The sequence below is a fragment of the Schistocerca cancellata genome, chromosome 9 (genome assembly GCF_023864275.1).
Source record: "Schistocerca cancellata isolate TAMUIC-IGC-003103 chromosome 9, iqSchCanc2.1, whole genome shotgun sequence".
Lineage (NCBI taxonomy): Eukaryota > Metazoa > Arthropoda > Insecta > Orthoptera > Acrididae > Schistocerca > Schistocerca cancellata.
The window spans coordinates 173,637,072-173,781,250 of NC_064634.1; the positions used below are offsets into that span (position 1 = coordinate 173,637,072).

At 43.5% G+C, this 144,179-nt stretch overlaps 1 protein-coding gene and 1 non-coding gene across 3 annotated transcripts; both read right to left on the reverse strand.

Annotated features, from left to right (window-relative positions):
- Positions 1-2,384: 2,384 nt before the first annotated feature.
- Positions 2,385-77,729, reverse strand: LOC126100452 (vacuolar protein sorting-associated protein VTA1 homolog). 2 transcript variants are annotated; one of them, XM_049911057.1, is made up of 5 exons: positions 77,511-77,729; positions 77,207-77,429; positions 76,610-76,899; positions 53,943-54,113; positions 2,385-2,556 (listed from the first exon to the last, which is right to left on the reverse strand). In XM_049911057.1, the coding sequence occupies exons 1-5, from the start codon at positions 77,614-77,616 to the stop codon at positions 2,396-2,398; spliced, it is 951 nt and encodes a 316-aa protein (XP_049767014.1). In that variant the 5' UTR covers positions 77,617-77,729; the 3' UTR covers positions 2,385-2,395. The 2 variants fall into 2 exon arrangements, with proteins under 2 accessions (XP_049767014.1, XP_049767015.1); XM_049911058.1 differs by having other exon boundaries at positions 77,207-77,409; positions 77,511-77,656.
- An 18,850-nt stretch (positions 77,730-96,579) lies between these two features.
- On the reverse strand, positions 96,580-96,654 carry Trnal-caa (transfer RNA leucine (anticodon CAA)). The gene has a single exon. It is a non-coding gene; the product is annotated as a tRNA-Leu (tRNA).
- Between the last annotated feature and the right edge of the window lie 47,525 nt (positions 96,655-144,179).

The following is a 144,179-nucleotide window of genomic DNA, read 5'->3' on the forward strand; positions in this document are numbered from 1 at the left end:
AGAGGCATGAATAAATGGTAGTCTCGCATCGATGTTGGTGTGGTCTATGATTCTCAGCACTTGTAACTGATTACTGTCTGATAAACTCCAAAACTTAATATACTGTATAAAGTATCTCATTCAGAATCCCACAAAATAGGCTTTTCTATGAGTATAACTACAAAATATAATGATGTCTGATCTAATTTTACTACATATAGAGCGAATTGCCATATCTGTGGAATGTGCTACCATCTAGTGGGATTAATGCCAAACACATGGGGATAAAAGTCTGCTGCAGTGTGCTACCACAGAGTGGCACTGAAGGCAATTACATCACACCAGTTGCACATGTGCAAAAGCTCCTTAAAACGCGCACAACTGAAGGTGTGTTTGCGACCCTGATGCCAACTTTTACAGTTTCACTGCGTCTGGAGGTCCAATGTAGCATAGTGCGAGGGATTTTGTGACTGTATTTCAGTTTACTGCGTCTACATTACATTTAACAGCACTCAAAGAAAAATAACCAATAAATCTACAAGGTGTCAAAAGTTAAGGTGTTCATGTGCTCTTGTACTCTTAAACAACAACAGCCACTGCCCTCTTGACTATACAGTTACAGTGCACACGGTAAAGAACCCATGGTACCATTACGTATACATCTATGTACATAGAGGCATTTAATCAGAACATCAAGCTCACATGATCTTTATTACAAAATTACAAGCACAGCCTTTCAATAGAACGTTGTTAATCATCTTATTCACTATTCTAAATATTTTACAGTCCGCATGAATTAACAGTCCTTGAAACTTAGGACCAGGTTGTCTCAAGTTTGATGATAACTGAACACTTAACCTATTAAATGTAAGTGGGTTATGGCTTCATCAGATTTCAAGCAGATTATATGCGTGAAAGTATGCTAAATAACTAATCATAAGTAAACAAACAGACATCAACAACATTTAAAGAAGAAGAGCACATAGTCACAATCTGCAAAACCAACATAATTGCACCAGGACTATTTTCATTTTTAAGCCTGCCAGGCTTGCTGTAAGTATCTGGTATGCGCAAAGCATACAGTGGAGATTCAGAGTTGCAGATACGCACACCAAAGACACTGTCAGAAATAAGCTTTCGGCCAACAAGCCTTTGTCAAAAATAGATGACTGACACACACACACACACACACACACACACACACACACACACACACACACACACTGCAGTCTCTGGCAGCTGAAGCCAAACTGCTGAGAGAGAGAGAGAGAGAGAGAGAGAGAGAGAGAGAGAGAGAGAGAGAGAGAGAGAGAGAGAGAGAGGGAGGGAGAGGGAGGAGGAGGAGGAGGAGAAGTTTTTTTGACAAAGGCCTTGTTGGCCAAAAGCTTATTTGTGACAGTCTTTTTGTTGTGCCTATCTATGACTCAGCATCTCCCCTATATGGTGAGTAGCAACTTTCCTCTTCATGATATTGTTACATTCCATCCTGGATCTTCCACTGTTTAGTATATACAAAGTTCAGATAAGCTTTAATATTTAATTTATGGTTCATCAATGAATAATTTGTAAAATAAGAGAAAAGCAACCATTTACCTTTAGCAGATTGATGTGTGGCATACAGACACATGTAACAGAAAACAGTATGCACAGGAATTGATGGTCTTATACCGCTTTCAAAATTAATGTGGTCATAGACTCAATATGTAATTCAAAGCTAGAAAGAAATAAGCTCATCAGATAGGAAGTTAGTAATGTAGTGATGAACATTTATTGAAGAAGAGGGAGCTGTAAATATTGCAGTAAGTTTATTACCTTGAAAAATAAATGTTAGAGAAACGGAATAAAAATCTATGTCTGGTAGAACCATATTACATTCATGTGTTGCTGTGGCCACAGTAGTGTGCATTTTGTTAACTGTGTGGTTGTGAGTGTGCGCTCTCTGCTAGAAGAAGAACCAGAACTCAAAGGTGATTGCATACTGTTTTCTGTTACATGGCTATGTGCCACACATCAGTTTGCTGTAGGTGAGCAGTTGCCTTTTTCTTATTTTATGTATCTTTCCATCCAAGAATTTCCATTCTTGTCATCAATAAATAATTTAATTATGATATATGTTGTAAACATCTAAAATTCCTCTTATTTGCTGAAAATCAATATCTTTATATTCGCAAGATGACTTTACATAAATTATGCTAGTACATGCATACCCATACGCAAGAAATCATACATTTTCAATAATTATCAACAGGAGGCGAAGTACCAAGCATATTTACTATGAGCTTTTCTCCATCAGTTAACAACACATCGTAAAATGGAACTTTTAATTTTGTAAACATTTTAGTTTGAAAAGTGTATTAGCATAAAAAATTACAGAAACTGCTCTTTTTAGTTTGTTGACAATTAGGCAATTAGGCAATTAACCAGTATCTGCACCAGTCCGAAGCAGAACTAATGCTTTCTCCAGGTTTTCTATGGCTGTTGGTACATCGTCATAGTTCAAGGCACTACTTGCCCACTTGCAGTACTTCTGAGCCTTTGTGATCTGTGCTGGATTCAGTGAAGCTGAACTTCCATTACCTGAAACATGAAAGCAAAAGCTTTAACATACACAAACTGAAGAATGCTGATACATATACCTTTATAAACGATGTGTAACAAAGGTGAGAAGGAAAACATTGGGAAAGATACAGAAGGACAATGCGGTAGAAAGAAAGTAGATGTAAATTATGAGACAATTACGAAGTATGGACAACACAAGGTTTAGGAGGGAAGGGGGCCACTTGGTGATTTAAATGTGGTATGGAAATTTCTGCTAGAATTTAAATAATTATTTATGTCTTTGCAAGATCAAGAGAACAAACCAGGGTAGTTGCCAAGATCTGATCCAGATGTTCATTCCATCCAACTGTTAGTACACAAATGGCAACAATCTTTACAGATCACTTTATGGAAGACAAATATGAACGAGCTCTTCAGCAATCTACAATGTACACGTCAAAAACTGCAAGCACAGGGTTCTGCCACAGTATAGTACTGTTCATACATCTTGCCCAACTCTTTGGGACCTTTAGGCTTGTGTACAATGGACAGGGTTGTTGGTGGTACTACTACCATGTGCAAGTTCTTAGATGTTGGTATTCAGATTTGGGTGAAAATATTCTGAGCTGTGGAGCAAGGCACCTCAAGCAATGGCTTCAGGTCATGGAGGATGCAGAGACATTGCCCAAATATTTCTACACAAAGTTTGGCTAAACACACAGTACTGTGGGCCATAGAGAACAAATGCTTCAACTAACTTCTATTTGTTATCAGTAAACAGCAGAACCCTAGAAATCAAAGATAGGTTAGCAGAAATGGATAAGGAATTAAATGAGATTTACTGAAGAACAGTGTGTGTATCAGAAATTCAATGATAAAGAAACAAAATTATGTCTAACAATGAAAAATCCAGGGTGGAATGTAACAATATTATGAAAAGGAGAATTGTTTCTACTCACCATATAGCAGTGATGCTGAGTCACACAACAAAAAAGGCTCTCACAATTAAAGCTTTAGGTCATGAAGGCCTTCATCAACAATGGATGAAACACACGACTGCAGTCTCAGCCAACTGAAATCACACTGTGGGCAGCAGCAACAGTGCATGATGGAAGTGGTGCAAGGGGGGGGGGGGGGGGGGGAGGGATGATATGGTGGGGTGTGCGGACAGTGGAGCACTTAGACAGAGGGCAGGAGAGAGATGGGGAGGGGAAATAGCGGAAAAGGAGAGAAATAAAAAGACAGGGTGTGATGGTGGAATGACGGCTGTGTAGTGCTGGAAGGGGAACATGGAATGGGCTGGATGGGTGAAGGCAGTGACTAATGAAGGTTGAGGCCAGGAGGGTTGCGGGCACATAGGATGTATTGCAAGGTAAGTTCCCACCTGCACAATTCAGAAAAGCTGCTGATGGTAGGAAGTATCCATACGGCAAAGGCTGTGAAGCAGTCATTGAAATTAAGGATGTCATGTTTTGCAATGTGTTCAGCAACAGGGTGGTCCACATGTTTCTCGGCCACAGTTTGTTGGTGGCCATTCATGCAGACGGACAGCTTGTTGGCTGTCATGCCCACAAAGAATGCAGCACAACGGTTGCAGCTTAGCTTGTAGATCACATGATTTGTTTCACAGGTAGCTCTGCCTTTGATGGGACAGGTGATGTTAGTGACCGGACTGGAGTAGGTGGTTGTGGGAGGATGTATGGGACAGGTCATGCATCTAGGTCTATTACAGGGGTATGAGCCATGAAGTAAGGGCTTGGGAGCAAGGGTTGTGTAAAGATAGATGAGTATGTTAAGCAGGTTCAGTGGCTGGCAGAATACCACTGCGGGAGAGGTGGAAAGGATAGTGGGCAGGACATTTCTCATCTCAGGGCATGACAAGAGGTAATTGAAACCCTGGCAAAGAATGTAATTTAGTTGCTCCAGTCCCAGATGGTACCGAGTTACGAGGGGAATGCTCCTCTGTGGCCAGACTGTGGGACTTTGGGAGGTGGTGGGAGACTGGAAAGAAAAGGCACGGGAGATTTGTTTTTGTACAAGGCTGGGAGGATAATTATGGTCAGTGAAGGCCTCAGTGAGACCCTCGGTATATTTTGAGAGGGACTGCTCATCACTGCAGATGCAACAACCACGGGTGGCTAGGCTGTACGGAAGGGACTTAGTATGAAATCCTAAGTGGACGTATAGCTGGTGGTTAGTAGGTTTTATATGGACAGAGGTAATGATGTAGACATCTTTGAGGCGGAGGTCAACATCTAGGAAAGTGGTTTGTTGGGTTGAGTATGGGAAAGTGAAGCAAATGGGGTAGAAGTTGTTGAGGTTTTGGAGGAATGTGGGTAGGGTGTTCTCGTGATCAATGAATCTGAACCAGGTGAGGGGTTTCAGATTCTGGGTTTTTAGGAAAGGATTCCTGTACATTGCACATGAAAAGATTGGCATGTGGATGCCCATAGCTGTACCCCGGATATGTTTGTAGGTGATTCCTTCAAAGGAGAAGTAATAGTGGGTAAGGTTATAGTTGGTCATAGTGACTAGGAAGGAGGTTGTTGGTCTGGAATCCATCCATCAGGCATTGGGTAAGGTAGTGTTCAATAGCAGTAAGGCCATGGGCATTAGGAATGTTGGTATAAAGGGAGGCGGCATCAATAGTGACGAGCAGGGCATCATGTGGTAAAGGGTCGGGAACCTAGGAGTATCAGTGGAGGAAATGATTGGTATATTTTATATAGGAGGGTTGGTTCCGGGTAGTAGGTTGAAGGTGTTGGTCTATGAAAGCAGAGATTCTCTCAGTGGGGGCACAGCAACTGGCCACAATGGAGCACCCTGGGTGGTTAAGTTTATGGACTTTAGGAAGCATGTATGAGTGTGGGAAGTGGTAGGGGTGAGTAGAGAGGAGGACTCCGGGAGAGGTTGTGGGATGCGCCTAAGGATTTGAGTAGTGACTGGAGATCCTGCAACCATGGATCCCTGCTCCCTCCATCTGTGTCAATACAGAAAAGTTTCCTTATCCCTAGCCAGATCCCAGTCCACATACTGTACTTGTGTTATTGCTTGGCTCATGGAATCCCCCCCCCTCCCCTAATGGCCTTACCATGAAATTATCCATCTCTGGTTGCCACCCCTCCTACCACAATGACCTCCACCTGTTCAGATTCCGCCAATCCTTAGCCCTCACCAAAATAGTCCTGCAAAACCATATAAACCAAGCTCACTCAAACCTTATTGCAGTACCGTCTCTCCATCCGAAAAATTCTTATGCTATGCAATCCCTAATTCCTGGAACCCATAATACACACTGAAAGTCTCACCCTGCAGGAACTATAGCAGCATGCACAATGCCATATCAAGAAGCCCTCCATCCTGCTCACTCCCTACTCCCACCTTGGAGTACCAGCGTCCACCACCTCTACAACAACCTCCAAACCTCCCCCACATCCCCTCATAGCTGGCAAACTCTTGTCTCTTAGACCTACTACACTTACCCATCCTCTGAAACTCCCTCTCACCACCACACATAACCCAGAACCTAACAGACCCACAACATAGACACGAATCTTTACTCCAGAAGCCTTAGCCCTACAGAAATATCAGTCTTTTCCAAAGGCCTCACCTTTTGCTCCACTCCCAAATTCAATCAGGAGGACTTGTTAAAAACCTTCTCTCCTTCTCCCAGTCACTTCAGTGGAAAAGTATTTTCGCCAGCAACCCTACCAATCCAACTCAACCAAAGACCAATACTGAACCTTGCCTCACTTTTCAATCCAACTTTGCTCCACTTCCACTGCCCCCAAATCACCCCCCTGTTAACTTTCCAAAATTTCTTAACCTTGAACCTTGCCTCACCATCATTCCCCAAATCCCTCCACATGCAAACTAACCTTACCTCTGCTGAAAGAACCACAGTCCAACATCTAAAAACTGATACCGACATTTAGAATCCTACCTGCAGACTAAGGCCCCACCACTGTTGTTTTGAATTGCAAGTATCATGTGGCAGAAGGACTCTGCCATCTGTCAGATACTTCCCCTATAAACCTTGCCACAGTGACCCAAATCCAGAAATCCTTAGGCCCATCCCAAAACCTCTGTCCTCAGTCCATCTCTCTACTCACCCCTACCGATCTCCGCCCTCCTACCTTCTTATACTTAACTACCCTGGATGCCCCATTGTAGCCGGTTACTGTGCCCCCATTGAGAGAATCTCTGCCGTCATTGACCAACACCTTCGGCCTATTACCCGGAACCTACCCTCCTACATAAAAGGTAACAACCATTTCATCCACCAACTCTCCACAGTTGGTGACTGTTTACGACACGGTACCCTGTTCATCACTATTGCTGCCACGTCCATTTACACTAACATTCCTAAAGCCCATGGCCTTTCCACTATTGAACACTACCTTTCCCAACACCTGACGGATTACAGACCAACAACCTCCTTCCTAGTCACCATTACCAACCATATCCTCACCCACAATTATTTCTCCTTTGAAGGCATAAACCACAAATAAATAAGGGTACGGCTATGGGCACCTGCATGGCATTATCCTATGCCAACCAATTCATAGGACATATAGAGGAATCCTTCCTAAACAGCCAGAATCTTAAACCCCTCACCTGGTTCACATTCATGAGTCACGAGGACACCCTATCCACATTAATCCAGAATCTAAACAACTTCTCCCCCATTTGCTTCACCAGCTCCTATTCAACCCGACACACCACCCTCCTAGACATTGATTGACCTCCACCTCAAAGATGGCTACATTAGTACTTCTGCCCATATCAATCCTACTAACCACCAGCTATACCTCCACTTGGATGGCTGCCACCCGTTCCATATCAGGAAGTCCCTTCTGTACAGCATAGCCACCTGTGGTCGTTGCATCTGCAGTGACGAGCACTCCCTCTCTAAAGATATCGAGGGTCTCACTGAAGCATTCACTGAGAGAAATTATCCACCCAACCTTGTACAAAAACAAATCTCCCATGACTTATCTCTCCAGTCTCCCACCACCTCCCAAAGTCCCACCATCTGGCCACAGATGAGCATTCCCCTTGTAACTCAGTACCACCCAGGACTGGAGCAACTGAGTTACATTCTCCACCAAGGTTTCAGTTACCTCTTATTCCCTGAAATGAGGAATGTCCTGCCCATTATCCTTCCCACCCCTCCCACAGCGGTATTCTGCCGCCCACCAAACCTACACAATATACTCGTCCATCCTTATACAACCCGTGTTCCCCAATCCCTTACTTCATGGCTCATAACCCTGTATCAGACCTAGATGCAAGTCCTGGCCCATACATCCTCCCACCACCACCTACTTTAATTCGGTCACTAACATCACCTACCCCATCAAAGGCAGGGCTACCTGTGAAACCAGTCGTGTGATCTACAAGCTAAACTGCAGCCACTGTGCTACATTCTATGTAGGCATGACAGCCGCATTAATGGCCACCAACAAACTGTGGACAACAAACTGTGGACATGGACAACAAACTGTGGACATGGACAACAAACTGTGGACAACAAACTGTGGACAACAAACTGTGGACAACAAACTGTGGACAACAAACTGTGGACAACAAACTGTGGACAACAAACTGTGGACAACAAACTGTGGACAACAAACTGTGGACAACAAACTGTGGACAACAAACTGTGGACAACAAACTGTGGACAACAAACTGTGGACAACAAACTGTGGACAACAAACTGTGGACAACAAACTGTGGACAACAAACTGTGGACAACAAACTGTGGACAACAAACTGTGGACAACAAACTGTGGACAACAAACTGTGGACAACAAACTGTGGACAACAAACTGTGGACAACAAACTGTGGACAACAAACTGTGGACAACAAACTGTGGACAACAAACTGTGGACAACAAACTGTGGACAACAAACAAGTGGACCACCTTGTTGCCGAACACGCAGCCAAACATTCCATCCGCCTCACAGCCTGTGCCATATGGATCCTTCCCAACAACACCAACTTTTATGAACTGTGCAGGTGGAAACCTCTCTCTCTCTCTCTCTCTCTGTCTCTGTGTGTGTGTGTGTGTGTGTGTGTGTGTGTGTGTGTGTGTGTGTGTTTTATCTATTGTCGACAAAGGCCTTAATGGCCAAGAGCTTTAATTGTGAGTGTCTTTTTGTCATGCCTATCTGCGACTCAGCACCTCAGCTGTATGGTGAGTAGCAACTCTCCTTTTCATAATATTCTTAAAATTATGTCTCTTGGACAACTCTGAAGAACAACAAAAACTGATAAATCAAAATATATTGTATTATAAGATTATGGGTGATTTTGATGTGAAAGTAGGAAAAAATCAATGTACATTTCTTCAGTGGGAAACATTGACCAGGATGCCAGATATGACAGAGGTTATATCAACAATGTGATGAGAACAACAGCTTATCTGTCCTTAAAAGTTTCTTCCACAATAAAACAGACAGAAAGTTCACTTGGCAAAGACCAAATGGAACTAAAAATAAAACTGACTACATTTTATCAAATGATAAAGAAACTGCACACAAACTGACAGTCCCATACTACTTTCAAATTTAAGGTGGTCATAAACACTCAACATGCAATTCAAAGCTAGAAAGAAACAAATTCATCAGATATGAAGGCAGTATTGCAGATTATAAACATTTATTGGAGAAGAGGGGGCTGCAGCACACAAAATTAGGCAACAAGTTCCATATCTTGAAAAGTAAGGTTTATACAGGCAGATGAGTGGTATGAAAAAAGGAAGTCAAAATAGTTCAAATGGCTCTGAGCACTATGGGACTTAACATCTGAGGTCATCAGTCCCCTAGAACTTAGAACTACTTAAATCTAACTAACCTAAGGACATCACACACATCCATGCCCGAGGCATGATTCGAACCTGCGACCGTAGCAGTCGCGCGGTTCCAGACTGAAGTGCCTAGAACCGCTCGGCCACAACGGCCGGCAAAAGCAAGACAAAAACTAATTTTAGGTAGATGTCATATTACAACAGCGGCACAGTAACTAATGACAGTGAGAGAATCATACAAGTGTTTTAAAAGCAATAACTCTCTGTATATAATTCTGGCTGTGGTGCACAAAGCCATTCAAGGTATGAAGGGAGTCAGCTGTTAATTTCTCAATAGAAATGTTTGAAGTTAGTGAAAGTAATACAAATGGAAACGGTAAAAATTTTTGCAGAATGCCTGAGGAGCACAACTGCCAGTACTGAAATAATGCTGTAATATGCTCCTTCATAAGAAACAGGTTGTACAAGACAAAAAACTATACAATATTATGAAAAGGAAAGTTGCCCCACCACATAGTGGAGGCATCTGAGTCACAGACAGGCACAACAGAAAGACTGTCACAAATGTTGTGCCTATCTGCAACTCAGCATCTCCGCTATATGGTGAGTCACAACTTTCCTATTCATAATATTATTATATTCCATCCCGGATTTTATTGTTTGACAAAATAATTATAGATTTTTAACCTCTCCTCTGTAATAAACAAGATATTCATTAAAATTGTAAGTATCAACTACAAAAAAAGCATTTGATATTGATATGGCAGAAGAACAAGCTGGGTTTAGAAATGGGTATAACACAAGGGACCAGTTGCAAGCCATGAAGCAAATTATTAAAGATAGTAATGAATTAATCATATCATTTTGCCTGTGGTTATATACTTTGAGAAAGCTTCTGATCACAAGAAAAATCTATACTGTCAGTGAGTGAGAAGCAAAGCATTCAGTTTATGTGAGGATACCAAACAATGGCTGGGAGGGAGAAGCAGCAAGAGCATGGGATAGGTATGTGGCACCCATGAGTGAACTCCGGAACAGGCACCTGGTTTGTTTTTCTGGTTGGAGCTTTAGGGCATGAAACTGCTAATGTCATAAGCACCCATATCACAATGTAAGAAAAAACAAGTACCAAATAAAAACCTGAGGTGAAAAAGGCAAAAACCCTATAACGCAAAAACTTCAAAAGAGCAGCACCTAAGGACAAGGACATCCCTATGGAATATTTCCCAAAACAGCACTGAAATGGTGGAGGTCCCTGTGGGGAGGATCAAATTTGCTTCGCCATGCCACTGTGGCAAATAAAAAGTAAGACGTGATGACAGAACATGTGTCATCTGCTAAAAGATCTGAAAGTAAAGAGCAAACAATTAAAAAATGGGTACCAGATCAGAAAGTGGCACGGCATCAAGGGTTGAGAGCAGTAGGCACACAGTGGGGCAGGGTTGGCACTTAAATGGTGATGACTAAAACAACAATATCCTATATACAGCCATACAGCCAGGCTAAAACAATCACCTCACAACATGAGGGCTGAGAGGAGGTCGACTAAGCTATTAGGAGATGTTTCATGTCCCGGGGTAACAGACAATGACAAGATGATCATGTGAGGGAGCAGAACGACTAGCACACCGAGGGAGGAGAGCTGCAGCCTTTGCAGCAGCATCAGCAGCCTCATTTCTTGGCATGCCAACGTGACCAGGGATCCACATGAACACCACGTTGGCTCCCTCAACAGTAAGTGGATGGAGGCATTCTTGGATCTGTTGTACTAAAGGGGGGACTGAGTACAGCATGTGAAGGCTCTGAACAGCACAGAGAATCTGAGCAGATGACACAGTTTGGAAGCTGGAAGCAATGGATGGCCTGGCGAAATGCATGAACCTTGCTGTGATACATCAGGTCAGATGAAGTGTCCTTAAGAAGGAAAAGGAGTCTGAAATGAACATGTACCTCCAACACAAACCCATGGAGAATGTGGCTGGGAGTGTAAAGCAAAAGCTATCAAAGCAGCAAACGAAAGCCAACTCCAGGAGGCAATAGAAAAGATGGGTGCAGCCCATACTATCTATCAATCAGAAAAGGGAGCACAGAATGGGTGACTGGGCATAGAAGACAGACAGCACACACAACGGCTGAGGAGAACATCCTGCAGGTAGGTCAACGCTCAGTCAGCAGCCTCAGCACGACGACTCTCAACAGTACTAGTATAGTCGCCAAACATATCCCACTATGGGGGATGGTTTTACGATGACATAAGATAGTCGGACATGCGGATGAATATATGATACTGCCATAATCCAGTTTCAAATGGACAAGGTCGTACAAATGGAGGAGGATGGTCTGAACTGCTTCCCATGAGGTACCACATAAAACACACAGAAATCTGGGGGAGCGAACGCAACAAACTGGCAGGGAAGAGACCTGCGAAGACCAACAAAATTTTCTATAAAACTTGAGTCCCAAGAAGTTCCTTGTGTCAATGAGCGGCAGAGGGAATGGGCTAAGTTGCAGGGATAGGGGAGGAAACTTCTGGCGTCACAAAAAGTTCCTACAGACAGTCTTGTCAGTGGAAAAGTGGCAGCCATTGTTGATGCTCCACAAGTAAAGATGATCAAGACATCACTGATGACGGCACTCATGTAGACAGGATCGTTGGAGCTGCAATCGCAAATTCATCAACGCGAAGAGAGCATGAGATACCTGGCAGGAGACAATCGATAATGGGGTTAACTGTGCTGGCGTAAGCTGGCGCCAGCACACCGGTCAGCAAAGATGATGCGAGAAGTAGGCGCTGGATCAAGCATGCCTATCACAAGTGAGGCCAGAGGCACACCAACAAGCAACACCCTCTTCACAGCGTGTACTAAGGCCATCGTTGCTGCGTGGAGGGCCTCACTAACTCACACTCCAGTTTGACAGGTATAGTTTATTGCAGGCTATGACAGTACATAGCTTTAGATTAGGAACTATAGCAAGTTTACCGATACTTTCTGCAAGATGATGATGATTTGGGTTGATCGGGCACTTGACATCATGTCATCAGTGCCTGGCGAAAAGTTAGCAGACAAATCTCATGGTTGGGGACAAAGGCTGTCCTCACATGTGCAGCAGTTTATAATATATTAAAGTGTGCCACCCTCCCCCACCAATTTAGGGATGACGCCTGACACTTCACAAAATTTCATCACCGTGGTAACAACTGAATCGATATCTGCGAGGATGATGGGCAGATCTCCACCAAGACTGATGACTGCCCTAATATCAGTATATAGGACACACACAGCCACAATATGCTCAACTGAAAGTGGCACGTCACAAACTTCACACAGGGTTGATCCTCCCACCACAGGAGGAAACCACATGTTAAAGGGTTATGTCTGATGCACAGTCTGGAAAGCAGAACGTCCTTCCAGCAGTGATGTCGACATTAAGTCCGCCAAACCTTTGTGGTCGATTTGAGTTTGTTGTCTGTCACCTGCAACCATTCAGTCTCCCACTGATGCACGACGCATATGACAGAAAATTAGATGATGGCATGCAATGGGATGGGACATTGATGTTCAGCACCATCCCAACATGCTTCCTTGGCAACTTTGTTGCCATATTGTTACCCTGTATTCCAATATGGCCAGGAACCCAGCAAAAGATCACCTCCTTGCCACAGTGTTGGAGTCACTGTAATGAGTCATGGATGAGCTGAATCAGCGGGTCTACTGGATACATTTGGTAAGGTCCTTGCAATGCACTAAGAGAATTAGAACAGATAAGAAACCTTGTATGGTGATGTCTGTGGACCCTCTCCAGTGCGACCAGAATGCCATATAATTCCGCATCATAATTTGTAAACTTTTCTGGAAGACACACTTCAAAAACCCCATCAGAAAAAACAGCACAGCAACAAAGAGCATTCTCTTGCTTGGATCCATCTGTATAAACAACGATAAAACTGTGGTATGTACTTAAAATGGAAGAAAAACAAACTTGTAAAAACAAAATCTGGAGTACAAGTTGTCTTGTCCTGTGTCAAGCTTAAAATCACTTTGGGCCTCTGAAGACATCAAGGCGGCAATGCGTTCCATCTCTGGCTATGTATTGTGATGCCCGACAGATCCAGATCCTTGAGACAATCTGTTGCACATATACCAAATGGCTTGGTTGCATGGGGCCAATTCCTAAACAGCCGTTCAAAGATGGGTTCGAGCAATGAACTAAATGTCAATGACTGAGGTGACACTGAGATTTTCAGCACCTGTTGAGCCAAAAGGATATGTCACTGAATCCAGAGTGGTGATTCACCACCCTCTGCACACAGACTCTGAACTGGGCTGGTCCAAAAGGCTCCAGTCGAAATCCGAATGCCCTCATGGTGGACAGCACCTAACATCCTGAGGTAGGAAGGACAGGCCTACCCATAGATCACGCTGCCATAATCTAGGCGTGATCGAACAAATGCCCTATAAAACTGAAAGAGGTGGGACCTGTCAGCTTCCCACGTTTTTCCACTAACACATTTCAAAATATTCAATGACTAGAATCCCTTTGTTCGTAGGTCTTTCACGTGTGGGAGCCAAGTTAATAATGAGTCAAATAATAAACCCAAAAAGCGCACAGTGTCTTGAAAACATAAAATATTGTCCCCCATTGTGAGAATTGGTTGGTTAAAACTCTGATGAGCACGGTTAAAATTGACACACGTAGTCTTCTCAGGTGAGAGCCGAAAACCGGTTTTCTGGGCCCAGGTTTCCAGCCTCCAAATGGTCAGCTGTAGCTGCCTCATCGTCATCGTAAGATCAGAGAAAGAGTAGAAGATTGCAAAGTCATCCACAAACAAAGATGATTTGACAGGGCTCCTGACTGCATTCATAGCAAGGCCAAACAACGGGTCACTGAGGACACTGCCCTGGGGGACCCAATTCTCCTCAACAAAGCAGTCAGACCTGGCATCGCCAACATGATAACGAAACTGCTGGTCTTCAAAGGATTGGACCAGAAGCATAAGATGTCCACGTAGCTCCCAATCATGGAGTTGGCGAAGGATGTTTTAGCACCAAGTAGTGTTGTTGTTGTTGTTGTTGTTGTTGTTGTCTTCAGTCCTGAGACTGCTTAGATGCAGCTCTCCATGCTACCGTATCCTGTGCAAGCATCTTCATCTCCCAGTACCTACTGCAACCTTCTGAATCTGCTTAGTGTATTCATCTCTTGGTCTCCCTCTATGATTTTTACCCTCCACGCTGCCCTCCAGTACCAAATTGGTGATCCCTTGATGCCTCAGAACATGTCCTACCAAAACGATCCGTTCTTCTAGTCAAATTGTGCCACAATCTCCTCTTCTCCCCAATTCAATTCAATACCTCCTCATTAGTTATGTAATCTACCCATCTAATCTTCAGCATTCTTCTGTAGCACCACATTTCGAAAGCTTCTATTCTCTTCTTGTCTAAACTATTTATCGTCCATGTTTCACTTCCATACATGGCTACACTCCATACAAATACTTTCAGAAACGACTTCCTGACTTAAATCAATACTCAATGTTAACAAATTCCCCTTCTTAAGAAACGCTTTCCTTGCCATTGCCAGTCTACATTTTATATCCTCTCTACTTGGACCATCATCAGTTATTTTGCTCCCCCAAATAGCAAAACTCCTTTACTATTTTAAGTGTCTCATTTCCTAATCTAATTCCCTCAGCATCACCTGGTTTAATTCGACTACATTCCATTATTCTCATTTTGCTTTTGTTGATGTTCATCTTATACCCTCCTTTCAAGACACTGTCCATTCTGTTCAACTGCTCTTCCAAGTCCTTTGCTGTCTCCGACAGAATTACAGTGTCATCGGCAAACCTCACAGTTTTTATTTCTTCTCCATGGATTTTAATACCTACTCCGAACTTTTCTTTTGTTTCCTTTACTGCTTGCTCAATATATAGATTGAATAACATCGGGGAGAGGCTACAACCCTGTCTCACTCCCTTCCCAACCGCTGCTTCCCTTTCATGTCCCTCGACTCTTATAACTGCCATCTGGTTTCTGTACAAATTGTAAATAGCCTTTTGCTCCCTGTATTTTACCCCTGTCACCTTCAGAATTTGAAAGAGAGTATTCCAGTCAACATTGTCAAAAGCTTTCTCTAAGTCTACAAATGCTAGAAATGTAGGTTTGCCTTTCCTTAATCTTTCTTCTAAGATAAGTCGTAGGGTCAGTATTGCCTCACGTGCTCCAACATTTCTATGGAATCCAAACTGATCTTCCCTGAGGTCAGCTTCAACCAGTTTTTCCATTTGTCTGTAAAGAATTTGAATTAGTATTTTTCAGCTGTGACTTATTAAACTGATAGTTCGGTAATTTTCACATCTGTCAACACCTACTTTCTTTGTGATTGGAATTACTATATTCTTCTTGAAGTCTGAGGGTATTTCACCTGTCTCATACCTTGCTCACCAGATGGTAGAGTTTTGTTAGGCCTGGCTCTCCCAAGGCTGTCAGTAGTTCTAATGGAATGTTGTCTACTCCCGGGGCCTCGTTTCAACTTAGGTCTTTCAGTGCTCTGTCCAACTCTTCACGCAGTATCATATCTCCCATTTCATCATCATCTACCTCCTCTTCCATTTCCATAATATTGTCCTCAAGAACTTCGCCCCTGTATAGACCCTCTATATACTCCTTCCACCTTTCTGCTTTCCCTTCTTTGCTTAGAACTGGGTTTCCATCTGAGCTCTTGATATTCATACAAGTGACTCTCTTTTCTCCAAAGGTCTCTTTAATTTTCCTGTAGGCAGTATCTATCTTACCCCTAGTGAGATAAGCCTCTACATCCTTACATTTGTGCTCTAACCATCCCTGCTTAGCCATTTTGCACTTCCTGTCGATCTCATTTTTGAGACATTTGTATTGCTTTTTGCATACTTCATTTACTGCTTTTTTATATTTTCTCCTTTCATCAATTAAATTCAGTATCTCTTGTGTTACCCAATGATTTCTACTAGCCCTCGTCTTTTTACCTACTTGATCCTCTGCTGCCTTCACTATTTCATTCCTCAAAGCTACCCATTCTTCTTCTACTGTAATTCTTTCCCCCATTCCTGTCAATTGTTCCCTTATGCTCTCCCTGAAACTGTTCAACCTCTGGTTCTTTCTGTTTATCCAGGTCCCATCTCCTTAAATTCCCACCGTTTTGCAGTTTCTTCAGTTTTAATCTACAGTTCATAACCAATAGATTGTGGTCTCTCCAAGTAGTGTCATATTCTTTTTTGAGGTCAATAAACCACAAACCAAAGGGTTGTGGCATAAGAAGGACTTCTGTATCGCCGTCTCCAGTAGGATTAAGTTATCAAAGGTGGAACGGGAGTGCCTGAAACCACACTGAGAGTGGCTCAGGTGACCTCAGGATTTGAGCAGCCAGACGAGGCGGCGGTTGACCATGCACTCTAGAGTCTTACCCACACAACTGGTAAGGGCGACAGGTAAGTAACTGGAATGAGATTTTCACTCTGCAGCGGAGTGTGCGCCGATATGAAACTTCCTGGCAGATTAAAACTGTGTGCCAGGCCGAGACTCGAACTGCAGTAACTGTTAGGGGTGCTACAGTCTTTGCCTGGTTTCCAGAATGGAATTAATGTTGACTCCTTCCAAGCTGTAGGGTACTGTCCATCAAACCATACCGAACTGAAACAAGAGAAGCTGTCCTTTCAGTTCAGGGCACAGGTGATGAAGCATGGTATAATGGATCTCATCAGGTCCTGGAGCAGTGCCTCTGGCTGCAGACAAAGCTGATTCCAGTTCCCACATGGAGAACGGAAGGTTGTAGACTTCATCATGATGAGAGAAGAAATTGAGCTTCCTCATTTCTGCACTTCTATGGAATACCTGAAAAGTGGGAGCTTGTCTGGATGATGTAGTAACAGTAAAGAAGTGCTCAGCTAAAACTTGAGCCATGTCTCCTGGCATGTCTACCAAGACCCCATTACTTGACAAGGCCGCAAGGGGACATGTCCTACCCTTGCCTGAAATCCGTCTTACAGATTCCCAAACTTGCGCAGTGGAAGTGTACCCACTGATGGAAGTAATGAATTCCCTCCAGGAAGCCCCCTTCTGTTGTTTTATCACTCACCTCGCATGTGCTCTTGCAGATCTGAAGGCATGAAGATTGTCTGTAGTTGGACAGTGTTTGAATTTCCGCAGAGCTGTTCGTCTGGCCCTGATTGACAATCGACAGTCATCATTCCAGCAAGGTAGGGGTCATCGTCTGAGTTGGTTTCTAGATCTAGGGATGGACTCTGTGGCAAGCCGTTGGATCTCACAAGTGATATGGGTCAGTGCCTCCTGTGCACAACCCTTTTGTTCAAAAATAGCCTGTCAACTGTACTGTAGCCAATTTGTCCTTTGTATTATCCATCTGTGTGGTGTCCTGTCAGCCACCACCCTAGTTGGCAGACAAATACTCACTGGGAAGTGGCCACTAGAATGTAAATCTGGAGCCACTTCCCACTGAACTGAGTCTGCAGGAGCCGGGGAACAGAAACTAAGGCCAATGGCTGAAAAAGGCCCAGTAACTGTGGAAAAGTGTGTCATCTCACCTGCATTCAGAAGGTAGAAATTCTCAGAATGGACAAGTCGCTCGATCATCTGATCCCTGGAGCAAGTGGTAGGTGAGCCCCACAGCACGTTGTGTGAACTGAAATCCCCCACAAGGAGGAATGGGTGTGGGAGTGCCCGGAAGAGTTCTGCTAGTGCATCTGCATCCAAAGTAGCATTAGGGGGTGGGCACAAAGAACACACAGTGATATAAAAGGGTGCAAGAACTTTCACAGCAACAGCTAGCATGGCCAGGGTAAGTGGGACAGGAGAGGAGTGGCATCTGTCATCAAGAAAAACAGCTGTTCCACCTTTAGCCCCGTCTCCAGTAGTATCAACTTTGGTAGCCCTGTAATGCAGGTGTATCGGTGACTAAGATTTGTTTCTTTTAAACAGATGCAGAAAGGTTTCTCCCGGATCAGTAGCTGCAGTTCTCTCAAATCTGAACGATATCTGTTCAAGTTCCACTGCAACACAGAAGCCCCTGTAGCAGCCATTGTTTAGCGTTTTTTTTTTTTTTTTTTTTTTTACTGGTGAGGTCAGGGGGAACATTATACAGTTCCTTGCTCTCCGGTTCCTCCAATTGGGAGTCTACATCCTCAAGAGCATAGCCTCCATCAGAAAGGGATAGAGCTCACCAATACAAAGGTTTAACTACTGCTTTCTTGAACTTAGAAAAGCAGCAGCAAAAACTGGTGGTTACATAGCTTTGAAAGCTTTTTTAGCTTCACTATTGGTTATGTCTCTCTCTATTTTCAACTTGTGAATTTGTCTTTCCTACTTTGTAAACCTCACACTTTCTGCTCCACACTGGGTGATCCCGGGAGCAGTTTACACATTTCGGAGAATGTGTACAAGAATTGCCTGACTCGTGGGCTAAGCCTCCACAATTGCCACATTTAGCCTTCCCATTACATCCCATAGTGGTGTATGGCCAAATCTTTGACATTTGTAGCATTGCATTGGGTTGATAACAAATGGGTGAACCTTAAGACTGATATAGCCTGGAAGGATATGTTAAGGTAATTCTGGAGTACTAAATGTTCCTTCCGCGAGTCCATATTTTTCCATTCTTTACGTAACTCTGCGAGGTCCACCTCCATTATATTGGAGCAGGTAAACACGCTCTTACTAAAGTTAAGTGTGTTATACAACTCAGCCTCGACTGGGTATTCACCTAAGGCTTTACATCCCAGAAGCTTAGGTATCTGGTTGGAATTAGCACTTTCAACTAAAAGTGTTCCATTACGAAGTCGCTTGACACTTTTCAGAGACCCAGCTGTACTTTCCAATGCCTTGTGAATATAGAAAGAGGGAGATCTTCGCGAATGTTCCCCCTGCTCGCTTGATTACAATGAAAGTATTATGGCACACTAATGCCTTGTTACTACGATTCTGAAACTTCTTTTTAGGACGACTGACTGACCAAACTCTTTTTGAGGAGTGCGTGTAGGTATTGCCTGATGGTGCACCTGTCCTGTCAGGAGTATAAGTTTGATGAGGCCATTCCATTGGGATCCCATGAGATGGTAGGGAAACAACCATCGGCCCAGGCAGAGCCCTGCATGTCTTAGCAAGCCTTATACAACAAGTGGGGGGAGGGAGGGCAGCACGTGCCCCAGAGGTTCCCCGCTAGTGCCTGTTTTACTTCAACAGCCATTCACTTCATCATCACGTAGCACACCTTGAGGTTGAGGTTTCTTTTTATAGAGGTGTGTACCTTCCTCACAGCCCAGGCAGTGAAGCCAAGACCCTCAGTCTCCAAAACACACAACATTTCATCATCGCACCACACGGTGGTCGCTGAAGTGTGCCCAGAGCTTATGGTGACAGAGGGCTGGTGGCGCTTACCAGTCCCCAGCTCAGGAACCGGGGGTCATCATCATGCTTGTACTCAGCCAATGAATGTTGAGCCCCTGAGAGCTTCTACAAGAGGACTATTACTGATGAGCTTGCACCACAAACATGGACTCTATTGAAGACAAGTAATTACTTCAAGTTCATGTAAATAAAGAACCTTATTAATTCCATGTGTGCATTTGTGTTGTAGGAAGAGGATACCTGCCACCCGTAAAAACATTCTCTCCCTTGCTTACTTACAGTACAAGAATCTACAGTGGCACAAGGATAAAACAGTGGCGAAGGGGATGCTACAGTGGCAGTCGAAGTTAATCAACTTGGCCATAGTTTTTGCTTGCTTCTCTTGTGTTTAGGCTCTCAAGATGATCATTTTCAAGTGTTTCTGATTGCTAATTTGCTCTGTTCTTGCATGTATTTCAGGAGGGGAGTCGCAGAACTAATCAAATTTCTCTTTTCAGAGGCTTTGCTTGCTTTTTACTATAACGTATTTGCGTAAACCGTGAATTCCTCCGCCCCCACCCCCGGCCCCATGCCTCAGCCACAGACAGCCAATGTGATGGATCTAACAGAAGTTTTTCAGTTTCAGTACCAACAAACTGCTACCCTACTGACAATAATACAACTATTGGCTGCACGAGGTGTGTCTGCCACACAACTGACCAACGAACTAGCCCAACAAGTGCCGCTGACCAGTATACCACAGTTCCGGCAATTTACAGAAACGGAAGAGGAACAAATCGAATATGTGACTCAGTTCCAAACACATTGTCAAGTCCATTGTGTTCAAGGTACTGTAGAGTTACAATACTTGCTTTCAACTGCGGGGTCTCCAGTTTTCAGGTTAATACAAAAACTATTCCCAACTGTATCTCCCGACAAACTCAGTTACTACAAAGTAATTGCTGCATTAACTCAATACTATGGCCAGAACCCCATGAACCATGGACCTTGCGTGCCTCAGCCATACAGATAGCTGTACCGTAGGTGCAACCACAACAGAGGGGTATCTGTTGAGAGGCCAGACAAACATGTGGTTCCTGAAGAGGGGCAGCAGTCTTTTCAGCAGTTGCAGGGGCAACAGTCTGGATGATTGACTGATCTGGCCTTGTAACACTAACCAAAATGGCCTTGCTGTGCTGTTACTGCGAACGGCTGAAAGCAAGGGGAAACTACAGCTGTAATTTTTCCCGAGGGCATGTAGCCTTACTGTATGGTTAAATGATGATGGCGTGCTCTTGAGTAAAACATTCCGGAGGTAAAATAGGCCCCCATTTGGATCTCCGGGTGGGGACTACTCAAGAGGACGTCGTCGTCAGGAGAAAAAAAACTGGCATTCTACAGATTGGAATGTGGAATGTCAGATCCCTTAATCGGGCAGGTGGGAGTTTTGCTATTTGGGGAGCAAAATAAGTGATGATGTTTGAAGTAGAGAGGATATAAAATGTAGACTGGCAATGGCAAGGAAAGCGTTTCTGAAGAAGAAAAATTTGTTAACATCGTGTATAGATTTAAGTGTCAGGAAGTTGTTTCTGAAAGTATTTGTATGGAGTGTAGCCATGTATGGAAGTGAAACATGGACGATAAATAGTTTAGACAAGAAGAGAATAGAAGCTTTCGAAATGTGATGCTACAGAAGAATGCTGAAGATTAGATGGGTAGACCACATAACTAATGAGGAGGTATTGAATAGAATTGGGGAGAAGAGGAGTTTGTGGCACAATTTGACTAGAAGAACGGATCGGTTGGTAGGACATGTTCTGAGGCATCAAGGGATCACCAATTTAGTACTGGAGGGCAGCGTGGAGGGTAAAAATCATAGATGGAAACCAGGAGATGAATACACTAAGCAGATTCAGAAGGATGTAGGCTGCAGTAGGTACTGGGAGATGAAGAAGCTTGCACAGGATAGAGTAGCATGGAGAGCTGCATCAAACCAGTCTCAGAACTGAAGACCACAACAACAACAACAACAACAACAACAACAACAACAACAACATCGCCAGAAAGTCCAAGGTGCTGCAGCTAGATATCAGTTTCTTCGCTTGCAGAAAAAGCCAGAATAGACGTACCACCAGAGATACACAGAATTAACGTGCATGACTAGGAAGTGTAAATTTAAGTGTAGTTGTGGCAACTTTTACAATGATCTTGTGATACGAGATGTAGTAACATTCAATGTCTCAGATAGTAGAATATGAGAATAGATCTTAAAGTAGTCAGATCCATCACTTCCCCAAGTATTGCAAATCTTAGGGCAATATTATTCGGATGCCATAGCAGCCAATAAGTTTGACCATGCCCCAGTTTGTCGGGTTGAGTTGTCCCTTGTTTGCGACTGCCCCCAAGCAGCCACAACAATGAACGCATGCAAAACTGCGCAGACAGCCACGTAGACTTGTAAACAGGCCTGTGAATTTAGAGAAGTCTTGCCCTAGATGCTCTGCTCATCATGAAAGACAGGATTGCCCATTACATAATGCGATGTTTGAGATGTGTGGGGAAAAAATGCCATGTTTGGCAATGGCACATAAATGCCAATTTTGCCCACTCCCAAAAAAAAAAAAAACAGGCTTGTGCACATACAGTGAATGCTGTGTTTTCAAAACCTACAATGGGCTCTGACATAAATGAGATTAATGTTTTGCCTCCTACTCCATCTAGTGCTGTGCAACGACGTTCTAACAAATCATTTGTCTCATTACGAATTGCTGGCCATCGTGTGAACTTTCAGTTAGGCACAGGTGCCTCAGTAACTTTGCTTAATCGTGCTATGTATGCACAGTTAGGCTCACCATGACTTTCTAAATTTAACAAATTTACAACAGGCAGGAAATTCCAGTGCTTTGACAGTGTTGTTTGCCTGCCACTTCCAAATCTCACACTAGGAGTGTGTACTTTCAGTGTCTGCTTTTGAACCAAAAGACAGTGTAGCTAGCTTGATTCAAGAATTTACTGAACTATTTTCAGAAAGAATGGGGAAGAAAACTTTGTAGTGCATGTTACATAGAAAGACAATGCACAGCCTAAGTTTTTCCAGGCCCGTCCCATTCCAATTGCTTTACGGGACAAAGTACCCAGTGAATTGAAAGCACTGCAAGCAAATGATGTAATTGCTTCCATTAAAACTAGTCAATGGGCAAGTCCTCTCATTTTGTTGCCTAAACCTTCTGGTTGCATTTGCATTTGTGTTGACTAAGTCTACAGTCAACCAACAGACAGTAGTTTACACTTATCCATTACCTGGCCCTAAGGAACTCATGGACAAGCTTGATGCAGGCTGTTACTTTTCTAAGATAGATTTGCATAATTCCTACTTGCATATTCCATTGGATGAAGAATCGTAGAAAGTGTTTGCTGTGCCATTTTGTTCAAACTACTTTGATGATATTGCCATCTCAGGTTGTACACCAGAGGAACATATTGCCAATCTGAGTACTCTTTTTGAAGTGTTGTCAGAAGCAGCACCCAAGTGTCGTCTCTGAAACTTTGCTGCTCAGATCACGGCTCCATTGCATTGCCTGCATCACAAAAATGTACATTTTGTGTGGACTCAAGACTGTCAAGACACATTTCAGAAACTCAAAAGTGCTTTGCTTAGTGACAGATGGTTAGTGCATTTTGACCCTGCCAAGCCACTAGTGTTGCAAGTCGACACTTGTTCCTATGGGATTGGTGCTGCGCTTTCACACACACTTGGTGCACAAGACAGGCCCATTGTTTTTGCCTCAAAGTTGTTAACTCAAACTCAGTGCAATTATTCTCAAATAGCAAAAGAGGCTCTTTGTTATTGTGTATGGTGTGACCAATTCCATCACTATTTGGATGGTCGCAAGTTCTTTTTAGTGACAGATCACAAGCCTCTGCACCCCTTGTTTTATTCGTCAAAGCCGGTTCCTACACACACTGCTCAAAAATTGCAACGTTGGGCTTCGTTGCTTTCACACTTTTAGTATGAAATTGTGTACAGACCTGTGGCAAAGCATGGCAATGCAGACGCCCTACCTCGCCTTCCAATTGGCCCAGACTCTGATTTTGCATCCTGTTGCCAAATCGATGTGAATCTTTTCCCTTGCACTACAGGAAAATTGCACAGGCCACAGAAGCGGACCCTCACCTGAAGATTTTGTTGCATCACATTCACATGTCTTGGTATCACTCATTGGACAGTATTCAGAACTCAGTAGTGCGCCAATATTTTGCATGTCGGCATAGTATTCCAGTACAACAAGGTGTGAGTCTAATTAAAAATGACAGTGGACAATCGCATGTGCTTACTCCCAAAGTGTTGCAAATGGATGTATTGCAGTTGCTCCACCACGGACTTTGAGCAACTGTTCACAGAAAACCAATCTACTCCACTGCAGCCATTCTCAGCTTTGCCTAAGACTCAATCCCCATGGCAACAAGTGCACACAGACTTTGTAGAACCATTTTGGAACACTCGTAGGCTCATACTGGTAGACTATTTTAGAAAGTTTCCATTTGCGGTGCCTATGGCTTCTACCACATCTTGTAGCACCATTCAGGCATTGTTCTCCATGTTTCGCATACACGATTTGCCAGAAGTACTTGTGTCTGACAATGGATCACAGTTCACTTCACATGATTCTGAACAGTTTTGTGAACGAAATGGCATTCATCCTCCAACAAGTGCTCTGTTTCCTGCCCAGTCCAATGGAACAGCAGAATGCTTTGTACGCACTTTCAAATGACAAATGGCCAAGCTTCGCACCACCCACACGTGGAAACAGGCTCTGCAACTCTTTCTCACCTCCTATTGCTCCCACCCATGAGACGGACCATTATGGCAGAACTTCTGCACGGCCGCCGCCATCGGACACTGCCACACCCACTGTAGCATCCAGTGCCGCCAATGGTCTGCAAGTATCACTTTGCGCCATGTGAGCCAGGAATGCAATGTCTCTTTTACGTGCTTGATCACAGGTCCCAATACTTTGCAGCATTGCCACCAGAACCAAATTCGTGCATGTCATTTGCCCTGTGGTTCTGCTGCTTTTGTTCTCCCAGATTTAAGGCCTCATGGGACCGTGCGGCCTTCGCAGCTGCCCACGGGTGCCACCAGGGCACCCATGGAGGAGCGGATGGATGATGCGCCCTTGGCCCCACCATCCCCACTCGTCTACCCAATGGACGTGAATCTGTTGTCACCAGTGCCATCGTCCCAGCACACGCCCTCACACCTCAACGTGTGCCCTGGCAGCAGTTTTCCAGAGCATATTCTTATTGCCTTGCAGGTCAGATGGCAGGGTAGAGTCAAGAGTGCACTGTACTCCACTGTCACGGCTCCCGGCTCATCTCTACATCCAGCATCCTCCCTCCACCTGTTGTTCGCATCCGCCCTACACGACAACGGTGCAGCATTTCGAGAGGGGAGAAGGAGGAATATGCTGGTTTAAGGTATCACCAGCACACCGGTCAGCAAAGATGAAGCACGAAGATCAATAGCAGGTGCTGGATCAAGTGCACCTATCACAGGAGAGGCCAGAGACAAGCCAACAAGTAACATGCCACCAATGCCCTCTTGACAGCATTTATTTAGGCTCGTGCTGCTGACTGGAGGGCCTCACTCTCACTGACATCTGTCAGTTCACTCGCAGAGCGGATATAGTTTATTGCAGGCTACGACAATACATTGCCTCAGGTTAATGACTATAGCAAGATACCCATATTGTGTGTAAGAGGACTATTACTGATGAGCTAGTACCTTGAACATGGACTCTATTCAAGACAAGTAAATATTTCAAGTTCATGAAAATATAGAACTGTATTAATTCATGCATGCATTTGTGTTGTAGAAAGTGGATACTGGCCACCCATAACAACATCCTCTCCGTTGCAGTACAAGACTCTACATTAATGGCTGTGGCAAACGAGACCACGCTGATCACAGAACTCTGAGGCATCCCGTTCTCTTGAATAAAAGTGTCCAACAGAACTGAACTCTCACATACCTTAAAAACACTGTCTTTAAAAAATTTGCAGGTAAAAAAGGGCAGCCAACACCGGAAACTCCACTTTTACATAATACAGATGATACCCACCCTCCAACAGGTGTCATATGCCTTCTCAAAATCAAAAAGCATGGCCACAATTTGGTAGTTCAGAAAAAAAGTGTTCATAATGTGAGCCGACAAGATGACAAGGTGATCAAGTGCCTACAAAACCCTCATTGGATGTTAGTGAGGGGTTTCTGAGACTCGAGCCACCACACCAGCAGACCATTAATCAACCATTCCATCACCTTGCAGATGCTGCTGGTGAAGGGAATTGGGTGGCAACTGGTAGGAAGGCGTTTGTCCTTACCAGGCTTAGGTATGGGAATAACAATGGCCTCACGCCAGTGACTGGGAAATGTGCCATCTGTCCAAATGTGGTTATATGTACAGAGGATAAAGTGTAGGCCCTCAGGAGGTGGGTGTTACAACATGAGAATGTTAACACTGTCCGGTCCTGGAGTGGATGACTGGGACGAAAGGAGTGCATGTTTAAGCTCCCTCATAGTAAAAGCCGGGTTTTAACATTCATGATTCTGGGAGGAGAAAGATATGGTCCTTGCCTCTGCTGCCCATTTCAGAGGAAGGAAGGCAGGATGGTAGTGGGTGGAACTTGAAATGTCTGCAAAATATTGGCCAAAGGTGTTGGAGATATCAAGAGGGTCTTGAATGAAATTTTTTGCTGTGGCCACACAAGGAACCGAGGAATAAATTGCAGTTCCTGAAATGCGATGGAGCTTAACCCAAACAACGTGAGAGGAAATAAAACTGTTAAAAGAGCTTTGAAAAGAAAGCCAATTAGCCTTTTTGCAATTCCTGAAAATAGGGCAACACTGCGCACATAGCTGTTTATAATGGATATAGTTCACCGTCATGGAATTGTGTTGAAAAATGTGGAGAACTCTTCTCAGTGCGTGGATTGCATCACGGCATGCCTTAGTTCACCAGGAGATGGGGGCATGTTGCAACGAAGAAGAGCTGTGAAGTATGGAACATTCCACAGAGATAAGGATAACACATTAAGGTATTCTGGCTTGTCATCAATGCAGGGGAAATTGTGTTCATCGAAAGTAGGCAATGAGGAGTAGAGCTGCCAGTCAGCTCTGGAAAGATGCCAGCTGGTTGGAAGCACAGACTGGATAAGCATTAGCAAACAAATGACACAGGGCAAATGGCCACTTAAGTGTGTGTCAGAAAACAGACCACTGCACCCACGTTCAAACAGATTTTATTGAGCTGGCTGAAGATACCTACTAGGAGAGAGAGCCTCTCTGGTAGGGGCGTGGAAAACCCCAAAGGCAATGGTGGGCATGAAGACACCAAGCAGCAATAAGGGAGGAGGAAGTTTAGCAATAAGTTGTAAAATGTCCGCCCTGGTGATAGCAGATGAGGCTGAGTAGAAGTTGCTACGAGAAAAGGTGAACCACCAGCTTGAAGCTGGGTGCGTAAGGAAATGGCGTGACTATAGATGTCTCGAATGAGCAATATGACTCCCCAATAAGCAGGGAGAAGGTCAAAATGGACTGAAGTGAAGTGTGGGAGGTGAAAGCAGTCATGAGGGTATAATTTTCTTTCTTGGAGGCAAAAAAGAACTGGACAGTTAGTTCGCAAGATGAGCTGTAATTCACCCCTATTGGATCTGACGCCACGAATGTTCAGGGTGTATACAGGGACAAGGAAAAAAAAATCCCGGATTATTCCCGGATTTCTCCCGGATATCCCGTTTAAAAAATATGCTTTTTCCCGGGCGACCTACTGTCACTTAGAACAGAAAAAGTTCCCTCGGAACTGTAAAACTTAACAATCCTTTGAATGGTTAACGTTTTATATAATCGCGTAGAACTTCCCGGAAAAAAAAAGAAAAGCCGGAGCAGAGAAGTTTTGGAAAGACCTTTGATTTGCAGCAACATATACGCTGCATATTTTCGTATTACGAAAGTATAAATTCGAATTGCACCAAACACAGCTTGTTAGTTTCCGGAGCGTTGCAACCGAGGTTGTGATGTCCTTTTGTAAGCGAGTCATATCTCAAGCCACGAGATCTCGCCAGCCGATGACAGCAGCTATTCAGAGCATAGGGCACGTGTTAGTCAGCCACTAGCAAGATTACTGGTTACATAGCGCGAACACACAAGAGGAAAAGTTAACGGTTTACATTAATGTACACAGTACCGTATATCTACAAGAAAAGCTAAGCTTTCACGTGTAATATTGGTCTTTTTTTGGTGTGATATACTTTAAGATACATCACACAAATGTGCCAGTAAATTTAAAATTGTGACATAAATGCCTCGGCTCGAAATTCTTGAAGTGGCTGGTCCTCAAACTGTTCAGTTTCGAACGCTCTGTGATTTAGATATCCATCCCACTTTCACACACGTAACATAATTCATCTTGCGTAAAAAGAAATTTACTTTGAAAGTAACGCTTTTCTAACCACCGTTCGCAATACTGTTAGTTATAGGTTCGATTTACCAGTTGCCAGAGAGCGCCAAAAACGAATTATTGTGCGTGTGCAACTGCAGTGGTGTAGGAAGCCCGCATGTTCGTGTGTATAAAGCACTAAGAGAGCTTACACTACACCATAAAAGAAACAGGGCATCAGAGGATACTCCAAAAGGCATCAAAATTTCGTGAATCATACTAAAATGCATAATTCGGCTTAAGTGCACATTGGTTTTTTCCAGATTCACAATGAAGTAGGTCCCATCTGATATTAAGCTTTTCAGTGTGGTTTTTGGGATGTAAATTTTCTTGGAGTACCAGTACTCTACGATCTCATGTTTGGTTCTTTATTATGGCATAATGCCATACATGGCAGAAGATGATAACGTGCACTTGAAATTCACCGAACAGTTGGAAGTACCCAAAATTGTTAACTGAAACACTTCGTTTCAAATAAAATGATTGCCTCAGCGGAATTTCTTTAGCAAACTTGCAAAAATAACTTCATTCTTCTGCAAGGCGATTAATGCTTGACTGCTACTAACTTGGAAAGAAAATAAAATCAGAAACTGAAATTAATAATATATTTTTGCCGTCTGTAATTATGTGAATGCATTTTAATTCACTTGATAGCTCCCGGCCACAGAAATCCGTTTTGTTTTCATTTGACGTGGGAGCTGTACACGAAGAGAAGCAGCGAAATGACTTAACGTAAACACGGGTCACGTGGAGACTAACCCCCTCCCCACTACAACTCAGACAACTCTGTGCAAGCGCTAATCTGGCAGCTAGGGTGCGCGAGAAAAATTTTTCTCGTTTGCATCTGGCTGCTTGCTGCTACTACCGATGCAGCTAACAGCCAAACTTCAAGAAGCGGGAAGCGAGAGAAGGTACTGCTTATACGCGAGTCAAATGCGCATGCGCAACAGACCGCTGGCAACTGGTCAAACGAACCTAATGTGAACAGTTGTGACGTCATGCTCATAGCAAGCAGTTTATTGTTACGAAGAATTACAGTCTGCGCCCTACGGCCTTTAACATATTTTTGCTATCTGTAGACGCTTGTGCGTGCACGGTGTTTTGTTGTCGTAAAATGCACATTTCCTTTGCCACTACAGTTTTATTTTTTTCCCTCTCGTTTATATTTTATTGCTGCAGTATGATTCTCCAGTAGCAGGATACAATAACATTCTTTGCTAGAGAATCAATTCTGCAGTCAAAACTACAAAAATGTAACTGAAAGCTAAAACAATGAAAAATTCCCGGAATTCCGAAAAATTCCCGGGTTTTTCCCGGTTTTCTCCCGGATGAAAAAATTCCCGGGTTTTTCCCGAATTCCCGGTTGTCCCGGGTCGTATACACCCTGATGTTCCATAGGAGAATAACCGTATCTCATGACAGGCAGGAGATGGCTCAAATAAGGGGGGCAGTCATTGTAGTGGTTGCCGAGTGCCAGAATTCGAACGTGCAAATAACAAGGTTTAGAGGCTGGAGGATCCTGGTCCATTAGTCTGACAGAGGTGTCAGTATTTACTTTCGGCTGGCCAGCGAACTGGATGTTGGTAGTGCATCCCGGTAAGAGTATTGCATGGTTGGTTGGTTTGGGGGATGAAAGGGACCAGACTGCTACGGTCATCGGTCCCTTTTTCCAAATACAAAGAACACCCACAGAGAATAAAAACGAGGAACAGAATAGATCACAGACGATACAGAACAAGAGAAACGGAGACAAGGACAAGACAAAACGAACTAAAACCACACAGAGTGTGACAGTGGTTGGCCGACCATAGAAATAAAAAAGGAAAAGCCAACCACTTAGAAACACATTAAAAGATCAGTTTAAAACCATAGGCCAAAGGCCAGAATCAACACAAAAAATAAAATAAAACAGAAACACTCAGATGAAAGAATAAAAACTCCCTGCCCTAATAAAACGTAAAACTAAGGCAGCCATAACAGGGTCATCAGATAAAATGGCAGGGAGCGTATCAGGCAGCGCAAATGTCTGCCTGACCACAGCTAAAAGGGGGCAGGCCAACAGAATGTGGGCCACCGTCAAAGCCGCCCCGCAGCGACATACAGGAGGGTCCTCCCGGCGCAGTAAATAACTGTGTGTTAGCCGGGAGCGGCCAATGCGGAGCCGACAAAGGACGACTGAGTCCCTGCGGTTGGCTCGCATGGAGGACCGCCACACAGTCGTCATCTCCTTAATGGCACGGAGTTTATTGGGTGTAATCCGATCGCGCCATTCAGCGTCCCAAAGCGCAAAAACTTTTCGGCGGAGGACTGCCCGCAAATCAGCCTCTGGGAGGCCAACATCCAGAGATGGTTTACTTGTGGCCTCTTTCGCCAGGCGGTCAACACGTTCATTGCCCGGGATACCGACATGACCGGGGTCCACACAAAGACCACAGAGCGGCCGCAACGCGCAAGAGTATGCAGGGACTCATGGATAGCCATCACCAGACGAGAACGAGGAAAACACTGGTCGAGAGCTCGTAAACCGCTCAGGGAATCGCTACAGATAATGAAGGACTCACCTGAGCAGGAGCGGATATACTCTAGGGCTCGAAAGATGGTGACTAGCTCAGCAGTGTAAACGCTGCAGCCAGCTGCCAAGGACCGTTGTTCGGAATGGTCCCCTAGAGTTAGCGCATACCCGACACGACCAGCAACCATCGAACCGTCGGTGTAAACAACTCCAGAGCCCTGATACGTGGCCAGGATGGAATAAAAGCGGCGGCGGAAGGCCTCTGGAGGGACCGAGTCCTTCGAGCCCTGTGCCAAGTCGAGCCGAAGGCAAGGGCGAGGAACACACCACGGGGGTGTGCGCAGAGGCGCCTGGAAAGGAGGTGGAACAGGGAAAAACCCAAGCCCGCAGAGAAGCTCCTTGAAGCGTACGGCGATCGGACAAACCGACCGGGGCCGACGGTCTGGCAGATGGACGACTGACTGCGGGAACAGGACACGATAATTTGGATGCCCGGGCAAGCTTACAACATGGGCAGCATAAGCGGCCAGCAAACGTTGGCGCCGGAACCGCAGTGGAGGTACACCTGCCTCCACTAGTACGCTGTCCACAGGGCTGGTGCGGAAAGCACCAGTGGCAAGGCGTATCCCGCTGTGGAGAATTGGGTCCAGCACCCGTAACGCAGATGGGGATGCTGAGCCATAAGCCAGGCTCCCATAATCCAGACGGGACTGGATTAACGCCTGGTAGAGCCGCAACAGGGTAGAGCGGTCGGCGCCCCAGCGGGTGTGGCTCAAGCATCTCAGAGCGTTTAGATGCCGCCAACACGTCTGTTTAAGCTGCTGGATATGAGGCAGCCAAGTCAACCGGGCATCAAAAACCACCCCCAAAAACCTGTGGGTCTCCACCACAGCAAGGAGTTCGTCGGCAAGATAAAGCCGCGGCTCAGGATGGACTGTTCGGCGCCGGCAGAAACGCATAACGCGGGTCTTGGCTGCCGAAAACTGAACCCCTGCGCTACAGCCCAAGACTGCGCCTTACGGATAGCGCCCTGTAGCTGACGTTCAACAGCTGCAATGCCAGTAGAGCTGTAATAAAGGCAGAAGTCGTCAGCATACAGGGAAGCAGAGACAGAATTTCCCACGGCCGCAGCGAGCCCGTTAATGGCTATTAAAAACAGGCAGACACTTAAAACAGAACCCTGTGGCACACCGTTCTCCTGGACGTGGGTGGAACTATAGGAGGCTGCGACTTGCACGCGAAAGGTACGATACGACAGGAAATTGCGGATAAAGATCGGCAGAGGGCCCCGAAGACCCCATCCATGAAGCGTAGAAAGGATGTGATGACGCCATGTCGTATCGTACGCCTTCCGCATGTCGAAAAAGACAGCGACCAGGTGCTGACGGCGGGCAAAGGCAGTACGGATGGCCGACTCCAGGCGCACCAGATTGTTGGCGGCGGAGCGGCCTTTCCGGAACCCACCCTGAGACGGAGCCACAAGGCCCCGAGACTCCAGTACCCAATTTAAGCGCCGGCTCACCATCCGTTTGAGAAGCTTACAAAGAACGTTGGTGAGGCTAATGGGGCGGTAGCTGTCCACCTCCAGAGGGGTCTTTCCAGGTTTCAAAACGGGGATGACAACGCCTTCCCGCCATTGCGACGGAAACACCCCCTCGACCCAAAGACGGTTGTAAAGATCAAGAAGGTGCCGCTGGCAGTCCACTGAAAGGTGTTTCAGCATCTGACAGTGGATGCCATCTGGCCCAGGAGCGGTATCAGGGCAAGCAGCTAGGGCACTGTGAAATTCCCACTCACTGAATGGAGCATTGTAAGATTCTGGATGGTTGGTGCGAAACGAAAGGCTCCGACGTTCCATCCGCTCTTTAATGGAGCGGAAGGCCTGGGGGTAATTTGCAGAAGCGGAACTCATAGCAAAATGCTCTGCTAAGCGATTGGCAATGACGTCGGAGTCAGTACAAACTGCTCCATTCAGTGAGAGCGCAGGGACGCTGGCAGGGGTCCGATACCCGTAGACGCATCGAATCTTGGCCCAGACCTGCGAAGGAGTGACATGGAGGCCAATGGTGGACACATACCGCTCCCAGCACTCCTTCTTGCCTTGGCGGATAAGGAGGCGGGCCCGCGCACGCAGCCGTTTGAAGGCGATAAGGTGGTCTAAGGAGGGATGTCACTTGTGACGCTGGAGCGCCCGCCGGCGATCTTTAATCGCTTCAGCGATCTCAGGCGACCACCAACGCACAGCCTTCCGCCGAGGGGACCCAGAAGAACGGGGAATGGCAGATTCGGCGGCAGTAACGATGCCAGTGGTGACCGACTGAACCGCCGCATCAATGTCGTCATTAGAGAGAGACTCAAAAGCGGCAGTGGAGGAGAACAGGTCCCAGTCAGTCTTATTCATAGCCCATCTGCTAGGGCGCCCAGAAGAGTGACGCTGTGGTAGTGACAAAGATCGGAAAGTGGTCACTACCACACAGGTCGTCATGCACACTCCATTGGACAGACGGTAAGAGGCTAGGGCTACATATTGAAAGGTCAATGGCGGAGTATGTGCCATGCGCCACACTGAAGTGTGTGAAGGCACCATCATTTAAAATCGAGAGATCGAGCTGCGACAATAAATGCTCAACGATGGCGCCTCGACCTGTTGCCACTGACCCACCCCACAGAGGGTTATGGGCGTTGAAGTCGCCCAATAGCAAGAAAGGTGGCGGCAATTGGGCTATCAGCGCAGCCAGGACATGCTGCGAGACATCACCATCCGGTGGAAAGTAAAGACTGCAGACGGTAACAGCCTGTGGCGTCCACACCCGAACAGCGACAGCCTCTAAAGGTGTGTGGAGAGGGACAGACTCGCTGTGCAGAGTGTGAAGGACATAGAGGCAGACGCCACCCGACACCCTTTCATATGCTGCCCGGTTCTTATAATAACCCCGATAGCCACGGAGGGCGGGGGTTCGCATTGCTGGAAACCAAGTTTCCTGAAGAGCAATGCAGAAGAAAGGGTGAAGGCTGATAAGTTGTTGGAGCTCAGCTAGATGGTGGAAAAAACCGCCGCAGTTCCACTGGAGGATGATATTGTCCATGGCTGAGAAAGGCGTGAAAGGACTGGGAAGGCAATTTACGCCGCTTGTTCACTCACTGCCACCGATTCAGTACCCGTACGAGAGTCATCCATGGCGTCTGAGGGACCAGCGAGATCAAGGTCCTCACCGGACGCTAGAATCTCGACTGCATCCTCAGACGCAGAGCGCGAAAGGTGCGGTGGGGTTGGTGCCACCGCAAGTTCTTTGGCCTTAGAGGTCTTTCTCTTGGACTTCTCTCGCTGAACCTTGGGTTGCACCGGCTGGGAAGGCTTCACCGATTCAGTTTCCGGGACAGAGGAGGATCGTGAAGCCCTACGCCCGGCCGCTGGTGAGGACTTATGCCACTGGCGGCCGTCATCCTTCCCGCTGGTGGAACTCTGGGAAGGGAGCGTCCCAAGGGAACTCTTACGGGCGAGAGTAGCCGAAGAAGTTAGACGCTTCTCCGGCTGAGAAGCGGGGACGGACGTCCCCGACGAGCGTTTTTTTTTTTTTTGTGGTTTTAGGGCGCACAACTTCAATGGTCATTAGCGCCCTGACTACTCTAAGAATGCACCGCGAGGCACAAGTGGACAACAACAACTAAAAGGGAAAACACGATAAAAGACAGACTGACAGGCATAGGATTAAAAAACAGCATCATCAAATGTCCTGAGAGAGGTTTGTCAAATTGATAAAACGAAGAACACGAGCAACTGCTCGTGGGTCATCCGCTAAAATGGCATCAAAAGTACTTGGCAGGTTAAGATCTAGACGCAGTGTGTTAAAATATGGACAGGACATTAAAATGTGTCGAACCGTCAGCAAGTGCCCACATGGGCAGAACGGCGCTGGCGCAGCCGTCAGCAGATGGCGATGGCTGAACCGGCAGTGTCCAATTCTTAACCGGGCCAAAACTACCTCCTCCCGCCGAGAAGGGCGTGAGGAGGACGTCCAAGCCACGGGAAGAGGTTTTAAGGCCCGAAGCTTGTTGTCTGTAAGTGCAGCCCAATCGGCATGCCACAGCGACACAATGCGCCGACAAATGACCCTGCTAAAATCGGACGAAGGGACACAACAAGAAGCTGTCCGAGGCTGGAGGACCGCAGCCTTGGCCGCGGCATCTGCAGCTTCGTTCCCAGGGATACCGACATGGCCAGGAACCCACATAAAGCTAACCGGAGAACCGACGTCCACCAGCTGCTGAAGAGAGCGTTGGATCCGGTGTACGAAAGGGTGAACCGGGTACGGATCACTGAAGTTCTGGATGGCGCTCAGGGAGTCGGAGCAGATGACATAAGCAGAATGTCGGTGGCGGCAGATGTAAAGAACAGCCTGGTAGAGGGCAAAGAGCTCAGCTGTGAAGACCGAACAATGGCCATGGAGCCGGTATTTGAAACTTTGTGCTCCGACAATAAAGGCACACCCGACCCCGTCATTGCTCTTAGAGCCATCTGTATAAATGTAAAAACATGTTGATGAACTTCGAACGAAGTTCCAAAAAACGGGAGTGGTAGACTGAACCGGGGGTAACCTCTTTTGGGAGCGAGCTGAGGTCTAGGTGAACGCGGACCTGAGCCTGGAGCCAAGGTGGCATGTGGCTCTCGCCCACTCAAAAGGTTGCAGGGAGTGAAAAATTGAGGTGTTGAAGGAGGCGACGAAAGCGAACTCCAGGGGGTAGCAGGGCAGAGACATACAACCCGTATTGATGGTCGAGAGAGTCGTCAAAAAAGGAACGATAAGACAGATGGTCGGGCATTGACAGTAGCCGACAGGCATACCGACAAAGCAGTATATCGCGCCGGTAGGTGAGTGGCAATTCGCCAGTGTCAGCATGAAGACACTCTACGGGACTAGTATAAAATGCTCCGATCGCAAGTCGTAAACCCCGATGTTGTATGGAGTTGAGGCGGCGTAAGGTGGATAGCCGTGCAGAGGAGTATACGAAGCTCCCATAATCCAGCTTGGAGCGGACGATCGACCGATATAGACGAAGTAGGACAGTTCGATCCGCTCCCCACGACATACCACTGAGAACACGGAGGACATTTAAAGAACGGGTACAGCGGGCGGCCAAATATGACACATGTGGAGACCAGCTAAGTTTCCTGTCAAATGTAAGGCCTAAAAATTTTGTTGTCTCCACGATTGGGAGAGCAACGGGACCGAGTCGTAAGGACGGTGGAAGAAACTCTTTGTAGCGCCAGAAGTTAATACAGACCGTCTTCTCGGCAGAAAAACGGAAGCCATTGGCGACACTCCAGGAGTAAAGACGGTCAAGAGAACGCTGAAGACAGCGCTCCAGGACACGTGTACACTGCGCGCTGCAATAGATGGTAAAATCGTCCACAAAAAGGGAGCCTGATACATCAGCTGGGAGGCAATCCATTATTGGATTGATCGCAATGGCAAAGAGAGCGACGCTCAAAACCGAACCCTGTGGCACCCCATTCTCCTGGCGAAAGGTGTCTGACAGGACAGAACCCACACTTACCCTGAACTGTAGATCCATTAAAAAGGAACGAATAAAAAGAGGGAGGCGACCGCGAAGGCCCCATGTATGCATGGTGCGGAGAATGCCCGCCCTCCAACAGGTGTCGTAAGCCTTCTCCAAATCAAAGAACACAGCCGCGGTCGGGCGCTTCCGCAAGAAGTTATTCATAATGAAGGTCGACAAGGTAACCAGATGGTCAACAGCAGAGCGGCGCCTACGAAATCCACATTGTACATTTGTAAGTAGGCGTCGAGACTCGAGCAGCCAAACCAATCGAGAGTTAACCATTCGCTCCATCACTTTACAGACACAGCTGGTAAGCGAGATAGGTCGATAACTGGAAGGCAAGTGCTTGTCCTTCCCCGGCTTAGGAATCGGGACAACAATAGACTCGCGCCAGCATGCGGGAACATGTCCCTCAATCCAGATGCGATTGTATGTACGAAGAAGAAAACCTTTACCCGCAGGAGAAAGGTTCTTCAGCATCTGAATATGAATAGAATCAGGCCCTGGAGCGGAGGACCGTGATCGGCCAAGTGCGTTTTCGCATGGTGAATGGGGCATTATAACTTTCAGAATTCGAGGAGCGGAAGTCAGGTGGCCTAGCCTCCTCTGCCTGTTTGCGGGGGAGGAAGGCAGGGTGGTAATGAGCGGAGCTCGAAACCTCTGCGAAATAGCGGCCGAAGGCATTGGAGACAGCCTCAGGGGCCACAAGGACGTCATTCGCGACCTTCAAGCCAGGAACTGGGGAGTGGACCTTAGTGCCAGATAGCCGGCGCAGGCTACCCCAGACAACAGAAGAAGGAGTAAAACTGTTGAAGGTGCTTGTGAAAGCAGCCCAGCTGGCTTTCTTGCTTTCTTTAATAATACGACGACACTGAGCACGTAATCGTTTATAATTAATACAATTCGCCACTATAGGGTGGCGTTTAAAGGTGCGTAAAGCATGTCGACGAGCACGTAAAGCGTCTCTACATGCTGCGGTCCACCAGGGGACCGGTACGCGACGTGGAGAAGAAGTAGGGTGAGGGATGGAATATTCAGCAGCAGCGGGAATGACTTCCGTGAGGTGTGCGACCTGACGATCGCAGCTTGTGAAGGTTTGATCCTGAAAGGTCGCCCTGGAAGAGAAGAGCCCCCAGTCTGCCTTGGAGATGGTCCAACTAGAGGAGCACGGAGAGGGAGTATGCTGCAGGAGATGGATAACACACGGGAAGTGGTCGCTCGAATATGTATCAGCAAGTGCATACCACTCAAACCGGCGTGCAAGTTGGGGAGTACATATAGAGAGGTCTAAATGGGAATAGGTGTGAGATGTGTCCGAAAGAAAAGTAGGGGCGCCAGTATTGAGGCAGACAAGATTGAGCTGGTTGAAAAGGTCTGCTAACAAGGAGCCCCTTGGGCAGGATGCTGGAGAGCCCCAAAGGGGATGGTGGGCATTGAAGTCTCCAGTTAACAAAAATGGTGCAGGTACCTGAGCAATAAGATGCATCATGTCTGCCCTGGTAACGGCAGATGACGATGGAGTGTAAACGGTACAAAAGGAAAACGTAAAAGTGGGGAGAGTAATGCGGATGGCAGCTGCCTGCAGGCCGGTGTGCAACGTGATGGGATCATAGTAAATATCATCCCGGACCAGCAACATAACCCCTCCATGAGCTGGGACACCTACCACAGGGGGTAGGTCAAAACGCACAGAGGTGTAGTGTGCCAAGGCAATTTGATCGCATGGGCGTAGCTTCGTTTCCTGGAGGGCTACGACGAGTGGACGGTGCAAGCGGAGCAGCAACTTCAAGTCCTCTCGGTTGGAGCGAATACTGCGAATATTCCAGTGAATAAGTGCCATCGTAAGAAAAGGAAGATGAAAAAAGGGGTCACCTCGAAGGCCGCTGAGGGCATGGCTTCGAGCGAGCACCGCCGCTATCAGTAGGCGGACAGTCATCGTCCATTGGGTCCATAGGTTCATCGGCCATCTCGGGAGGATGGCCGGGAGGGGGAGCTTCCTCCGCCGGTGAACGGCCAGATGTACGGCTACCAGCGGTGCGGCCAGGCGAAACGGATGACGGCCTGGGGCGGCAACCGCTGGGTGGCGCAGGAGAAGAAATGCGCCGTGGCGGAGAAGTAGAACTGTGCTTCCTATGAGCCTTTTTGGAAGGACATTTGGTGGAAGTACCGGTCGAAGGCTGGGAGGTCGAGGAACGTAGGAAGTCTGCACGGGATGGTTCCTTCTTGAAGGCCCGTGCATCTGACTTCGGGGTCTTCGTCTTAGCAGAAGCTGATGAAGGGGCTGGTGTCTGTGGGGTGATGGGAGGAAGAGGAGACGTCGACCGCGCGATCTTAGCACTGGCAGAAGGGACGACCGTGGTGCTGAAGGTCAGATCGCATGTCTGGGTTGCTACCTCCCTGGTAGTCCGAGGAGAGGCGAGGACAGTACTGTATTTCCCCGCTGGGAGCAGCGCGGGCTTCCTACTAGCCAATAGCTTGCGAGCAGCCGAGGTGGACACTTTCTCTTTGACCCGAATTTCTTGGATACAGCGTTCTTCCTTATAGACAGGACAGTCGCGGGAGGATGCGGCATGGTCACCCTGACAGTTCACACAACGAGGAGACGGAGGTGGACAGTCACCCTCATGGGCATCCCTGCCACAAGTGACACATTTAGCCGCATTGGAACAAGACTGTCGAGTGTGATTGAAACGCTGACACTGGTAGCAGCGCGTAGGTGTCGGGACATAGGGGCGAACAGAAATAACCTCGTAGCCCGCCTTGATGCGCGATGGCAGCTTAACACTATCGAAGGTCAAGAAAAGTGTCCGGGTCGGTACAAGGTCATTGTTGACCTTTTTCATGACCCTATGGACAGCCGTCACGCCCTGCTCAGCGAGGAAAGATTGAATCTCCTCGTCAGTCAATCCGTCGAGGGAGCTAGTATAGACTACACCACGAGACGAATTCAAAGTTCGGTGGGCCTCCACCCGGACAGGGAACGTGTACAGGAGTGTGGCCCGAAGCAGTTTTTGTGCCTGAAAGGCACTCTCAGTTTCTAGTAATAAGGTACCGTTACGCAACCTGGTACAAGATTTGACAGATCCGGCTATGGCGTCTACGCCCTTCTGGATAACGAAAGGGTTGACAGAGGAAAAATCCTTTCCGTCCTCAGATCGAGAAACGACGAGGAACTGTGGGGCAGGCGGTAGTACTTTTGTCACTGGTGGCTGGTCACGTTTCCGTTTTTGGGCAGAAGTCGAAAGCGATGGAGTAGAATCCATTGCGGAGGAATCCCCCATGATTGCCAGCGTCTCCGATGGCGCGCTCCTTCCTTGTGGGGACCCTCTCAGAGGGCACTCCCGCCTTAGGTGAATGTTTACACCTCAGGTCACACCTCCCGAGAAACAGACGGAGGGACCAATCGGCATGGTCAGAAGGTATCAGCTCAGGCAATCACCCCTCCCCGGGCCTGGCCTTTACCAGGGGGTACGCGCGTGCCTTACATGTCTACCCAGGGCGGGGACTTACGCGTTACCCTGTCACCGGCTATGCGTGCGAACGCGTGGGTCGGCCTTCAGGCACGCACAGGGAGGAAGGAAGAAGAGGAAAAAGAAGAGAGAGAGGGAGAAAGAGGACAGACTGTCTCAAACGCCGAGGCGGAGACCAGAGAAGGCAAGGAGAAGAAGGCAATGAGAAGGCAAAGAGAAAAAGCAATGAGAAGGCAAGGAGAAAAAGGCAATGAGAAGGCAAGGAGAAAAAGGCAATGAGAAGGCAAGGAGAAGTCAAGGGAAAGAGTAAGGAAGACAGTGAGGTGGAGAAGAGCAAAGAAAGGAACCAACAAAAGGAAGGAAGAAACGAGAAGTGAAAAACCAGAAAGACCACAATTATAGGTCGTGGAACCGTCCGTCTCCGGACGCAGGTGCTAACTACCCCCGTGAGGGGGATGGACTCCTTTTAGTCGCCTCTTACGACAGGCAGGAATACCTCGGGCCTATTCTAATCCCCGGACCCGCAGGGGGGCCGACGGGTGGGAGGAGGTTGCTCCTGAGGTAGGTGGTGCAGGAGCAACCGGTTGGGTAGAGCCCCCCCCCACAGGCAAGGGGGCAGGAGGAGTCTTACTGCTTATCGAGCTGGCTGGAAGTCTCGAAACTGATGGGGCTAGCACAGTTGTCGTAGCAGCTGCATAAGAAGATGTCATTCTCACAGGATGGAGTCTGTCATATTTCCTTTTGGCCTCAGTATAGGTCAGCCGGTCCAGGGTCTTATATTCCATAATTTTGCGCTCTTTCTGAAAGACTTTGCAGTCAGGCGAGCAAGGTGAATGATGCTCCCCGCAGTTGACACAGATGGGAGGCGGGGCACATGGAGTATCGGGATGAGACGGGCGTCCGCAATCTCGACATGTGAGGCTGGAAGTGCAGCGGGAAGACATATGGCCGAACTTCCAGCACTTGAAGCACCGCATCGGGGGAGGAATATAGGGCCTGACGTCACATCTGTAGACCATCACCTTGACCTTTTCCGGTAACGTATCACCCTCGAAGGCCAAGATGAAGGCACCGGTAGCTATCCGATTTTCCTTCGGACCCCGATGAACGCGCCGGACGAAATGTACACCCCTGCGCTCTAAGTTGGCGCGCAGCTCGTCATCAGACTGCAAAAGAAGGTCCTTATGGTAAATAACTCCCTGAACCATATTTAAACTCTTATGCGGCGTGATCGTAACAGCAACATCCCCCAACTTGTCACAAGCAAGCAACCGTCGTGACTGGGCAGAGGATGCCGTTTTGATCAGGACCGATCCAGAGCACATTTTTGACAAGCCCTCCACCTCCCCAAACTTGTCCTCTAAATGCTCGACAAAGAACTGAGGCTTTGTGGAGAGAACATTTTCGGATTGTACTTTTCAGCATTAAATTGAGCCCGAGAACGCTTAGAGACTGCTGGCGGCTGGCCGCCAGCGAGAGATGATGTACCACGCTTCATTGCGGGTCATCCGCCCTGATGCCACCTACTCTGACCAAGGGCCCTCCCCACGGGCGCCACCCAGCCGCAGCAATAGCCACCTGGCAGGATGTCCATTGCCGGGAGTCCTGATGCCCCAGGGAGACGGGCATCTACTCCTTGGCATACGTGGGGAGTTAACGGCGCAGGCATCAGTAGAGCGATCCCTGTGTTGTCAGGGGGCTACAACCAAGAGGGTACATGGCGGCTCCACCACAACGGACTGGCTACCGTGCTGGATCTTAGGTGCAAAACTGTCCAAGGTCGTCGTCGCAGTTAAAAGAAACACTGCAGAGTGCAGCGTGGGAATCGCACCCAGGGACGTATCCTCGCCCAAGAGATGGAAAACGAGCGGGTCACCATTGCAACGACGAAAAAGCCGGCTAAAGGTCTCAATGCACGACGGATACAGTGCACCACGTAAGGCGCCCTTCCCCAATTGGCTCGCTCTTCGGAATAATTTAGAAAGATGGAGGTCAAACCCGAGAGGGGACCATCACATAAGGCCGAAACATGTGAGACTCCTTTTAGTCGCCTCTTACGACAGGCAGGAATACCGCGGGCCTATTCTAACCCCCGAACCCGCAGGGGGAAGTATTGCATGGTGACACTGTTGAAGAAGAACACACAGGCAGAGAAGGGCAAGATCATTTGCCTTTGTTTGACTGCTTAGAACCTTGGCGTTCATCATGTGCAGACCCAGATGTTGGCTGGCAAGATGTGCAAATGAAATAATCGCAGGAGTACTCCTTTTTGGATTTCCATGTTTTTGTTTGCGAGGCATGAGATTTCGTCGATGCAGGTGAAGGCTTGTTTGTACGGTGTGCACCCATAGCAGGTGAAAATAAGGGTATGACTCTGTAGCTGGGCAATTTCACAACCATGGCATTAAACTGGAAGTCACAAGTCTGCATAGACATGTCCTTCGTAGGTCAGGGTGTAGCGAGAACTGTGCTGTAATGGCCAGCCGGCCTTAACTTTAGACAGAAGTACCACACAGTAAAATGTAAGAAATAGAGTGTGGGTTGGCATTAATTCTTTATCAGCCCTTTTCACGACGTGGTGAACTGCAGTCACTCGCTGGTCACTGAGATAAGTTGAATTCAGCCTCAGTCAGGCCATCAAGCAGCTGAGTGTATATGACAGCACAGGAGGAATTCAGAATACGATGGGCCTCTGCTTTAAGAGGACCGCTGTGGAGAAGTGTTGCATTAAGCAGTTTCTGTGCTTGGAAAGCACTATCCATCTCCACAAGCAAGGTCCCATTATGCAACCAAGAGCAGGACTTCACAGGATGGGCAATGGCATCTACAGCCTTCTGCATACCAAACAGATTAACTGTCATGAAATTGTGACCATCTTCTGTGCATGACACTAAGAGGTATCAGGATGCAGCCAGGAGAGGTGTTTATTCTTTCATCTCAATCTATTTAAGTTTCTGAGATGAGGAACTCATTGTCGAGAAATCCCCCACGATTTCTGTCATCTCTGACAGTGCACTACTTCCTGCTGGGGGCCACCCCATCAGGGGGGCGGCTCACCCGCCTTAGGTGATTGTCCACACCTCAGGTTACACCTTCTTGACTCAGACAGAGGGACCAGCCAGCATAAAGGAAGGTACCAGCTCAGGCAATTGCCCCTCCTCAGGCCTTGCCTTCACCAGGAGGTAAGTACGACCCCTACTTGTTGACCCAGGGCTGTAAATTATGCATTACCCAGTCACCTTTTATGCTGGTCTTCAGGAATGCGCAGGGAGGAAGAAGACAAGGAAAAAGAGTGACCTCAAACACCAAATCAGAGGAAGCCTAACTGTCCTATCCTCTTCCCAGCTCATCCCTGAGTGCTACCCCAACACCATGTCACTGTCTGCCATCCCTACCCTACTATCCCTCCCCCAGCCTCCTCCTTACCCCACCCAATAGTCAGTCACTCCCATCATGCACTAGTGCTGCTGCTTGCAGTGTGGCCTCAGTTGTCTGAGACTGCTGTCATTTGTGTGCGAGTTGTGTTTGTGTTTGAGTGTGTGTGTGTGTGTGTGTGTGTGTGTGTGTGTGTGTGTGTGGTGGTGTGTGTGTGTGTGTGTGTGTGTGTGTGTGTGTGTCTTAATTTTGACGAAGGCCTTACTGGCCGAAAGCTATATTTGTGGCAGTCTTTTTGTTGTGCCGATCTGCGACTCAACACCTCCGCTATATCGCAAGTAGCAACTTTCCTTTTCAAAACTGTTACATTCCATCCTGGATTTTCCATTGTTTGATTAAAGTGGAGGAAGGTTAAGAAAAGGAAGGACAGGGAAAGAAAGCTCGGTGGATAGGAAACTTTAATTTCTCGAAGAAGGCATACAACTCTGTCCCCAAGGGAGGGGAAAAGAATAGCAGGAGGGTAGACATGCAGCGTGGAAAGGGAAGTAATGTTGCAAAGGCTGGTGCCCCATGGTAGCCAAGCACATACTCACCAAAGAGTGGTCAGCTGGATTGCATAGCAGATGTAGCTGAGCTTTGGGTACCCATGGGGTCAGTGTAGGTACTAACTTTACATATGTCTAGTCCATATGTAGTCAAGAACGAGCTTGCAGATGTAGGGAATCAGCTGTAGATAGAGAGACTAGCAGGAAATTTTGTAGCCCACTGCGTTTCCTACCAGTAAAAACATGATAGAGCAGGTTCCATTCATCACCACCAGAATTAGTTTTACAGGAACGATAGCACTGCTAGTACGGAGAGATCTTGTGAAACAGCAATGTAAATAATGGGCATATAAGAATGGTTAGATTATTTCAGCATTGTGTTAGCAGAGCTACATCTTCACCAAGCAATTACTATTGATATTTTGGTGTGAAGATTTGTTGCATTTAGACAGCGATCTGATTTTTTCCGTATCTGATGGCTAGTGATCCTGTTTGGCATGCTCTAAGGTAATTGAGACGATGTATTTACACTGAGGACTGGTTTCGTGACTGCATTGCGTGAAGTGTGATTCAGTTGTGTGATATTTTAACAGGCATGGAGAGCTTAAAACAGGACGTCTCGGTTATGCAGCACATGTTACCTGTAAATACTTTTCCCTGAGTTATGAAGTAATTGTACCTTAAAGGCACCGTTAATGTGAAATTTGTGCAGAACTATCAGTACTTGCAGAATTATTGTCACAAGTGGCCCTTCAGTAAGGAAACGTTAGTGGAACATGTTAGCCAACACCTGGAGAGTACAAATTTTGATTAAATTGTGTAACATCAAGGACTCAAGTGGTGGAGGTGCTTAGGTTTCTTTTTAATTTTCTGTCATTGTTTTGGGGAACTGGCTTTGCTGGCACTCATCCACAGCAGATGGTAATTAGCTGCATGGAAATAAAGATCACATAAAAGATGCAGTTATTCGAAACAAACAGAATGTTCTCTGAATTAATCTTCAGCATCAAAGAATGAGAGAGTAAAACGAAGACTTTTCAGAAGACACAAGGAAGAGAAGCCAAAGAAAGATAGTAATTTTCTGTTAGCCACTTCTGCAAGTAACAGACCAAAGATACAATTTATATGTACACAGACTGTTCTGAAAGTGGCCAACTTCTATAAATAAATCTTTATTCAGATACAATTGTTTGTCACTAGTCACCTTCAAAGTAGTCCCCTTCAATTTCTACACGTCTCCCAAAGCTACTGCTACTACTGCTGAAAGCATCACTGATAATCCTTGCTTGGTATTGTACTCAGCTGTTTTGTCGAATTCTGCATAATGTCTTCCCTATTCTGAAATCTAGTCTCTTTCAGTTTAGGGAAGTGACTCAGTGTTAGATCTGGCAAATAAGGAGGCCAAAAAACCACAGCCATGTTGTGTTTGACCAAAAAACTCCAAATTAATTGAGGACAGTGAGCTGGTGCATTATTGTGGTGAAAGTTCCAACTGCCCACTGTCCACAAGTCCAGCTGTTTGCAAATCGCTGCTTCACAAAGGCAATGAAAAACCTTTTGGTAGTATTCCTCATTGACATTAGTGCCTTCTGGGGCATACACATGATGGATCATGGCATTGTAATAAAAAAGGATGGTCAGCATGACTTGCTTATTGCTCAGGATCTGCCCTGCCCTTTTGGGTCTCAGGGATGATGGGTGCTTCCTTTGCAATGACTGGAACTTTGCTTCTGGGTCATACCCATAAACCCAAGACTCATCCATCACTAGTGATCACTGTGTTAAGAAAGTTTGGATTACTGTTCACAGTATTGCTTCTGCTTAGTTGTTAGCAATTTTGGCATACATTTTGATGAGGTACTCCTAAGGTCCAAATGTTCCATTAAAATGGAATGAATGGATCCAACACTACGTTAACCCTGTCTGTAAGTTCTCCAATCAAGATTAGTTTATCCTGCATCACCAGTGTCCCTAAATGTTCCATAACCTTATTTGCATATGCTGAGGGCTCACGTGAAAATGCTTCACCAATTAGCATCCATCTTTGAAGTGGTTGTACCACTCCCTTATCTGTACGGGACCCATTGCTTGATCCCGAAACACTTGCCAAATCTTGTGGGTTGTTTCAACTTGTGAAACACCAAGCTAAAAACAAAATTTGATGCAATAACATAGGTCTACTTTTTCTGTCATTTTGCTCACAACACAAAATCTGACAAATACCACTTACATGTGTTCACTTGTCAATGGCTAGCTGGCAACTGGGTGTCTCCACAGTCATGAAAAGAAGGTGGGGGGGGGGGGGGGGGGGAGAATCGGGCATGGGCACTATGTATGCCTACAAACAGAGCATGCATGTCCTGATACCATTGTTTGTTTAACAATAAAAAATAAAGTCAGATACTTTTTGAACAGCCCCTGTATTCCATCGATCTAGACCAGGGGTAGTCAACCTCTTTTACTTGCTGCCCACTTTTGTATCTGTTAGTAGCCAAATTTTCTAACCACCCACTAGTTCCACAGTACTGGTGATTTACAATGTATGGAAGTAATTTACTTTATAAAATTTATTATTATTAATATCATTAAATTCATACCTTATGTCAAAATTTTATGGAAACCTAATGAAAATATTTTTGGTAGTCTCTACTGCCTGCTACCCAGCATGAAAAGTGGGACACTCACTAGTGGGTTGTAGGGATCAGGTTGACTACTACTGATCTAGACTTAAATAGTCCTTTGAACATTATTTGAAATGAATAAAAGTGAAAAATAATTAGATAGAGATTAAATAAATATTTGGTAGTAACTTTCACAACAGGAAAAGAAATGAAGAAAAATATCTGAAATTGATAGGAGGGGGACTAAAATTATCTCTGACTTGGTGGTTAATTTAATCTTTGCTTGAAGCTAGCAAAAGTTATATGACAAAAGGAGTAAGTTTTGCAGTTAGTGTACATGTATTGATTAACTGTAAGTAAAATAAGCTTTGCCATTTTTAGGTTTGCCCAAGTATTTAACATTTTCATCCCAGAGAATTTATCGTGAGTGTTAGTAACGATTAGATTATTTGTTCAAGTAAGTGGTATTTAGAGGTCTAACTGCAGTTACATAATGTGAAACTAAACTGTAAAGAACCATGTATCAATTAATGTGACATTTTGCATGTTATCATTGAATTACTAGTCATGGTAAAGAATCTACACTTCTCTGATACGGTAACTGAATTAAATTTCAGTAAAACATAATGTACAAGTTGAAAAAATTATAATATTGTTAACTTATCATATGGTAGGTACATATGAGTTAAAACACTAAGATATATTAATTTCTCAGAATCATTTTGCTGAATAACTGGAGCTATTTGAATAATTTACTTTATGCATTAACTGAACACGTAATCGTGGGTGTCACCATATGAAAAAAGTTGTATTGTTTGTTCATACTTCAATTTATACAGATTGAAATTCTTGATCTAATTTTAGAAATTTAAACACACACACATATGCAACATCTTAATATCTGGGACTTTGTGCGTGTATGTCAATCAGATGCAAAATTACATAAAGTTGCAAGTACTTAAGCAATTAAATTGTGTACTGGAAAGGAGTAATATAGGTTCGATACTAGCATCTACTCACTCAATGGCACCTACTCCCCACTTGCATGCGCAGCCACTGATTACTTGCAGCCGTACACCAGTCCTTAATATACACAGGAATGTTGTGGTACTGAAGTCAACACAGTACATTAAGTGTTGACTGTGGCCAGGATTAGTTTTAGACCTATTTCACAAAGTGCTAGCGCAGTCTGCACATTAACTATTACTTTGTGGGACAGTGCAAAGAGTTTAGACCACTGCTATAATTCATGAAAGAAGCACACCGGCACCTAGATTGTTAACATTGCCAGGAGTATTCTTGGAGACATATTACATGTACATCTTTAATTCATATTATGCTGCAGCAGTACAAGGTACGCCACCGCCGCGTTGTAGACTTTCGTAAACAGCTTACTGTCTGCCACTTCCAGCCACTTTTCTTCACATAGATGCACGGCGTTGTACCTCAACAGCAATGAGATGTCATGCAGGTGGACGGTAACTTGAATTACCAAATGACTAACATGCCACATTGGCTGCTACCTCTGCTATTTCATTCCCCTTAATACCCATGTACCCTGGCACACATCAGAAAGACACCTTATTCCCCTGCCTTTGTAGGTGGAGGAGGGCATTCTGGATTGCTTTATTTACAGGGGTACAAGTGTTGTAGAGAGTGAAGGCACTCAGGAAGACTGATCAGATGAGGAAACTAGCACTCAAAACACCTCACCTGTTGCACTGCCAAAAAAATGACATAATTCCGCATCCAAGACATTGAAGTCTTGAGGCACTTGGATCTTTTGGCAACAATCAGGGGAAACAATAGAGCACCCAACACAAACCCCTGTTTAGACTCCTTCTGCAAGTACAGCAACATAGTTGTGGTTAGGAGTTAAAATATCATAAAAATAATGTATTAGAAACAGAAGCAAAAGTGCAGCCTCTCCTGTACTGCACTAAACCTAGAATTACTCTGGGCCCTGCAGCAACAAGGGTGGCAGGCAGTTAAAACCCTGGATTTGAGGTTCTACTTGCTCCACACAACGAATTACAGCACATGCTTCATGCGGATCCCAAACGGCCTTGATGGTTGTGGACAATTAGGGAAAAGGCATTCTATATCTGAACAAGCCACAGATGGTATGCTGGTGAATTGGGAGCAATGAGGGACTTACATGCCTGACACCATGCTGATTTGCCACAAGATGGTGCGTGGCGGTTCTCCAAACTCAGTGCAGAGACTGCATATGGGGCTAGTCCCGTAAACACTCATGGCTAGCATGATCCCCTCATGATGGATAGTGTCAATGATCAGGTAAGAAGGCCTCGCTGATCCACACACTGCATGAAAGACCTAGAAAACTGGGGCAGACACACCCTGCCCACTCCCCAAGACCTATGGCAAAGGCACTAAGATGTTCAGGACCTTCTGGGCTCTTCCCTTCAGATATGGTAACCATGACAGACTGGGATACAAAACGAGGCCCAGAAACCTCAGAGTATTTAATAGAGTATGAATGAAAGAGGAAGCTGTCTGGCATAGTATAGCACAAAGTGTAGTTTAATTGTTGCTGATACTTTGATCAAAAATCTTGAAAGAAGACTGTACTTGTGGAAGATATATGGGAACACTGGAAAGTTTGAAGCAATAAGAAAGATTTCAAAATCAGGTTTTAAACTAAGATGCTTCCAAGGGGGAGGAGGGGGAGGAGGGGGAGGAGGGGGAGGAGGGGGAGGAGGGGGAGGAGGGGGAGGAGGGGGAGGAGGGGGAGGAGGGGGAGGAGGGGGAGGAGGGGGAGGAGGGGGAGGAGGGGGAGGAGGGGGAGGAGGGGGAGGAGGGGGAGGAGGGGGAGGAGGGGGAGGAGGGGGAGGAGGGGGAGGAGGGGGAGGAGGGGGAGGAGGGGGAGGAGGGGGAGGAGGAAGCGTGTGACCTCTGATCAGACTTCACTGTCGCTCTTGAAGTGTTTTCCACTTAAGTGTTCCTTTAGCTTGGGGAAAGAGGTGATAATCGCTGGGGGCTAAGTCCAGGAGAAGTAGCACTACTCCCTCCATCAGTCGTCCTCTCCGGCGATTCTGGACTGCTCGCTGGAGTTTGGTCAATGGTTCACAATATCTGTGAGTTTATTGTCATCCCAGGTTGCATGAAATCGATGAGGAGTACCCCCTTCTGATCCCAGAACACAGTCCCCACAACCCTTTCTGCCAACTGTGTTTGTTTGAAATTTTTTGGGGACGGTGAACTGGAGTGACACCACTGATGAGATTGTTGTTTTGTTTTGGGGGTGTGATGAAACACTGACATTTCATCTCCTGTGACAATGGAGACCAACAACTTCTCTTTGTTGCCTTCCCCTGGGCACTGTTGAAGAAACTTGCGAGCACAGTCAAGGCATTACTCCTTGTGTCCATCAGTCAGCATCCGGGGAACCCAGCAAGCACAAACTGTGAGATAACCCAACGTTTCTGTTAAAGTTCTTTCATTTGTGCAGTGGGGAGCTTCAGGAACGCATTCAGCAAATTCACGGAGAGTGACCATCTGACCTTTGAGCAGCTCACTGTTGATCTTCTGAACAATCACATCCAAAACCGGCGATCTTCCACTACTTCCTTCATCGGGAACTTCCGTGCCACCCTCAGCGAAAGCAATGCACCATTTGCAGACGTGCTGAACAGACATGCAATCTTCACCACAAACTTCAATCAGTTGCCGATGAATCTCCACAGGCTATAACTTCCTTGCATGGAGAAACCAGAATACTGCTCGAACCTCACACTTGGCAGGAGCAGCGATCAACACTTATATCTCTGACGGCTGCCAAGCCAACACTGAGTGACGTAGTGAACCGCGGATGAGCGGGCTCGAGAGTGGGGGAACCACTGCGCATGGCACTGTTGTCGGATTTAACCTAACAGCTTTCCTAGAGGCTGTAGCTCATTGGGAACCTTACTTTTGGTAAAACCCTCTTAGGATTCTGCCTGATGAGTGGTTAAACATAAGCTGATGGAGGGGGGTTATGGGACTAAACAGGGAGGTCATTACTCCTACGATTCAAAAGTTACTTGCATAAGACAGGGGGTCCACTAAAAGTGGGCAGATCCCATCAGAGGAATCAAACTATAATGCAATGAAGTTAAAACACACACGGGAAAAAAGAGCCAAATCTATAAACTGGAAAAACAGAGGGATAATAGATCAATCTTGGGTCCCAGACCTAGGAGAAACAAAGAGGTCCCAGGCACAACCATCCTGCCCCTGCACCAGGAGTAAAGCAAAACCTTACAACTGAAAATAAAAACCACTTTCAGTAGAAAACTAAGAACCAGTTCAACCATCTGCGAGTCGTCTGCTAGTATTAAAGACAAGGAAGACTATACTAAGTAGTCAGAGCCAAAAGAACAAGACATTCCACCAATATATGGGACACTATCAAGTCTGGCTCCACAGACACATTGTGGGGGGTGGCTCATTATGCAACATAAAACAATGGATGAGTGTATGGTAACAGATGAATAGACAGCATAAGACAGTGGACCCCTTCCAAGAGGAGAGAAAGGAAGAGTGCCAAATGAAAGTAGTCCCCTTGCTTGTGTGGGGTATAGTATTGAAAGCAATAGTGCACCAGATGTCATTCCACTTTTGCACAAAGAGATTTGATGTGTATCTGCATATCTGCACCTGGCATCATGAAATGGAATGGGGTAAGTGTCTGCCCCTCTAGCCAAATGGTCAGCAAGTTCATTCCCTAGGGTGCCAACATGACTTGGAGCCCAGAGGGTGACAACAGAGCAGGTGGCACGGCCAAATGCAGAGATAAGGTTAAGGATAGCAGAGTACAAACACTGATGACAGTAGCATCAGTCTATGCAATCCGCTCATTGAGTCGGTACATATTAAAACACTGTGAAGGGAGGCCTCAGTAACAAAATGGAGGGCCCTGTTAATGGCTAGCAACTCTGCTGTGAACACACTACATGATCCCAGCAGTAAATGGTGTTCCATGCAGTAGGAGATATAACAGTGTATCCCGCCTTATCTGTCATTTTAGAACACCAGTACAGAAGATGGTAGCACACTGCAGCTCTTCGAAGATGGAATGTACAAGATGCCAGAATATCAAAGGGGCAACAGAAACCTTAGGACCCTGGAATAAGTCAGTCCTTATCGGTGGTCGAGGCACCATCCAAGGAGGGGTTTGGGAGGAGATACACGGGGCACTTTCCAATTAATGGAGATGGAGATCACAACAGTAAAGTGAGACACATTCCAACTGGCAATCCCACCCAAGGGTGGGTAATGAGAGGGAGACATCTTTCGTTTGCAAACAGGACAGCGTACACGGGATGGTCAGGGACTTGTCGAATGACAACTGTGTAAGAAACCAAGAGTTGGGTGTAGTATTTATAGAAGGGAGAATCCCTACTTCTGCAATAGGGATGTTGACGGGACTTGTGCGAAAGGCACCAACAGCCAGATGCACCCCATAATGATGAACAGAGGCCACCAGAAGCCCTCAAGGGATGACTCAGTTCTGATGGAAAGCACGGAACTCACGAAGGGTCGGTGAGGGTATCCAAATGGAGATGAATGGGCTGGAGCCAATCACGCCTCTGGGTCACCATGGGAGATAGCACCTCCAGGGGCACTATGGGGCTAATGGACTGATTAATGAATATTTCTTGATTGACGAAAACATCTATCAATACATGAACCAAGGTTAAATTAGTTCACAATCAAGATATTTATAATAATTTGTCAGTTACATTATATATAACCGCTGAAGTATGTAGTTGTGATCCATTTTCTACTGTATTGTGTGTTACCTTTTAGCTACAGTTGTGTCATACTGTTATAGCTGCAAATGCATTAAAATTAAACTTCCTTAATTATTTATTAATTACTTAATTAATTATGAAATAGGAAGCACTGGAGTCTAAAATGATTAAATTTATGTCATCTGAGCAGCACTTCTATAATAGGACAATAAGCTTGGCAAATAATACCCAGTATGCCTTATGAGCTTGGGACCTTCACAATTTTGTGTCGTGAGCCTTCAGCAACTGTTTTATCTCTGAGCCAGTGGTCTTTACCTGGTTTTACTTGTTTGCTATTAAGATGATGATTCTTTTCACTTACAAGGGCTGTCCAGAAAGTAAGTTCTGTTGCCAGCTGCTGCACAAAGTGTATGTGTGTCACCTGGTCAGTAGGTGTCTGGCAGTAACTGTCAAAACGACGTTGACACTATCACTCAAAATATCACTGCCCGTGAATTACATGGTGTAATCTGTTTTCTGTGTGTGAGAAACAATAAAACTGTAGATATTCACAGTGAACTATGAACAGTCTATGAAGGGAATGTTATGAGCAATAGTGCTTAAAGAAAATGGTGCTGTTTGTTTTGGGAATGCTGGAGGAATGTCAATGATAAAAAAAGAAGTGAACAGCCATCTGTTCTGACAAATGAATTTGTTCCAAGGATTAACAACAGAACCTGAGGAAATTAATGGTTCACAACTACAGAATTATCAGCCAACTTCACTCAGGCATCAATGATAGTGTTGCAGGAACTTGTGACAGGTAAGCTTTAGAACAAATTTTGAAAGTGATGGGTCGCAAGAGCTTCTGACATATTTACACAACAAAGAGATTAGGTAATGCATTAATGTTTCTGATGTGATACAATCCAGAAGAAGACAAATTCCTCAATCACATTTTGATGGGAGACAAAAATACACATTGCATACTTCAATATGGAGTGATATCATGCTAGCTTGATATGTAAGCCTTTAACACGCTGTCAAACATTTTCTATCCCACCCCAACTTCTTTTTAACAAGTAGGGAGTATTCATTGTTTTTATGGAAGAAGACATTACAATAAAACTCCAAAATTTACAGAGAAACTCTGAACAAGCTCAGAAGATCCATCGAGAACAAAAGAGGTGGGGCGTCAAATTCTGGAATCATAAAAACACTAGGTCACATACTGCTGCATGCAAACAAATGTTGCTTAACATAACAGTTCCAATTGGGAATCAGTTTGATCATGCTCTTCACAGCTCTGATTTGTAACCCAGTGATTTTCACACATTTCCAAAGATGAAAAGAATGGCTAGGGTCAGGGCATTATGAAAATGGTAAGTTAAAAGACAGTGTCAAAACATGGCTAAGGATCACAGGCAGCGGAATCGTATGAGGGCACTGAAAAGCTTGTTCCTAAACAAAACAAGTGCTTTAACATAAAGCTCAATTGTTAGAGAAACAACTTATAGTAGTAGCTTAAAGTTGTATAAAATAAAAAAATTCTTGATACTTCTTTTTATACACAAGTTAACGGAAGTTACTTCCTGAATAGCCCTTGACATTGATGCACATTTCTATATTTATCAGTAATTTACACATGCCCGTGTGTTAAAACAAATTTTATCAGCTGTTGTGATCTTTCAGCCTACAGGAGCTTGTGTATTGAGATCTCTATTAAATTCATTGTGAAGTCTAATTCCTGTATGCAGTAAATGTCCAAAAAAAGGAGTACAACTTTTCACTGGCCTTCAATGTCTCTGTGTGACAAAACGCCACTAGTACTACTCCTAGCGTAGCTTAAGACAAAGAAATTCATTAAAGTGGAAATTCAGTTACAGTTAATTACAAAAGTACAGAAAACTGCTCCTTACCTGTTGGCAGAGGCTTACTGATTTGCGAAGTTGGATTTAATGGCAAACCTTCTGTTGGCGTAAGTGGTTGTGGAACTGTATATGGAGCAGGGATGTCTGTCACTTTATTCGACACATTGGGAAAACTTGGGCCAGCAGAAGAAGATGATGATGCTGGTGGGGAGATAAATCCTGTAATGTTAAATATGGAATATAACTGAGGTGGCATAGACAAACCGGTGAGACACAATTAATAATCACAGAGTAAGCATAAAATATACATTTTTCATGAATATTAAAATACACTAATAAAAAGTTTACATCTGTTTCTTTATTAATAAAACATTTTTATTACTTTTGTTACATTTTCAACATCTTCCATGCATTTCAAACCGTATTTTCAGAATATTTAAAAAAGATTCTTAATACTATTTATTTGAATACTTCTGTGTTCCAAGTGCCGTAACTGTGATTTCTTGCTCTGATGTGAGTGGTATATTGTAGTTTACAACTGCAACAATGATAAATATGGCAACATGCTGCACACTTATATGATTGTTGGTAACATTTGGACAAAAACTTTTTTTTTCTACTTCATTTATATACTTAACACTACATACATTGACTCAAACTCCCTACACAGAAATTCTTTGCTGGCGTCGTTTTCAAGTAAATATGATATTAGTTTGCATTTGAAGTTAATTTTACTATTAATGACATTCTTCACTACAATGAGTAAGTGGTCAAAGATTGTTTCCATGTTTTGCTCTAAGACAGAGTGAATGACTGTTGAAAACAGAATTCATAAGGTAATAAATGTACTGTGAGAGTGTTGTTAGCATGTCCAAATCTGTAGAGAGCCATCTACATGAGGTTCTTGAATGTGCACCAGAGGGTCCTTATTACACGCTTCAATGCAACAGTATTTTTAAATTCTCAGCTCCAAAAAGTCCAATTTATATTAATTTATATAATATAACTTAACAATAGGTATATATAAAACCACTATAATTAATTACAAGTAATTACAATGCTGCCACAACAACTAATTGCTTACACAAATACTAACATTTTTACAAATTATGTGTTATTACAATACAGGCATTCAAATTACATTGTTTAGAGGTCAAATTATACATAATCAAGACACTTTCAGATCAATTTTTAGGGTACAATACACGTTAATCATTGAATGGGCTTGCTACAACCAACCAAATGAAATGCCAAAATGAATTTTACTTTGTCGGCAATGAACAATTTGAAGTGGACCGGCATTATTTCTACATCCAGGATCTTGAACAAGAAATCATCCAGGAATTACATCATCCCCTCTACAACCATATGTTCAAGACTTTGGAGCAAATTGTCTCAGACTGCTGTATCACCATCGCACACACGAGTTTTTGTGTGTGTGTGTGTGGGGGGGGGGGGGGGGGGGGGGGTGCGCGCGCGGGTTGGAAAATAAAACACAGTCCAATACAATGTGGCACACAGTGATCTGTATGCCAAAAATTGGAGGGTCCTCTTGCCAGAGCATGAAACCATGCATCATACGGTTGTGGCCTATGTGAGGACGGAAGAGGAGGACCTTGTCCTGTTGATGTGGTTGGGAGGAGGTACACCATGGCCAAATTGTGATTTTACTAAACACAGCTTATTGTTGGTCACTTCCAGCTACTCATTTCCCACCGGTACAGGACTCTGGCGCTCAACAGTGAAGTCATAGCGCACAGGGGGATGGCATACTGAAACACCTCAGTATCAAGACACATCTCCTTGGCTGCTAGATCTGCCCTTTTATTCCCTGCAATTCCCATGTGTCCTGGTACCCACCAGAAAGACACCCCCATCCCTAGTGATTGTAGTTGGAGGAGGGCATTCTGGATAGCCTGGACTACTTTATCTGCTGTGTACAAAAGTTGCAGTGAGTGAAGGGCATTCAGAGAATCTAAACAGGCAAGAAATTTTGCACAGGAAGAACATTTCATCTGCTGCAGTGCCTGCAAGACCGGATATACTTCTGCATCAAAGACAGTAAAGGCTTGAGGCAGTTGGAACTTGAGGACACAATCTGGGAAAACAGAGCAACCACAAAATACCCCCGTTTCAACCCACCTGTAAAAAAAAGCTACATAGTTGTGGTGCTCATATAAAATATCAGAAAACATTGGATTGAAAACTGGAGCAGGAGTGCAATCTCTACTGTACCACACCAAATCTAAAGTCACTCTGGGCCTCTCCCAGTAACCAGAACGGCAGACAATTAAAACCCTGGATTTGGGGTCGCACTTGCTCAACACCGAGTGACTCCGGCAGACATTGCATGCAGATTCCAAACAGCATTGTTGCTCATGGACAGCTGGAGAAAAGGAATCCCAATGGTGGATGAGCAACAGTATGGCGTGCAGCTGAAGTCAGATCTGTGGGAAACTTACATGCCTGATGCACCATGACGAGCTGCCACCAGATGGTGAGTGGCGGTTCCCCGGCCTTAGCACAGAGGCTGGGTGTGGGACTGGTCCTACAAGCACCCGTGGTCAACAGAATCCCCTTGTTGTGGACAGATGGTCAATGATCTACAAATAAGAAGGCCTCACCGAACCATACACCACGCACTCATTCTCCAGCCACGAACGCATGAGGGGACTCACCCTGTTCGTTCCCCAAGACCTGTGTCTAAGGCACTTTATGACGTTCAGTGCCTTCAGGGTTCTGCCTTTCAGGTCCCTCAGGTGTGGCAAACATGATAATTTCAGGTCAAAAATGAGGCTCAGAAACCTCATTGGTTCCCTACACTGTAGGGTGTTGTCCCTCATATGCAAGTATATTAAAGATACAACGAGAATGATTAAAATCAACACAAGTTGCAACTGACGGCTTGCTGTTGCTGCACTGGAGGAGGAACAGAAAACAGCAAAATCGTCCACAAATAAAGAGAACTGTACAGGACTCATCTCTGTAGATGTGATACTGTTTATGGCTATGGCAAAGAGGATAACACTTATGAGGCTGCCCTGAGGGACACCACTCTCCTGCTCAAAATGACCCAAAAGCAAGTAACCTACTTGGATCCTAAAAAAACCACTGGGACAGGGAAGACCGTATGAAAAAGGGGAGGTGGCCATGAAAATCCCATTGATGCAGTTGTGCAAGAATACAGTGTCTTCAAGTAGTATTGTATGCCTCACTGATATCAAAGAATATACCAATATAGTGGTGATTCTGTAGGAAAGACTGATGGACAGTTGCTTCTAATAGGGCCAGGCTGTCAACAGTGGACTGAAATCTCTGGAATACACACTGAGATCAACTAAGGAGATGCCTGGCCTCTAACAACTAGATAGATGACTGCAAACCATTCGCTCCAGGGTCTTTCCTACACATCTCATTAAGGTGATACTCTTATAAATACTGGGACTGTGCCATCCTTTCGTGGTTTCAGGAGAGGAATCGAAAGGTCTCTCTCCACAAGTTGTGGAAGTTACCTGTACGCAATGTAAGATTCAAACATTGGAGGAGGATTTCCTTTGATGCTACTGGCAAATGTCTAAGCATGCAGCACCATATTCAGCCATGACCAGCTGCAGTATCACAAGACTCGACAGGGCTGATTCTAGCTTCCACATGGTGAAAGGGTAGTTGTAAGTCTCAGAGTTGTTGTATCTGAAATCCTATTTCCCCTCTCTACAGACACACAGTAGCAAAGAAATGCTAGATCCTGGCTGGCGTTGGCAGCGGTAGTTTGTGCAAAATTCTCTGCCAGCATCTGAGGAATGTCTCTGGGAGCTCTTTGGAGACGTCTCTGTTTCAGCACTGCTGCTATTAATAAACAATCACGTTTACCAGAAATCCTTCTAATGGTTACCCATACCTTCGTAGAACAACTGGAATGGGTGATGGAGTCCAGGAATGCTTGCCATGACCTTTTCCTGCTCTCCTTAATTATGTGTTGGCCCTTGTGACTTTAAAGACTATGAGGCTGTCTACTGTATGGCTCACTTAAATTGTCAAAGAGCCACATGCCTGTCCTGGTTGGCTGAACGGCACTCACCCGTCCACCAAGGTACAGGTCGCCTCTTAGGATGGCCCGAGGACTTTGGGATGGACAAGTCAGCGGCATGATGCATCACTTGATGATGTGGTTCACCCATTCGTGCATGCAGTTGCAATGTTTGAATACAGCCAGCTGGCTGAACAGCATCCAGTTAGCCCTGATGACCATCTACAATGGTGACTTCACTTCAGGTAATGCCCCACCCAACAGGTGAACGCCGAGTGGTAAGTGTCACTGGAATGAAGATCGTCAATGACCTCCCACTGAAAAGAATCTGTGAAGGTGGGAGAGCAGAAAGAGAGGTCAATGGCTGAGAATGATGCAGTAGCAGTGCAGAAATGTGTGTGAGCACCTATAGCGAGGATGCACAGCTCGTGAGACGTCACGAAGCTCTCCAAAACCTGACCTTGAGGGCAAGTAGAGGTCTAGTCCTGGAAAACAGGATGGGCATTTAAGTTTCCCAATAGAAGAAATAGTCATGGTATCACAAGACTTCTGAGAACCTCAGAGTCTATTGTGTCTGGTGGAGGTAGATACAGTGAGCAAACAGTGACACCCATGAATTTCAACAGCAACTGCTTGCAGCTTAATAGCCAGGGGAGACCAGTGGAGTGATGCGCATTATTGACAAACACAGAAACCCCTTCCCCTTAGCTCTCTCCCCAGTCAGGTCATCCTTTTGGTGAATGGTATAGCCCTGTAGCACAGGATTGTCACTGGCTTTAAAATGTGTTTCTTGTAAACTTAGGCACAGGGGGCATTCCACACTAGCTGTTTCAGCTCCTCTACATGGGTCCTGAACTCATTAACATTCCACTGTAAAATAGGCACCATCCATCACAGGGGTTCCACTTCCACAGTCTTTCCACTGGGGAGGGGAGCCCATAATTGGTGGGGGCTCAGCCTTGGTGCGAGATGATTGCCCGTCTGACAGCAAGCTCCATTAGCTCTACCAAAGAGTCAAGAGAGATGTCATATAATATGACAGCAACATTGTCAGACTGCTTACTTCCTGGCTCTGTCATGGGGGAGGGGGGGACGGGGACGCTTGGCCTTTGACTTTTTTGTCCTCAGTAAGCTTTGGAGCCACAACCAGGACAGCGGTAGTTGCAGCACTGGACAGTGGAGCAAATTGAACCTTAGGGGGAACAGGGAGCTCTGCAACATTAGCAACTACAAACTTTTCTGATTTTTTTGGGAAGGAAGCGTAGGCTGTAGAGAATCCACAGTGGCACAAGTATGCTGACAAATGCAGGTCTAGTGCTAATACTAGCTACCTCCGTTTGTGTAGCAGCACCAGTTTTCTGTACTGGTGTTTTAACAACTGACACAAAGGTGGTAACAACAGCTGGGGGCTGCATGGTCTTATAAATCATACTGGCATCACCATAGGGGATCCATCATGTGGTTTTTATTTCCTGTATCTCCCATTCTTCAAGGAAGACGTGGCAGTCCCTACTCCAGACAGGGGGAGCTCCAGAGCAATTCAAACACTTTGAAAGAGATGGACATCGGACTCCTCCATGGACAGGCTTTCCAGATTTGCTGCAAGTGGTTTCTCCCTTACATCCAAGTGTGGTATGCCCATATCGCTGGCATTCAAAACAGCACATGGGATTGGGGACATCATCCGCACAGTTAAGCGAAGAAAACCTGCCTTAATATATTCTGGGACTTCTAATAGCACAAAAGTGAGGATGAACGAGTCAGATTTAATCAGATTGCCTTCCATTCTTTTCATTATATTCTGCACCTCTACAATGCCTCCTTGCGTCCATTCAACTTCCAGGCCTTTTTTCGGGATTTCCACCAAGTCTCTGCAGGTCACAACACCTTTACTGTAGTTTAATTTGGCACGGAGCTCAGTCTCAATGGCATATTCCCCAGAGTTTTGGCCTTCTGTGGGTTTCTTACTTGTCAGGAATTTGATGTTTCCACCAACAGTGCCACATTTCGTAACCGCTTTACTGATTTTAAAGTACCTGCGCTCCCCTCTAAACCATTTTGCATGTAAAAAGGTGACACCATTGCAAACCCCCCCCCCCTCTACTGTTATACCAATAAAAACACACTATGGCCGCAGTAGAGAACTGGCTACAAGAGCACTCTTATTTGACTGGGTGCTAGTACCTACCAGTGGGCCACCCATTCCGCTGGGAGATGGGAGAAAAGATTTCGAAGGATCCATCTCGGTCCCAAGGGCCGCTAGGAAAAGTCCACCTAGCCAGAGCCCCACATGCCTAGGCAAGCCTTGTACAACTGAGGTGTGGCAGGTTGCCCAGAGGTTGCCCTCTAACGACCGTTCCACCTCAACAGCTATGCGATCTTTGATACTGAAGGTTTTTTTATTGAGGTTTTTACCATCCTTGTGACCTGCAACATACTGTTGAAAACATCTGAGGTTTGTCACCTTAAGAGAACCCATTGATATTTTGGCAAGGGGGAGACTTATCGTTTCAACACCCAAGTCAAGTACAGGTGCTGGAGAGAGAAGAAGAAGAAGAAGAAGAAGAAGAAGAAGAAAAAAAGAAAAGAAAAATGTCAACACATGTCCATGACCATGAAGTAATGCATTGGGATAGCAAATGCAATCAAATTTTGAACTGTCAGCAACTATTCCAGCACTTCATCACTGATAAATATGCCAAAACTGAGATGATAAGATTGCTGTTTATTACCCATAATGAACTATGATTGTATTTGGATAAACATATCCATTTAAGAGGTGCAATAACGACCACAGATAAAGTTGACAATGTGGAAACACTTATCTTGTTATCAAAATTCATCAGATGCCCAAGTCATATGCATAAATATGCACAGGACACAGTGACATGTGTCAGAAAACATGGTTTATTTATAACACGAATATGCAGTTCTTTTAGGTGTGAACTCAAAGAATAAAAACAATGTGCATCCACGAACATTATTGTCAGAGGTTCCTTTTGTCCAAGAACAAATAAAATTTGTTGGAGCCATCATCAAAAATTGGATATTCAGTGCTGCCATTTGTTAGATGTAAAGAACGAGTGGCAAAAGCAAAAAGTGGTACACTCACACAGCTTGATTTGGCTTCAGGAAAAAAATCAGACCAACTCATATACATGATGCCATCAATGCAGAATTTCTTAATCCAGAAGAAGACCCGCAACACACTATACAAGACTTATGAAATAGTAGTTCATGATGAATGTGGTGCCTTAAAGAGAGATTTGCCATGCATGTAAGACAAGTTGCCATAATGTCACCCTGAGACAATTCTTAAATGATTCCCAAACTGGCCAAGACAGCTACCCAAAATACAAACGCCGATTGATGTAACAGTTTGGATGCATGTCAAAGAGCAAGAAGTGAGGCCAGGAAGAAATGGAAATCGACAATCAATGGGTAGTTGTGTACAATCTGCTTCAATACAGAATGTAACAGAAACAGAAATGTCAAATGGCATAGTTGCACAAAATATAAAATACACCTGCAAGAGTGTGAACAAGTGTACCAATGTGGCCACCTCTATAGGGACCAGGTATGATCCCCACAATGAAATAGTACAGCAAAACTTCTTGAAAGAATGAAACTGTGTGCTGTCCCAGGACTAAGAGGAACGAAGCCATGAAGGACATCAACGAATAACAAATTGCAGAGAAAAAATACCCCACTCAATATGGTGGTCAATAATTTCGAATGAACTTAGCAAGCAGTGTACCCAGTGCATGATGGATATGAAGAATTCTGACAAAGCACACATCCAATCAGAGATTCCACAATTATTGCTTGGGATTGAGACCAATTTATTTTAATTGCCTTTCAAAGTAACCAACTGCTGGTCTTGTCATCTGGAAATTGGAGTGTTTCATTTATTCTACTCCAAACACAAACTGAGCTTCACAACTGCTTTTACTCCATAGAGAAAGAGTGAATGTGCATGTTTTTTTGGGGGGGGGGGGGAGGAAAGGGGGGGAGGGGAGAGGGATGCTGACATATTTTCTGCTGAGAGGATTTATTTATTATAATCTTAATATTGACTCATTCCACATCATAGTGAGTTGTTACAATTATGATCTGCACAACATTTAAATAACTAATGCACCTTTGAAGGCTGTATTTTCACATCTTGGTACACCAAAGGGGGTTATTAACAATAACAAGGCTAATTTCAAGCTGTTAATCATACTTTAATTAGTAAGATTTGCAGAAGAATGGTCTCCCGTAAAGAATTAGTCCAAAATTTATCAAATCAACAGGTCCATAAATGCTGATGTGTAAGAGCATGGAAACAGCATGCGAACATTCGGCCTCTAGCATTGTAATTGCATTCCCATGTCAGTTAAATCTCCCCCCCCCCCCCCCCCCCCCCCCCCCCCATCTGCTGTGAATACAGCTGGCCATACTAAGATGCAGCTTATCTATACCATGTTCGCCTCAGATTGCCACCAGTGTATAGACCAGTAGAGTATACGTACATGTCATTTTATGAATGAAGTTATTTAAAGTAACTGAACTCCGGCTATGAGTATTGATCACCTGCTCACCCCTATGAGCCTACATCTTAGCATCACTCATCCAGGACCAGATCTTTTATAAAATGTCAGCAGTGGGATTCTTCAGTTCCCTTGCTCATCACTGTTCCTGAAGAGAGAAGAAAACCTAGTCTTCCACTGGGTGTAGCAGTGATTGGTATTATTCGCAGGAATCTGTGTGTGGCATCTGTAACTGGAACGAGTGCAAGACTGATGCAGACACCATTCTTCCATCAGACCACGTCTCTCTGATAATGCAGTGGAGTGAGTTGCAGCGCTAAAGGTAGGACTGCTGCAGATACTGGCTTTGCTTGGTGTGCATGCTAACTGCTATGCTGGCAAATTTTTTTAACAACTAGAGTAACTGAATAATCAGTCAGAATGGGTACACAGTAAGGTGTGGATCTGCTGACTTGTTTTACTGCAATTACACTCAGAAATTCAACAATTAAAAGCAGATGAGATCGTGGGCCAAGTAAATAACACCTCTGGATATAGCCGATGAAAGTACAATAGACTCAGCAACAGTTAAGAACTTTCCCTTGATCCCTACAGTTCCAGTCTTTTGTGGCAGATCAGATGAGGATGGTTCAAATGGCTCTGAGCACTATGGAACTTAACATCTGAGATCATCAGTCCCCTAGAACTTAGAACTACTTAAACCTAACTAACCTAAGGACATCACACACATCCATGCCCGAGGCAGGATTCGAACCTGCGACCGTAGCGGTTGCACGGTTCCAGACTGTTGCGTCTAGAACCGCTCGGCCACCCCGGCCGGCCAGATGAGGTTGCTAACGTGTTTTTTAGTAAACTGTAGAATGTAGCAAGTGACTTAGACAAAGTAACTGTGGCAAAACTGAAACAAGGATGATGCACTTTATTTTGTCATGTGTGTACCATGTGCAGTTGTGCAGTGGATATCATGAGGAATGTGCAGTATATCTCGTTTGCAAAGAGGACGGTGTATACAGGATGGTCAGCAAATTGTTGAATGGTGATTGTGTATTGTGTAAGCAATCAGGAGTTTGCTCCGTTGTATTTGTAGAGTGGTGTGGGGGTCCCCACTTCTGTGAGGAGGCTGTTGACAGGACTCGTGCAAAAGGCACCAGCAGCCAGATGGACTCCCATAATGACGAACAGGGACAAGTAGTTTCTGAATGGAAGGAGTCTCTGAGCAATAAACCTGACAGCCATAATCTAGTCTGGACAAAACCAGAGTGAGGTACAGATGGAGAAGAGTAGCACAGTCTGCACCCCAAGATGTGCGGGCCAGTGGGCAGAGAGCATTAAGCTTCCGCATGCACGTAGTCTTGAGGTGGCAAACACTGAGCAGACACATCAGCTTTTTATCAAAAAGAAAGCCCAATAAATGGACCTCCGCTACAAAATCTAGGCACTGGTCACCTAAATAAAGTTCTGGATCAGGTTGTAGTGCAAAAATGCGTAACCCGCATTTTGGATGGAGAAAACTGAAGCCATAGGAAACGGCACACGCATAGGCCCGTCAGGTGGCACCTTGGAACTGGTGCTCAGCAGATACTACTGAGTGGGAGCTGCACCAGATGCAAAAACTGTCGACATACATTGCCAGAGGTTATAAGCCCAACAGAGATGCCAACTTGAACCCGGAAGAACCAGATGGATAAAAACTTGTGAATAAAAATCTGAAGGTGGCCACAAAATCCCCAGTCATGGGGGTAACTAAAATGTGATGACACCAAACTGTGTTGTATGCCCCATGTAGGTCAAAGAAGACTGCAATAAGGTGTCAGCAGTTAGTAAATGCCCACGGTGTCAGCAGTTAGTAAATGCCCACGGTGTCAGCAGTTAGTAAATGCCCACGGTGTCAGCAGTTAGTAAATGCCCACGGTGTCAGCAGTTAGTAAATGCCCACGGTGTCAGCAGTTAGTAAATGCCCACTGGATTGCTGTTTCCAATATGAGTAAATGGTCAGTTGCAGATTGTCCTTCCCTGTAGCTACACTGATAGGGGGCAAAAGGCTCCAAGATCTGATCCATCAGTTATATCCAGAGCTGCTATTTACTTGGCCCACGATCTCGTACATTGTGCATCTGCTTTTAATTGCTGAAGATTTGAGTACCCAACATAATCAGAAACTAACTATCCTCTCAAGCAGTTTACAAAGTATGTTGGTCAGGCTAATCAGGCAGTAGCTATCAAGCAACATTGAATTCTTCCCAGGCTTAAGGATGAGGATCAGTGTGCCACCTCACTATTGCAAGGGCAAGATACCTGTGAGCCAGATGCAGTTGAAGACCCTGAGTAGATGTTGCCTTCGGATAATGTCCAAGCATTGGATCATATGGTTGTGGGTGGGATCCAGACCTGGGGCCATGTCATGGGAGGAGGTAAGAGCCTGCACAAATTCCCATTCAGTGAAGGGTTCATTATGGGCTTCAGCTTGGTGGGGGTTGAAACAGAGGAGGGTTCTTCAACCCATCATTTCTACCAGAGAAAGGTAGCAGGATAGGAAGAAGTCGCTGATGCAGTCGCAAAGTGTGTCACAATAAGCAATGGATCAGTTCACACAGCACCCTGTAGGATAAGACTCTTGACAGCTGATTGTCACTGGTGCTCCAGAAGGCTATGGAGCTTGGACCAAACCTAGGATGAAGATGCGTAGTCTTTTTACTCTGCTCAGTCAGCCTTAGGGAAGGAGATGCTTAAAAACTATAAGGTTGGTCTGTGAAGGGTGTTGTTTAAATCATTGTAGTACCTGTCAATGGCCATGGATTGCGACTGCAATGTCCTTGTTCCACCATGGTACTGGTTGACAACGTGGGGGACTTGTGGATATGGGGTAACAGTGCCAATAGCATGAAGAATTGTGTCCGACATCTTGAACAACCGCATCAATGCAATCAGAGAGAGAGAGAGAGAGAGAGAGAGAGAGAGAGAGAGAGAGAGAGAGAGAGAGAGAGATAGAGAAGTTAAATCTCACAGCAGATGTATATAAAGGTCCATTGGCTCTGCGGAATGCCCAATGTGGGGGCCTGTCTGCTTGGTATTGGCAGGAGAACGATAGAATCACCGGGAAGTGATCACTGTCACAAGGGTCATTACGGGGTGACCAATGTAGGGAAGCAACGAGAGCAAGGAAGGACATCGTGAGATCAATAGCAGAAATGGTGCCATGAGTAGCACTGAAATCGGTAGGAGAACCGTCATTTAGAGCACACAAATCTAAGTCTGTAATAAGTTTGCCAGTTACAAGATCCCTACCCATCAGGGGTAGTGGGCACTAAAGTTCCCAAGGAGGAGATACCGGGGTGGGAGTTGCTGTATTAAGGTAGGCAGGTCAACATAAGGAAGTGGCCAACCTGGAGGGAGATAGGCATTGCACATGGTGATTGCATAGATTGTTCACACTCATGCCACTATTGCTTCCAGGTTGGCATGACATCGGTGCAAACCGATGTGCAGACCCCTCAAGATGCTATTCCAGGGCCTGCACAGTTCTGATAATATGCACAATAACTATGAAAAAATTGGGTGTGGTCACCACGAAAGCACGTTTTGTGAAGAGCAAGACAGAATGCAGAAAAATAAGAAACATGGTGTTGTATTTCCAGTAGAGGACGATAATATGTGTTGCATTTCCACTGGATAGGCATGCAACAAGAGTCCGTGTTAGACATAAAGAAGTCGAGGGGAGGTCATGTCACATCATCGGTGGTCGTCACTGAGTAGGATGTCCGCCTCTGTAGCACAGCGATACTGTTACCGCCTACCACGCAAGGGGGCCCGGGTTCGATTCCCGGCAGGGGACTGGGTGCTGTGTGTCCATCATCACGTCCATCATCACTTTCATCATCTCTAACATGCAATTCGCCGAAGTGGCGTCAACTACAAAGACTTGCAATACGTCAATCGAATGCCAAAGGGATATCCCAGCCAATAAATGCCACACGATCATTGCTTTCAACTGAGTACGATGGCATGCCATCCATAAATAAGATGTCAGACTCAGGTTGGAGGGGAGCCCCATCAATGGTGGATGCCAAAGAAGGGGGTCACTTCTTCGGCCAGTGACAGGGAGCAGCACCTGGAGAGGAGGGCGTGGGATCCACAGGCTTCTACCTAGAAAGCCAGAATAAAAGTGCTTGTATCAGTGCGGTCTTTCTGACCCTTCTGCAGTCATCAAACAAAGTGAACGCCACGTCACTCCAGATTAGCCGGAGATCCTCATCAGTTTGCACGACAAGGTCTCGATGAAAAATCTCTTCCTCAACTATATTCCAGGAATGGTGAGGGGTAACAGACACTGGGAAAATGCCAAGACAATCACAAGCACAAAGAGCTGTTGATTTGGCATCAGGAGCAGCTTTCATCAACAGAGAGCCCGACCGCATCTTACTGAGACACTCCACTTCGGTGACCTTGTCCTCTATAGTCTCCACAAAAAACAACGGATTTATGGCAGTGAATGTGTTCCCATCCATACTATTACTGACTAGGTAGGGGGAAAGTGTTTCATTCCAAGACGGTGAGTCTGGGTCCCCTGACAGGGTAGGAAAGAATCATACAAAGCAGAAGCATTCCATGATCCACTACCACTTGAAGAGACAGCTGTTTGAGAATGGCCAGATTTTTGCGGCTTGATACGCTTCATGTGGCACACATCCATCCCAATACCAAACACTCCGATCAGGGGCTCTCCCCATTGGTGCCACCCAGCCACAGCAACGGCTGCCTGGCATAGCAGCCATTGCCAGGAGCTCCGATGCTACAGGATGACAAGCAACCACTCCTTGGCATACATGGGGAGGCAACACATCAGATATCAGTAGCATGATCCTTGTATTGCCAGGATACTCAGCCAGATGGACACATAACAGCCCCACAATGCAGACTGGCTACATGTGCTGGTGACCTAGCAATGGGGGGGGGGGGGGGGGGGGGGGACTACGGCAGGGAAAGGAGAGGGGAAGAATGAATGGGGAAGAGAGGAATCCACACCAACAGCGTAGTCACCAGGGAAGGCATTCTTCCCCAAATGGCTCACACTAAAAACATAAAATTTAGAAGTGGGGGTCAAACTCCAAGGGGGGATCAAAATGCCAAAAAGGATGAAAGAGAGCAGTCAAGAGAAACAAAATTGCAAGGAATATAGGAAACTATGTGGATAGCCAATTCAGAACAATCAGAGAGAGGAATGAGGTAGTAGTAGGGAAGGAGTGAGGGGCACGGTGAAGGAAATGCACCGACGGAAGGAGGAATGGGCTGTAATAGCTCGTGGCCATAAGTGTGCCATGCATGAACTCGTGAAATAACTATGAGCCCCCAGGGAAAGGGGGGGGGGGGGCAGTCAATAGAGGGGCTATAATTTCTTTGATGTGGAGGCATTTCGTTAAGGAAGAAAGTTAGTGGCAGCCAACTGTGCTGTTAAAGGGTTAAATAGCAGTTGGGTGCACAATTATGGAAAAGTTGTGATTAACTTTGTGATATGACAAGATGAACATGCAGCTGAAATGCAAGTGATAAGAAGCAAAGAAGTGCTACGAAGGTATATTGGGATTATATTTCCTCACAGCTAACCAAACTCAGATCAATGTAGGAGAAAGTGAAATCCAGTTTGGTCACAACAATTACAGCTGCTATGGGAACTCTGAAGGTCAGACTCAAAGGAATGTTGTTAGTGCAGCAGAGGTAATGCGCAAACCGCGTAACAATACACTGTTCCGAGTCATTGTACCGGGTGATCAAAAAGTCAGTATAAATTTGAAAACTTAATAAACCATGGAATAATGTAGATAGAGAGGTATAAATTGACACACATGCTTGGAATGACATGGGGTTTTATTAGGAAAAAAAAATGTATTGCTAGACGTGTGAAAGATCTCTTTCACGGGTCGTTTGGTAGTGATCGTGTGCTCAGCTGCCACTTTCATCATGCTTGGCCTCCCAAATCACCAGACCTCAGTCCGTGCGATTATTGGCTTTGGGGTTACCTGAAGTTGTAAGTGTATCGTGATCGACTGACATCTCTAGGGATGCTGAAAGACAACATCCGACGCCAATGCCTCACCGTAACTCCGGACATGCTTTACAGTGCTGTTCACAACATTATTCGTTGACTACACCTATTGTTGAGGAATGATGGTGGACATATTGAGTATTTCCTGTAAAGAACATCATCTTTGCTTTGTCTTACTTTGTTATGCTGATTATTGCTATTCTGATCAGATGAAGTGCCACTGTCGGACATTTTTTGAATGTTTGTATTTTTTTTTTGGTTCTAATAAAACCCCATGTCATTCCAAGCATGTGCGTCAATTTGTACCTCTCTATCTACATTATTCTGTGATTTATTGAGTTTTCAAATTTATACTGATTTTTTGATCACCCGGTACATTTGACTGAACGTGAGAGCAATGGAAAGGACTGTATGAAGTCCTCTAAATCATCTCCCCAGGTACATTATAAGTCCAATTGCCGTTTCGCTCTGCTCTAGTGCATGAGAACCATGTAAACCGTATTTCAACTACTAGAGATCAAAAATGAGCTCTGTATACCCATTTTAAACTCGCCAGCAAGTTCTGTGATGTCATCTCCATGTGCCTGTAGACTCTACTCTTTAGTCTCTGCTGCAGCCCCCTCATCATCCGAGTCTGCTGTCGGCTAGAAGTGGACTCTACTCACTTAGAAAGGAGATCAAGTAAGTCAGTTCCTATGTATACCTATGGACTCATCGTATTCCCACTACATATGCAACCGACTTGAAAGAAATTTTCACCATTAAACTGGAAATTACTACTCATTTATTTCACACAGTTATGATTTCAGCTTTACAGCCATTCTCAAGAGCAAATTCAAATGTCACAAAACATTCGGCCTGCCTAAATTACAGAAGCAAGTTATATACCAACATAATGACTGATCAGTTTGCAATGAATATTGTTCTGTTTTATACATACATATAAATAAAACTTTTTTGAAGTCTGTCAAATTTATTTTCGTATTTAATAGTTATTCAGAAAATGTCTAACAATTATGTTGACATATACATACTTTTGAGTTGTTACAGAGACTGTAACTACAGTACCAGAAGCACAATATGCAGATGAAGTGCAATCTCAAAATGGTGATCAATTATTAAAATAAATTGCAAAACTGAATGATAAGCTACACAACTAGCTGATAGCGCATACACAAGTTGCCACGACTAAATGAATACGGAAATAGCACTTTTTTGTTGCAGAAAAATAACAGTGACATTGCTCTGTGTCCAGTTTTTGTTTCGACACAGCATGTCTATTTTCTCATGGTGGAGGAGGAAAACAGAAATATGAAACTTTGTATATTTTTTGTCTGCAGTACAGACTGTAGCACGAAATTTATTCCATACATCACTCCTCCTCTAATGGAGCATGTTTGCAACTGTTTACTTTGCATGAATTAAATTTTGTCTTACACCTTCCACAGTCTCACAAAATACAGCTTCTTTAAAAGCCACCTGATTCTGACAATCTGTCATTTCACCTCATCAGTGCTACTCCAGAACAGGATGATGTTTGGTTTGTGGGGTACTCAACTGTGCAGTCATCAGCGCCCGTACAAATTCTCAACCTTTGCTCAGTCCAATCTCGCTGGGAATCGAGCCCGGGACCCCGTGCTCGGGAAGCCAGAATGCGTCTGCGAGACCATGAGCTGTGGACTGTAGAGCAGGAGCAAGATCTAGCCTTACACTCCCACACTGCCAGTCCCACTAACTTGAATCTTCTAAAACCTAGTAATTTATTAGATTAGATTCAGTTTTCATTCCACAGACCAAAAAGTGAGATGATTCTTGTGGGTATGGAACAAATCAGAAAATCTAACAAAGATGCAAAACATCTGAATATAACAACATTGCCCTGATCACTTACCAGGAGATTGTCAAAATAGGTGAATACACTAAACTGGAACTGCTTATATTTACAGAATAATACAATGTCAGAATGAAACATAGTTATACACTTTTAATAAATTTATCACACACAAAATGCCTAATCTTGACTTGTGACCAAGTACTGTAAAAACTGAAATCTAACAGACATTTTTGCTTAAGCTGGCCTAACAGTTCCTGTTCAGATATTTCTCTATAGAGTAGGAGGAGTTGCATTCTCACTGCAAATACAGAGTTGTTTAGGCAGTTTGGCAATTCTGTGTGTGGTATACCCTTCCCAACTGAATTTATTATCCAGTTGTAATTCCAGAAATTTGTCACTGTCAATCTTTTCGATTTGCATGTCTTCATACATTATACACACGGTGGAAAGATCTTACAAGCTCTGCACTGCATATAGTGGGTCTTTTCAAAGTTTGATAATGGTGAATTAGCTTCAAATCATTTATTAATGTCAGTGGAAATTTGTTTAGCAGCCATTTCTAAATCTGTATTTACCTTGTTACATATTGCAATGTTTGTATCATCTGCAAGCAAAAGAAACTTAGCATCTGGCAGTGTAACAGATGAGAGCTCATGTACACAAGAAAAAGCAACAGACCCAAGATGGAACCTTGAGAAACACCATGTGTGATTAATTCCCAGTCATATATTTCGCAGCGACACCCTTTGTTCCCAGTAGTTAGGTAGGACTAATCCTGTTGCAGTACTGCTGGTGACATGATATTCTAATTTACTTAAGAGAATGCTGTGATTCACACAGTCAAAGGCTTTTGACAGATCGCAGAAAATACCAGTAGTCTCCAATTTATTATTTAATGAATTAACTACATTTTCAGTGCACGTGTAAATAGCTTTCTATATATCAGAACCCTTATAAGAAACCCAAACTGTGACTTCGACAATATATTATTTGCAGCCACATGCTTAAGGAGATGCTTGAACACAACCTTTTCAAATATTTTTGAAAAAGGCGGCCAAAGTGAAATTATTTGATAGTTTGATGGTATCTCTTTATCCCCTTCTTGTAAAGAGTTTTAACTTCAGCTTTTTAGCCAGTCCGGAAATGTTCCGCTGATAACAGATTACACAAATAACTTACGACGGAACTCAACTCACATGAGCACTCTTTGATTAAGTTCATTGATAAGCTACAATCATCACTAGAATACTTCGTTTTTAAGGATCTTACGATGGATGCTACTTCTTTGGGAGACGTGAGTGTGATTTCCATTTTACTGAAGTTACTTGTAAAGTAGTCCACTGTTTACCAAACCACATGATCCCAAGTTGTCAGTAACAGAAACAAAGTACCTGTTTAAGAGGTTTGGAACACTACAGGCACTTATTACTGATGCCTCATTTATTTTTAGGGCTATCTGTTCCTCTTTCTTTTTAGCCTCACCTGTCTGTCTTCACTGTGTTCCATATAGTTTTTATTTTGTTGCCTGATGTAATTATCTTTTTCTCATAATAAAGCTGCTTAGATTTATGAATTACTTGCTTCAATATTTTGCAGTATTCGTTGTAATGCCTTGCACTGCTAACATCAGAGCTGTTCCTAGATACTAGATATTGTCTCCTTTTTGTCCGATGATATTTTTATTCCTTATGTAATCCATGGGTTATTTTTAGACTTCCATATGATTGTAGTTGCCTTAATGGGGGAATAATTTTCAAAAGAGGAAGTAACTTTATTAGTGAATATTTTGCATTTTCTATTTGAGCCAGAAGTACTGTAAACATCTATCCAGTTCATGTCTTTGAGTAATCACTTAAAATTCTCGATTTTTGACTGATTTGAGATATTTTATCCTGACAAGTTTCAACATTTAGCACAAGATGGTGCATGTCATGATCATATAGCCCATTTACTACTGGTTTAGCAATATGACTATTCTTCCTAGAATTGTCCAGAAAGATTATCTCAGAGCATTTACACATCCGAGTTGCATTAAGTTCACAGTATGAACTAAATTGAATGACACTTACTGATTGCAATAATTGTTCACAGACAGAGCTCTTCAGTAAATCTACATTAAAATCACCGGCAACCACTATTTCCTTGTCTTTTAGTATGAGATGGGACAACAGAGCTTCATAAAGGACTTATGAAATACTACTTCTGTCATACAAGCTCCTAAGTGCTGCTCTAAGCAAAATTTATTAATATCACTATTCTTGTAATTAAAACAGTTTCTGACAAATGTGGCAACTCCTCCTTTCTCCACATTTTCTCTACAGAAGTAAGAAACTAAATTGGACCCTGAAACATTTAACATCTAACCGACATAATCCGTATCACTTCAGGTGGGGGTGTTACCTTCGTAGTCTCTGATGTTATTGAATTTAGCATATGTCACAAGTTCAGAAATAAGAAAGAAAGACATATTTTTTTGTTTTCTCCAAAACAATTCCTGCCCCGAGATACAGGCCTTCAAAGATGACACTGCAAACACCATTTTGAAGATACGAATCTCAGATTTTTTTTTTTTTTTTTTTACATGCTGTACCTCTGTAACAGTTCTAGATATTTTGTTAGAGCTTTTTAATTTGAAAGCTAATTGCTTGATGATTACAATGGTATCCTCCATTTGGAGGTATCTGTCAAAGTTCTTTTACTGTCACCTTTTGATTTTTTTTTTTTTTTATAATTTACAGATTTTGTTCAGGTTGGGATAAGTGTTCTCATTTGAAGACACTGTTTCAAAGTGAAGATGTTTCCAATGACGACTTTGTGTGTTCTAAATGTTTTGACAGAGTAACAACAATGATTGTATCTGAACAAGGTGAAGCTCCCAAGGTGCAGATGATGCAGGTTTTGCACCAATAGATGCAGAATTAAATACCCTGAATCAGTCAACTACAAAGGTAGGTGTTACTCCTGTTAAGAAACCATAGTCAGTGAAGTTGAGTCATAAGCTATATGCCTCAAGAAAGTGCAGAGAAATTACTAAAGCTGTGGATGAATACACTGCAGCAAAACTGACCACATTCTTCAAAGTAGAAATTCCATCTTCAGAAGAAAATGAACCAAAGCACTCTTGCACCTCTTGCCAGGAATATTACACAAATCTCAATTCAGCTGTTGAATATTGTGCATCCTACAGTGAAAAGGTGCAAGTTTTAACTATTATTCCAGAGAGATTATCAAAGAATACAATTTTGAACCATGATCCATCAGTATCAAAGTACATGGTAGACAATTAAGGAAATGTGAGGTCTGTAAAATGAGTCTTTGGAAGACCAGATCCCTATTATGGTCGTCCTGTAGAAGCAGCTCAAGTTCAAATAGTGCAGTCATTTTATCTGGAACATCAATGGGGCTGTTCTCGCCAGAGTGCCAACAAAAAGAGACACTATAACTGTAACAGTTAAAGGTAAAAAAGTCGAGAAAGTGAAGAGGTACATGACTCGCAGTATTAAAAAAACTTTTGTACTTTATAAAAGCAACCATACAACTTCACATACTGGAAGATCAAAATTTTATGCACTACGACCTAAGTGGGTAGTTACACACCCACCTAGAAATGTCTGTTTATGTGTGTACTACACGAATTTTGAACTTTGTGTGGTAACTTTGAAGAACTTAACTGGAACACGTGACATATGATACCTTGGTTGGGCATGTGAAGTCATTAGTAGTCTGCGACGTAAAGCAAGAGACTGATTTGTTTCAAGAATGTGGTGACTGCCCTGAAAGGGACAACTGTCTTTACAGACACTTGGCCTGGAAGATGTAGCAGATAACTCTGCAGAAATTACATATGCGACATGGGACGAAAATAAACTAATTAAGGAAACTGTTGCCTTTGAGAGTTTCATTGATGAACTTTGTAAATGGTCAGTGGAAGCACACAAGCATCTGAAGAAATTGCAACAACAACACATTGCAGAAGTGAAAGGGTGTGTGCAGGCTGAAGAATTATATTCAGTGCTTCACTGCAATTTTGCTGAGAACTGGTCTTTAATTCTCCCACAAGAAGTACAAGGGTATCATTGGAGTAATGACCAGGTTTCAATTTTTACAGGAGTGACATATTTTCAAAACAAGACCACAAGTGTTGCAGTTATAAATGATGACACAGGACATGACTCAGCACATGCTTTACTAGCAATGTGCAAAATTCTTCACCTGCAAACAGGGACAGAGAAGATCATAATTATTTCTGATGGTCCTCCTAGACATTTTAAAAATAGTTACCAGCTGTTTGAATTGAGTAAGTCACTTGTGCCCACTGACTGGGTACACGGTGCTACTGGTCACGGGCTTTGTGTGGTGTAAGTGGTCTGCTGAAGCACCACGCTACAAAACTGTCTTTTAGACCAAATACAATTGTGATTCAGAATGCTGAGGATTTTATGAGAGTCATGAAATCTTACACATCCACAGCCCCCATTCTTTTGTTCAAAGATAAATCGAAGAATTCCATGAGCAGAAAAAAGAAGAATGGTCCAAAACAACCACTCCTGTGAAACGAATTCAGACGACACATTTTTGGACTGAAAAGTGGGACAAACTCATATTGCATGCACTTTAACAAGCAAGGAAAAAGGAATTTCGTGCGTTCGGCCAACACCTCAGAAACCGTTGGATAATATTCAGATGCACAACCTGAGAAGGGGGATGTTTGTGGCGTGTGTATATGACTGACTGGTGGTTGCAGATTATGGACACCAATTACAGGTTAAACAAATTGGCAGTGAACTTTATGCTACGACATGGACCAGCTGCTAGATATGGGTCTTTAGCTGAAGAATAGCAACAACACCATCAATGCTCACTTCCTGTTCACAATGTTTTGAAGATTATTAAGTGCTCCAGTTCCAATTGGTTCAAAAGGAAGGCATATATCAAAGGAAGATACTGAAGCAGTGAAACAATTTTAGTGCATTGACTGGCTAATTTCAGTACAAAACAGAGTGCACAAAAATTGCATAAACTCAAACCTTTGTGTGTTTAGACCTTTCACATACATCTTGGAACCATTTAAAATACTTGAAAAAAAAAATAATAATAAATGAGTCTCTTACTCATCTTTCAAAACTAAAATTATATTAAATAAGGCTAGGTTTTGATTTTTATGAGCCTGTTATGTGATAATGTGGTAATAAAACAGGTTTTATGTACGCCTATGGCAAAAATTACAATTGTTTATAAAACCTGTTCAACCTAAAAGTGGAAGATCTCCTTTTCAGGGAATGTAGAACTATATGGTACTAATCAACATAAAAAAAAAAAAAATCAAAATTTTATGGATTGGCATTTTTTTAAATTGTCTATAAACTATAAAAATGTTCCTAACATTATAAGAACTTTCACAGATAAGTCCAAATAGAGGATTTCTTTGTAATCATAAAGCAATTATCTTTCGAATAATAAAAATATCTGTATCTGTTCCAGAAATACAGGATTTTAAATTTCTTTCCAAAAATCACATCTTCAAAATGTTATGCGCAAACTCATCTTTGAAGGGCTTTATCTCTAAATAGATTTTTTTTTTCTTTGAGAAAACAAAAACATACCCATCCCTTACTTGGTGCATGACTTTAACATATGCTAGATTCAATAACATCGGGGGCTATATAGGTAAGATTTCTTTCCTAGCTTGCCTCAATTGACACGGACTATGCCAACCAAAAATACTATATTGTACTAGTTACAGTTTGGGTTCTGATACAGAGAAAGCTCTGTATCAGATAATAAATTAGAGGCTACTGGCATTTTCTGTGACTTGTCAAAAGCCTTTGACTGTGTGAATCCCAGCATTCTCTTAAGTAAATAGAATATTATGGTGTTATCAGCAATGCTGCGAAATGGTCCGAGTATCATCTAACTAACGGGAAACAAGGGGTGTCGTTGTGAAAACACATTTTTGGGAATTAATCACACGTGGTGTTTCTCAAGGTTCCATCTTAGGTCCATTGCTGTTTCTTGTGTACATTAATGAGGTGTCATCTGTTATAATGCCAGATGCTAAGTTTATTTTGTTTGCAGATGATACAAACATTACAATAAGTAGCAAATCAAGTACATATTTCGAAATAGCTGATAATCAAACTTTCACAATTCATGTAGTAAAAATATTTGCAGTTCACAGTTGACTATTCAACAGTACAGCATGTCCAATTGCAGTGACTGCTTTATATTCAGTAATACAACTAGAATTTTAACAGTGACACTAGTTCTGTAAACTAATCTTACCCATTTGGCTTGTCCCTGTAATTCCACTGAAGCTCCCCAAGTCATTTTCACTGGTTCCAGCAGCAGGACCAGCACTAGTATTCTCTCCTGGTTGGTTAGTGTTCTCGTCCATCTCATTCTCTTGCATCGGACCAGGTACAGGTGTCTCTCCATTTTTCAAACAATTATGTATATAGGCTGCCTTCCACTTGGCATACTTGCGATTCTGTGTCGCTTCATCAGTTAATTCTCCAAATGTTGTCAGTACGTCATACAAGACTCCTGCGGTGTAGAAGGCTTTCACCACATTCCTAAAAATGTAAGTGTGTTCCAAATGTAGTACATTTAGCAACAAACAATTTTAACAACATTAAATACTAAGGTTGTGCCCGTAGTTGACGTTTCTCTTATGTACACAACGCGTTCTTTCAGAAACAAAACAATGGACGATCATAACTTGATTTCGTTTTCTGTCAGTATCTGAGCACTGAACAGCTTAGGATAAGTTCAAGCGAATCCCTAAGTCCAACACCTCAGTGTTTCCATAACTTTCAACACATGATCACTTGTGGCATCCCAAAGGGAAACTCCAGAATGTAAATATATTCCAAATCTTACTTGCCGAAATTAGCAGCTCTGTCCTGACTGTCAGCATACAAAAATAGTTTGAGGGCATAATTTTCGATGTGTGCTTGTGCTGCGACGTCGTTTGTCACTGCTTCATTATCTGATAACGCTTTCTTCTGTGTTTCCAGCCAGTCCATAATAGATGTAAGCAACGCCTTTGCTTCATCCGATTTGCGATCTATTTTTAATCCTAGCTGCAAAGCGAACAGGCGACCTAGAACATTTTACATTATCCCAGTACTCTGTCACTATACACCCAAAAAACTTCAGCAAGCCAGAAGCAAACTTAACTTACACCAGTAACTGATTACTGGATCGCGCTGATCATGTTCAGCAGCCGCCTTTAGATAATGCTGCAACGACTTCAGTGAAGCTGGACACGGAGGAAATTGTGCAGACATTTCAAAACAGAACTTTTATACAGTATTTATTTCATCCAATAATAACCTCATACAACACCCAATGACTACATAGTACATTCCACAGAGGCACCTGATCTGTCAAATTCCAGCAAAGATAATCGTAAAGAGCTAGTTGTATTTCCAGAGGGAGAAGCGGCAAAATCACATTTCCTGAATACCACTTTAGAAAAAGTCAACTTTTAATTATATGCCGTTGAGTAATAGAAGTAGTTTCCACAAACAATGAGGGACATGAGAAGAAAGTTGACTATTTAAAGCCGATTCACTCTAGGCAATGCAAAGGAACTGGCTGTGAGGCGACGTCACCATCCAATAGTGAAGGGTTCACACTAGACGAAACATCAACACGATGTCAGTTCATTTTATTAGTGCGGCACTGAACGATGAAAGTGAGGTTATGAGATTCCGTACGTGAAATCAATATTCACAAAGTTTATTTTTGACCAAAGCAAACTTCATACAGGATATTCTTAATCAGTTTTGTATGGTAACTGCAGAGAAGTGAAACAACTTTTAAAGCATCGACAATTACTTGCTAACGAAAACAAGGCCAATTCACGCTTGCCGTCACGTCAAGTCAAAACATTCCACAATGCATTTCAAATAGCATCATTCACATTGGCTGTCACATCAAGGCACCGTCAAGGTTTCTCTGGAACAAAGTTTTGATGGCTGACGTCATTGTCAAGTGACCACGAAGCTCATTTCCAACCAATAGACAACTATCCTCCCTATTCCGTTTTGTAGAGCTTTTGTTACTGTAGATCAGTGTTTTTCAATTTGTGGGTCGCCACCTGAGGAGTCGCAAAGCCTTGCTCAGGGAGTCGCAGTCGCAGGAGAAAGCAGTTGCAGCATGGATGGTAACGTATGTTTCATGACGAGCATCTTCCATGTTATAAATGTCACACGGAAGTGACATTGGTTTGTGGAAGCACCTTGCAGATTCTCTCAAGTTCAGATCTGGTTCTTATTTATAATAATGAATACTAATTTAATTTAAACCTGTTCATACACTTGCAGCAGTGAGAAGCAACACGATGCCTATCGATCTCTTCCCACTTCTACGGAATGGAAATAGGGCGGTGGAGGTCACTAAGTCTTGTACAGATAGAATTTACCTCTGAGAGGTTTGCAGGGAGAGGGAAAGGACAACATCAACTTCCGGGCTAGAGCGGCGGTTCAGTGCCAGCGTCTTGTGTATCACTGACAACTTAGTTTACATGTCAATCATCTGCTGTTATAAAAACATGACACGGAACGAGAACAATTTATGAAAGCGCATTTAAAAGATGCTCAAGTTCAAATATGATACAAAATGGCTGCAACAACACGCACACAGCTCATGAGCAAGGTTTGGCACCACAGTCGCTAGAATGCATTTCATTAACACGTTTCTAACCAAACACAAGACACAATGTAGAGCAATTTCTACAGAGCAGATCTAGGATGCCTGAGCTCAACTGATCACAACTCAGCCTTTAATTCACACACTGCATGTAGACGTTGTTTCTATTTTCCTAGTTCTGTGGCTTCATCGGGATTCCCACAAAATCGTCATTGCTGGTCACCTGGTTAGTTTCACATTTCTTTCGTGTAGTTAATTGTGGTGATTGCCGAGAAGTGAATCATTTTTTTATAGTCCTTTATAAAAGAGTTGAAAAATATCTTACAAAAATCTAGTAACATCATTTATAAAATACTTACCGCAAATTCTCGCAATTAATTAAAAAGAAATGTTGTCTTCTTTTGAAATTGAAAGAAAGTAAATAACTAATCGTCCTGCTTCATGTCTCAAAACTAAGAGTTCCATAATACAAAAAAAGGCCTGTTAAAAATGGAATTTATTTTTATTAAAATTACGTAATTCCTTGTATAACATTAATTCTGAATTGAGCATAATGTAGATTGTTTTATAATAAATACACCGTGTTAACGATAAATAAACGCAAAACTGGAAATCTGTTTTCAGGAACCGATCGATAATTAAATGAAGAAGATCCAGTAAGTAACTGAGAAATTCGAAAAAAGCTCTTCTTGTTTACAAATTGACTATACTGTGGGACCTCGTTTAGCGAAGATAATTCACTTCTGAGTCTTATCTGCATTGCGAAACACTCGTTATGCGAAACATATTTTTCTGTTGGAATTCACATAAAAAAGGAGAATGCATTCCATTCCGAAAAAACACTAAAACAGTTTATAGAATGTGCATCCTTTTTTATAAGAAGTCGTCTAAAGACATTTGTTTTTACCTTTTCTTCGAAATCAGTCATAAAATGAGAAGACGGCTAGCTGAATGAAACTTCTGCTTATGTATTGCTTAATCCACAGCTTTACTGAATTTGTGTTGGTTAATGGCGACATATCTAAAATGGAATTCATATAGTGGTATTTCAAGGCCTGCCTGCAACACTGTCACAGAGGAGACCTGAGTGGAGGTATCAGTTACAGTAACTGTAATGTGAGGAGTGTCACTAACAATACAGTTGCCTTTGTCAGAGTGTCTAATGTACTTTGTTCGTAGTAATAATAATAATAATAACACTGATGTAAAATACTACGCTCTTTTTTCCTCCGCTTTTTCTGTTATTTCATTGCCATTTCTTTCTTGTGGAGCGTAAGCCATAGCATCAAAAGTAAAGTCAATAACAATAATGGTACGATAAAGCGATTGTACGCAAATGCACAGCGCTTTATAGGCACAACTGCAGTTTGATGACTAATGTCTCTCATTTGTATTACTGAAAAGCATACTTGACATTTATTAAGATTTTATTGTTTTGAACAGTTTTTATTCATCGGGCGACACCAGCAATATCTGCCATGGGTGCCACCTAGCAATGATTATGGGTCCTAGACTAAAATAAAAATACAACAGTTTCAATGAGAAGGCTGTGCCTGTTTGTTTATTAATAATTTGTCCAATCGTGGTTTTATTTTTGAGACACAAATCACTTAATCATTTTCTAGTTGAACTCCATCTCTCTTCTTAGTTTTTATCTTCACAATTGAAGAGAACGCTAATTCACAAAGGTAGGAAGTGGCGAATGGCATTAATAATTTCAAAGCTTCCTCTGACAGCTGTAGATACTCTTCTTTTCTCTTCATCCAGAAGATGTCAATCTTTTGCGAATTAAATTCCATTTTAAGCACCCCTTCGGCTACTAAATCCATAACTGTTTCTTTTGTCATCATGCTCAGATCGGCCAATTGTACTGACATATCTAAAAAAGGATTTAGTATCAATCTACGACAGTTGTCAGATTCAGACTTCAGATCTGGAAAGTAACTTAACAGTTTCTTTTCCAAATCATGCAAGCTTTTAACCATGAAAGGAATGTGAGAACATAGTACCACTGACTGGTCCATTGCAATTTCTTCGACAATCGTCTGGATTCTAGAGAAAGACTCAAACATAATCTTTTGCAAACACATTGACCACAAACTAAGTTTTGTGAGCAATCCTTTGATTTTATCCTTAACTGTTATAATGTCTTCTTCCTTGCCTTGGAGGCTCTTGTTTAAAATATTTAGATGGTTAAAAAGATCCACGGGAAATGCTAATTTTAATAGCCTAACAGGGTCAAAAAAGTAATTCGCATATCCAGACTTAGAATCTTGTAAGAACATTAACAATTCAATTTTTAGTTTGAGAACTCGTGTCAATACCTTTACTTTTGAGAGCCACCTGACCTCTGTGTGATAAAGAAGATTTTGATGGAGTGAACCCATGTCTTCACAATTGCTTCTAAAAGGTCGAGTTTACAACTCTTTACCTTTAATAGAGTTTACAACTTTGATTGTGGCTGCAAGAACTTGTTGAAGAAGAAAGCAGTGTGTCCACGAAAAATTTGGCATTGTTGATTTTAATTTCACCACGAGCCCCCTTTTGCTGCCTGTCATAGATTTAGCACCATCACTACAAATGGCGGTACATTTTGTCCAGTTAATCTTGTAGTTGCGAGTGTGTTCTAAAAACATTTGGCCATTAGTGTTCACAGGGAGTGCTTCGCAAAATAAAATGTCTTCCTTGAAACTTTCATCTGCTTCAAAGCGCACAAATGCTATTAATTGAGCACAATCTGAAATATCAGTAGATTCATCGAACTGCAAAGCAAAATGTGTGCTCTTCTTTAATTTTTCGACTAACTGTTCTCGAATGTTACCTGCCATAAGGTTTATTCTGCGTTCAATGGTATCTCTTGCTTACCTAACATAATTGCAACCATATCCAGGGCTGCTGGCAAAATAAGGTTCTCTGCACCTGTATGCGGCTTCTGCTTTAGCGACTTGGAATGCGACTTGGTAGATAGCTAATAATACTTTCTTGTTGACACTGGATACCTAAAATCAGATAAAAATATTGTTAAATCAAATAAATGAATAAAAAAATCAGGAACATTAATACTATTTTAAATCAGCAAAAAACATTACTATTTTATTACCTGAATCGTAGTAGTTTTGCTGCTGGTTAAGTGTTTTCAGTTTCCTTTCGAAGAAATCCAATGGTTTATCAGCTTCCTTGGAATGTTTAGTTGAGAGGTGACGCAGAAACTTTGATGGTTGCACACTGTCATGTGACAATACTTCGCCACTTGAGGTTTATTGTTCGTGACAGTAAAACCATACTTCAGATAATTGTCGTCATAAAGTCTATTTTTTCGATATTGATTCTCTTCTGCCACTGCCACTTGTACCAGATGTGGAGGGCTGCACAGATCTTTTAAGAAACTTGTCCATTATATGCCTGCTCAGAGCGAAGCGCGAAGACGATAATCACATCCATAGTTGCTGGTGTACTCGGATAACTGTTTGTTGTGACCGAAAACGCGAGACTACGCCCACAATGACCTCTTCTCACTCCCCCCTTGCCACTACCATGGCAAAGAATATAATCATATCTCTGCCTGCAGAACACTGCGACTTCTTTTCATATTGCACTTGATTTCTCTATCAGTATACTGTCAACAGAATGAAAATTAAATACATTGCCTCTGAAATCGCTGACATACTGTGGGGTGGCGGGTTAATAATAATAATAATCTTAATCGGCCATAAGTAATAGGAGGTATTAGAAATTCTGTTCGCCATCTTTCACGAAAGCCTGGAAACTATTTCTGTAGTCAGCCAGAAAGTGATGAAGAACATACTGACTATAGTTCCCAGTCTACAATTCCACATTTTTGACCAGCGCATTGAAAGAAATGTTTCTATTCTCTGTTTGCTCAGGGGGATCAGGACTATGATAATAAATGAAGATTTTAGAGTTCTAATTGGTAGATATATTTCATAAAGTTTCACACTCACAATGTTGTAATATTTATTACGTTAATACTAATAATAAATCTGTCTATCCTAAACTGCACTATGTGCAGTTCAGAGGCGATGTCTATGGTAAGTTCCTATTAAATCATCTTTCGCCCTGACTACTGATAATCAAAATAATTGCCCACCACAATAGTGGAAAATAATTGTCACCACTTGCCATGTGGATTTGTTAACCTTACGGGCGCCACATTAACAGTTACTTCCATGAAATCTAAGCAATCCAGGGCAGTGTACAGTCCTCACGAGTTCACTTTCTTGTTAATGGAAATATACGTTTAGAGACAGCCTGTCTCTGATGTCATCTGAGGCAGCACATATTCGGGCATTTGACTGACGGGGAGTGTACGGTGGCTGGGTGTGAAGTGAAGACTAATCTTGCCTCTCAGGCTGTATTTATATACTGGGGCTAATGGAACACCTGCTCTCATCCACTCTATGTCCATTGTAGTAGTCTCTAAATGGCCACTTTCTCAGTCCCATAATATTTAATAACAATGTCATGAATGAGTTTATAATCTTCATCATTTTTGTGTAACTGTAGTTAAATTGGTTAACATCACAGAAAAAGTTTTAGCTCGTCTGCATTTAAACTTTGCCATCTAAAATTACTTAGAACAGAACTGGCAGTAGAACATGACCTCTGAACTACAACTTTAAGAGACCTTGTATTTGTTATTATTTGCATCCAGGCCTTCGTATAGCTCTATCATTTAATAGGTTTCATCACTTGCTGTAACCAAAACTTTTTAGCATTAATATAACAGATACTTAATCTACTACAATTAAGGTTGTTTTTGTTCCAAATTTAGTTTTCAGCAAATACTCGACAACTATTAGAGGTAGCTCAATGGGGTTACATAGTTATTATTTTTATGTTGAAATTAGCTTCATACAATTTTTCATATTTCTAAGTCTAATATTTGGCACCTTCAGTTTTTCTTAAAAATTGTGGATTTTGCCCAAAATATGCTTTAATCACTTTGAGACTTGCATCAGTTAATTTTGACACAACTGCACATTATGACCAATTTTTGGGTTCCTTGCTTTATTATATAGCGCCACTTTTTTTAAAACGATGTATTTAGGGTAAAATATTCTTCTGACCAATCTGAGATTTGGCAGTTTAAACATTAATATACTAAAGCATATTCTTACAAAGTTTGGAAAAGCAACTTTAACTTTTAATTCCATTCTTAATTATAGTACAATACCTGTGTGCCAATGGAAATATACGTTTAGAGACTGCCTGTCTCTGATATCATCTGAGGCAGCACGTATTCTGGCACTTGACAGACACATTGTGGTGATGTGGCACTACTAGCAGTGATCTGGGGTAAGTCCCAGCACAGTCGATAACCTCTGTCTCTCTCAAATGATACAGCGCTTGTATCGTCACAATACTTTTATTATGGTTCTGGGGGTCACCAGTGTTAGGATGAAAATATATATATCCAACCTCTACATGATTGCGCAAAGAATTATTAAAGTGCCAGAAATTAACGTAAGATCAACAACAGAACAACAATATATATTTTTTAAAACTTCACAGACCTCTAATACAAAGAACAAATACATCAAAGATACTTGCACACATGTAACAGAAACAAATATGAACTTGTGATATTATTTACAATCCTTTAACACTCTACCGCAAGATCATATTTCATCATCAAATCAAGAATTTAACTCAATCTTTATTTTCATTAGTTACTTCCATCCCAATCAAAGTTTTCATTCTTGATAGCTTCTTTGCTGATAATCCCTTAGTAAGAATGTCAGCTGCCTGATGTTGTATTGAAACATACTCGACATTGATCTTCTTCTCATTGACTAACTGTCATACATACTGATAGCGTATTTCAACACGCTTAGAGCGTTCATAGAATCCTGCGCCTTTGATATATTTAATAGCACTTAGATTGTCAATGCGTAAAGTAGGAACTGAACTCTTTTCAACAATGTCAATTTCTTTCAATAAAAGATCAAGCCATACTAGAGATTTACTTGCCTCACTGGCAGCAACAAATTCAGCTTCCATTGATGATTGTGTAACACATTTCTGCAATTTACTTTTCCACATTACTGGTCCACTACAAAATTTCATTAAAACTCCACTTGTTGAACGTCTAGCCAATTTTTCACTTGTATAATCAGCATCGCTATAACCTTCTATAAGAGAATTCTCATTTTCCTACACTGAATTCCATCATTTATTGTACCCTTCAACTCGCAAAGAATTCGTTTAATTAATTTTAGGTGTGCTTCAGTAGGCGAATCTTGTGCTCTTGAAGCAACATTTACAGCATAAGCTATATCTGGATGTGCCCCAAATGTTAAATATATGAGGCTGCCTATAATTTCTCAGTAAGCATTGGTATCATTAGCTGGTGGTGAATTACCTGGTATCCATCCAGGCTCAATTGGTAATGATATTGGCTTTGCATCAGTCATATGATACCTGGCTAACACTCTTTTCACATATGCAGTCTGATTAATCTTCATACAATCATTAAAGCTTTGCACTTGCAAGACAAGATAAAAATCCACTTCACCTACTACCATATCAAAGTCTTCATGTAATTGCTTTGTGTAATTATGAACTGTTTCAGCAGGTCCCATTATTAATCCATCATCCTCATGAAATAAAACATACAAGGATCAGCACTGTTCTCCAGCAAATTTGATTTCTTAAGGTATAACTTTAAACACTCATACCAACATTTTGCTGCCTTCTTCAAGCTTCAAAGCAATCTGCAAACACGGCCTGTGGCATCATCATAACCTTGTTGTTGTTGCATGTAAATTTCTTCCTCCAGTTTACCATTCAAGAATGCTGTTTTAATGTCAAATTGTTTGATGTTCCAATTTCTTTGAACAGAAACACACAAGATGGCTCTCAGTGTTTCAAACCTAACCACAGGACTGATAGTTTCAGAAAAATAAAGTCCTGGGCTTTGGCTAAACACTTTTGCAACTAGCCTTGCTTTGTACTGTACAATGTCATTATATTATCCAATTTAATTACAAACACCCATGGATTTCCAATAGCCTTCCAACCAGCTGGTAAATCAACTAATTTCCAAGTACCAACCTTTTGATGTGAGTCCATTTCTTCATCCATTGCAGCTGTCCAACTTTCTACATCTCAGGATTTCACTGCTTCATCATCGTTCCTTGGAACTTCTCTCAGCATCATGATCTTGGGTAGCTCAGGTTCATCTAGGTAATGCACCGACCTTCTAATTGTTTGTCTGTCCCTCAAAACTCGATGACCATCTGCATTTTCAGTCACTTCTACATGAACTTGATGATCCAGTCTTGTAATATTTTCTTTTGATATTCCGTCATGATTAGAATCAGATGGTTCTGTACCATTCATAGTCGATATGTCAACTAATTTGGTAACATCACTCTTCAATGATTGCTTCAATGTTTCATCGTTGAATTTTATATCTCAGCTAACAATAACTGAATGCCTATCTGGAAGGTATACACAATAGCAACAGTCATCATAACCAACTACATAACCTTTCAGAGATTTGGCATCAAACTTTCTCCATTTCTGTGCTGGAACCCAGACAAAACATTCTGTCCCAAATACTTTTAGATGATTAAACTGACTCTTCCTTCTCAAAAATAATTTTGTTGGTTAACCTTCGTTGGCCCAGTTCGGTTCAGAGTATGAGTAGCTGCATGTACAGCTTCTCCCCATAAAGCTTTTGGAATATGCTTTGCTGACTGAAGCCATGAACGTACCATTTCGTAGATAATCCTGTTTTCATGCTCAGCAACCCCATTTTACTGTGGTGTATATGGCACAGTCAAAGAATGTCTCAATCCAGTTGACTCAACATATCTCCCCATATCATTATTGTCAAACTCCTTGCCACCATCAGTTCGCAGTTCTTTAATGGTACATTGAGCTTGTGTTTTCGCCAACTCAATAAATATTTGCAACTTCTCCTTTACCTCATCCTTTTCCCGTAAAAGATATGTCACTCTGAAGCTTGAGAAGTCATCTTTAAAAACAAGAAAATATCGACGGGCAGCTAAATCGTTTTCTGCCATTGGACCACAGCTATCAGCGAAGATTAATTCACCTGGGCTAGTTGACTTGTCAACTCATGAACCAAAAACTAGCCTATGATGTTTACCTAGCATACAACCTTCACATAATTCATTGTCTAATTTTACATTGATATCATGAGCAGTCAAAAATGATTGTACATGTTGTTTGTTCTGGTGCTCAAACCTTTCACGCCACAATTGAAGAGTATCAGAAGCTTCCTTTACTACACAGGACTTTCGTTGCTTAATCACTTTCACTGCCAAGCGATAAAGTTCATTCTTGCTTTTAGATAGAGAAATAGCAACTGGAATATTGTCTCTATAAAACGACCATACTTTACCACCATTTTTGATACTTTGATCAATACCTTTTTCTCCGGCCTTTTTAACAGAAAATAAATTACAAGCACCATCTGGACAATACCATACATCTTCAAAATATCGTCTAGTCCATTCTCTTCCATTAAAAGTTTCAATATCAATACGACCACTCCCAAATGCTTCGACATACACATTATTTTAGCACTGTACATTTTCTGTGGTACATCAAAAGGAGTGTATAAAACACACCAGTCTTGACGATTTGTAATGTGATGCGTCGCGCCACTGTCAGTATACCACTAGTCACATTTTGATACATCTACATTTGTAGGTAAATTACATACTTTCAACAAAGTTTCTTCTGGAATTTCTCATGACAATGTTTTCACAGCTGATAACATTGCAGAACCACCACCACCACTAGGACAGTTCCTGGAGATACGACCTTTGCTTTTGCATTTAAAACGCACTATGCCTGTTTTGCAGTTTTTCGAAATGTGTCCAATCTTATCACATGAAAAACATTTCTTCACATAGCGGTTGCTTGAATTTTGCACCTTTTTCACATTACCCAATTTAATTTTGCTTCGTTGCTGTGTAGATGCACTTCCCTTGGTTCTTTAAAACATTGCAGTAGCTACATTTGTTTCTTCACTGTCTTAAATTCGCAGCTCATAATTCAAACACCTTTTCTGTAGTTTATGGCATGTTTTGTCAGCTTTTTGTAGATCATGCCAAGTTACGTAAATGTGATCAAATTCTTTTGGCAACGTCTGAAGCAAACATGTACACAAATCAGCTTCCTCTATTGGTTTATTTAGCATAGACATCTTTATTTGTACTTCGTTAAATTTTGCTAAATGACCTTGCATACCGCCTGACCATTCTCATTCGATATTGTGAAACTCATGTCGCAACAAGTCGACATTTTCAGCAGACTGAATATCATAAATCTGGTGTAATTTATCCCAGACATCTTTAGCAGTTTCATATGTAGCTACTCGAAGTAGCGGTTTTGTTTCCAGTGACAAAACAAGACGTTTCTTCGCTTTTGAATTCGCTTTCGTCCAAGCACTTAATTTCGTTACATAATCTTCAACATTTGTTTCCGGTTACACAAAAGATCCACATACAACATCGTAAAGAGCGTCACATTCCAAGACAGCCTTCATGATAATACGCCAGGTAGCTCAATTTTCTTCGCCATTTAATTTTTCAACCTGTTGTTTTTCTTCAGTCACGATGTTTTGCCCCTATTTTCTGTTTACGCTTACAAACACGTCGAATAACTTCGTAAACTGCCTGCAAACATGGTGATCACGACACAAGCCGTCTGCTTGAATTAGTCGATTCTGACACTATTAAACACATCCCAATTATATATCAAATCAATGCTAATCATAACCACGCTCATCTGCAACCATCTTAGGAATATATATATATATATATATATATATATATATATATATATATCCAATCTCTAAATGATTACGCAAAGATTTGTTAAAGTGACAGAACTTAACGTAAACAGTAAAACTATATATTTTTTTTAAAACTTCACAGATCTCTAACACAAAGAACAAATACATCAAAGATACTTGCACACATGTAACAGAAACAAATATGAACTTGTAATATTATTTACAATCCTTTAACAGCCAGAATATTTTTACTTGGGAAGGGGTCACATATCCAAATGGCTCAAAATGGTTCAAATGGCTCAAAATGGTTCAAATGGCTCTGAGCACTATGAGACTTCACATCTGAGGTCATCAGTCCCCTAGAACTTGTTGTTGTTGTTGTTGTGGTCTTCAGTCCTGAGACTGGTTTGATGCAGCTCTCCATGCTACTCTATCCTGTGCAAGCATCTTCATCTCCCAGTACCTACTGCAACCTACATCCTTCTGAATCTGCTTAGTGTATTCATCTCTTGGTCTCCCCCTACGATTTTTACCCTCCATGCTGCCCTCCAATACTAAACTGGTGATTCCTTGATGCCTCAGAACATGTCCTACCAGCTGATCCCATCTTCTGGTCAAGTTGTGCCACAAACTTCTCTTCTCCCCAATCCTATTCAATACTTCCTCATTAGTTATGTGATCTACCCATCTAATCTTCAGCATTCTTCTGTAGCACCACATTTCGAAAGCTTCTATTCTCTTCTTGTCCAAACTATTTACCGTCCATGTTTCACGTCCATACATGGCTACACTCCAAACAAATACTTTCAGAAATGACTTCCTGACACTTAAATCTATACTCGATGTTAACAAATTTCTCTTCTTCAGAAACGCTTTCCTTGCCATTACTTAAACCTAACTAACCTAAGGACATCACACACATCCATGCCTGAGGCAGGATTCGAACCTGCGACCGTAGCGGTCCCACGGTTCCAGACTGAAGCGTCTCTAACCGCTCAACCACTCCGGCCGGCCATATTAAAAAATGTCAAAAAAACACATTTACCAAAAACTAGTCAATGATGCTTTTAAGAACTTTGTTTACCATTTCTTCTGTTTTTGTATGGTTGGATTGATTATAATACTAATGTCATCTGCAAAAAGAACTAATTTTGTTTGTTGTATATTAGATGGAAGATCGTTTGTATGTATAAGGGACTGAAGGGAGATCCAATGCTAAGTGCGTTATGGGGCACCTTAGGGTCACAGCTGCCAAGAAGGGGAAGAAAGCCAATGTTCACTATGTGTGCATACCAGGTGGAGTCATTCCAGATGTGGAACAGGTCCTTCCAGATATCATGAAGAGAACAGGGTGCAGCCAACTGCTGGTGGTTGTTCATGTTGGTAACAGAAGTGGTAAAGGTTGTCAGTCTGCTTGTGAGATGGAAGCAGAGCTGGCCATTTGCAGCATAGTCAACAGAACCTATTGTGGACCTGTGGGACAGAGCTGTTGGAGGGTCTGAATCAGAGCCTCAGACGGTTCTGTGACTATGTAGGCTGCAGATTCCTCGAATTGCGTCATGGAGTAGTTGGGTTTCAGGTTCTGCCGAATAGGTCATGAGTCCATTTCACGCAAGAGGCGGCTACATGGGTAGCAGGAACTGTGTGGCGTGCACTGGGCTATTTTTTTAGGTTGAAGGGTCTCGGGAAAACACAAAAAGGGCTTCAGTCACAAAGGGTGCAGGCCAAACACAGGAAAGACGTTGATACAGGAACCATCGGTATAACAGTTGTAAATTGTCGTAGCTGTGTTGGGAAAGTATCAGAGCTCCAACCACTAATAGAAAGCACTGATGCTCAAATCATTATAGGCACTGAAAGCTGGCTAAAGGCAGAAATAAGTTCAGTCGAAATTTTTGCGAAGAACCTAACGTTGTTCCGAAAGGAACACAGTTGGCAGTGGCGTGTTTGTTGCTGTCAGAAGCAATTTATTAGAAACAGTTTACCTTGTCGCAAAATTGAAGTAGGTAGTACCTGTGAGTTAGTATGTTCAAAGGTCATTCTTGGACACCGGAATAAAATATTGATTGGATCCTTTTACCGACCTCCTAACTCAGATGTTACAATTGCTGGAAGGTTCAAAGAAAACTTAAGTTTGATTTCAAACATGTAGGCCTACCCAACATGTAATTATAGTTGGTGGTGACTTTAATTCACCCTCAATATGTTGGCGAAAATACATGTTTAATTCCGGAGGTACACATAAAACATAATCCAAAATAGTGCCACACACATTCTCTGAAAGTTGTTTCGAGCAGTTCGTTCATGACCCCAAGCGAATGGTAAACAGTTGTGAGAACACACTTGATATTTTAAAAACAAATAATCCTGAGCTAATAACGAGCATCAAAACGGGTACAGGTATTATGAACACAGGGCTGACGTAGTGAGATTGAATACTGCAACCCCCAAATCCTCCAAAAATAAACGAAAAATATACCTATTCAAAAAAGCAGATAAAAATTCACTTGGCGCCTTCCTGAGAGACAATCTCCACCTCTTCCAAATTAACGATGTAAATGTAGACCAGATGTGGCTCGAATTCAAAGAAACAGTATCGGCAGCAATTGAGAGATTTATACCAAATAAATTAACAAACGACGAAGTTGATCCTCCTTGGTACACAAAACGGGTCACAACACTGTTGCAGAAACTACGAAAAAGATGTGCCAAATTTAAACGGACGCAAAATCTCTAAGATTGGCGATCTTTTACAGAAACTCGATATTTAGAGCGGATTGCAATGCGAGATTCTTATAATAGTTTCTACAACGAAACTTTGTCTCGAAACCTGGCAGAAAATCCGAAGAGGTTCTGCTCGTATGTGAAGTATGCTAGCGGCAAGACACAATCGAAGCCTTCTCTGCGTGGTAGCAATGGAGATACTGTCGAAGACAGTGCTACCAAAGCTGACATACTAAACAGTCTTCCGAAATTCCTTCACCAAAGAAGAAGAAGTAGATACTCTAGAATTCGAATCAAGAACAGCTGCCAACATGAGTAACATTGAAGTAGATATCCTCGGAGCACCGAAGCAACTTAAATCACGTAACAAAAGCAAGTCTTCCGGCCAGATTGCGTACCAGTTAGATTCCTTTCAGAGTATGCTGATACAATACCGCCATATTTAACAATCATATACAACTGTTCGCTCGACGAGAGACCTGTACCCAAAGACTGAAAAGGTGCATAGGTCACACCAATATTGAAGAAAGGTAGGAGGAGTAATCTACTAAATTACAGGCCCATATCATTAACGTCGATATGCAGCAGGATTTTGAATCATATATTGTGTTCGAACCTAGTAATTACCTCAAGAAAACAGTGTATTGACACACAGTCAACATTGATTTAGAAAACATCGTTCTTATGAAACACAATTAACTCTTTACTCGCACGAAGTGCCGAGTGCTCTTGACAAGGGATTTGAACTTGATTGAGTACTTCTGGATTTCCGGAAGGCTTTTGACACTGTACCACACAAGCGGCTTGTAGTGAAATTGCGTGCTCAGTTATGTGACGGGATTCGTGATTTCCTGTCAGAGAGGTCACAGTTCGTAGCAACTAACAGAAAGTCATCGAGTAAAACAGAAGTGATTTTTGGCCTTCCCCAAGGTAGCATCATAGTTCTTTGCTGTTCCTTATCCAATATAAATGATTTGGGAGACAATATGAACAGCCGTCTTAAGTTATTTGCAAATGAAGCTGTCGTTTATTGCCTTGTAAAGTCATCAGAAGATTAAAACAAATTGCAAAACGATTTACAAAAGATACCTACATGGTGCGAAAATTGGCAATTCACTCTCAATAACGAAAAGTGCGGTCACCCACATGAGTGTTAAAAGGAATTCGTTAAACTTCGGTTACACGATAAATCAGTCAAATCTAAAGGCCATAAATTCAACTTAGTACCTAGGAATTACAATTACAAACAACTTAAATTCAAGGAACACACAGAAAATGTTGTGGGGAAGGCTAACCAGAGACTGCCTTTTATTGGCGTGACAGAAAATGTAACAAATCTACCAAACAGACTGCCTACACTACACTTGTCCGTCATCTTTCAGAATATTGCTGTGCAGTGTGGGGTCCTTACCACATAGGATTGATGGAGTACATTGAAAAAGTTCAAAGAAGGGCAGCTCGTTTTCTACTGTCGCAAAATAGGGGAGAGTGTCGCTGAAATGGTAAAGGATATGGGGTGGGCATCACTAAAAGAAAGGTGTTTTTCGTCGCGGTCTAATCTTCGCACGAAATTTCAATCACCAACTTTTTCCTCCCAATGTGAAAATATTATGTTGTCGCCGACCTACATAGGGAGAAACAATTACCGTAATAAAATAAGGGAAAAAAGAGCTGACATAGAACGATGTAGGTGTTCGCTTTTTCTGTGCACTATACGAGATTGGAATCATAGTGAATTCTGAAGGTGGTTCGATGAACCCTCCGCCAGTCACTTAAATATGATCTGCAGAGTATCCATGTAGATGTAGATGTTGAACTAGTGAACCTAAGATTGAACCGTGGGGAACCCCATATGTGACTTCTCCCCAGTCAGAATTGTGTCCCTGCACTATACTGTTTGATTACTAAATACTATTTTCGACATTCTTCTGATTAGATATGACATTATCCATTGGCTGGCTTACGATCAGTCCCATGAAACACGAATTTATCTAAGAGAATGCTGTGATTCATACAGTGTAATACCTTAGACAGATCGCAGGAAGTAGCAACTGGCGCTATTTCCTTTTTTAATGCTTGTAAAATATGGTGAGTGAACAAGTAAATGGCATTCTCAGTAGAGCAACCCTTCTGAAACCCTTAACTGTGATTTGCTAAGGATACTATTGTTGCCAAGGGGAGATACTATTTTAGAATCATCATCTTCTCAAAAAATTTCGGCGAATGATGTCAACAGTGAAACAGATCTACAGTTGTTGACATCTCTGTTATCACCTTTCTTAAGGAGGGGTTTAACAACAGCACATTTCAGTATCTCTGGAAAAATGTCTTGAGTTAATGATGCATTACATATTTCAGTTAAGACTGGGATTATTACATAGGAACAATTTTTAGTACTCTATTGGAAACAGTATCAAAATCAGATGAGCTTTTATTTTTGAGAGAAAGTATAATTTTCTTAATTTCAGGATACATTCATGTGACTGAGTTTTTAGAAAGTTAAATTTTCAATATACTGCTGTGATATTGCTCTTTAACTGTTTGTCCCTAAGCTTTTACTATATATAAGAATTGTATATAAGAAATGATTGTTAAATGCATTTGTTACCTGTGACTCATCATTTGTAGCCTATCCACTCAGTTCAGTAGTGGTCCTGTCTTCTTCTGTGATGGGTTGTCTTGCCTCTAGTTTCAGTACATTTCATATGGCCTTAAGTCAGTTGTCGGAAGTACTGATTTCTGACATTGTGTACATGTTCTTTGAGTTTTCAATAAGCTTTCTTAGTAATCACGGATATTTTTGTAGTGTGCAACTTCTGCCTGATTCATGCATGTTCTTGCCAAAAGAAACATGTACCTTTTCTTTTGACAAGATACATCAATTCCTCTAGTGATCCATGGAGTTTTACACATAGTTTTTTAGTGTCATTTATGATTAGCGTATGGAGAAAGCTATTTTCAAATGATGATAGGGATTTAACATAGAACAGATTATTCTTAAAAATATGTGCCCTATAGTCATTAATTATTCTATCTGATTTTCACTAAGGAGTACCCATACTGTAAGGTACTATGTTGTTTATCCTAACTAACTGTGCATTATGATAAGAGAGAACATATGTTACTGGGTTAACAGTTATTTTCTTATTCTGACTTTCAGCTAACAAAACATTATCAAATGTAAATGTAATTGAGTCTTTATCCTCCTGTGAAATTACCATAGACTAATAAATGCTTTCTGCTGTTGGACACAGAGCACAGTAAGGAATTCAGATACCTCACAAATACACTCCTGGAAATTGAAATAAGAACACCGTGAATTCATTGTCCCAGGAAGGGGAAACTTTATTGACACATTCCTGGGGTCAGATACATCGCATGATCACACTGACAGAACCACAGGCACATAGACACAGGCAACAGAGCATGCACAATGTCGGCACTAGTACAGTGTATATCCACCTTTCGCAGCAATGCAGGCTGCTATTCTCCCATGGAGACGATCGTAGAGATGCTGGATGTAGTCCTGTGGAACGGCTTGCCATGCCATTTCCACCTGGCGCCTCAGTTGGACCAGCGTTCGTGCTGGACGTGCAGACCGCGTGAGACGACGCTTCATCCAGTCCCAAACATGCTCAATGGGGGACAGATCCGGAGATCTTGCTGGCCAGGCTAGTTGACTTACACCTTCTAGAGCACGTTGGGTGGCACGGGATACATGCGGACGTGCATTGTCCTGTTGGAACAGCAAGTTCCCTTGCCGGTCTAGGAATGGTAGAACGATGGGTTCGATGACGGTTTGGATGTACCGTGCACTATTCAGTGTCCCCTCGACGATCACCAGTGGTGTACGGCCAGTGTAGGAGATCGCTCCCCACACCATGATGCTGGGTGTTGGCCCTGTGTGCCTCAGTCGTATGCAGTCCTGATTGTGGCGCTCACCTGCACGGCGCCAAACACGCATACGACCATCATTGGCACCAAGGCAGAAGCGACTCTCATCGCTGAAGACAACACGTCTCCATTCGTCCCTCCATTCACGCCTGTCGCGACACCACTGGAGGCGGGCTGCACGATGTTGGGGCGTGAGCGGAAGACGGCCTAACGGTGTGCGGGACCGTAGCCCAGCTTCATGGAGACCGTTGCGAATGGTCCTCGCCGATACCCCAGGAGCAACAGTGTCCCTAATTTGCTGGGAAGTGGCGGTGCGGTCCCCTACGGCACTGCGTAGGATCCTACGGTCTTGGCGTGCATCCGTGCGTCGCTGCGGTCTGGTCCCAGGTCGACGGGCACGTGCACCTTCCGCCGACCACTGGCGACAACATCGATGTACTGTGGAGACCTCACGCCCCACGTGTTGAGCAATTCGGCGGTACGTCCACCCGGCCTCCCGCATGCCCACTATACGCCCTCGCTCAAAGTCCGTCAACTGCACATACGGTTCACGTCCACGCTGTCGCGGCATGCTACCAGTGTTAAAGACTGCGATGGAGCTCCGTATGCCACGGCAAACTGGCTGACACTGACGGTGGCGGTGCACAAATGCTGCGCAGCTAGCGCCATTCGACGGCCAACACCGCGGTTCCTGGTGTGTCCGCTGTGCCGTGCGTGTGATCATTGCTTGTACAGCCCTCTCGCAGTGTCCGGAGCAAGTATGGTGGGTCTGACACACCGGTGTCAATGTGTTCTTTTTTCCATTTCCAGGAGTGTAGTTCAAAATTTCCAAGTGGATGTCGATATACAGTTAAAATTAAAAGTTAACTATTTTTCAGCATTAATTCACAAGCACACATTTCTATGTGCTGCTCACTGCAAAATGTACTTGTCCCAATGCTTTTGAACTGTCGTTCTGTCTTAATGTATGTAATAACTCCTCGTTTTCTTATGTTATTTCTGCATGAGTAAGCTGCAATAGTATGATCTTCTAAGTATATGTTATCTAACCCTGTGGTTATGCAGTGTACAGACAGGCACTGGATGTCAATCTTTTCAGTACGCTCAAAATTTTCCAAGCAGACTAGAAGCTCTTCTAACTTATTACTCAGTTTTCTAATGAAACTTCCTGGCAGATTAAAACTGTGTGCCGGACCGAGACTCGAACTCGGGACCTTTGCCTTTTGCGGGCAAGTGCTCTACCAACTGAGCTACCCAAGCACGACTCACACCCCGTCCTCACAGCTTTACTTCTGCCAGTACCTCCTCTCCTACCTTCCAAACTTTACAGAAGCTCTCCTGCGAACCTTGCAGAACTGGCACTCCTGAAAGAAAGGATATTGCGGAGACATGGCTTAGCCACAGGCTGGGGGATGTTTCTAGAATGAAATTTTCACTCTACAGCGCTGTCCATTCTTGCCAACATTCAAATAATGAATTGGTGTGTCAAAAGGAAGTTAATCATAAACGAGTAAAAAATGAAGTAAAATCTCAGAAATGACATCTAAAAACTAAACTTTGTAATATTATCTGATGTGGACCGGCCGCTGTGTCATCCTCTGCCTTGCAGCGCCATGCGAATGCAGTGTTGAGGGACATGGTGTCAGTACAATGCTCTTCTGGCCATTGTTGACTTTTCAGACCTTAGACCTGCCTCTTCTCATTCAAGTAGCTCTTTAACTGTCATCATGATTACAGCCTGTTCCAGTACTCCCACGTTGGAAAGATCCCTGTCAATACCAGTATTTGAGCCATGGTTGTCTACATGAGAGTCAGACGTGTTGGCCAGTTGATTACAGAGACAGACCAAAATTGGCATCATCCTTAAAAAAATTAAATATTGTATGCCATGTATACCATGAGCAATAATAAATTAAATTTACATTTCTACAGCCAGAATGACTCACCTTTACAGTGGAGGTCGCTAACAGCCAATTGTGCAGTGATCCTGGATTTGAAGATGAGCTGGCTCGATTTCTAGTGCTAGAAAAATTTCACTTCCAGTATTTGACTGGCAAGGGGAAAAGAGGGGTGGGGTAAACTTTGTGACCATTTGTCCTTGCGCCAATATCTTGGATTAAGTGAGAGCATGGGAGATTGTTAGTCATGATCCATGTGTCGGAAGGAGACATTAAGCTTGACTACTCCCCTAGTACTATTCTAGAGGAGCAGACAAAGTGCTGGCACTGGGTTTCATCCTCTCCCTTTCTTTCATACATAAGAAAACAAACTCAACACTACACTATACAGGCACTCTTCACAGTCATCCACATGATACAGGTATCAACTAGGCCCTTCATAACAGGTTAACGAAAGGCAATGCAAGGACTTTGCTTAGAATGGTGAAGCAGGATTCCTGCAGCCTCTCCCCTATGCTTATTCCCTGAGTATTGGATTACTCTGACTTTGACAGTCAAAATATTCTGGACAATGCCTACATCAGAAGGACAGAAAGATTACATGTCAAGAAACTCAGTATTACAATAAAATGAAATGAAGCTGCCAATGGACTGAGTGACGAAACACCTACATGTGTACACTTTCCTATTAAGAAGGATGTTGATGGTAAGAGTTCCATTACGGAAATGTTGCTTACCTAGAGTCCGAAAAAGTCACCCTCCCAGTTCCTACGTCACAAGGTGTGCAGATCTTTATAGACCTCAAATGGCTATTGGTATAACAAAACAGTCACATGACAAAAAGCTCTAGATAGAAATAGTAAATATCAGAAGTCAAGACATGTTACAGCTAATATTGTCTCACAATTACTGTACACTTAATGAGAAAGTTCACCAACAGAATGGGAGTCTTGCCATGGGCAGTAGTATTTCAAGTTTTCTGACAGACATATTTCTCAATCAGCTGTCGGCGATTGCTGTGCCAACAAGTTCTCCACGTATGCATACGCTGCCGTTACTCTACCACGCAAACATAGGGGTTACACTCATCTGGTGTGGGACGTTTCCTGGGGGGGGGGTCCACTGGGGGGCCGAACTGCACAATAACCCTGGATTCGGTGAGGGACAGTGGAGGGGTGAAGTGGACTGCGGTAGTCATCATGGGGTTGTGGACCACTGCGGCTACAGCGGGGATGGAGCCTCTCTGTCGTTCCTAGGTCCCCGGTTAACATACAATAGATACAATAGCCTGTCATCATTTGCGTGTTTTCTTTTATCCGAGAGTGCAAGAAGCTTTGCTTCATCGGCATTTTTCGAATTTCGCTGTTAAACAACGGTGGGTCTTCTTCATTCTTAATCCACCTACTCGAGCTTATTTTCCCAGAGCACGATCTGCAATTCGTTTAAATTTTTGCCCATAGTTCCTCTATGTCCATCGTAATGGAACTAAATGGGTAATAGGTAACAACTGTCAGGCGCTAGTTTAAAGTAGAGGTTGGGTTGGGTTGTTTTGGGGGAGGAGACCAGACAGCAAGGTCATCGGTCTCTTCGGATTAGGGAAGGAAGTCGGCTGTGCCCTTTGAAAGGAACCATCCTTGCATTTGCCTGCAGCGATTTAGGGAAATCACGGAAAACCTAAATCAGGATGGCCGGAAGTGGGATTGAATAGTCGTCCTCCCGAATGCGAACCCAGTGTGCAACCACTGCGCCACCTCGCTCGGTAAAGTGGAATATTATGTTACATTTATTTCCATTTGTAGAAGGTGTATTAATTCGTACTGTGCGCAAGGTCGTAATCAAAGGGGGGAGGAGGTCCAGGGGGTCCAGACCCTCCTCCTTAACACCTAAGTGAAATTACACGCCTTTTTGTTGCGTGTAAAGCAACTGAAAAATATTTTGAATTTCAGTCATATTCTTAAAAATATGTGCCCTATAGATACGCACTATCAGTAGTCAACAAGGCCGTCGATAGAATTTAACTGTCGATATATCGATAGCACTATCGGATATTGCCTGTTCACACTTAGATCAACTACTGTAACAAGAAAGAAGAGCGAAACCCATTATGATTCTTCCTTTAGCGATATGGTTAGTTAAAAATATGTACACTCTACTACAATAGCCCAATACCCGTCTACAGCAGTTTAATGTTAGTTCTAGAGTCGCTATTTAGGACTGTTAGAACACTGGAGTTGAAACATTTCATTATTTCGTGAGGCAGTGTAGCGGCAAATATCATTACAAATGACATTAAGCTAAAATCAGTGCATAAAAATACACTTGGATTTGCAAGTGTCGCCCAAAAATCGCGTTGGTCAACAGAAATGTCGCCCAAATGGCGGTGGTTGCATGTCTTTAAAAAACGTTGCTCAAAATTCTTTCATTAATAGCCCAAATGGCAAACTAGCGACCAATCTAGTCATCTAAGCAGGACACAATTAAGAAACTAGTTCCGATATAGAATCTTGGCGAGGGGTTTGTGCAGAGGGGAAGGGGCATGTGATGACATCACATTCCGTTGTTCGTTGACTTTTTTCAGTGGGCTGCATCAGTTCGTCCAAGTCGGCTGCGCCCTACATCCATCCTCCCAACCCCACCTCCATTTCGTCCGAGATACACATGGAGGTACCTCCATGGAGATACAGGTTGCTTATAATTAAACTTCCAAAACGCTGTAGAAATAACACCACTGGTCATAATGACGTCAAATTGCAACGGAATGTTATCAGAGAAGGAGGAAAAAGTATGGCAGAAGCAAAAACAAAATGTGTGAAAATTGATCAATAGATGGCGCGGTATGTTTCAGAATACATAAATGATAACACTCTCATGCGCACGACCCATTGAAGTTGGAATAAACACGCTGGCTACACGGATTTTCCTCGTTTCGCGTCTGTGGCGTTCGCCATGACTGTCTCGATGCAGGATGGCGCTCTGCTTGTAAAGCTGTATTAGAAGAATGATGACTGTGCACTCGTCACTCTGCAGAAGTTCCGCACACTGAAGGGTTTGAAAAATGCGTTGGTCAGATGACTGCCATGGGTCTGGAGAAAATGATTCGAAAATTCGAAAAGATGGTTTCTTTTGGTGTGCAACCTGGTAGAGGGAGAAAACGAACTGATTCGATGTCAGTGGAAGCAGTGCCGACAGCAATGCAGCAGGAGATGAGTGGTGGTGTGCAAGCGTGTAGTGCATGGAGAATTGCGCGAACATTGGACATGCCTGTGAGCATGGTGCGTAAAATCCCATGATACATCCTTCTTCGCTATCCATTCAAAATTACCCATGTGCACGAGTTGCTTCCCGTTGACCTGACAACAAGAGAGTCCTTTGCTTTAGAATTTCTTGCTCGCATGGAAATGGACAATGATTGGCCGTGGAAGATTTTGTAGACAGACAAATCCCACTTCCATCTGACAGGATATGTCAGTACACAGAATTGTCGAATATGAGCAATGGAAAATCTACACAAAAATCAACCAGTACCACTTCATCCTGAATAGGTCACTGAGTGGTGCGGGTTTACAGCATCAGGGCCATATTTTTTCGAAGAGAGAGGTGCTTCCAGTCCTGGTACCTGTACTGTCACTGCCAAGTGCTGTGAATTTATTTTGCGCAACCAGCTGTCCTACACCATGGATGTGTGGTTGGGATCATTTTTATGCAAGATGGCGCACTTCCACACATTGCAAATCCAGTTAAGCAGCTGCTGAAGAGCCATTTCGGAAATGCTAAAACTATCAGCCGCAGTTTCCCAACAGACTCGCTGTCCCGAGCGCCTGATCTTTATCGTTGTGACTTCTGGCTGTGGGGCTATCTGAAAGATGTTGTGTTCAGTGTTCCGATTGCAAACTTACCTGCACTGAAAGCACGCATTGTGCAACATATTCTGAACGTGACCTGGGAAACACTTTGATCAGCTGTGCGACATGCTGTTCCTCGATTTCAACTTGTTGCAGAAAACAGTGGGCAACATATTGAACATGTTTTGCGCCAGTCACATGGAGATTAATAATCCGATTTGATTTTGTCTGATGATTTAAAATTAAAATCCGATGTGACTGACGCTTTTTATGCGTTTTTTGTCCTCAGGACAATTAAAAACCGATTTTTCCCATCCGATGTGATATGACCTTGCCGTGGTGGATGGGCTTACGTAAGTAACAGTATCACACCTGTACACCAATGCGCACTGAGTGGTACAGTTTGTTTAACTTCAAACGTACACGTTAGGCATTGTTGTATGATTCATTTGTAATTTGTAGTCGAACACTATTAAATTATGATGCTTACAACGCCATCTATTGCTACATTTTGTAACTATTTACTTTTCTTTTGCTATACGTTTTCCCCCTTCCTTGATAATATTCCGTTGCAATTTGACGTCATTCTGACCAGTGGCGTTATGTCTACAGCGATTTGAAAGTTTAACTTTTATTATTATCACCCTGGGTACTTATGCTCTTGTAATACTATAATAACTGAACTCAACAATTCCATGCATAATTACACTACTGGCCATTGAAATTGCTATACCAGGAAGAAATGCAGATGATAAACGGGTATTCATTGGACAAATATATTATACTAGAACTGACATGTGATTACATTTTCACGCAATTTGGGTGCATAGATCCTGAGAAATCAGTATCCAGAACAACCACCGCTGGCTGTAATAACGGCCTTGATACGCCTGGGCATTGAGTCAAACAGAGCTTGGATGGCGTGTACAGGTACAGCTGCCCATGCAGCTTCAACACGATACCACAGTTCGTCAAGAGTAGTGACTGGCGTATTGTGACGAGCCAGTTGCTCGTCCACCATTGACCAGACGTTTTCAATTGGTGAGAGATCTGGAGAATGTACTGGCCAGGGCAGCAGTCGAACATTTTCTGTATCCAGGAAGGCCCGCACAGGACCTGCAACATGCGGTCGTGCATTATCCTCCTGAAATGCAGGGTTTCGCAGGGATCGAATGAAGCGTAGAGCCACGGGTCGTAACACATCTGAAATGTAACGTCCACTGTTCAAAGTGCCGTCAATGCGAACGAGAGGTGACCGAGACGTGTAACCAATGGCACCCCATACCATCACGCTGGGTGATACGCCAGTGTGGCGATGACGAATACACGCTTCCAATGTGCGTTCACCGCGATGTCACCAAACACGGATGCGACCATCATGATGCTGTAAACAGAACCTGGATTCATCCGAAAAAATGACGTTTTGCCATTCGTGCACCCAGGTTCGTCGCTGAGTACACCATTGCAGGCGCCCCTGTCTGTGATGCAGCGTCAAGGGTAACCACAGCCATGGTCTCCGAGCTGATAGTCCATGCTGCTGCAAACGTCGTCGAACTGTTCGTGCAGATGGTTGTTGTCTTGCAATCGTCCCCATCTGTTGACTCAGGGATCGAGACGTGGCTGCACGATCCGTTACAGCCATGCGGATAAGGCGCCTGTCATCTCGATTGCTAGTGATACGAGGCCGTTGGGATCCAGCACAGCGTTCCGTATTACCCTCCTGAACCCACCGATTCCATATTCTACTAACAGTCATTGGATCTCGACCAACGCGAGCAGCAGTGTCGTGATACGATAAACCTCAATCGCAATAGGCTACAATCCGACCTTTATCGAAGTCGGAAACGTGATGGTAATCATTTCTCCTCCTTACACGAGACATCACAACAACGTTTCACCAGGCAACGCCAGTCAACTGCTGTTTTTGTATGAGAAATCGGTTGGAAACTTTCCTCATGTGAGCCCGTTGTAGGTGTCGCCACCGGCGCCAACCTTGTGTGAATGCTCTGAAAAGCTAATCATTTGCATATCACAGTATCTTCTTTCTGTCGGTTAAATTTCACGTCTGTAGCATGTCAACTTCTTGGTGAAGCAATTTTAATGGCCAGTAGTGTAAATCTTGAAAACAAGCCTGTATCCATGCACTATCAAATGACCAGACACGCACAGTGAAAGGAAAAACATGCAATATGAGAAGTACTTCTTTCGTTGTGATGTATTTTATTTTATTTTAAAACATTGTACAACAAACAGTTTTTCTAAATTCTCTACCGTCTGGGATAGCTCTGCGCTATGAGGCACAGTGTAACGTTGTTGCTTTAATTTGTGGTGTAAGCGGTGCTGATAGACAATGAAAGCGGGTTAAAAGCTGTGAGCTGTCTGGGGAATTTAACCTTGCATTACTGCGCAACTGTTTCACCAGGTATCCAGTCTAGCTTACCAAATTCCCAACCAGACTACCATTAATTATAATCTTTTAATAGTCATACTACAACCAGTGATATATATATATATATATATATATATATATATATATATATATATATATATATATATATATATATATATAAAGAGAATTTAAATAAAAAGAAATAAATCAGTTTATATTTGGAAATTTATTTTAACATTGATCATTGAAATTTCAGCAAATTAAACTTGATTCATAACTAAACTGGTGCCTTATTGAGGATTGTGAAAATGTGAGATTGTAATCTTATGGAACACATCAAATATGGAGCCAAGATTGGGAGACTGCATACAACACTGCATTCATAAAATAACACATGAAGAACGTTGAAACATATGCAAGAGGAAATTAACCGCAACCGACCAATTCAATTGTCACCCAAAGAAGTTACGTTCGTAGCACAATCCTGTCCGTCATGTAATTACCACACACTGGTATACTAAATTCATACTAACTCTCTGTGAAATCTTCCCAAAAAGAATAGCTGAGGGCTACTTTGATGATTACACCACATGCTCCGCGTGGTCAACTTGGTTTACACAATAATTTTGATAATTAAAATAAATTAGATCGAAAAGCAATTTACATAAGAAAAACCTCGAACTGGTTACTATTGTCTTACTATTAACCTGATGGGTCAAACAATTGTATAAGCATGTGGTACTGGTCTCACAAAGTACAGCCCACGTAGGTTGAACATAAAGAAAAGTTGCTATATTGAAAAATATTGTTAAGACGAGACGTTATAATCTCACGCACATTCCCATTGAAGATTGATGATGCTAGTTAGAGTTACTGATCAACACGTGGTTCCACTTTACTCATAAAGTAGTGACAAAGCAACTACTGGAATATATTCTGAGCTTCACACTCGAATTACACTGCGTTGCAATTTAAGATAACATTAGATATTTTAGAGCTAAACCTGAAATAAAGGTGATTAAATTTTCAGTTAGGCTGAACTTAAGAAATCCACTGTCCTACGGACTTAGCAGACACTGCTTAGCCGGAGATCTTACCACTTCAGACGCTCGCCATGGACAGACTGCCCTGGTCCCTTCCTGAGGATGGCTCACAAATACAAACGGAAGTGGCCAGAGGGGCAGCTTCCTATACCAACATCACAAGGGACAGACAGGACCATACTAAGGATAGAAACCTCTTTGCTTTTAGAAAGCGTAACTACCTGTTCCGACGTTGGTCCTACTGTTCTCTAGCAGACAGGCTTGTCTGCTACCCTCAAGCATGCAACTAGAAATACATTTGCTCATTCATCCTCTCACACAGAAGGGAAGGGGGATGACAGTATCTTATCATATACAGTATATAAAAGAAAGCGGATGTAGGTTCCGTATGAGACTGTGTGACATGAATTACATATAAACTGTGTTTTAAAGTGTAGTAGTGTGACAGATCGTTCTTGTTTATGTGTAAAAGTAACACGTTCCACTACTCAGTCTCCTCCCAGATAGTCAGAAACGCCACAGTAAATTTAGAAGAGGAATTTATGCCGTAAATGACAACAGATTTAAGAAATTAACATGAAAGTAATCCAACAGAGACCTTTCAACAGAGCTAACAATCTCTGGATTTGGCAGGTGAGGTGGTTTGAATCCATCCACCAGCCTACTTGAATATGGTTTTCTGTGGTTTCCCATTTTCGATTTAGGCAAATGCCGAAGTTGTTCCCTTACCATAGGCCACAGGCAATTCCTTCCAAATATCTTTCTTTGCTGACAAATTTCAGTTCCATTGAAGGTGCAGTGTCTCTACTTAAACGAAAAGAGCTGCAATAAAGGCAGGCCAAACATCTCTTTGGAGACTCCTTGCACTAAAAACCATAGTTACATTGGAAGGCAGCTAGCGATCGTCATTTTGTATTATGTATTTTAGCATAAAGATGGCTCAGATTTTACTATAAGAAGGTGTTCTAATTTGAAATACCTTATTCATAATGTCCTTGAATAGTGAGTTCAAATGTCACAGTTCTAATGTATTTGTAAATAAACTTCATATAAACGTCAGTGTATGTTGTACATTGTAAAGGAGTTTATTAGCACGAAAGACCGTGTAACCATATTATCATGCAGAAATATGAAACCATTTATTAGGTTGCATACAAGAGAACTCAAGTTGAAATAAAGATTCTAATCAGTGTTGAGATATCAGAACTGTAGAACATGGTATTTGTGTATTTCGTTTTGTTTTATAAATAAATGTGGTTGCTAAACTTGCAAGTTGACCATTGAAATAATAATTTTAAAAAGTTCTTTATCACTTAAGGAAGGTGAAGCATTTTAGTGAAATGAGAGATACTTTAATAAAATTTGAGGCTGAATTGAGGAACTTGGGATGCTTTGAAGTACTGAAGGAATTCTGACTTCGTTCCAGGTAAGTCGTGAATTTAAATACTAAATTGTAGTAGGAGAAAGACAGCTGTTGACAAAAGAGATTTGAACCAGTTATACTTTATAAATTATTCAACCCAACATTAAGATTCTTATGCTCTATAGCAGTGAGCCTTATATTAGAAGACTGAGCTGGTTTTTTAGCAAAGACGAAGTACATTATATTCAAATTTTGATTCGTTTGGCAATAAAGTGAAGTTATTATATTGCCAAATAAAGAAGTATTTAATTGAGCATTTGAGTATTAATTTTTACCTAATTGAGAAAATGTATTATCGTTTCTTAAGAAAAGCTCTCTTTGTTTAGTTTTGTAGACCAAAAACTATTTGTATCTAGGCCTCCTGAAACCAAATACGCACATAAAATTAAAAAGTAAATGTCACCATTTTCAGAGTAAAATGAAAAACGAATCTTTTTAAGTTCCTCTGTAACAAACAGGACCTTACATTTGACAAATTCCTGTCTAAGTCCTTGCTGTGTGGCCTCTGATCAGTACTTGTCGGTAAAAGTAGGAAGTCCTCATTATTGAAAGCACTGCCAACCTGTGTGACCAAACACTGGGTGGTGCTCATTGCGTACTTGTCTTACAGCAGCCTTCAAAACTGCATAAATGGAACGCATTTGAGCATGAACATCTTTATAATACGCTGTTACGAAACTCACCTGATTGGTACAACGTGAGAGCGTTGTTGGCAGTTAATGAAGTTATCTCTAAATTTTTCCATAGTCACAACAAGTTGTAAGTGAGCAGTGGCGAATGAATGTGGTTCACTTAGAATTTTGTGCATTGTGAGATGTAATAGAGTAGTAAATAGAGTGAAAAAATTACAGATATTTCCGAGTTATCTGCATCCCATAAACGAATGAAAACCGAAAGTGTGTTTAATGAAAATTATAAAACACAGTACCTACGATTCAGTATCACAAGAAAAGACCTACTTAATAGCTTGTTTGTCCGTCTTTAGAACGAAGTACATCACTGATTCTGCACATCAGGGGTCTGTCGGTTTGTTAGCAGCACGCCATGGCTGCAGACTAATGGGAACAGTATTATCCTATGGGAGACATTCTCCTGCACTTGCTTGGGACCTGAATAGGGGGACAGTATGAAGACAATTTGTTAGTACAGGTTGCATACATAAGAGGCAAGTATACACTCAGGGGCAAACCTATTGTTGACAGGTCATTGACCTTTTGTTCTGCTAAGAGGATTAAGAACCCCTCAGGATAATCCTTCCTTTCGATTGACAGGTCCTTAACCTATTGTTCCCCCACCCCTCCCACTCCCCTTCCTCTTCCCATCCACATAGGAAAACTCCAACCGAGCCCTCTCCCCATCGCTAATACAGGTACACTTTCAGGTCTGAGTTATTGGAATAGCCCCCTCTCACTCTTATCAATTTGTTTGACTACTTAATTAAATTGATCAATTAATTAATCCCTCCCCCTCTGGTAAATCATATATCCCTCCCCCTCTCATCTCCACCTCCCCTCCTCTACCTGGAAACTGGCTGCTCTTTGGTGAAGAGGAAGGGTCTCATGACAGGAAATTCAAGGGTATATTGTTTATTTACAAAAAAATCAATTTGCACGGGTTGGATTTCTCTTGCCTATCATTCTCTGCTGATTGGTAAGATGAGGGTCTTGTAAGAAGTAATTAAATCTGTGTCTTTTTTTCATTCTGATGGTGCAAGGAATACCATCATAAAACACCCATCACGCTGTTAAAAATCTTTCAATCGCGAAGCTTGCGCCATCCACTGGACCACACCTAACGCCACCCGCACAGGCTGCCAGGAGTTGGAGTACACCGGCGGCTCCCGCAAAGCGACGATGCGGCCGTCAGCTGCCGAGTCACGCAAAGGTGTCCGTTTGGGTGCTGTGACTGAGAGACTGGATGTGACACTAATCCTCAAACAAAGGCATCAAGCGGAGACATCCCTTTCAAACTTGACATCTGAGAAAGTCCTGTTGAAACCCTTGCCCCAGTTTCTCCTCATGTCCTGCCAGTCTTGCATGCGCCATCAGTTGCGGCAGGACAAAGTGCAGACAAAATAGTATTTACCATGTAAACCCACTGTGGAATACCGACACACATGAGAACTCCGTCCTTCCAAGGCAAATGTTGTTTGAGAATTGTTCCAGAAATAATGCTGAAGTCAATAAATAATTAATTTATGGTCACACGGTCGTGATGTAGGGGATCTAAGGCAAGGCTCATTGCTCCCAGCCGCAGTCTATCTCTAGAAGAAGAAGAAGAAGAACCATGAAGCGTCGCCAGCAGTCGATGTCCTCATCTGCCACTCCATCACAGAAGAAGCATAAAAGTAAGTACTCATTACATGTCGTTCTGCTATTCCTGCATTTGAAGTTCCCTTTCTTTGCTCAACTGAACGTCATTGTCTGTGGTTTCTTATGGTTTCTTCTCCTTTGTTCAGAGACCTCTGGGGTGTCTGGACCGGCAGTAGCCGTCGTCGCCTCGTCGGGACTAGCGGCGAACTCTGGCCTGTCAGGATCAGCAGGGGTAGAAGCACCGTGGGATCCTGTAGTGTACATAGCCCACTTTTTGAGGCAGGACAATAAGCTGCTATTGTCTCTCCTGCTCATCAGTTTAGACACCCAGCAAACCCCTGACTTTCAGAAGAACTGTGCTGGGGCCACAGTGAGGGCCAGTACTGGTGTCCAATGTATGCACCATCCCAGAACATTCCAGTGTTACTGCAAGGACATAGTGTTGATGTGTTTGATGAGAAGCTACCGATTCCTCCCAGAGCTACACTGCTTTACATTTCAACTTATAATTTAACAGCTAGTTGTTCAAAGTGCTTAAATAATTCTATAGAAGGATCAGTTGACATTGACTGGCATGTTGCTTTAGAGGCTGAAAATGCATCGAGAAGCGTTAAAGTACGGTTTACAGAGCTAGAATGGGATGAAATGTGTCATGAAGAACATTACATCAACGATCAGATAACCTCTGAGTATTCCCCATCTCTGGACATTTACTGTGTGGGTCTGACACTTTCTGTAACATCACTGTACGATGACGCAGCAGTCATTGGAGATCTGGAGATTGATCTATTTATCTGCAACATTCCACCATTACAAACGTGTTTGGTCTGCAGACGGCGCTATCCCTTGTGCTGGAAAGACTGAACAGTGGGCTGGCTTGGGTTCAATCTGTGTACAAAGACATCTTGAACTATTCCATATGCATAGCGTACATGCAAATGATATAGAACAGTACATCAATAAGTTTTCAAAAGAAGAAGCTAAAGAAACTCCCATCAGTTTGAGAGAAATACATTATGAATTTACTGCATACAAGAGACAGTTATTTGGGAAATACTGTAAAAATGAATAAGTTGTTTTTGTTGTTGTTGATGACGTAATTCCGCCTATGTATCATTGCTAAAATGTAAATCAAATAGATATAATCGCAAATCTTTGTTATTTTTATTATTAAACAACCTCAACATTATATAAAGGAAGATGTAGCCATTGTAGATCACTCAGTACGATGATTGCGCTATAGTGGCCACATATATTATTATTATTATTATTATTATTATTATTATTACAAGCGTTCATTTTGTCTATAAAAGTCCATTGCACACCAAAACGACGTAGTCTGTATCATGGCTGGATGGATGAAGCATCAGGATTTTGCTGTCGGTGACTGGTCCTGTGAAGATGCAGAAGAAGACCTGAAGAAGAAGATGAATGGAATACTCCTTCCTGACAGTATACGAGCAATTATTGTAGGTACATGCAATTGTGGCAAGACTAATGTCCTCAAGACACTGCTAACACATGAAGAAGGAGTTCGATTTGAACATGTTTGTGTATTTTCAAAAACAGTTTCAACCCAAGTATCAGCAATTACAGGAGATACTGCATTGTGTAAAAGGCGTTACATACACGACATTCGGTGAAAGCGATGGTGTCCCTTCCCCCCCCCCCCCCCACCTGAAAGAGCTGACGATGTTGCTGTGGAAAACCAAGACCAAATTCGAAAATATTTCCGTTGCCCTCGTTATATGTCTGCTGATGTACTTTATCTAAGACAAACATATTCCAGAATCCCGAAATAGTTGGTTAGGGATAATGCAAACCTCATTATAGCCTTCAAACAAGACAATCTGAATTTAAAACACATTTACCAAGCACATGTAGGAACTGACATGTTGTTCAATGATTTTGTAAAGATATGTGCCGATTGCTGGAATCATTCACAGTCTGGGTTTCTCGTTATTGGTGCAACAAGAAAACTGAATGATGGTAGATACAGCGAAACTTCAAGAGTTTCTGAATATATAGCTCAGTAAGCGAGGTGAGTACACCAGTATACACTGCACCATGGAAAAATTCGTGCGCATGCCTAGCGCTCAACCGGAGAGAATGGGCGTACACAGACAGAACATTCGTTTGTATGTGGATGCGAAGATTCAGGCTATTGTGCATAACATTGGAGGCTCAAATGGTTGAAATGGCTCTGAGCACTATGCGACTTAACTTCTGAGGTCATCAGTCGCCTGGAACTTAGAACTAATTAAACCTAACTAACCTAAGGACGTCACACACATCCATGCCCGAGGCAGGATTCGAACCTGCGACCATAGCGGTCGCTCGGCTCCAGACTGTAGCGCCTAGAACCGCACGGCCACTCCGGCCGGCTAACATTGGAGGTCTGTGCTTGGAGCAAGAGACGTATTATCAGACTCTTTTGAAAATGATCAGTGCATTAAATGAGTTAGTTAATGAAATCGGTAAGAAAGTCTCCAACTTAACTGAAAAGGTCGAGGCTATAGAGGAGAAATAGATGCAGAGACCCTTGTTGTTGAGAAGGGGGACCAGTCACATAATCAGAGGAGGAAGAGCGGATACATAAAGCCTAACGTTGCGGAGACGTCTGATTGGTATACACCGAGATGTCAACGAAGCAGAAAGTCATTCAAGCGCGGAAAGTCGTTCGAGAGAAATTATAGTTGCTAAGGGTAGGGTATGTAGATATACAGCAAACATTAAGGGCGACCTTTAAGCCGGTTGATGAATCTCTCAGGCAACTCTCAGGAAAAACAAAACCACACGAGGACGATGGTGTTGCCATTGAAGAATTCATTCAAAAATGGTTCAAATGGCTCTGAGCACTATGGAACTTAACTTCTGAGGTCATCAGTCCCCTAGAATTTAGAACTACTTAAACCTAACTAATCTAAGGCCATCACTCACATCCATGCCGAGGCAGGATTAGAACCTGCGACCGTAGCGGTCGCTCGGTTCCAGACTGTAACGCCTAGAACCGCTCGGCCACCCCAGCCGGCGACGAATTCATTATCTCTGGTCAAACAGATAGGACATTCAGTGGTAGCAGAGGAAGTCCGCAGCACGCAACCTATAAATGTAACTGATGACACAATACAGATTGGTGATAGGCGGTTTGAGAGAACACTTGACTTAATGAATCTTATTTTCCTAAAACCCACCCAAAAACCTGTAAATCATTCAGTTAATGATAGGAAATGTACCGTGAAATACTGGATTTGACTGATGTACATAAGATCGCTAAAAGCCTAAGCAACAAAAAATATAAAAACATTATAAAACCAGTACTTGATGGTAAAAACAACAATAACAACAGCAGCAGCGGTGATGATATTGACATTCAGCATAAACCAGTGAACAATTTTAGTCCTGCAGTATATATATTAGTACATATATAGATCGACTATGGTTGCTCATGGCATCAGCTGCTGCAGGTAATACGGCTCATTTGAATGAGGTTGTTCAAGTAATCGCTGAGCTTAGAGAGAGAGGTATCATGGAATACGTTTGGAGACAGTAGCTCGAGAACTGCGCAAACCAGCACGCAAAACATGACCTTGTAGGCACGTTGTGATTAAAAGTTTCATGACTTATGGCAGGCTGATATTGTAGATATGAGGTAATATTCACATGAGATATATGGATTTAAATATAAGTCAATAGTTATTGACACATACTTTAAATTTGCCTGGGCATTACCTGTTAAAACAAAAACGGGAGGAAATGCTGCAGATGTGTTTGAGTTTTTGCTTCAGACAGGAACAAATCGATGCCCGGCCAATCTCCAAACCGATCATGGTGGAGCGTTTTACGATAGATATTTTAAGAACATGATGCAGCTGTATGGAATATATCATTACTCAACATTCACCCATCTGAAGGCATAGAGCACAACCGGTACAGTAGCATAAAATGCGTGTTAGGGGACGCATTAGAGGAGGTGGTGGTATTCTAGGCAAATTGACAATGGAGTTACACATTTCGGGATATAACTACTGTAGACGTGGAAGAAAGCTTCAGAAACTCTTTGTACAAATTGACAAGGGGGTTAATCCGCTCGATGAAGTGTGTATGGAACACGACATTGCATACACTGCAAATAAAGATGTCTCACGTAGTCACATAGCAGACAGGATTTTAGGTGATACGGCTAATACGATACGCAGAGGGATAAAGGGTATTGGTATAGGTCAATGCCCTGCAGCATTTGTAGTTGATTCAACCATGCATGGAAAAAATAAGCTGGGTTTAGGGGTGATGAATTTCAAGCGAGTTATGAAACTCTCTCCTGACAGAGATGTATGCAGCTAAAAACACTCTGAAGCAGAAAGGTGCGGAAAGAAGAAGAGGCTCGGTTAAAGCACCTGGGGTTCTACCAATACCCAACACGTTTGGTGTTTCCTTCCATTCCTCATTCCAGCCTTCTCTGTGCTCTTGGCGGTAGGGTCCCTCATTGATGGTGCTGCGGCTATTGCCAAAACAGTCAAGAAAGCAGTAAGCCGCCAAGCGCAGTTAGAAGAGGCAAGAAGACATAACTGCATGATGGAAGCCACAGGCCACAGCCACTGGAAAAGGACTATACTCGAAATTGTACAGGAAAGGGCTTGGTCTATTCATAAATACAAAAAAAGCCCATTAGCAGTGCTACCAGATTGGCCACTCACAAATAGTGATCTTCTTAAGTTTGTTAGAAGAAAAATTCAACATTCCAAGATTCCGTGGTGTGCTTATGCGGGATACATTACCGAAGATTATGTGGAAAACTAGTGAATATGGTACTGTGAGTTGAGATATTGCTGGAGGTCCCGGCATCCACTGTGTGTTATATGTTATGAAAAACGCAGATACCGTCTGCTAGTCTACTATTTCGAAATTTGGTGACCTGCACCTGCCAGATGAATTACAACGATATATCAGTCGCAGAAGACATATGTTCTACAATTTTCGTCTCTATCAGGACTTTAATACACACCTCTGCGGACATCTATGCATCACGTTTCTCTAACATTTACATAGAACAAACAGAATATATAAGGAGGAGTTTTAAACACTCCTTTGTTGGTTGAAGTTCAGATGCAATGTCGTACACTTTGACTTTAAAAGAACGAACATCTGTATTGCGTGCAAATTACGTCCCACTAATTGATTTGAGCATTGGTGAATGGAGTATTGCATTGATTGGACTGGAGACGTACACAGCATCCCAAATATCACCGAAACTAACAACAAACTGCATCTGGATATTAATGATGAAAATGACGTTGTGGAAATAGAACCTGATGCATACGATATCGACAATTTAAAGAAAGTCTTAAAACAGTCTAGAAAATGTATTGAGCTACATGCAAAAATCAGTACACTTAAATCTGAGATAAGGACTGTAAATTCAACGATTGATTTTAACCAGAGAGGTTCAATAGGGCGCCTACTGGGTTTCACAAAAGGGCAGGTTTTGAAGAAGGATCCAAGTAAATTTTACAAGTCAGATGTGACTGTGGACATACTGACAGTCAGCACAATCTGAGTCGTGTGTAACCCTGCAACGAACTCCTATCTTGATGACAGTCTGATTCATACTATTTGCGAATTCCTACCCTCAGTGGACAGGGTGTAAGATTGTTGAGACTCCTGCCAATGCAATGTACCTTCCAGTGACAGTTCAGGCATTTGAGTAATTGGGCTTGCATATTATGGACCAGAATAACCAACTTGTTGACTTTCGTGGTGAGGAGATCATTGTATGATTACATCTAAGGCGGGATGGGTGTACAGTATAAAACAAGTGCATGCAATCCACAGCATGTCACTTCGCTACCAAACAGCAAAGTGATAACACGTGCAAACTACGAGTTTCTTAAATCAGTTGGCTTGAAACATTGCATTGACGTCCCCACTCAATATTACCAGTCCGGTAGAGTATGATGAGAGAATTATATGACAGGATGCTTCTCGCATAAACCTTACGCTTTAGCCACATTTAACAAGAATGATGAAATTAGGATTGTTGTGCAGCGTCAAGTCGCACTGATGCTTCCATGCAAGAGTTTTATTTATTTGTAGGGATCATTCAAGAAAACAGACGGCAACACTACATTGGGATGCAAGATTACAAGTAACACTTTAGTATTTCTGTTTCAAGAAATATGCTATGAACTCAATGGGTCTGAGATCGACTATTGTCGGCATAACATCAACCCTTAAAACATACATCTCTGCTTCGTCCACGGATTTGAATGGTTTAGAAAATGTGGGATGGTTCATAGATGATCCAACAGATAGAACAGTTGCAGAGTACAAACGATTTACTGCATGCATTCCTCCAAAAGTGCTTATGGGGTACTTAGAGGACATGAGACAGATTATTATGAATGCTAAACAGGAACCCATTTTGGTATGGAGTGTGGTGGCTAGTAACTCGTACATTCAAGGAGCCCAAGAGGAGAATATGATCACAATCAGCAAGATAATATGGAAAATCCCTCACGTCAGTGTATCAGACGAGGTGCATTTGAAGCATTTAAAAGTCCTTAATTCCGGTTCATTTCTGTCACTGACACTTCGCTCGTGGAAGGTTTTCGAGTACCCAGTGTTACCGACTGCGAGCAGGCAGACATGGACTATTAAAACCTCTTCACATCTAGAAACGCCTAGATTCGTCATACTTGCGTTTCAGACTGATAGAAGAGGGAATATAGCAAATGATTCCACTGTACTCGACAACTGCAACGTGACTAATGCCAGAGTCTACCTGAATTCGGAACTCTACCCAGGTGGCAATTTACACCTGCAGTGGGATGAAAATATATACAGTCTAGCATATGACATGTATGCGAGGCTTCGTGCTTCTTACTATGAAAGTGCTGAAGAGGAAGGAGGAGAGTGTCTACTCAGTCCATGGAAGTTCAAGGAGCTATCTCCGATCATCATAATAGACTGCTGGAAACATAATGAGGTAATTAAGTCTGGACCTATAGATGTACGAATTGAATTTGAATCTTCGACAAATTTCGCAGAACACACTTCTCCGTATGCTCTAGTTCTACATGACCGTGTTATCAACTACTGCCCACTCACTGGTGTTTTCCAACGAGCTGTACAAATGAACAGGTGCTGCGCCATACCTAGAGCATTCCACAATGGCATCTCAAGGCGTGAATATCATTACAGATGTTCATAGGTTTTGTGATAATGAGCATAGACAGTTCATATTTAAAGATGTTGCATTCATAGCATACAGAGAAGATGCAGGAATAGTAGAGGCACTCTCAGCAAACATTGCATCACCAAGGTCTTTCAAGGATGTGAAGTGCTCTAAGACATGGAAGAGTGCAAAGTGGTTAACTCATTTCTACCATGGAATTCACTAGGATGAGCCTGGCATACCCTATAAAGATATGGTGACATCACTTCAACCATGCGGATACTATCATCTACGTGAAGGGGAAGGAGAAGACCTCAATGATGTGTCGAGTCTTCAAGTTTGATGCTATTTAAGACCTGGAATTCTACGCTAAAAACTAATGCATAGATAGTTTCTTTGCTACAACTAAATTTCACAGTTGCAGTAGCATAGCTATTTCAATAATTCTGATGAACTGTGCAAACTTAGAATCTAATTTCAACAGCTCCAATAGCAAATATTTTTACAATAATAATAATAATTCTGATGGACTGTGTGTGAGTATATATATATACACTTAAAAACTATTCAGACTTGGATGACTAGTGGCAGGTGAGAAACTTAAAAACTATTCTATTTACAAGATGCACATGGTGTATAGATATATACATTTATGGGTTGCATATATGTTACATGTGAATAAATAGAAATACAAATATATTTTTCTGTTTATGCTTTGTTAATATGTATTTGTTGATGTCTTTTTAATAATTTTAAAACATTTTTTCTTTTACGCACATTGTGTGTGTATACATATATTTTCTTTTTCTTTTTTTTCTCTTTATTTTCCACACATGGCTATGTGTGCGTGCATGTGTGTATATATGAGGTGCAACAATAAAGTAATGAGACTGATGTGGAAAAGAATGTTGCTTACTATTTTAGTCAAGTTTATTGTTGTCTCCTTCAAAGCAGTTCCCTTCTGATTGCACACACTTTTTCCAGCGCTTCTGCCATTGATGGTAACATTTCTGGAACTCATCTTCTGTAATATCCTCCAAGACCCTCGTCACAGCTTTTTGGACATCTTGTGTTGCCCTGAAAATTGTGTCCCTTGACCGCCGTTTTGACTCAAGGAAATAGAAAAAAGTCGCACGTAGCGATATCTGGTGAATAAGGTGGCTGTGGTAGTACTGAAATTTGTTTTGAGGTTAAAAATTGCTGTACTGACAGAGCAGTATGGGATGGCACATTATTGTGATGCAGAATCCAATTATCAGCAATGTTGGCATGGACACGAAGAACTCTTTCTAAAATATATTTTTAGTAATATTGGTTAACTGTTTGCCCAGGAGGCACCCACTCCTTATGAACAACTCCCTTGGCATCAAAGAAGCACACAAGCACGCATTTCACTTTTGACTTTTGACGTGCAAGCTTTTTTTGGTCTGAATGACCCTTTTGAGCACCATTGCGAACTTTGGCGTTTTGTCTCTGGATCGTACTGAAGAAACCAACTTTCATCACCAGTGATAACACGGCTCAACAATTCTGGATTGATTTCCGTTTGCTCTAACAGATCGGCTACCACATTTTTCCGCGTTTTTTGCTGTTGTGGTGTGAGATTTTTGGGAACAATTTTTGCACAAATCTTTCTCATACCAAGACCTTCAGTTGTTATTAGATGAACCTTTTCTCGATTGATGTTCAGTTCTTCTGCAATCATTTTCACGGATAATCTTCCATCAGATCATACAAGTTCACGCACCCTGGTAAAGTTGACATCCGTCTGTGAGGTTGATGGTCGTCCACGCCGGTCTTCATCTTCAACGATCGTTCTGCCTTCACTAAACATTTTATGCCAAGGGAAAACTTGATCTCTTGACATAACCTCCTCTCCAAAAGCCTTCTGAAGCGTTTTCACCCAGTTAAATGCAAAAAGAAATGGAATACCATTGCGCAATATTATGGGGTTTCACATCCGTGACAAGAGACACAAACATGTGTTAACTTACTTCAGCACAACTCACGACTGAGCAGTTGCATCGATGTGCCGCCTTGGACTAGAAGCAGCTTGTAGACCAAGGTCCAAGATATTGTGCCTGCAGAGTTGCCACATCCTGCGAAGAAAATCAGTCTCATTAATTTATTGTCACACCTCGTACATGTGTACCTAGTATGCATAAATACTTATGTCACACACCCACACACACACACACACACACACACACAGGTACTCAAAATTACTTACACTATGATAAAAGGGTCATACTACTACTCTGCAGACACATTCTCACTATCCCTCTCTCTCTCATTCTCTACTTCTCATTCAATCCCCCATTCTCCCAAATTCTCCATTGTTTTATCGAAAATGGAATTATTCATCAGTTTGTAAAAATCTTTCTCAAAGTCACGCGTCGCAGAAGCTCTCTGTCTCGTATTCAAATCAATATGCTGCTTCAACCAGGGGGACTGCTTGAAGGAGATAGCCTGGGTGATTCTACCCAGATCCATCCCCAAACTGAGACACTCCTGGAGATTATGATAATGAATAATCTATCTACGCTTATTCCCCAGCGTTGTTACAAGTTCTGTGATGAAGCCTTCTTGTGGAACTAGTTGCCATGGACGCAGCAGCAAATCGTTGTGCTACGTGAGATCTTCCTCCACCACATATCCTACATCAGAATCAGCTGCCATACCACCCATGATTTTTCCTCCTAATCGCTTACATTCGTCTTCAAGCACCCATCGAAACTCAGCAATCGGCAGTGACTGCTGCATGGCTTGGCCCTCGAAGTTAATTTACATCCAGGTACATTATGTAACTCGAATCAATGGATGCTTTGAGTCTGTCCCCCATCTGTGGATTATTTGCCTTTGTGTGCCTATGGTCACATTGTCAAGGTCCCCCACGGATCCCTCTCTCAAAGAAAAGAAGCATGTCAGGATTGGTCAATAGTTCGGTACTGCATTTCGTTTTCTTGAGCATTGCATCGCAAGGCAACCCAGGAGCCATGTAATAAAAGGCAGGATCCAGAGAATATATGGCCATGTGTAGACTACCGAATTTCTCTGAAACGTCCGAAAGCAAGTGCACATCCATGTCCATGTAAAGTTGTGCATACCCTCCTGAAGTGGAGATGTTGAATTCCTGCCAGACATTCACAGCATGCTCATACTCTGCATCCATTATGGCATTGCCCGTAAGGCTGCTGGAGAATGCAACTATGTTGGGTAGCCTGGTTCGTTTAGTTTCGCCATACTATCCACTTACTCGTATGGAAAAGCCCCTTCTTAATCAGAAGCTGAAACTTTTCCTCGTCGGGAAATGCAGCTCGAGTGATATGCATATCCTCCTGAGGTAGAGGTTCAACGAGTTTCTGGAGTGGTACCTGGGTAAAACGTAGCATATCAAGGAAGTGGAGTGTAATTCTTGGCGTCTTTTCTTTGGAAAATGAAATGTATTTCTCGATGCTCTCAGGTAGGGCACTGAGCTTTCTCCATGCCAAAATCAGCCAAATGCTCAACTAGAATGTGAGCGTCATACCCGCTTATGTTACGGAAGAAAACGTGTTTGTGCCTTGGTAGCACATATTGTGAGCTGTGCCAAAGGACTTCCCCGTACGGTGAAAGTGGTCTCTAAGAGCAGTATCCGCTTTTCTGTCTAATGGCAACCCACAAATATGACAGCCAACAGCTTTATTATACAAATCTTCATTCTTCTTCGATTTGCTCATGGGGACGTTGTCGCTAAAAGCTTATCAGCGTCCGTTAAAGTTTCTAAAGCTCAGTGAGCAGCCAAACCGCAGGATTATCCCTGACATAAGATTGCCCTGACATACGATTTTGAGCAGTAAAGACTTGATGCGCGAGTGGAACAGAGGGGGGGGGGGGGGGAGATGTGACTTTGGCGCGAAATGTGACCTCCGCCACACACCGCTTGGTGGCTAGCGGAGTATATATGTAGATGTAGATATGTAGATGTAGATGAACCATAGGACGATACAGTTTGGTACGCTGCCACATATAGTACATGTTTTTCTGTAAAGCTGTCTTGTGAGGCAATGGGGGCACCTTCACTGTGGGTCACAGAAGCGAGGAGGAACACATTACAGACGGGCATCGCTCCCGATAGTGAGCATTTTTAAACTGTATGAATTTGTGTTCCTCGGTAGGCATAATGACGTGTACTGGGTCCTTTGAAGCGCAATCTACTAGATGCACGGCTAATAATTTGTCTGCGGAAAAATTATTGAGACACCTTAAGCAAATATGCTGTTTATGCTCACGTTGATTCATCTTGGAAGCGAGAAAGTGGGACATGTCTTTGATCCAAACATAGTGATAATTATTATCTTCAGACAAGAGCAACATCGGCTGCTGTGGCCGAGAGGATCTAGGCGCTTCAGTCCGGAACCGTGCTGCTGCTATGGTCGCAGGTTCGCATCCTGCCTCGGGCATGGCTGTGTGTGAAGCCCTTAGGTTAGTTAGGTTTAAGTAGTTTTACATCTAGGGGACTGATGACCTCAGATGTTAAGTCTCATAGCGCTTAGAGCTTAGAGCCAAGAGCAGCAAGCTTACATGTCGCTCACGCTCACTAGCAAATTTTGCGAAATGGAGGGGGTTGGTGACAATATGCTTGTCCTGCTCATATGACTTGCTTTTCTTCTCCAGGCCATAAATATGAACTGTTATTCCGGTATTCTGTGCCTCAAATCTAGGTGTGTCCTGGATCTTGAAGGGGGACTCGACACCATCGAGGTTATAACACTTATGAACGTCAAGGTATCTACCGTATTGAGATGTGCACTGTGGATGCACATCGTAATTTCTCTTGCAAGCCAGGATTGACCATGCAAAACAAGCCTGATCGGTTTTATTTTGGACATTAATACATGCCTGCCTATTGCCGTAGCTATATCTTTAGGTTGTTTGATATAGCTAGACCCTCCATTTACCGCATCATAAACATGTGTATAAATGTCCAGGTGTAGTATTCGGCTGAGTACTTTAGCTGATCCTCTGACTTCCATCACGGAAAACCGGCCTAGTATAGCACTCAAGTTGGATTTACGAAACCACTTGGCAACTGCCATTTAACCCCCCAAAGATAATGAAGAGTTGTCTCTTCAAGCCAGAATCGACTTAGGGGGGATGTGACAGTCCGATGCAGAACATCGCACTGCATTTAATGGCAGGATATTGCGGATCATTGACTACTTTGAGAAGCTCCGTTTCAACGAGAGGAAGGCATAACCTTAGAAAACCAACAGGGTCGCGGTGCCCTCCTGCCGGATTCTCGTGAACGACATTCGCTCCTCAAAGGCGTCTGCAATCGCTAAATATTCTAACTGCCGTATGGTGTCACTGACCTGACGTCCTTCACCAAAAGGACTGGAGAGGGAACTTACACTAACCAGAGGATCTTATCTATCACTAATATTGTAACTACAACCAGTCAGTGGAGTTGGCGAGGTGGTCAGGGGTACGTGCTGCACCTCACGTGATCGGCGAGAACGTGATGACGGAGGAGGAAGAGGAGGAGAAGGAGGAGGAGGAGACGCTGCGAAATCGGGCCGCTGCGAGCAGCGTGGTTGCTGCAACTCTGACCCGTTAGCCTGAGGGATGGCTGTCCATGGATACCAGAGCAGTGCTGCATCGGGCGCTGGACAGGCGGCGGAGGTAGGGTCGTCGTGGTCTTGGCGACGGCAGCTGCTTCTCGCAAGGCGACTGACGGCGTATTGCGGGAATTGTTCCCCTGACGCAGCCGCTGTAGAATAACGAAAAAAAAGTACAATATTCTAGACATTGCCTGCTGTCGCTGCTGCTACAAGGAAAGAAAGAACACTGATTATTTGTAAGCAGAGTGAGTATGTATCATCTATTTCACTCTGCTCCTTGACATCTCCCTCATCTTCTCACTACGACAAAGATATTCCTCCATCTCTTCCACCCAGTGTCGCATTTCGCCCTCGTCTGAACTGGGGAGGGCCCATCTATTCATCCCCCCATATCGTCTGCAACATAATAATCTAATAATATGAATGAAATCATATACACACAGAAACTACAGGAAACAAAATATTTAGAATATACACTCACATGATATCCGCGATGGCCGCATATCTCCAACACATACCCCTCCTTGCCTGCCTTCTTCATCTGCTGCGACATCATCTAGAACAACAAAAAATACACACCGTATTACAATACAATGAAATTTAATTACATGTACACACTTTATATACATATATAAAGAGGGTGGTCCATTGATAGTGACTGGGCCAAATATCTCACGAAATAAGCATCAAACGAAAAAACGAAACTCGTCTAGCTTGAAGGGGGAAACCAGGTGGCGCTATGGTTGGCCCGCTAGATGGCGCTGCCATAGGTCAAACGGATATCAACTGCGTTTTTTAAAATAGGAACCCCCATTTTTTACTACATATTCGTGTAGTACGTAAAGAAAATATGAATGTTAGTTGGACCACTTTTTTCGCTTTGTGATAGATGACGCTGTAATAGTCACAAACGTATACGTACGTGGCATCACGTAACATTCCGCCAGTGCGGACGGTATTTGCTTTGTGATACATTACCCGTGTTAAAATGGACCATTTACCAATTGCGGAAAAGGTCGATATCGTGTTAAAGTATGGCTATTGTGATCAAAATGCCCAACGGGCATGTGCTATGTATGCTACTCGTTATCCTGGACGACATCATCCAAGTGTCCGGACCGTCCGCCAGATAGTTACGTTATTTAAGGAAACAGGAAGTGTTCAGCCACATGTGAAACCTCAACCACGACCTGCAACAAATGATGATGCCCATGTAGGTGTTTTAGCTGCTGCCGCGGCTAATCCGCATATCAGTAGCAGACAAATTGCGCGAGAATCGGGAATCTCAAAAACGTCGGTGTTGAGAATTCTACATCAACATCGATTGCACCCGTACCATGTTTCTATGCACCAGGAATTAATTGCACGGCGACGACTTTGAACGACGTATACAGTTCTGCCACTGGGCACAAGAGAAATTATGGGACGATAACAGAATTTTTGCACGCGTTCTATTTAGCGACGAAGCGTCATTCACTGACACGGTAACGTAAACCGGCATAATATGCACTATTGGGCAACGGAGAATCCACGATGGCTGCGACAAGTGGAACATCAGCGAACTTGACGAGTTAATGTATTGTGCGGCATTATGGGAGGAAGGATAATTGGTCCCCATTTTATCGATGGCAATCTAAATGGTGCAATGTATGCTGATTTCCTATGTAATGTTCTACAGATGTTACTACAAGATGTTTCACTGCATGACAGAATGGCGATGTACTTCCAACATGATGGATGTCCGGCACATAGCTCGCGTGTGGTTGAAGCGGTATTCAATAGCATATTTCATGGCAGGTGGATTGGTCATCGAAGCACCATACCATGGCCTGCACGTTCACCGGATCTGACGTCTCCGGATTTCTTTCTGTGGGGAAAGGTGAAGGATATTTGCTATCGTGATCCACCGACAACGCGTGACATCATGCATCAGCGCATTGTCAATGCATGTGCGAACATTACGGAAGGTGAACTACTCGCTGTTGAGAGGAATGTCGTTACACATATTGCCAAATGCATTGAGGTTGATGGACATCATTTAGAGCCTTTATTGCATTAATGTGGTATTTATAGGTAATCACGCTGTAAAAGCATGTGTTCTCAGAAACGATAAGGTCACAAAGGTACATGTATCACATTGGAACAACCGAAATAAAATGTTCAAACTTACCTACATTCTGTATTTTAATTTAAAAAACCTACCTGTTACCAACTGTTTGTCTAAAATTGTGAGCCATATGTTTGTGACTATTACAGCGCCATCTATCACAAACCAAGAAAAGAGGTCCAACTAAAACATTCATATTTCTTTACGTACTACACGAATAGGTAATAAAAATGGGGTTTGCTATTTCAAAAAACTCAGTTGATATCAGTTTGACCTATGGCAGCGCCATCTAGTGGGTCGACCATAGCGCGATCTGGTTTCCCCCTTGAAGCTAGACAAGTTTCATTCTTTGTAGTTTTTTCGTTTGATGCTTATTTCGTGAGATATTTGGCCCGGTCACGATCAAATGTTCAAATGTGTGTGAAATCATATGGGACTTAACTGCTAAGGTCATCAGTCCCTAAGCTTACACACTACTGAACCTAAATTATCCTAAGGACAAACACACACACCCATGCCCGAGGGAGGACTCGAACCTCCACTGGGACCAGCCGCATGGTCACGATCAATGGACCACCCTATATATATAATATTCCTGCCGCTGTTGGACCTCTGCCACCAAATGTTGTACGATTTGGTGGATGATGCTGAAGCAACAAGCAAAAAAATTAATAATTAAACCAGGACTTAATACTGTGAAACTTTTTATGAAAATATACAGTGCGAAATCCGACCTCATTCTATTAAATTAAGTATACGCTTACCTGGTAATTCTCGTTCCCTCAAGCGTCTGCCGCCACTGACACTACCAACGGTGCTTGATGCTGCTGCTGAACATTCCTTTTTTTCGGCTAAAATGGTGGTACACACGCAAAAAGAAAGAGCAAACTGATGTGCACAAACGAGAACAACACAGTCGAGCTGACCCCGTGGCAGACGATAGCAGAATATCGAATGCAACACGATGAGGGTTTGTATAACTTCTGACCACTCCACTCGCCATTTTACCCAGGGAGCCAATAGGAGTGCCACATTATACCCCGCCTGAAGATGAATACTGGTCTGAGCTCGCATGACAAATTGGTACTGGTCTGGCCGGCTGCGATTTTCGTGCGCTCGTGGATCCGGTCGGAAAAGCCCCAGCTTCCAGTCTGCACAACACACTGTGGTGAGCTGCGGCCGTGGACAAACATGCCACCACTTTGCAAGTCTCCAGTTAAGACTGTGCTTCGTGTAGCAAACTATTGTGATAGTGTGTTTAATAATATTTTGCAGCAGCATCTTGAGAGTTTCGACATGGTGTATTTGCCCTCATTTGTTGTAGAGATGTATTTTTTTCGAATGTATTTTGCCGTAATGTATTTCCATCCCACGTGCACCTGGGAGGACAGTGCAGTGTTTTGTGTGTGAATGTACTTAACACAAATTGTTTGCAGCACAACTGCAAATGTATTTAGTCGTTAAGTACTTTACCGGGTTTGTTTATGCCCGCAAATATTCAGGAGTAGTGGACGAAGACTGAGAGGTTTCACAGGCGTGCAGCAATCTTTCTTTTGGAGTCTGTGGCTGTATACATCGCAAAATTGAAGCAAACTGCTGTGCATCGATCTTCTTGAAAGTGCACTTAGACACATATTCAGTTGGATTTAGTAACTCCTAAATCAACGTGTGCTCAAAGGAAAGGGTATTTCCCACAAAAGCGCGTGGAGTGTGTGTGGAACGATTTCACAACTGTGTCGTGATCTCTTTCTTTTAGAGTTCGTGTTCCTCGGAACTGTTTAAGTATTCTCCCGTCATCTGCAAAGCACGCTCTCTCTCTCTCTTTCACTCTCTCTCTTTGTGCAGTGGTACTTTTAGTTTGTGTGATATCTTCAAGTTATGCATGTAAAAATATTCGGTAATAATTCCTGAAGCAGTTCGTGAAATACAACACAATAAGGTGCGCCAGTTTAGAGTCCATGGCGGAATCGATTCTTAAAGAGGCTTTTGCCTTGGAGGGACAGAGTTCTCGTGTCCATCGGTATCAGGTATCGGTATCGGTATCAGATTTACAGGGTAAACGCTGTTTTGCTTGCGCTTCGGCCCGACGGCAACCGGCAGGCGTGCAGGCCCGGCAGGACACGAGTAGAAACAGAGAAAGATCACGTGATTCGACGGGAATTTCTCAGGTGTCAAGTACGAAAGGGATGCTACCGCCTGACACTTTTGTTCGAGGATTGATGTCACATCTAGTCAGCCAGTTGCGGCACTCAGACGGACACCTGCGTGTGACCCGACAGCTGACGGCCGCATCGTCGCCTTGCGGGGACCGCCAATGCACCCCAACTGCCGGCAGCCTATGCGGGTGGCGTTCTGTACGGTTCAGTGAATGGCGCATGCTTCGCGATTGAAAATTTTTGACATGGTATTCCTTGCGCTATCAGAATGAACAAAAAGCGATTGATTTAATCACTTGTTACAGGACCTGCATCTTCCCAAACAACAGAGAATGGTGGGCAAGAGAAATCGAACCCCTGCAAACTGAATTTTTGTAAATAAATAATATACCCTTGGATTTCCTGTTATGAGATCCTTCCCCTCCACCACAGAGCCGCCAATTTCCAGGTAGGGGAGGGGAGGTGGAGATGGGAGGGGGAGGGGGAGGGATTTATGATTTACCAGAGGGGGAGGGATTAATTAATTGATAAATTTAATTAAGCAGTCAAACAAATTGATAAGAGTGAGAGGGGGCTATTCGAATAACTCAGACCTGAAAGTGTACCTGTATCACCGAGGGGGAGGGGACTGGGTTGGAGTTTTCCTAAGTGGGTAGGAGGAGGAGGGGGAGTGGGAGGGGTGGGGGAACAATAGGTTGAGGATCTGTCAATCGAAAGGAAGGATTATCCTGAGGGGGTCTTAATCCTCTTAGAAGAACAATAGGTTAATGACCTGTCAATCAAAAGAGAACAATAGGTTTGCCCATGAGTGCATATTTGCCCCTGATGTACGCAACCCACACTAACAAATTGTCTTCATGCTGGCCTTGTCCCCCTACTCAGGTCCCATGCAAGTGCAGGAGAATGTCTCCCATAGGGTAATACTGTTCCCACCTGTCTGCGACTATGGCGTGCTGCGCGTTTTGAGCCACTGTTCACATCAATGACAGCGTTTGTGGAGACGACCATCGACCTATTGTACAAAGATACGATTTCCTAAAAAGGTCAGCACGTTCCCATAGATTGGCGATCGATTCACGATGGCTCATGTCCACTGCAACCGTAATTCACGATGTTGTTGGGTCAATATATGAACACACATAGGGTGGTCTGCAATGGAGCTCCATGTTCAACATTGTACGATGAACAGTGTGCTCCAAAACACTTGTGCATGCACCTGCATTGTGCTCCTTCTGCAGCAGCGCCATGGATCACCACCTATCCTTTACAGAACAGACAAGCCTCCAAGTCTCACGTTCTGGAAATTTGGAAATTTGTGGTAAGATGTCATGGGACCAAACTGCTGAGGTCATCGGTTTCTAAGCTTACACTTTACTTAATTTAACTTAAACTAACGTACACTAAGGACAACACACACACCCATGCCCGAGGGAGGACTTGTGACAAGGTGCCTCAGACCGCTTGGCTACCCCGTGTGGCTCATGTTCTGTGAAGAGTCGTGGACGTGTAACCACTTAGCGCCTAGTGGTAGTTTAACTGTCCTTCTACCTCTTTCCGTAGACGTTCATCACGACAGTAGTATGTGAATACTCGACCACCTTCGCCGTTTTCGAGATACTCATTCAAGGCTTAGTGTAATAACAATCTGCCCATTGTCAAAGTCGCATAATGAATTTCTCCATTTGCAGCCCATATCTTCGCTAGGGCGTTCCCCTGTCCGTGTCTGCTCCACTTACATACTTTTGTTACAACGTCATGTGCCTGCAACGCCACCAGACTGCATCCAATATCACAGTGGGAAGTGCTCATAATGTTTCGGTGGATCTGTGTAGATTCTAAAACAAACTGTACAGTTTTAAGTACAGTTGCGGTAGTTGTAAATTTCTTTACTAGCTGAATCTAGTTGCGCTTGTCGAAAAGGCTTCATAATATTAAGTGTAAGAGGAAAGGCGTCATCAGCTACAAAAACATAAGGGACATTTTCGAAATTTTCTGTAACATTGCATGGCTCTGGAAGTTTGAGCTCATTACTCTCTAACTTTTCATAAAATTTAGTATTCTGAAGAACGCCGCCATCAGAAACACGTCCATTAGTTCCAAAATTCACGAGAAGGAACCGATTGTTAGCATCCACCAAGAAGTACCATACTGTGTCTGCCTTAGTAGTTGAAGTAAAAAGATCCGGAATTCACCGGGGGAACAATGTCTATATGTTTACCGTCCATGACACCAAGAAAATGTGGGAAATTCCATCTGTCTTCAAATGTTTTAGCAATAACTTTCCATTTCTCAGTCGAGTCAGGAAACTGAAACAATAGCAAATGAATAATATTTTTTTTTACAATGTGGATGTATAGCGGTGTTGATTGCAACAGGCTTTATAAATTTACTGTTATAAGCAAAATGAAAATAATATTTAAAATAACACAAAACCAATGCTTGTTTAAAAAGTTTGGTTATAAAGAAAATAATAAACAGAATTTTAAAATACTACAGTGAAACTATCTGTTTAAAAGAAGTACAAAGTAGGTTTGTGTTGCTTTTATCTTATAGTTTCGTCTTATTTTAAATTATATTCCTGATATAAAAAATAAAACCAGAGTAAATGACTATTAGGGTCTAATAATATGCTTCTTTCAGGATGGAATCGATGATAGCCCACAGACACCCAACAGTGAAGAACCCTCAGAGACAAACGAGAGTCCTCAAAATTCCAAAGAACTCACGATATCACGAACAGATTTGGCAAAAAAGAGGAAAGGTGTGGAACTGACCAATAACATTCTGCTATCAGTGAGAGATCATTTTAAAAAGCCTTCGCCCCAAGATGATAGGTGTGATCTACTGGGAAAATCTATTGCAATGAGAATGCGGACACTGGAAAAACGCCAGCATCTGATTGTTGAAAAAAGAATCAATGCTCTCCTATATGAAGCTGAAATGGGAATGCTTAAAGTGCCAACGAGTTCATACAGCTCCGAATATCTAACCAGTCCGAGCTCAAGTACGAGCTCACCAAGTCCTACCGGAGCTACTTCATATGATTAGTTTACGCAACAAACCACGCCTGCAGAATTCGTAACCAATCAAGAGCTTCCACTTCCACACTCAACAGCTACTTACTTAGCTACCGATAATAATATTTGATTTTTAGGCATTTTTAATTTTTCTATGGTTTTAATTGACGAATAATACCAAATTTTCAATTATTATCGAATTTCATGTATTATTCATTATTATGCTTCAGTAAAAATTTTGTCTTTTAATTGTAAAAAGAGTTACTAAGAATAAAAGAATTAAAAATGTGTGTATTTATTATACATACCTGAAGATACACTCCTTTCAGCACATTGTAGATGGCATCACATGTCTCTGGAATTATTTTGCCAAGAGCTTTGGATGATATTATAGTAGAATATTTGAGACATTCATACGATCGACCTGTTGCAAGAAACCTCAGAGTAGCTCTCAGTCTTTCATGAGCAGAAATAGAAGTTTTCATAACTGTATTAAAGGAGTCACAAGCGACAATAGTTTTTGGTAGACGTCTTCAGTCAATCGCAAATAATTACGATAATCTGAAGGTTCTTGACATAACTCTTTTACTAATTTCGTATGAGTGTATTCATTTCTCTTTGTAAACAACTCTTTAGACTACGTTTTTCGTTTTGCTTCCTTTTACACTACGTGGCCACTAACAAACCGACTAACGCGATCGCGTCGTCTTCTTGTCTGCTCGCTATTTCTCGACTGACTGAGTTATACCTGTGCTGGTTTGCTTGACAGGTATACCGGAACGTGTGTGGCGGGCTTTAGCTTCACGTCGCGGCCGCCGGAGGTTCATGGCGCTATCTCAACTTTTCATCTTTGTTTCGTTTGTTATTAACTTGTGAGGCGCGATTGACTTTAACTAACATGGCAGATCCATCGCCTCCACATCTTGGTCCTACAACTACGGCGCAAGCGTCTGCTGCTTCGACGGTTACGATTGAACAAATATTACTTTTGCAGACGCAGCAGATTACACAGCTCTTGGCTGGCATACAGCAGCTGGTAGCACCGCAGAGGCAATAGAACTCTCCAGCTGCAGTCGGCCCACCGATCGACCGGCCTGCACGCCGCCGTTCCGCGAATTCAAGGACGACCATGAAACTTGGAAGGAATACCTCGCTCTCTTCGAGGCACATGCCGCAGCTCACCAACATCCAGGTCAGCTTAAACTTGCATTCTTGTTGGCTTCCGCTGGTGTTACGGTGTATCGTTTGTTAGAGAAACTCTTCCCCACCACCCGCCCAGAATCATTAGCTTACGACCAGCTCGCTGTTGAGAGGAATGTCGTTACACATATTGCCAAATGCATTGAGGTTGATGGACATCATTTAGAGCCTTTATTGCATTAATGTGGTATTTATAGGTAATCACGCTGTAAAAGCATGTGTTCTCAGAAACGATAAGTTCACAAAGGTACATGTATCACATTGGAACAACCGAAATAAAATGTTCAAACTTACCTACATTCTGTATTTTAATTTAAAAAACCTACCTGTTACCAACTGTTTGTCTAAAATTGTGAGCCATATGTTTGTGACTATTACAGCGCCATCTATCACAAACCAAGAAAAGAGGTCCAACTAAAACTTCATATTTCTTTACGTACTACACGAATAGGTAATAAAAATAGGGTTTGCTATTTCAAACAACTCAGTTGACATCAGTTTGACCTATGGCAGCGCCATCTAGTGGGTCGACCATAGCGCGATCTGGTTTCCCCCTTGAAGCTAGACAAGTTTCATTCTTTGTAGTTTTTTCGTTTGATGCTTATTTCGTGAGATATTTGGCCCGGTCATGATCAAATGTTCAAATGTGTGTGAAATCATATGGGACTTAACTGCTAAGGTCATCAGTCCCTAAGGTTACACACTACTGCACCTAAATTATCCTAAGGACAAACACACACACACCCATGCCCGAGGGAGGAGTTGAACCTCCACTGGGACCAGCCGCATGGTCACGATCAATGGACCACCCTATATATATACACTCCTGGAAATGGAAAAAGAACACATTGACACCGGTGTGTCAGACCCACCATACTTGCTCCGGACACTGCGAGAGGGCTGTACAAGCAATGATCACACGCACGGCACAGCGGACACACCAGGAACCGCGGTGTTGGCCGTCGAATGGCGCTAGCTGCGCAGCATTTGTGCACCGCCGCCGTCAGTGTCAGCCAGTTTGCCGTGGCATACGGAGCTCCATCGCAGTCTTTAACACTGGTAGCATGCCGCGACAGCGTGGACGTGAACCGTATGTGCAGTTGACGGACTTTGAGCGAGGGCGTATAGTGGGCATGCGCGAGGCCGGGTGGACGTACCGCCGAATTGCTCAACACGTGGGGCGTAAGGTCTCCACAGTACATCGATGTTGTCGCCAGTGGTCAGCGGAAGGTGCACGTGCCCGTCGACCTGGGACCGGACCGCAGTGACGCACGGATGCACGCCAAGTCCGTAGGATCCTACGCAGTGCCGTAGGGGACCGCACCGCCACATCCCAGCAAATTAGGGACACTGTTGCTCCTGGGGTATCGGTGAGGACCATACGCAACCGTCTCCATGAAGCAGGGCTACGGTCCCTCACACTGTTAGGCCGTCTTCCGCTCACGCCCCAACATCGTGCAGCCCGCCTCCAGTGGTGTCGCGACAGGCGTGAATGGAGGGACGAATGGAGACGTGTCGTCTTCAGCGATGAGAGTAGCTTCTGCCTTGGTGCCAATGATGGTCGTATGCGTGTTTGGCGCCGTGCAGGTGAGCGCCACAATCAGGACTGCATACGACCGAGGCACACAGTGCCAACACCCGGCATCATGGTGTGGGGAGCGATCTCCTACACTGGCCGTACACCACTGGTGATCGTCGAGGGGACACTGAATAGTGCACGGTACATCCAAACCATCATCGAACCCATCGTTCTACCATTCCTAGACCGGCAAGGGAACTTGCTGTTCCAACAGAACAATGCACGTCCGCATGTATCCCGTGCCACCCAACGTGCTCTAGAAGTTGTAAGTCAACTACCCTGGCCAGCAAGATCTCCGGATCTGTCCCCCATTGAGCATGTTTGGGACTGGATGAAGCGTCGTCTCACGCGGTCTGCACGTCCAGCACGAACGCTGGTCCAACTGAGGCGCCAGGTGGAAATGGCATAGCAAGCCGTTCCACAGGACTACATCCAGCATCTCTACGATCGTCTCCATGGGAGAATAGCAGCCTGCATTGCTGCGAAAGGTGGATATACACTGTACTAGTGCAGACATTGTGCATGCTCTGTTGCCTGTGTCTATGTGCCTGTGGTTCTGTCAGTGTGATCATGTGATGTATCTGACCCCAGGAATGTGTCAATAAAGTTTCCCCTTCCTGGGACAATGAATTCACGGTGTTCTTATTTCAATTTCCAGGAGTGTATATATATACTCAAACGATACGACATTCTTAGGGAAATGAAAAACAACGTATTACGTAATTACGTAAATTATGAAAACATATATACTACTTACGATAATATTGCTGCCGCTGTTGGACCTCTGCCACCAAATGTTCTACGATTTGGTGGATGATGCTGAAGCAACAAGCAAAAAAATTAATAATTAAACCAGGACTTAATACTGTGAAACTTTTTATGAAAATACACTCCTGGAAATTGAAATAAGAACACCGTGAATTCATTGTCCCAGGAAGGGGAAACTTTATTGACACATTCCTGGGGTCAGATACATCACATGATCACACTGACAGAACCACAGGCACATAGCCACAGGCAACAGAGCATGCACAATGTCGGCACTAGTACAGTGTATATCCACCTTTCGCAGCAATGCAGGCTGCTATTCTCCCATGGAGACGATCGTAGAGATGCTGGATGTAGTCCTGTGGAACGGCTTGCCATGTCATTTCCACCTGGCGCCTCAGTTGGACCAGCGTTCGTGCTGGACATGCAGACCGCGTGAGACGACGCTTCATCCAGTCCCAAACATGCTCAATGGGGGACAGATCCGGAGATCTTGCTGGCCCGGGTAGTTGACTTACACCTTCTAGAGCACGTTGGGTGGCACGGGGTACATGCGGACGTGCATTGTCCTGTTGGAACAGCAAGTTCCCTTGCCGGTCTAGGAATGGTAGAACGATGGGTTCGATGACGGTTTGGATGTACCGTGCACTGTTCAGTGTCCCCTCGACGATCACCAGTGGTGTACGGCCAGTGTAGGAGATCGCCCCCCACACCATGATGCCGGGTGTTGGCCCTGTGTGCCTCGGTCGTATGCAGTCCTGATTGTGGCGCTCACCTGCACGGCGCCAAACACGCATACGACCATCATTGGCACCAAGGCAGAAGCGACTCTCATCGCTGAAGACGACACGTCTCCATTCGTCCCTCCATTCACGCCCGTCGCGACACCACTGGAGGCGGGCTGCACGATGTTGGGGCGTGAGCGGAAGACGGCCTAACGGTGTGCGGGACCGTAGCCCAGCTTCATGGAGACGGTTGCGAATGGTCCTCGCAGATACCCCAGGAGCAACAGTGTCCCTAATTTGCTGGGAAGTGGCGGTGCGGTCCCCTACGGCACTGCGTAGGATCCTACGGTCTTGGCGTGCATCCGTGCGTCGCTGCGGTCCGGTCCCAGGTCGACGGGCACGTGCACCTTCCGCCGACCACTGGCGACAACATCGATGTACTGTGGAGACCTCACGCCCCACGTGTTGAGCAATTCGGCGGTACGTCCACCCGGCCTCCCGCATGCCCACTATACGCCCTCGCTCAAAGTCCGTCAACTGCACATACAGTTCACGTCCACGCTGTCGCGGCATGCTACCAGTGTTAAAGACTGCGATGGAGCTCCGTATGCCACGGCAAGCTGGCTGACACTGACGGCGGCGGTGCACAAATGCTGCGCAGCTAGCGCCATTCGACGGCCAACACCGCGGTTCCTGGTGTGTCCGCTGTGCCGTGCGTGTGATCATTGCTTGTACAGCCCTCTCGCAGTGTCCGGAGCAAGTATGGTGGGTCTGACACACCGGTGTCAATGTGTTCTTTTTTCCATTTCCAGGAGTGTATATAGTGCGAGATCCGACCTCATTCTATTAAATTAAGTATACGCTTACCTAGTAATTCTCGTTCCCTCGAGCGTCTGCTGCCACTGACACTACCAACGGTGCTTGATGCTGCTGCTGAACATTCCTTTTTTTTCGGCTGAAATGGTGGTACACACGCAAAAAGAAAGAGCAAACTGATGTGCACAAACGAGAACAACACAGTCGGGCTGACCCCACGGCAGACGATAGCAGAATATCGAATGCAACACGATGAGGGTTTCTATAACTTCTGACCACTCCACTCGCCATTTTACCCAGGGAGCCAATAGGAGTGCCACATTCTACCCCGCCTGAAGATGAATACTGGTCTGAGCTCGCATGACAAGTTGGTGCTGGTCTGGCCGGCTGCGGTTTTCGTGCACTCGTGGATCCGGTCGGGAAAGCCCCAGCTTCCAGTCTGTACAACACACTGTGGTGAGCTGCGGCCGTGGACAAACATACCACCATTTTGCAAGTCTCCAGTTAAGACTGTGCTTCGTGTAGGAAACTATTGTGATAGTGTGTTTAATAATATTTTGCAGCAGCATCTTGAGAGCTTCGACATGTTGTATTTGCCCTCATTTATTGAAGAGATGTATTTTTTTCGAATGTATTTTGCCGTAATGTATTTCCATCCCACGTGCACCTGGTAGGACAGTGCAGTGTTTTGTGTGTGAATGTACTTAACACAAATTGTTTGCAGCACAACTGCAAATGTATTTAGTCGTTAAGTACTTTACCGGATTTGTTTATGTCCGAAAATATTCAGGAGTAGTGGACGAAGACTGAGAGGTTTCTCAGGCGTGCAGCAATCTTTTTTTTTGGAGTCTGTGACTGTATACATCGCAAAATTGAAGCAAACAGCTGTGCATCGATCTTCTTGAAAGTGCACTTAGACACATATTCAGTTGGCTTTAGTAACTCCTAAATCAACGTGTGCTCAAAGGGAAGGGTATTTCCCACAAAAGTGCGTGGAGTGTCTGTGGGACGGTTTCACAACTGTGTCGTGATCTTTTTCTTTTAGAGTTCGTGTTCCTCGGAACTGTTTGAGTATTCTACCGTCATCTGAAAAGCACGCTCTCTCTCTCTCTTTCACTCTCTCTCTCTCTCTCTTTGTGCAGTGGTACTTTTAGTTTGTGTGATATCTTCAAGTTATGCATGTAACAATATTCGGAAACATCAGGTGTAATAATTCCTGAAGTAGTTCGTGAAATACAACACAAGAAGGTGCACCAGTATAGAGTCCATGGCGGAATCGATTCTTAAAGAGGCTTTTGCCTTTGAAGGACAGAGTTCTTGTGTCCATCGGTACTCGGTATCAGGTTTACAGGGTAAACGCTGTTTTGCTTGTGCTTCGGCCCGACGGCAACCGACAGGCGTGCAGGCCCGGCAGGACACGAGTAGAAACAGAGAAAAAAAAATGGTTCAAATGGCTCTGAGCACTATGGGACTCAACTGCTGTGGTCATCAGTCCCCTAGAACTTAGAACTACTTAAACCTAACTAACCTAAGGACATCACATACACCCATGCCCGAGGCAGGATTCGAACCTGCGACCGTAGCAACAGCGTGGCTCCGGACTGGAGCGGCTAGAACCGCACGGCCACCGCGGCTGGCAAACAGAGAAAGATCACGTGATTCGACAGGAATTTCTCAGGTGTCAAGTACGAAAGGGATGCTGCCGCCTGACACTTTTGTGCGAGGATTGATGTCACATCCAGTCAGCCAGTTGCGGCACTCAGAAGGACACCTGCGTGTGACCCGACAGCTGACGGCCGCATCGTCGCCTTGCGGGAGCTGCCGATGCACCCCAACTGCCGGCAGCCTATGCGGGTGGCGTTCTGTACGGTCCAGTGGATGGCGCATGCTTCATTAGCTTACGACCAGTGTGTTCAGGCCCTGCCTACATACTTTGACTCACAAATGCTAGTCGCCGCGGCCAAATGGTTCTTTACGTTTTTGCGTGGATTTCAAGAGTACTGTGAATCCACAAACAATTGTTGATAGCTATCCTCTCCCACGCCCTGAGGAATTACTGGAAAAATTAGGTTTGGGAAGATATTATTCCAAGATAGACTTGCGGGATGCGTACTTCCAGATTCCATTTGATGAAGCATCCCAAAACATTTTCATGATTAATACTCACTTCGGTCTCTTCAAATATTTGCGCCTCCCCTTTGGCAGTTCATCAGCTCCTTCTATTTTTCAGCGTTCCGTTTTGTTCAAATTACTTGGACGACATCATCGTTGCCGGTCCTCCTCCGGACGAACATTTGCGGAATTTGCGTCACCTCTTTACAGTGGTGGCGGAAGCAGGACTTAAAATGAACAGAGATAAATGTGTGTTTTTCCGTACGGAAATTGAATATCTGGGTCATGTAATCAATGCACAAGGTGTCCATCCGTTGCAGTCGCGTCTTCGTGCAATTGCCGACCTTCCTTCTCCTAAAAATTTGTAGGAATTGCAATCTGTGTTTGGCAAAATTACGTATTATCGTAGGTTCATTCCTAATGCGGCACAGATCGCTGCGCCGTTGCACCGATTACGTCGGTGCAACGTTCCGTTTGTATGGTCGGCCGAATACCAAGCGGCATTCCAGAATCTGAAAAACGCGCTATTGAGTGGTCGTTGCTTAGTCCACTTCGATCCCTCTAAATCGGTTGTGCTTGCCGTGGACGCTTCGTCCTACGGCTTAGGTGCTGTTTTGTCCCACTGTGTCGGATCCACTGATCGACCGTTAGCTTTTGCATCAAAATTGCTTACCACCACACAACAAAATTATTCACAGATAGGGAAGGAGGCATTGGCCATCATATATGGTGTTACTAAGTTTCACGGATATTTATAGGGTAGAATTTTTTTTTTATTTACAGACCACAAGCCATTACAGTCGTTATTCCACCCTGCAAAGCCCCCCCCCCCCCCCTCCCCGTACGGCACAGAAGCTGCAACGGTGGACTTTGTTGTTGTCAAACTATCAATATGACATATTGTATCGCCCCACATCCCGACATTGTAATGCGGATGTGTTGTCCCAATTGCCAATAGCCCATGACAGTGCTTTCGATGAATCAGACATTACGTGTTTTCACATTGATTCCCAAGACAGTGATGTGGTGCATAGTTTCCCTCTGGACTTTAGGAAAATTGCACAGACCACAGCTTCGGACACTGACTTGAAGGAACTTTTACGTGTTGTTCGCACTGCATGGCCACCAAAGGACATTGCAAATCCCGTCGTGCGACGTTATTTTGCCCAACGCCACGACCTGACGGTGCAACGTAATGTGTTGTTGCTTCGCTCCAAATCTGGACAAACTCGTGTGGTCATTCCCACGTCTCTACGGTGCGAATTTCTGAAATTGCTCCAACAGGGCCACTGGGGAATGGTGCGCACTAAACAACTTGTTTGTCAACATTGCACGTGGCCGGGCATAGACAGAGACATTGAACAGTTAACCGCCCAGTGCATCGAACACCAGTCGGCCCTGCCCCAGAAATTTGCTGTGTGGCCCACGCCCTTTGCGCCTTGGCAGCGGGGGCACCTCGATTTTGCGGGCCCATTCTGGGGTACTCGATGGCTTGTTCTTGTGGATGCTTTTAGTAAATTTCCTTTGTGGTTTCTATGCACAATATCACTACACATTGTACCATACACGCCCTTTCGTCGGTATTCTGCATCGAGGGTTTGCCTGAACTGCTTCTCACAGACAATGGACCCTCCTTTGAGTATTGGGATTTCGAACAATTTTGTGTAGTGAATGGCATTGCTCATCTGACGAGTGCACCTTTCCATCCTCAGTCCAATGGTAAGGCTGAGCGGTTTGTCCTCACTTTCAAGCACCAGATGGGCAAGTTCGCGCCACCCACACGAGAGAGCAGGCTTTGCTCACCTTTCTTTCTTCCTACCGTTCGCAACCTCGCGATGGTCCGTCGCCGGCGGAATTACTCCATGGCCATCGGCACCAAACTCTGCTTACCCTGCTGCACCCGCCCCCGCGCAGTGCAGAGCCGCTGCGGCCGCGTGATCGCTTTGCTCCGAACACTCCAGTGTTTTTTCGGTTGTTCGCAGGCCGCCGCCGCTGGGAGCAGGACACCGTCGTTCGGCGTTTGGGGACCCACATGTACCTGATCTCCTCCCACGTTGGCATGCAGCACCGACACCGACACCAGCTGTGGCCACGTGACCCTCGAGGTTCTGCCGTGCGTTTCCCTGTTGCAGACGCAATTGCGGGTCCCCCGATGACGGGCACCTTTCGCCGTCCGCGCCCCTGCCGCCTTCGCCTCTGCCGGCACCTACGCCGACGGAGGTCGATGCGGTTGTCCGGGCTGGTCCAGCCCGCCCTCCAGCGCTGCCGCGCCGGGCCTCCATGTGTGCGGCCGCTCCAGGGTCGCCTTCCACGTCGCCCGTAGGCTCGTCGTCGTCGTCCTCGAGTGTCGGGGCGCTCTAACGCGTTGGGTCCGCTATGCCTGCTGTGCGTTGCGTCTTTGGGGCCGTTTTGGCTGGTTCCGGCCCCGACGCAGGGCGAATGTCGGGAGGCGAGGGTCGCCTCTACCCAGCCTCGCTAGGTTGCCCTCCCCCCCCCCCCTCCCCTCACCGCACAGTAGCCATACGTCCTCCTCCCCCCCTACCCCCTGCCGTCAGGCCCTCGCAGTCTCTAACGTCATGGTGGGTCTTCAAGGGGGGAGGAATGCTATGTCCGCGGACCTAACCGATCACGCGCGCCCTGCCGTCGCTTAGCCCGGCCGCAGATAAGCAGTGGTAGGCCTTAGCTTCACGTCGCGGCCGCCGGAGGTTCATGGCGTTATCTCCCGCTGAAGACGTCGCTCCATTTAATAGTTCTTGCCTGCAGCTCCCTCTATGGCTACAAGATATAATGGGAGCACAGACCTGACGCCACGACCAGTCGCTCTTGCTCGCTAGCTGTGTTAATATCGAAGTGTTATTGTACAGATCTTATATGACAACCTTGGGCTTAGAACTTAGTTACGATTTGGATTGCACTGTGGATTTGTGAATTGTATTGTGAAGTTAATTACGTAGCTACTTGCCATGAGAGCAATAGAAGGTGCCTGCTTCAGTGTGGAGGATAAAGATAAGTAACCTTCCTGACCACTGGCGCCTTACTTTGAGCCTAATCTTTTCTCGGCCATTAGATCTTGCGTCTCACCCTGGTCACGTCCTGCTACCAATTCCAACTTACGTTTGCCACCCTAGGCAGACATAAATCCTCTCCCACTGTTTGACATCTGAGAAGATTACCATAGAAAGTTTATGTGGGACATACATTTTGAAAATTGCTTTGTCCTTTAATAAAGTTTTATCATTGGCAGTTTCTTAATTCTGATAGTGTACTTTGACTTTTTGTATCACGAATAGTCTCTTGTAACCTCATGTTCCCTATTCGGTACTGCGCTAAGCAAAGCGACACTGTGTTATTACATCTAGTGTGAACACACCACCATTTGGCTTTGATGTTGGCTGCCGTTGTGTTGCATGGATGTCTAGTGTGAACTGGCCGCAAGAGTGATAATGAAAGGTGTTGTGGAAGGGGGGAGGGAGGATAGACGCCAAAACTTCTCTGGTCTTCTGCTGTGTCCGCTTCACCAGAGAAGTTGGATCCCGTTCAGGCAAGCGACCATATAGTCGCGTCACTCTCTGCAGCAAAAGTTGTTACGATCTGACAGCTGGAGCGCCATTAGCACACCAACCAGTGATATGCGTTGTAAGGATAATGTTTGATTTAATTATTTTCTACCTAATTAACGAAATAAGTAATACGTTTTGGGTCCTTGCATTAGTAAATGGAAATGGAAATGTCGTGTGGCTAGGGCCTCCCGTCGGGTAGACCGTTCGCCTGGTGCAGGTCTTTCAATTTGACGCCACTTCGGCGACCTGCGCGTCGATGGGGATGAGATGATGATGATTAGGACAACACAACACCCAGTCCCTGAGCGGAGAAAATTTCCGACCCAGCCGGGAATCGAACCCGGGCCCTTAGGATTGACAGTCTGTCACGCTGACCACTCAGCTACCGGGGCGGACCTTGCATTAGTAAATTACAAAGACACTTCAATTTCCTCGATACAAACGTGAGAACAGACGAATCTCACTGATTCAGTGACAAAAAATACAACTTATTCATGAGTAAAGAATTTCGACTACGTGCATAATTGCAGCTCACTCCTCTTAAAGAAAGAGATTATAAACACATATTTCATGTATGAGAAACATACACTTCTGTTGTTGTCTATTCTTCTTACGATAGACACATTTCTTGACATGTAACAATTTCGTATGGAGTCTAACGATTCCCCCATTCTTACCCTTCACTCAAGTTTCAGATACCCGAATATTTTTGTGCATGTAATTACTTTTGCTTCAAAAACGAATGTGTTGAATATTCTTCCCGTTTATGGCTCAAATTGGTTTCTTCTGTGTTAGTTGTGGTGGCGTATTAGGTACGTTAAATAATGTAGTTATTACATTTCATACAATTTTCCTTCGTTCCGTATTCGCTGATTTATCTGGAAGTGTAGCGAACAACACTTCCTGTTGTTGGGTAGGTATACGACTCCTTTCTCCAAAAGGACAAGTCTTCTGGTATTTACTAGCAACTTATTTGTTCTTAAAATAAAATAATATTATTCGATAAGTATTTGTGTGTTACAAAGGAATCGTAAGTAAACTGCCCTGTATTGTACCGTTTCATACCTTCCAGAGTCTTTAGGAAACTAAAGAAATGCAAATATGCTGTCATTTTTTAGTGGTTATCGATTTTTATGGCACTACATACGCTCCCTATTGTAAAAACCATGTTACAAATCAGTGTAAACCATATTACTCGCACTCATCTGATGTATTCAGAACTGTAGCTCGCTGGCCGCCTGGCGCACTGCTATCGCATTGGGTAACAAAAACGATACGGAATGTCGTGACTGTTACGTTACTGTGTCAGCAACACTCGACACACCACTCTACAGCATAGCGCACTTAACACCATCCATTGTAATTCTGACAGCGACTTCGCAACTGACAGCCTCTAACGACACAACACTCTCGCCTGAAATGTGTCAACACAAATGCGATCCACAACGATCAGTGACTATAATTACAGAGTTTGGACAGAAATTTGAGAAGACCACGAGAAATGCATGCTTGAACGTAAATGCTGATGCTAGCCAAGCCTGCAAGTTCTGCTGTTTTATTTCACCGTGCACGGCGCCCGTGCAATGTCCCCAATTAGATTAGATTAGTACTTGTTCCATCGATCATGAATACGACACTTTGTAATGATGTGGAACATGTCAGGTTAATAAAAGGTGTCCGTACAAGATATTACATTACACAAAATATTATATGACACTTAATTTTTTAATTTCATTTTGTGGGGGTTGGGGAAATTAGCGACTTACTATATCCAAAAATTCGTCTAATGAGTAGAAGGAGTTGCCATTAAGAAATTCTTTTAATTTCCTTTTAAATGTTATATGGCTATCTGTCAGACTTTTGATGCTATTAGGTAAGTGACCAAAGACTTTTGTGGCAGCATAATTTACCCCCTTCTGAGCCAAAGTTAGATTTAACCTTGAGTAGTGAAGATCATCCTTTCTCCTAGTGTTGTAACCATGTACACAGCTTTTACTTTTGAATTCGTGCGGATTGTTAATAACAAATTTCATAAGTGAATATATATATATATATATATATATATATATATATATATATATATATATATATATATATATATTGTGAAGCTACAGCGAAGATCTCTAGCTCTTTAAATAAGTGTCTGCAGGATGATCTTGGATGAGCTCCAGCAATTATTCTGACTACACGCTTTTGTGCAATGAACACTCTTTTACTCAATGATGAGTTAACCCAGAATATGATGCCATACGAAAGCAAAGAATAAAAATAGGTGTGCTAAGCTAATTTACTGAGATGTATATCGCCAAAATTTGCAATGACCCTAATAGCATAAGTAGCTGAACTCAAACGTTTCAGCAGATCTTCAGTGTGTTTTTTCCAGGTCAACCCCTCAACAATGCATACACCTAGAAACTTTGAATATTCTACCTTAGCTACCGATTTCTGATCGAAGTCTATATTTATTAATGGCGACATTCCATTTACTGTGTGGAACTGTATGTACTGTGTTTCGTCAAAGTTTAATGAGAGTCAATTTGCAGAGAACCACTTAATGATTTTCTGAAAAACATTGTTTAAAATTTCACCAGTTAATTCTTGTCTGTTGGGTGATATAGCTATACTTTTATCATCGGCAAAAAGTACCAGCTTTGCAGCTTCGTGAATATAAAATGGCAAGTCATTAATATATATTAAGAACAGCAGAGGACCCAAGACCGAACCTTACGGCACCCCATTCTTCATTGTTCCTCAGTTTAAGAAATCACCAGTTTTTTGCGTGTTATGTGAACTGCTTAATTCAACTTTCTGCATTCTTCCAGTCAGGTATGATTTAAATCATTTGAGTGCTGTCCCATTTATACCACAGTACTTGAGCTTATCTAGAAGTATTCCATGATTTACACAATCAAAAGCCTTTGAGAGATCACAAAAAATACCAACGGGTGACTTCCAGTTACTCAGAGCATTTAATATTTCATTAGTGAAAGTATATATAGTATTTTCCGCTGAAAAACCTTTCTGGAAACAAAACTGACATTTTGTTAAAACTTTATTTTTACAAAGGTGTGAAGCTACTCTAGAATACATTACTATTTCAAGAATTTTGGACAAGGCAGTCAGAAGAGAGATTGGGTGGTAGTTACTGATGTCGGACGTATCCCCTTTTTTATGCAGTGGTTTAACAATGGCATACTTCAGTCAATACGTTACAAGTGTCAGTTGTGTTCACAACAGTGTTCTGTGTAGTCGTGAGTGCATTATGTTGGAATGGATTCAGACGTGGGCAAAATGATGGTGCTCGTATGGTGGGTTCTGTAACCGTGGTAGCAAAGGTGTTCGGCATTTCAAGAGACACAATATCGAAGATTTATACTGTATGCAGGGAAAGCAGAAAAACATCATCCGGTAAGTCACATATCGACGAAAATGGGTTCTGAGTGATTGTGAGAGACGGTGAGTGAAGAGGATCGTGACGAAAAGTAAGATGAAAACAGCTGCAAAAGTCACTATAGAACTGAATGTTGTACCTGCGAACCCTGTCAGTAGCACCAAAACAACATGAAGGGAGGACATTGCAGGGTGAGCTGACATCCACTAATCAGTGATGCAAATCCTTGTAACAGGAAAATGTGGTGTCGAAACTGTAAAATCTGTACTATGGGGCAATGAAAGAAAGTCATTTGGACGGATGAGTGTTGTTTCACACTGTTTCGAACTTCTAGTCGGGAATACGTCCCAAGAGCAAAACTTGGTGTGGGTTTGGTGATGATTTGGGCAGCCATATCAAGTGGTATTTCATGGGACCCAAGATTACTTTGCAACGTCGCATTACTGTCAAGGATTATGTGACAGTTTCGGCTCGTCAGGTCTATCCCATGGTACTATATGTGTTCCCCAGTGGTGACGCTGTGATCCAAGGCCCTTGTCCACACAGCTCACATTGTCCAGGTTTGGTTTTGTGAGCACGAGGATGAACTGTTGCACCTTCCTTCACAACCACAGTCGCTACAGCTCAATGTTACTGAGACTTTGTGGTCTGTTTTTGAGAGAGGATGTGTGACCACTGTTCACCTCCATCATTGGTATCTGAACTGATCACTATTTTGCTGAAAGAATGGTATAAGATTCCCTTGAAAGGCATACAAGATTTGTATTTGTCCATTCCGAGGCGACTGGACGATAATTTTAATGCCAACGGTTTTTCTGCACCACACAAGGCATAGTAATGTCTTACGTTTTTGGTGGTATCATATTTTTGTCTTCCTTCTTTAGGTAATCTATATTAATAGTCTTAACAGCGTTTTGTTGATCTTTCGCGAATGTACAACTTTCCGTCGAAGAAATAAACAGCCTCACAAAAGTTTAAAACCAATGAAAAGGCTGTGTCATATAGTAAATTAGTTACAAGCAAGGAAATACGATAATACAACATAACAGGCACTTCACTGTGAGTAGAAAGAGAGCGTTGATACATTTCCCAACGTTACTTGTGCAAATTGAGCCTGGGCTCAAGGTCTTCATAAACTACATCTTCCATTCCAGATGTCACAGAACACTTGCGGAGTATAAATGTAGATGTAGATGTAGTAAATGAAATATGATTTTATTAGATTCGTGATTCAGGCACAAGGATTTTGAATGGAGGCAACAGTGATCAGAGTGGTGGATGATTTAGTTAATAGGAACAGATGCCCTTACACATCCACATACCGCATATCAGTAGTAGGGTGTTGGTGTACGCGCATTTTGTTAGTGCAAGTTGCATACATTCAGGGGCAAACTTGATTGGTTTGTGACCCCCCTCCTCCTCCCCTTAACCTATTGTTCTGTTAACTGATTTATGACTTCCTGGGAATAATCTGTCCTTCTGAAAGACCCCTAGTACTCCCCCTCCCCATCCTTCTCCTTCACCCCTCTGGAAACCTCAACCCTCCCCCTCCCCCTCGCCTATAAAAGCAGACTTTCAGGCCTTAAATGTCTGAATACCCCAGTCCCACTCTATCAATCTGACTGACTAATTAATTAAATAAATAAATTAATTAACCACACTACACTGGGA

Bases quoted from the DNA above. Each gene is read 5' to 3' on its own strand.
- LOC126100452 (XM_049911057.1), bottom strand. From the start codon at position 77,616: ATGTCTGCACAATTTCCTCCGTGTCCAGCTTCACTGAAGTCGTTGCAG. The intron at 54,114-76,609 runs GTAAGATTAGTT...TTAACATTACAG, and splicing joins TACAGGGACAAGCCAAATGG to GATTTATCTCCCCACCAGCA. The intron at 2,557-53,942 runs GTAAGGAGCAGT...TTCATGTTTCAG, and splicing joins CAGTAAGCCTCTGCCAACAG to GTAATGGAAGTTCAGCTTCA.